The 116,992-nt window shown below is 45.4% G+C and overlaps 16 protein-coding genes across 16 annotated transcripts; 9 read left to right on the forward strand and 7 right to left on the reverse strand.

Moving 5' to 3' along the window:
• The first annotated feature begins 1,150 nt into the window (after window positions 1–1,150).
• LOC112893378 (actin-related protein 6) lies at window positions 1,151–4,725 on the forward strand. The gene is made up of 8 exons (XM_025960676.1): window positions 1,151–1,361; window positions 1,491–2,253; window positions 3,011–3,209; window positions 3,295–3,358; window positions 3,925–4,009; window positions 4,102–4,152; window positions 4,274–4,336; window positions 4,423–4,725. Exons 2-8 carry the CDS (start codon window positions 1,553–1,555, stop codon window positions 4,550–4,552), a joined length of 1,293 nt encoding a protein of 430 aa, XP_025816461.1. The 5' UTR covers window positions 1,151–1,361; window positions 1,491–1,552; the 3' UTR covers window positions 4,553–4,725.
• A 4,093-nt stretch (window positions 4,726–8,818) lies between these two features.
• LOC112892740 (disease resistance protein RPM1-like) lies at window positions 8,819–15,493 on the reverse strand. The gene is made up of 3 exons (XM_025959863.1): window positions 14,986–15,493; window positions 12,095–12,813; window positions 8,819–10,817 (listed from the first exon to the last, which is right to left on the reverse strand). Exons 1-3 carry the CDS (start codon window positions 15,184–15,186, stop codon window positions 8,819–8,821), a joined length of 2,919 nt encoding a protein of 972 aa, XP_025815648.1. The 5' UTR covers window positions 15,187–15,493.
• Window positions 15,494–18,868: 3,375 nt separating this feature from the next.
• Window positions 18,869–23,821, forward strand: LOC112895372 (rab escort protein 1). The gene is given in 12 exon segments (XM_025963326.1): window positions 18,869–19,629; window positions 19,777–20,032; window positions 20,035–20,542; window positions 20,621–20,743; window positions 20,932–21,031; window positions 21,319–21,357; window positions 21,692–21,908; window positions 22,007–22,082; window positions 22,231–22,426; window positions 22,552–22,632; window positions 22,878–22,981; window positions 23,431–23,821. Coding segments are annotated over 10 exon segments (1,656 nt in total). The 5' UTR covers window positions 18,869–19,629; window positions 19,777–19,806; the 3' UTR covers window positions 22,968–22,981; window positions 23,431–23,821.
• Window positions 23,822–24,799: 978 nt separating this feature from the next.
• LOC112893460 (hydroxymethylglutaryl-CoA lyase, mitochondrial-like) lies at window positions 24,800–29,028 on the forward strand. The gene is made up of 8 exons (XM_025960804.1): window positions 24,800–25,041; window positions 25,285–25,462; window positions 25,626–25,805; window positions 27,015–27,095; window positions 27,187–27,350; window positions 28,086–28,222; window positions 28,421–28,536; window positions 28,617–29,028. The coding sequence occupies exons 1-8, from the start codon at window positions 24,800–24,802 to the stop codon at window positions 28,863–28,865; spliced, it is 1,347 nt and encodes a 448-aa protein (XP_025816589.1). The 3' UTR covers window positions 28,866–29,028.
• A 76-nt stretch (window positions 29,029–29,104) lies between these two features.
• On the reverse strand, window positions 29,105–31,777 carry LOC112893461 (Holliday junction resolvase MOC1, chloroplastic-like). Its single transcript, XM_025960805.1, has 7 exons — window positions 31,281–31,777; window positions 31,086–31,191; window positions 30,883–30,935; window positions 30,611–30,742; window positions 29,963–30,035; window positions 29,381–29,467; window positions 29,105–29,268 (listed from the first exon to the last, which is right to left on the reverse strand). The coding sequence occupies exons 1-6, from the start codon at window positions 31,695–31,697 to the stop codon at window positions 29,385–29,387; spliced, it is 864 nt and encodes a 287-aa protein (XP_025816590.1). The 5' UTR covers window positions 31,698–31,777; the 3' UTR covers window positions 29,105–29,268; window positions 29,381–29,384.
• A 702-nt stretch (window positions 31,778–32,479) lies between these two features.
• Window positions 32,480–37,797, reverse strand: LOC112893965 (rhomboid-like protein 20). The gene is made up of 8 exons (XM_025961508.1): window positions 37,509–37,797; window positions 37,292–37,392; window positions 35,965–36,105; window positions 35,545–35,611; window positions 34,550–34,704; window positions 34,349–34,450; window positions 33,419–33,538; window positions 32,480–32,961 (listed from the first exon to the last, which is right to left on the reverse strand). The coding sequence occupies exons 1-8, from the start codon at window positions 37,531–37,533 to the stop codon at window positions 32,794–32,796; spliced, it is 879 nt and encodes a 292-aa protein (XP_025817293.1). The 5' UTR covers window positions 37,534–37,797; the 3' UTR covers window positions 32,480–32,793.
• A 690-nt stretch (window positions 37,798–38,487) lies between these two features.
• On the reverse strand, window positions 38,488–43,017 carry LOC112892741 (protein DETOXIFICATION 27-like). The gene is made up of 8 exons (XM_025959864.1): window positions 42,718–43,017; window positions 41,083–41,624; window positions 40,890–40,976; window positions 40,728–40,784; window positions 40,246–40,484; window positions 39,642–39,760; window positions 39,472–39,558; window positions 38,488–39,380 (listed from the first exon to the last, which is right to left on the reverse strand). The coding sequence occupies exons 1-8, from the start codon at window positions 43,015–43,017 to the stop codon at window positions 39,333–39,335; spliced, it is 1,479 nt and encodes a 492-aa protein (XP_025815649.1). The 3' UTR covers window positions 38,488–39,332.
• Window positions 43,018–44,786: 1,769 nt separating this feature from the next.
• LOC112894044 (glutamate--cysteine ligase A, chloroplastic-like) lies at window positions 44,787–49,739 on the forward strand. The gene is made up of 15 exons (XM_025961617.1): window positions 44,787–45,068; window positions 45,949–46,099; window positions 46,244–46,351; window positions 46,447–46,539; window positions 47,140–47,223; window positions 47,337–47,405; window positions 47,600–47,670; window positions 47,750–47,818; window positions 47,927–48,020; window positions 48,113–48,202; window positions 48,303–48,383; window positions 48,728–48,820; window positions 49,079–49,159; window positions 49,245–49,314; window positions 49,403–49,739. The coding sequence occupies exons 1-15, from the start codon at window positions 44,845–44,847 to the stop codon at window positions 49,489–49,491; spliced, it is 1,467 nt and encodes a 488-aa protein (XP_025817402.1). The 5' UTR covers window positions 44,787–44,844; the 3' UTR covers window positions 49,492–49,739.
• Window positions 49,740–50,503: 764 nt separating this feature from the next.
• On the forward strand, window positions 50,504–51,364 carry LOC112892743 (protein MIZU-KUSSEI 1-like). Its single transcript, XM_025959865.1, has one exon. It carries the CDS (start codon window positions 50,504–50,506, stop codon window positions 51,362–51,364), a length of 861 nt encoding a protein of 286 aa, XP_025815650.1.
• Window positions 51,365–51,767: 403 nt separating this feature from the next.
• LOC112895290 lies at window positions 51,768–53,273 on the forward strand. Its single transcript, XM_025963240.1, has 2 exons — window positions 51,768–52,109; window positions 52,394–53,273. The coding sequence occupies exons 1-2, from the start codon at window positions 51,797–51,799 to the stop codon at window positions 52,810–52,812; spliced, it is 732 nt and encodes a 243-aa protein (XP_025819025.1). The 5' UTR covers window positions 51,768–51,796; the 3' UTR covers window positions 52,813–53,273.
• A 2,101-nt stretch (window positions 53,274–55,374) lies between these two features.
• LOC112892744 (sulfoquinovosidase-like) lies at window positions 55,375–59,724 on the reverse strand. Its single transcript, XM_025959866.1, has 6 exons — window positions 59,720–59,724; window positions 58,246–59,589; window positions 57,272–57,404; window positions 56,939–57,154; window positions 56,692–56,847; window positions 55,375–56,578 (listed from the first exon to the last, which is right to left on the reverse strand). The coding sequence occupies exons 1-6, from the start codon at window positions 59,722–59,724 to the stop codon at window positions 55,445–55,447; spliced, it is 2,988 nt and encodes a 995-aa protein (XP_025815651.1). The 3' UTR covers window positions 55,375–55,444.
• A 4,083-nt stretch (window positions 59,725–63,807) lies between these two features.
• Window positions 63,808–76,494, reverse strand: LOC112893822 (DNA gyrase subunit B, chloroplastic/mitochondrial). The gene is made up of 21 exons (XM_025961322.1): window positions 76,217–76,494; window positions 76,008–76,128; window positions 74,866–74,946; window positions 74,662–74,775; window positions 73,721–73,777; window positions 73,006–73,107; window positions 71,683–71,833; window positions 71,532–71,608; window positions 70,591–70,698; window positions 69,634–69,704; window positions 68,986–69,127; window positions 68,679–68,777; window positions 68,431–68,559; window positions 68,175–68,289; window positions 67,990–68,057; window positions 66,890–67,003; window positions 66,704–66,820; window positions 64,870–64,923; window positions 64,679–64,784; window positions 64,312–64,442; window positions 63,808–64,212 (listed from the first exon to the last, which is right to left on the reverse strand). Exons 1-21 carry the CDS (start codon window positions 76,366–76,368, stop codon window positions 64,144–64,146), a joined length of 2,178 nt encoding a protein of 725 aa, XP_025817107.1. The 5' UTR covers window positions 76,369–76,494; the 3' UTR covers window positions 63,808–64,143.
• Window positions 76,495–81,734: 5,240 nt separating this feature from the next.
• Window positions 81,735–82,563, forward strand: LOC112892745 (glutathione S-transferase T3-like). Its single transcript, XM_025959867.1, has 3 exons — window positions 81,735–82,133; window positions 82,220–82,381; window positions 82,429–82,563. The coding sequence occupies exons 1-3, from the start codon at window positions 81,735–81,737 to the stop codon at window positions 82,561–82,563; spliced, it is 696 nt and encodes a 231-aa protein (XP_025815652.1).
• Window positions 82,564–94,478: 11,915 nt separating this feature from the next.
• Window positions 94,479–101,948, forward strand: LOC112893404 (probable peptide/nitrate transporter At3g43790). The gene is made up of 17 exons (XM_025960712.1): window positions 94,479–94,908; window positions 96,552–96,592; window positions 97,340–97,400; window positions 97,522–97,624; window positions 97,742–97,844; window positions 98,093–98,146; window positions 98,228–98,290; window positions 98,755–98,804; window positions 98,887–98,962; window positions 99,261–99,449; window positions 99,602–99,689; window positions 99,818–99,903; window positions 99,976–100,083; window positions 100,622–100,666; window positions 100,752–100,840; window positions 101,328–101,371; window positions 101,463–101,948. The coding sequence occupies exons 1-17, from the start codon at window positions 94,716–94,718 to the stop codon at window positions 101,558–101,560; spliced, it is 1,491 nt and encodes a 496-aa protein (XP_025816497.1). The 5' UTR covers window positions 94,479–94,715; the 3' UTR covers window positions 101,561–101,948.
• A 4,047-nt stretch (window positions 101,949–105,995) lies between these two features.
• LOC112893484 (calmodulin) lies at window positions 105,996–109,920 on the forward strand. The gene is made up of 2 exons (XM_025960849.1): window positions 105,996–106,239; window positions 109,315–109,920. The coding sequence occupies exons 1-2, from the start codon at window positions 106,164–106,166 to the stop codon at window positions 109,686–109,688; spliced, it is 450 nt and encodes a 149-aa protein (XP_025816634.1). The 5' UTR covers window positions 105,996–106,163; the 3' UTR covers window positions 109,689–109,920.
• Window positions 109,921–111,579: 1,659 nt separating this feature from the next.
• Window positions 111,580–114,056, reverse strand: LOC112893483 (serine/threonine-protein kinase-like protein At5g23170). Its single transcript, XM_025960848.1, has one exon. The coding sequence runs from the start codon at window positions 113,073–113,075 to the stop codon at window positions 111,897–111,899; it is 1,179 nt and encodes a 392-aa protein (XP_025816633.1). The 5' UTR covers window positions 113,076–114,056; the 3' UTR covers window positions 111,580–111,896.
• Between the last annotated feature and the right edge of the window lie 2,936 nt (window positions 114,057–116,992).

A 116,992-nucleotide genomic window follows, 5' to 3' on the forward strand; every position in this document is an offset into this window, starting at 1 on the left:
ACTCTCTCTCCATCACATCAATTTTGGGATACATGCATGGAGCAGTAAATGTATGTAAAAAAAATAACTAATTGCACAGTTTAATTGTACATCACGAGACGAATCTTTTAAGCCTAGTTAGACCATGATTAGATAAAATTTGTCAAATACAAACGAAAACGCTACAGTAGCAAAAAGTTCAAAATGTTATACAAACTTGCGATCTAAACGAGGCCTGGATCAGATAGTGTCTCACTTGTTTGCTGCAATAGCTCCTGGAGCTCGAAAGAGATCGGTGTTTGACACTTTGACTGATGCACAAGGGATCATAGACACAAGAAGGGCGCTTACTCTAGAAGTTCTTGCGAAGTATCTTAAACTATGGGAATTTCTCTCTAATTTTTCCTAAAGCTAAAGGGAAGATGTTCATATGTGGCAGTTTTCTGCTACTGGTCAGTACATAAACAAATCAGCCTATGAGGCTCTATCCATTAGAGCTACTGGTTTTGGCCCCTGAAAGCAGATTTGGAAGAGCTGGGCACCAGGAAAGTGCAAATTCTTTCTTTGGTGAACTAAACATAATTTGGACAGCAGGTCGCCTGGCCAGAAAAGGTCTTGCCCACTCGGCAGCCTGTCCTCTTTATGATCAGGTTGAGGAAACTGCGGACCACCCGCTGGTCGCACCAATGAGTTTTTACTGGGCCTCGAGACGTGTCACACGTCCTCGCCTTAGGATCACAGGTGGTCTAGGAGCAGTTCTTAGCTCTTGCTGGTCAGATCTCATCATGTTCAGTGTTTTGTAATAGACTCTAGGTTCTATATATGCATGATATAGGCTCTATATGTACTACTTGTGGTTCTTACCCCTTCCTTCTTCTTGATATATTGATGCGCAGCTTTTCTGTGCTTTCGAGAAAAAAAAACTCCTCTCACATAGATGAAACTCTTACTTCTCTCTTCTTGTAATGATCCTACCATGTCAGCAAATTTGCTGATGTGATATAATATTTAATGCCCATAAAATTTTTACTAAGACTAGCTTTATACACGTCTATAACTGCTGCCATAAAGTCGTTTTTATTAAGGTCTCAATAAAAGTTAAACATGTCAGACTCAGATCAACCTCATCTCGGCTTTAGTGGCAGGCTCGCTCCGTCGTTCGAGCTCGGCTCATTCACAGCCCTGGGCTCAGCCGCTCCCCGCTCAGGGCCTCAGGCTCATCTCCTCCCTCGGTTACACTGGAGCTGCCCTTAAACCTCTCCCTTCTCTCGGACTCTCTCCTCCCTTGCTCTTCCTTCCCTGGCGGCGACGACTGGGCGAGCGGCGGCGCCATTTGTCCTGTCTTCGCCCAGCCCTTTGCGGGCGACGAGCGCATCCTCCAGGTATGCCCGCCCCTTCTCTTTCCTTCTGCTGTGCGAGACGGAGCACCCCAAACCCTAACAAAACTATTTGTATTCGGATCTGAATCCAGTTACAATATATTACCTACTAACTTCGATTTCGTTTGCAAGAATTATCGGGTGTACATGTGTACACCCATGTCCTATGCTGGGTCCGCCCCTGGGGATATACAATGACAGGTGGATCAGGTGTGGTGGTGATAGACAATGGGGGTGGCCTTCTCAAGGCTGGCTTTGGCGGCGACAAGGATCCAATTGCTGTTGTCCCCAACTGCATGGCCAAACCCCCTGGTGGCAACACCAAGAAATGGCTTGTGGCTGACCAGCTGCAGGCGGATGATGTTGATGTGACTGGCATGACATTGAAGCGTCCCATTGATCGTGGTTACCTTATCAATACTGAGGTGCAGAGGGAGGTTTGGGAGCGGGTTGTACGCAACTTGCTGCAGGTGGATCCTAGCAACTCATCCTTGTTACTGGTGGAGCCCATGTTCAACCCTCCAGCTCTGCAGCATGCAGCTGATGAGCTGGTGTTTGAGGAATTTGGTTTCAACTCTCTCTGCGTTGCAGATGCTCCTTCCCTTGTCCACCTTTATGAGGCTAGCCACCAACCAACGCGCTTTTGTGCTCAATGCAGCCTTGTTGTTGACTGTGGCTTCTCTTTCACCCATGCATCCCCTGTGCTTCAGAACTTTATTCTGAATTATGGTGTGCGGCGTATGGACCTTGGCGGCAAGGCCCTTACAAACTATCTCAAAGAGCTTGTCTCATACCGCTCCCTTAATGTCATGGATGAAACACTCCTCATTGATGATGCAAAGGAAAAGCTATGCTTTGTCTCCATGGATGTCCCTGGTGATCTTCGCCGTGCCAGGTCAGCTGCCTTCATCATTTGTCATGTATGTATAACATATTTTTTATTGTTCTTTTTTTGCTTAGGTTTAGAGTGCAATTATATTTCTGATTAACTTAATTTCGAATAATAACCTTGATGTGCAAAGGCCAGTTAGGAACATGTAACATTTGAAATCTAAGTGAGCTGTCTGTGTAACAAATTTAACAGCATCTCCTGATAGCCTAGTATTTTTTGAACTGAATTTTATAGCTTCCAGAACAGAAGGCACCGGGGGAGGGGGGGGGGGTAGTTAGCATGTTTAGCTGAAAATTCACTATAGGCATGGAAAGCATAAACAACCTTAACATTTGAATTTTAAGAATGCAAAGTTTCTCTCCAGAAAACAAACAAATAAATAAATTAAGCACTGGATTATGAATTCCAGAATTACCCTATACTTGGGTTATGTTTTGTCCATATTGCTGTTTAAAATGTGTTCCCGAAACACACTGGATTTGCAATGCTAAAGGATGATGCTCTCTCTAGATGCCAATATGCCATGGGATGTCCACCCATGCTAGAAAAATGTTGCCGAGGATATGTTCTTTTCTAGAAAGTTGTCTTTTAGACTTGTTGGAACACATTTCACCTAAATGCTGTATTTTGTAAAGAAACATGTTAATCAATGTAAGAATCACATTACGTGGGAGTTGGAACCCTACCAATCAGTTGGGGAAACTAGGGGGTTTTATGTTACTCAAATCTCTTAGCAGCTTGCTGTGTAATTTCTTGGCAGGTTATCATTTAAAGACAACCCTTTTAGATGTTCTTACATTCTCCCTGATGGTATAACATACAAGAAAGGATTTGTCAAGGATATGGATGAAGCACTTAGATACTGCTCTCCACCACTTGATCAAGAATCAGATAGAAAAGACCACAGCGTGGAGACAAATAAGTTCGAAGATCGGAAAAAGCCAGAACTAAGTCAAAATGTAATGCCATTGATCTCAGACTCTCAGTTACTGAAAGGAGTTTCAACTTCTTTTTGATATCATTAATGAAGTTTCAACTGTGTAGGAATTTGCCTTGACAAATGAAAGGTTCCTTGTGCCGGAGATGCTTTTTCATCCAATCGACCTTGGTTAGTGTCAATGTTAAAAGTTCTATATACTTTTGTTTGTAAAATTTTAAATATATTTCGTCATTTGTGCTCCCAATTTTATTAGGCAGTATATCAATCTCATGCTTTTCTTCTTTTCAGTCTATTTCGTAAAATCGTTGCAAGAAATAATAATTGTTTGTTATTTCCGTCTGCACTTGATTCAGACCAATCATTAATTTATTCTTTGATGGGGAGGATTTGCCCTGTAAACATAGAGAAATCCAACACCAGTAACATAGCTAAGCTCAATGACTACTGAGATAACAATCCCTGCAAGTGACTCAGGAGTAGCAATTCCATTGACCTGCTAATTCATATGCTTGTCAGAACGCATCTGCTTACTGAATTTCACTTACTATCATAATGTTCCCCCTTTAAAGTTGGCGAGGAATAGAACACAAGAGATTCATAACTTTGGACATTTTTCTTCCGCACAGTAGTTTCCCTAAATACACACAATATTTGCTTATCTGCTCTGCTAGGTTACTACATTGTTTATTGCTGCTCATTGTTGCCATACTAATCTCTACTGTGGACATTTATAGGTATAAATCAAGCTGGGCTTGCTGAGTGCATAGTTCGCGCTGTACAAGCCTGCCACCCATACCTTCAACCTGTGCTTTTTGAGAGGTATCTTTTTATTTAGATATATACATATCTCCACCTATCTTAATCTTTGAATACGCTATTCATGTGAATTCACACTGTTGGGTTATTTCCAGCATCATCCTGACAGGTGGAAGCACATTGTTCCCCAGATTCACTGAAAGACTGTAAGTTGTTTCTTTAGCATTAGATACACTATGCTTTTTTATGTTTTGTGAAGGGGCTGTCAGACACCCTTGTTATTCGATGCATTTCGAGGTGGTCGCTAAGATTGTGTAAACTCAACAGGGAGAAGGAACTTCGGCCTCTTGTCCCTGATGACTACCAGGTGAAGATAATTCGTCAAGAGAAGTATGTCCGGTTACCTTTCTCCTCTCACTGTTTGTCTGTCTGTCTTCCTTGCCCATGTGCCATTGACACCCTGTTACTTTGTTTAGCCCAATCCTTGGAGCTTGGAGAGGTGGATCCATTTTGGCGTCCAGCCCCGATTTCGAATCGATGTGTGTCACGAAATCCGAGTACGAGGAGATGGGGTCGGCACGGTGTCGGCGAAGGTTTTTCCATTGAAGGGTAGGCCAGAAGAGTAGAAGGTGGGTGTGTTTTTGTAGATATGACAAGCAGTGTGCCTTAGATCAGGGTATCTGACAATTCAGTCATGTACAACAGCAGTACTAGTTGAAGTTTGGTTAACGGTAACTAAATGACGACTATCGTTTTAGAAGCGCCTTCGTTCTGGTTCAGTATTGCACTTGAAAAACATCTACCTGGATGTTCATCATGCTCATGCATGTGGGATCGTCCATCATGCTGAATTTGCAATCCGTGCGAGATTCAAATTCAAATACAACAAAGCATGAAACATTCAAATACAACAAAGCACGAAACAGACTCCACAAACACAAAGATGCAGCATGGTCAGTTGGTCAGGCGTCAAGAAAAGGGAGAAAAGAATGCTGCATGGTACATGGGCTCCTGGCTTGCGGTCATGAGCCCATGAGCCTACGAGACCCATCCTCACGCAAAGTAAAAGCCCACCTCTCTCTCTCAAAAAAGTAAAAGCCCACCTAAGCAGAGCAACCTCGGGCGGCCGGCGGTGCACTTGAACCGTTGAACGAGGCCCTGCCATGTGCACAGGCTGCCTGCAGGCTGCAGCATCACCGCCGCTCAGACGAGCCTAGCCACCAAAGCAGCGGCCCCGCCTTGATCCCAACTAAAGTCTTCTACTCGCCGGCGCCACCACCGCCGCCGGCACCGGGACACCGCCCGCATGCGCTAATGGCAGGCAAAATTGACCGGTGGAAACTCACAGGCTATAAAAAAACATGGCTTTATCACAACACTACAATTTAATATTAATTTACTGCTAGGCATTATGGCCCTTGTAATAATATATCCTTCTCAAATAGGTATGTATATATTTATAAAAGATAAGTATACCTTTACCTTTTAACATAAACGGTTCAGCAATATAACCAGCAAACAAAAGGATCAGATTGTTCACTTGATCAGGTCACAAAATACATAGCAGGTTCAGCCACATGTGGCTATAGAATTCACCCTAACAACGTGGTGTGATAAAAGAAAAAGATCTTATAGGTCCAGCAAATAAAATCACATGTTTGAGCCACATCTGACTATTCTGGTACCACCAAGTGCACACATTACAATGCCACAACCGGACAACGTACTACGTAACTCTACATCATCATCCACCCAAGCCACTTCATTGTTGTTCTGAATTGAAGGCGTTTGGAGCGGTAATTCGATTCGGGTCCATGGAAGGGGATGGAAGGCAAGGGTATAATCGTCATTTCGCGTAGGTTCCTATTAAAAGTGAGTATAATAATAGGTGTAGTGTCCTACAAACTAATTACCATATATTTACAGTGTATTGTGGCAAAGACAGTTTTTTAGTGGTCCATGGCAAATTCCACACTTTAACAGTGTTCACGGGCCAAATTTGCCCTAACGCTATGGGTCACGCGCGTGGGTGCGATACGACCCATCACACAAGGCCCAGCTATGGCCCGCCGCCGCCGCCGCTCGCCGCGCCGCCGAGGTAGGGGAGGGGGAGGGGCTGGAGCGGCCGCTAGTGGGGGTGGGAGGTGGAAGGAGCAGCCGCCGGCGGTCGGGGTGGTGGTTGAGGTGGCAGGGTTAGGATTTCGGGTTGCCAGGCTTCCAATGGCCGGCGGCTTTAGAGGGGAGGTCGGGGCGGCGATGGTGGCGGTTCGGCTGGCGGCGGAGGCGATGCGGCGCTCCTGCGCCGCCAGCCGGGCGGGGCTGGACCCCCGGTGGGCGGTAGCCGGTAGCCGGTGACGGGAGCAATAAGAAGGCTGATGTCGAGAATGAGAGCCGTGGGTTAGCGTCGGTGGCGGTGGAGGTGCCAGGACGACGCTAGAGCCGGCGGATGGTGGCGGGGGAGCGCAGCCGGCCCACCCGCGGTCTCGGTGGAGGTGGGGGAGTCTTCTGCAACGCTCCCCTGGCGAGGGCCACGCAAGGGCGGTGGTGTGGCTGCGCCGGAAAGCGGATCCTCTTCTGGTCTTCCCCTCAACAGCCATCGTCGCAGGCCGCACTTGGCGAGACCATAGTGGTCGAGTCGGCCTCCGTTCCACTCCGTCTTCCATCGAGGTAAAGCCGATTCGTTGCTGCGCTCTCTCCATTCTTTTCTTTTCTCCCTTCCAGCTTTCCCCTCTATGTTTGTATCTGCACTGAATGTATCTGCTTTTACTAGGATTGGCGATTGTCAAAAACGGTAGCAGAACATTATTGATATAGTAACCTTTTTTATCTTCCAAGTGATCTTGGGAATTTCTAATAAGCTGCGATATGTCTCAGGATTCAATGGCTAGGAGGGGAGCATCCTCTTCCCTGTGACGAAGCTGCCTCACCATGGACTAGATACTGGTACAAAGGCACAACTCTGGATGCTGTACGTGCACTGCTGATCCTGTGTAAACAGTCATCGCTCAGGCCACCAAACCTGAAAGTTGAGATTACCTGGAGGTGGGGTACGTCGCCTTCATCTAACAATCTGATGATCTCCTTCGTCTTATCATCCTTTTGAACCACGATTAGAAGTCTTGCACTGATACCCATGGCTTTGACACTTTCTTTCTTATCCCACAAGTCGCAAAACTTGTGATTCATCAATGTGAAGTGCAGGCACTCAGTGATCCATATCAATGGAGCTGGAAGAGCTGCGCAAACTCAGCGGCTTAGAATTAGCCTCGGCTTTATCCAGGCATATAATACCTTGTGATGAGTGCTTGCTAAGGTAATGGTGGAAAATGTCGCATAATACTTGACCTTTCATCTAAGTCCTCATCTGCACAGACAGCAAATCCTGTTTCTTTACTATTGTAACAATCTGGATAAGCACAAGTATAAATGCTCTATAGGCATTTTTCTTATGGCTGTTACTGAAAAATGGCATATTGTCAACAAATTTCTCTTCTTGGGATCTATGCAGAAAGGCGAGGATAGAAGGATCCTCCGCATGGGGTCAGATCAATTTAATACTGGAGTGACCGAACTAATGCAAGGGCCTCTTTGGTGCAAATAAGAACTGAGGTAAGTGAGTAGCAAACTAATTAATCACAATTTCGTTCGTCGTTTGCTGCAGTTCCCACCTGTAATTGCTGCTAAGCATTATTACTTCCAATGTTAGCTTGCCCCACCTACCTATATTTAGTGTTTCTGACGTGCTTCTTTCTGTTCTCAACCGATGCAAATAAGGTATAAAAAAACAATAGTTAGTCCGAAAGATATATGCTTTTTTGCATTTCAGCTGGAAAATATATGCGTATGGTTTGGACCCATGCTTTGCTTGGAACAGATCGTAAATACCTAAGATTTTGCATCTTGCAGGACACAGCCCAGCTGGGTGGGAACCAAAGACACAAAATGTTGCGCACATCTATGTTTTCAGGGATAAATCATGTTGCCATCATCAGTTCTAGTTCAGGTCTATTCTCCTATATACCAAGCACCTAACTTCAGATATTCTACAAGATAAGTGTTTCCTGCTTTCATGATCAGTCCTCTGCGTATTGTAGAGTAGCTAAGCCTTAATTACTTCCAACATCAGCTTGCTCCAAGTATCAATAGTTGCTGATATGCGCCTTCCAATTTTCAATACAATATATGCTCGTTTCATTTTCTGCATTTCAACTAAAAAGATATGCACAGTTTTAAGTAACATTTTGGGGCGACTTGCTGGCGCGAGTGCTTGCTAGTAATAATAATAGGCCTCTTTTACGGCGCACAATACTAACATTTGGTAATATGTAGTATAGAAAGATCCAACCGCGCATTAGAAGGGTAAGATTATCACTAGTAACTTAATATAAATTAAAAATATTTTTTTATAATTTTTTGCATTTTGTCTATTGCAACCTTTTTGGCATATTGTAATATTTTTAGACCCTCGCATCTAATTAGGGGTGTTTTTCCTATATTATCCTTATACTACTTATATATACTACCTCATACTACTAATCAATCAATATTTTAGTGGTATAGAAAAATCTCAACCGTCCGATGTTTACATACGAGACCTTTTTAGACAGTAGTATATAGTCGCATTATGCGCCGTAAAAGTCCTCTAATAATAAAGTACTATAATATACGAGTAATCATAGAATAGGTTGCAGGCATGTGTTATCTCTAGCTGACAAATAGAGCACATTGTTGCACTGATGTTATTGCGTTCATCGCAACAGGAGGCACTAATAATCTAAGGTGCACAGCACATTGATTGGGAACAAACAAATACCAGACAGCTACTAGCTAGGCCGTTGATAAATTAACCGGCCAATCTATATACAGTAGTTACTAAGAAGGTGGTGGTGGTTGATCATCTCTGGTAACCCTTATGTGCTTGTTTGGATGGCTGTTGACTTCTTCCATCACTGTATTCACCACATGACCATCATTAATGCCAAATAGCTCCACTGACCTTAGCTTTAGGAGGTTCCGAATTCCAAGAACGCTTGCAGCAGAGCCCCTTGGGAGGAACAGGGTGAGTCTCTCCAGATTCCCAGGTGCCCCACTCTCGAAGCCAAGCTTAACGAGATTTGGTAGGTTGTCTATAACAAGTTGTTTCAGCACGGGGAACTGATGACTTGCAAATCTTAATTCAGTCCCCGTGTATGACCCACTGTATAACTTGAGAGAGACAAGGCTCGGAAGCCTCCCTAGCACATCTACCATCTCTGGTCCTAAGTAGTTGTGTCGGAGTGATAGGCTGGCTAACTTGCTGAGGCATGGAAACCATGGAGGTAAAGAACCCAGCCTCCCTAACAAGTGCAGGCTATGAAGGAACACGGGGGGTGACCTTACACGCTCCAAGAAGTGGAGCTGCCCTGGTATGTTACAGTTGCCTTCATCTTGCATAACTGACAGATAGCGAAGAGAGTTGTTCAAATCGCTCAAGGTATTGCTAAAGTCTCCCCAACTTGCATATGGATTGGTCTGCATTGCACACAGCCTGCTTAACTGGGACAGCCTTGCCACTTCTTGCAGTGCCTCAAGGCCCTTTCCTTTGACATCTACATAAGAAATCCTCTTGAGGGCTTTCATTTTACTCAAGCCAGGTGGTATCTTCACAACTTCCTTCTTGTATGCCAAATGCTTCACACTGTGCGTCCTTGTGTAATAGACATATTCACCTGCCAGCAGATGCTGTAGATTCTGAAGCTGTGTGATGCTCTTGGGAAATTGTGTTACTTTAGTTTGCCTCACATCCAGTGTCACCAATCCTTTAAGTTTCCCTATCTTGCTCGGTAGTCGCTCGTTACCTGTCCTTCTAATGCTTAGATACCTCAGTAGAGACAGATTGCAGATCTCCTTCCAATCTTTATCACTTAATGGCCAGCGGCACCCTTCAAGATCTAACACCCTCAAAAGTTTCAACTTGCTGAAAGTGATGTCCTTTGGTTTCTCTGTGCTGCCCATAATTGTCAACGAACGGACATGGCGTAAGCTTCCCCTTCTCGAGAAATAATTGTCCCTGCTGCCTGGCTGAATGGAAACCCGCCGAATCTTGTCATGCCCTACTGTGCTCTGCAGGTGATTCCCAAGGGTTGACATGAGGTTCTCTTGGGTAGATTTGGCGGTGATGATATCTAGCATTATGTCATGCACCTTGAAACTCCTGACCTCGCCGCTGCTAGTGAGCTGTTCAGGAGCCACAACGCTTCTACTGACAAATCCATCGAAATAATCCTTAGCAATCTCTTCCAATCTCAAACTGTGTACCTCACTAATGAATCCTTCTGCTTCCCATCTTCTGACCAATGGACCTCTTCTGATTTCATGATCCTCTGGGAAAACACTTAGGTATAAGAAGCAAGCTTTCATGTGGTACGGCAAATCATTGTAGCTAAGGGAGAGAATCCTTCTCATTCTGTCTAGCACTTTGTCCTTTTGCAATTCAGAAGGTATTCTTTCAATTACTTTTTCCCAATTATCCACTGGCTCATTTTTCCTTTGAGCTAGCATTCCTCCTATGCTTACTATGGCTAGGGGCAAACCACCACTTTTCTTAAAGATGGCATTGCAAACTTCCTCCAGTTTGGAGGTCAGCAAATGCTGATACGTGGATGGGATTGCCTCTGACCCGAACACTGTCTTGAATAACAACGTCCTGGAATCAGCTTCCATTAATGCCTCCATTTTATATACATCACCATTGGATGATGAACAACTTCTTGCGACCTCATCACTACGTGTAGTAACTACTATTCTGCTTCCTTTTCCATTATCAGGGAAAGCTCTCCTCAACTGTTCCCATGCTGTAGAGCGCCACACATCGTCAATAATGATCAAGTACCTAAACATGAAAACAAAAGCTTATCAATTTAGATAGCAAAAATGAATTACGAGTTCACAGAGATTTCTTCATGAAAAGGAAAAAAATAATCTATTAGCAAGTTTTCATCAGTAACTAAATTTATGAGAGAAGGTTTGATTCAAGATCAACATCATCCCCTATTGATATATTATACAAACAGTATTGTTTGCCCACTTTTTTGTTGATTAAAATCTATGTTGTTACCACTGTTAAGTAAACAACTCAACGATATGGAAGCTTCATTACCAAGAAATATAAATTTATCATTAGTCATTGCCATTCCTTGGAAATATCCTTCTTTTCTCATCTTCAAGTATATCCTTGAAAAAGTTTGCATGCAGATCTTGGTAGGTAATCTAAGTTATCTAATTTCTTAGCCAAGTATATAGTGCTTTCAAAGACTATAACGTACAATGCAGTGCCAAGAGGTGTTCAAGAAAAAAAAATGCAGGGTCAAGAGAAGGTTCTAGGGATGCTTCATCCGGTGAACATTCATATCCTCTCAATATTCCTTGAAATCTAGGTAATTTCTGTAAGGTGTAATCTGCTGCTAATCACTATCTATCTTTTCATGCGCAGCAGAGTTGGCAATCTGGTCAGCTCTTTGCTGTCCTTTGCCCTGTTCAAGTATGGCAATAGACCATCATGTACCAGGTTGTACCCTAAGTAGTAGTGGCTTAGCTCAGCCATGTCGTAGTTGGTGAGGCTGATATCAGCCATGTCCTAGAGGACGTTGTAGTAGGTGTAATAGTGTACCTAGGGGGTACTAGTAGCTTGTATATATATTAGCCCGAGGCAATGAAGCAAACCAGTTCAGTTCAGTTTTGCCACATTCAGTTCAGTTCAGTTTTGCCACATTCAGAGTGCAGTTTCAGCAGCAGCAGCAGCAGAGCTGCATCTCGTGTGTGAGTGTGCTGTGCTCACCCCTTCTTCTACCTCCAGCCGTGGTGTGTGTGTGGGTGTGCTGGTAAGCTAGCTGCTTACTTGAGCAGGAAGATCAAGGGCCAACAATTTCCTAGTTTTCATTTTAAAAATAGCAATACTTCAAGTACTGTATTAACAATTTCTGAAAACCCGCTTCAACAATTTTCAGAAACCTAGAACAATGTCTGAACCTTGTTACAAAAACATGTCAACAATTTTCAAAACATAGTTCAATAACTTCTGAGCATTTATAAGATAAGGAACTAGTGAACAGCCACTAGTTTGCACTCACAATTTTATTTTGCTAATGAAGAGAGGAAGATAGTAGCAACCTTTTATCTGCCAAGTGTTCTCGAGACCTTTCGATTAGCTTTGGTATGTCCCAGGATCCAACGCCTTTAATGAGGGGATCTTCATCTTTCCCAATGGGTCTTCGGTGAAGCTCCCTTACAGTGTACTCCAGAAGTGCCCGGAGATCATAGGTCTTAGACACAGGCACAGAAGCGCGAATTTGAATGCTAGGCTGCCCAGCACGGATTAAAATGTTGGGCTGTCCAGAGAGGATTTGACTTTCGGTCTCTTCTCCACTGTTTAAAACAGTCATCGCAAGGGTGGTCTTACCTAGGCCACCAATCCCAACAATTGAAATTACCCGAAGTTGCATGTCATCTTTATTTAATAAGTCGATGACTTGTTGTTTGTTTTTGGCAATCCCAACCAGTGGTGACTCGTCGCCGTGTAGTGCAGGCAGCCGGCGATCTATGTCGACATAACTGGATGAGCTGGCCATGTTGTCTGGAATGTCCACGGCATCCAGCTTGTACCTCAGCCTCCGCTCGCTCACCTTCTGGGCACGGGATTTGAGGCTCTCGATCTCAGTGGCCAATTTGAGTCGAACTTTCAGTGTTCTTAAGAAGTTGAGAATCTTGTATACGTGCCTTGCTAGTCCTCTGTTGTCTCCTGAGTGCTTGCTCAGGTGATGCAAGAAAATATCGATGCAGTCCTCTGCATCATAACCGATCTCCCTAACTTGTTTCATCCAAGTCCTCATCTGCAGACAATAATTCTAGTTTTGTTAGTAACAAGCACCAAAACAATGAGCATTCATGACTTCACGTATGTGAGCTTGACTCCTACGATCCTCTTTGTATTCATTGGCTTTGTGGGGGGGGGGGGGGGGGGGGGTCATGCCCTTCTGCACACATAAGAAATATTAATATGGATTATGTCTATAGCTGTGTACTGTGTTCTTGCTATTGGTTTTCCTCTAATTCTAAATGATTAGATCAACACAGATCTACACCAAGTCTGCAAATTATATTTATGTACTGTAGCTCTTCAATATTTTCATGATCTACACCAAGTCTGCAAATTATATTATGATCCCTTACTCCTAAATATTTGCCATATAATACAGGGACACAACCGTTGGAGGGCATTGCTTTGCGACCAAATAGATCTTGCCCACCTATCTTAGACAACTCTCAACTCCAATTTTCTTACAATGAAAAATCTACTAGAATCTTTGAGAACTGCACCTATAGAAGATGTATAGATCAAAGGTTAATGGATGTGTGGGATGGGGTTTTTCAAATAAGGTCAATCATGTTTTTCTTTGGAGATGAGGATGCTTTGATTTGTCAATCCAGTTATTCTGGGATTTAAGGTGATTAACTGTAGAGATGCTATTCCAGTCCGCACACCTGCGGTATAGAAAATCCATGTACCCATAGAGTTCATTTTTTTACTGTGGCTTTTGTCAAAAAAATTAATTTCTTACCAGAGACAACATGTTATTACTTATTTTGTGCTCACAGAGTGTCAATTGTTCAAGTAACTTTTGAATGTGTTGTAGCAAAAAAGATATGGAAGTTAATTATTTATGAGGTTCTTGATATGAAGATAGGAGGATTTTCTTTGAAGACAAGATAGGTGAGTATTTTTTTAAAGACAAGATATGAGAGGATTTTGAGTCTGTAGCTAAATTATGGCTTTGTAATAAGAAATATGATGTTGTGAATATGATTGGTTCAGCTGGTTATGGGGGTTGTTAAAACTAAGGATGGCATGTGTTTTCAGAACAAAATCTAGAGCAATATGGTTTTTGTTTGGCTGAACATCATTCCTATGTTGAGAAGCTGGAGTGTTCTCTGTCACACTCGCTCGGTGGGTCTCTTCTGGAAGTGATCACCAAATTGGAGCTAGTTGCGAAGAGGCCAGTAAGATTGCTGATTCTAGTGATGACTTGCGCAAGCTAATGGAAATGGTCTTGCTTAATAAGGAAAGAGAATCAAGAACCTGGAGGTCAAGGAGGAGGAGCTGAAACTGGATGATCTGAATAAAGACAGCTTTAATTGCGAGACCATGCTAGAGGAGATGAAACAAGATAAAACACTGGAGCACTGGTCGATCTTGAAGCTGGCTGGGAGCGTGAGAGTTTCTGAGATGATGTAGCGTAATGGTTAGCTTCTGTTAGGTTGCCAGTTTAGGTGTGGTTTGGTTTGAGTTGGCGGCTGGTTCATCTTCTGATATGCTCTAAACTGCTTAACTGTCTTTTTGCTAGTTCAAATGAGATGGGAGCTTGTCCTTAGAATTATTAAAAAATAAGTGCCTGAACTTGTCCTGACTTATCATCCGGGTTCCTAAATTCTCGAAGGCCCCCGAAGTTGTCACAACCTCTGGTGACATTGCTTCTTAGTTGCTTGTCGCCTTCACGACCATGATGTGCTGGTGATCACGTAGGGAGAATGACGACTTGTTGCGGTGTCATCTGATGCTTCATCAGGGAAGGGCGGGGGCGTGGGCCAGAGCTAGAGGAGAAGAGAGAATGGGGAACGGTGGTAGGACGGGGTGAGATCTAGCGTGAGAACCGGGGGAGTTCCTGATACCTTTTTACTAGATCTACACCATTATAATCCCTACTAAACTAATGGTGGAGATGTTTGTTTCTCAACTATTAACGTGGCATTTTCTATATTTAAGATTAAACATGTGCAATTTTACTAACTAGGTTTTAGTCTTTAAATTTGGCACGGACTAAATCCATCAGCCTTGATTAGTTTTTAGTCATGTTTAGTCTATTATCAAACATCGGACTAAACTTTAGTATCCAAACAGGGCCTGTATTATCCCGGGAAACCAAATATATTGCTTGAATGAAACCCAAATGCGCAAAAAGGAGCTGCAAATTGACTTCAGTGTTGCCACAGTCACGCACACGCACCTGCTCCTTCTGCCTGTCGTCGTCGCCAGCACCGGCAACGTCGCGGAAGCAGGCGGTCATACTCTCGAGCTCGTCCTTGAGCTCCTGGATCTCGTCGCGCACGCCCCCCAGCAGCGCGTACTTTCGGGCGACCAAGTCCCCGAGCTTCCCCAGGAGCATCCCCATGGCGCTTTGGGCGGCGCTGACCGCGGCGTGCTCCATCTCGCCTCAGGCGAACCAACTCGCTCCGCCTCCTCTTGGGCGGCGCCCGCCGCCGGCGGGTCTAACGTCTCTAGCTAGCTGCAGCTTGGAAGTGGTGTTGCTTGCTGCTTGGATTGGAGTGACAAGAGCCGCGCCTCGCCGGGTACGGCATGGGTACAGCTAACCACTTTGGAGGAAAAACAAAAGCGACTGGATCCCACAGCTATTTTTACCTCTCAATTTGTATGTATCTTTCAGCTGAGGCTATCTCCAGCGATATCCCCTAAATCTCATCCTCTATATCCATCCTCCATATCAACTTCGTTCTCTATACCAAATTTAACTCCAACAACATCCTCTATTCCCATCCTCTATACCCCACAATCTCAATTTTTTTCTTTATTTTCCTCCAACTGCCCTTTCCCACTCGCCCCTCCTCCCGCGCCCCTCTGCCGCCTCCGCCCCGTCCGCCCCTTCCGCCCCTGCCCTGCCGCCCCTTCCCCTCCGTCCCGCCGGCCTACGCCCCGGCCCCGCTGGCCTACGCCCCGGCCCCGCCGCCCCTTCCCCTTCCCTTCCGCCCCGCCGGCCTTCCCCTTCCCCTCCGCCCCGCCGGCCTACGCCCCGGCCCCGCCCCGCCCTCCGCTCCGCCCCGCCGCGCCCTCCCTGCCCCGCCCTCCGCTCCGCCCCGCCCTCCCCTCCGCCCCGCCGGCCTTCCCCTTCCCCTCCGCCCCGCCCGCCGCTCCGCCCCGCCGCGCCCTCCCCTCCGCCCCGCCCCGCCCCGCCCTCCCCGCCGCCGCCCCGCCCCGCCCTCCGCTCCGCCCCGCCGCGCCTCCCCTCCGCTCCGCCCCGCCCCGCCCTGCCCCGCCCTCCGCTCCGCCCCGCCCGCCCTGCCCCGCCCTCCGCTCCGCCCCGCCCCGCCCTCCCCGCCGCCCCGCCCCGCCCCGCCCTCCGCTCCGCCCCGCCGCGCCCCGCCCGGCTCCGCCCCGCCCCGCCCTGCCCCGCCCTCCCCCCGCTCCGCCCCGCCGCTCCCCTCCGCTCCGCCCCGCCGCGCCGCTCCCCTCCGCTCCGCCCCGCCGCGCCGCTCCCCTCCGCCCCGCCGCGCCGCTCCGCTGCCCTCCGCCGCCCCTGCTCCCGCCGCCCGTCCGCCCCTCCCGCGCGGAAACCGGTGAAGATGCGGGCGTCAACGACCGGGATGGAGGAGGCTTCATCTGTGCGGGACGGAGGGGTGGCGCTCCATTTTACCGGACGGTACAGGGGATACCGATGGAGCGATACCGGATGCTACAGTAACCGCTAAAATAGGGAACAGGTCGTTTTAGAGGACGCCGGTGGAGATAGCCTGATGAGGAGTAACTGTAAAACTGAAGCCCCATCTCACACTCTCACTCTAGGCCGGCCTCTAAGGCGTCTCCGGTAGTCAGTGTCAGCTACACTATAAGAGAGTATAGTTTAATCGACTTTTGACTATACAAAAGATAGTGGGAGAGATGATAGAAAAAAAAGCTAACTACTCTCGCTAATTAGTACAGTAGCCGTCTACTTGTAATCATTAGAACCCAATCTAGGGTCAACTCTTTCCTTTCTCTCTCATACGCAAATCAAACGGTGGGTGGATCAGTAGAGAAGATGCTTTTGGAGAGTATAATTAGATATGAGGTTTTTATGGTATCTTTTATACGAGGTAGAGAACCAGAGTTTAATTTCGTCGGTTCGGGCAGTCCGACGAACTAATTTAGTTGTTTTTGTTGGCTTGCTATAGACTGATGAAAATAAATGCGGCCGACAAAATTAAGCTGTTTTGGTGTGTTTTGGTATAGTGATTAACTAATTCTGTTACTGAAGATGTTCATGAACCTCATGACATTCATAATGCATCCGATCCTACCTTTATTGCTTGTGCACGCCAGCTAGCGCGAAATAAAACAGGACGAACGAACTTATCATATTTTATTCCCGCGGCTTACGTAGATTAGTGCTAATAGTTAGACCATCGACCTCATCTTGCCCAACCAAGAGTACCTTTTTTTTAGAGAGTGAGGGGCTGTTTGCCTGCCCGCCAACGGCGCCACACCGCGCCTAAGGTGCGGCGGCCGATTCGGCCGCCACACCTGCGGCGCGTGTGGCGTGGCGCAGCGTCCGTGGCAGGGATCCAAACAGCCCCTGAGTCTCTTGCGTGGCAAAAACTTCATTGTAACTCTACTAAAGGCAAAGTTAAGGCACCCAAACTTTGTTCATTTTAAATATATACCCTTCAGGTTTTAGTCACTGGACTAAACCATAATTGCCCAGCGCCACCACCTGCAGGACTTGAACCTTACTTAGTGTATAGATTGCTTACCATCACATCTACATAACTCATGTAATTCTATCTAGAATGATTTCTCTATAAAGTAACCAAAATAGAGAAATCATCCTAGATAGAACCTAGGAGGATTTCTCCTAGATTGCTTACCATCACATCTCAATAATGTGCCTCATGCGGTGGAAGCATTGTTAGTCTCGGGACTAACGATGGGTCCAAAGGCTAGGGGCTAGGAGGGACTTTTAATCCCGGTTGGCTCCAACTAGGACTAAAGGTTTCCCGCAGACAAAGTACGAAATAAATATCAAAAACCGAAGACATGTTCTGTAGCAGTGCTTTAATATTATCCAGCTACGTTTGAATTCTGCTTGTGGGCACGTTAGGATAAAAGTGGACCCATGAGTAAGTGCCATTTAATTTTGATGTCATATGAAAAATGAAGTCGTACGTGTGGAAATCACATGAATACATTGAGGGCGTGGTGGACATCTTCCCACCATGCTCTCGGTGCTTCCACCCACAAGTGGGCTTGACCGGACTTGCAATGTCTGTGTCTTCTTCCATCTACACACAACTCAATAAAGAAATCATAAAAAGTTCATACAACTTCATATTGAGATGACATTAACATCAAAACTATAGCTCTTTATGAAACCTATGCCTTTGCAGTTCCGTTTATATCCCAGGCCATTATTGCCGAAGTATGGTTGAGAGTTCAACATATATTGAGAGGCTAGATGTTAGAGTAGTCCCTGCTTCCGCTAGGCACCACGAGTACTCTAGCCGAGCACGAGTACTCTAGCTGAGCTGCTTTCCACTCTAGCGAAAGTGTACCTGCCGGGGATCGAACCGTGGTTGCTGACTCCACGATATAAGTACAAACTTATATCGTGCTAAAAGCACGACTATACCCTCCGCCCCGCCCCCCCCCCCTGAGCATGGATAGATAGATGTACTTGTTGTACAGTATACCCCGTCATTCCTGTAGCATATAAGCTGAACTAGGGGGGGGGGAAGGGTATAGTCGTGCTTTTAGCGGTTGGAGACGGCCTCCGCTACATCCTATTAAAACACTGCTCGGCATCCATCTACCGCAAGACTAGCATCAAACACTGAAAAATTTGTAAGTTAAAATCTTGTGGAAGTTAAATTGATTCCTGGTTAGTGTGCCTACCAAACAAATCTGAGCATCTTATAGATGACCTATTTTATGTTTATATGATAAGTCGGTCCATCGATGCCTCCCAAGTAGAGGTGAAATGGGCCTTAGCTACGCTATAAAAAAGGTGTAAAAATTTATTCCAAACACATGAAAATATAATTTGGTTAAAAAAGAAATTGTTTCAAAACAAATCAAAATTATTATGAATAAAAAAATAAAAAAATTTCAGAGAAAAACAAAATATTCTAGGAGCAAAAATAAAATGTTTCAGGAAAAGTAATTGTCCCTGACCAAATAAAAATGTACCTTGGAAAAACTTTCTAAATTGAAAAAAAAATCTATCAAAAAGGAGGAATTGTTCTGAAAATTAAACAAAACGTACTGGCTGTTCACTACTTCTCACTCGCAAAATCGGTGTGGTGCTCGTGGAAAACCGGTAAAAACCAGATTTCCAGGCTTTTAAGAGGAAACCGGTAAAAACCAGATTTCCAGGCTTTTAAGAGGAAAACCGCAACCGACCCTGCCCGGTAGGCAGATCGCAGATGACACGTGGCCGATCTGGATGTTCTTTGGGTCGGATGTCCGAGATATAAGTCCAGTAGGCCTTCTTCTATCTGTCCACCAGGGCGTTCAGGCCCATATAGATATATGGCCCAGCCCAAGCACACACGGGCCTCCTCCTCACTGAAAATTTTTGGGACTTGCGCACGCGGCGCCCTCCGTTTCCTTCCAGGCGAAGCGAGGCCGCGAGGCGGGCACGACGGCGGCCGTGTAATCCCCGACCCTTCTCCTTCCCCATCCAAATTTCACGCTGTTCTTCGTATCCTGTCATCGAGCTGTTCAGCCAGTTCGCAAGGTCGCCGTCCACGACCGACGACGATTCGTTCACCGGCGGTTCTTCACACCTCGGCCGCCAACACGGTGGGAAGCGGCGCGGCCGTCGACCTCTGCCGCGGGAGCAGATCGGGCCAAGACACGCATGCCGTCGCCGATTAACACGGTGAGTTACCGAATAGGAAGCTCGGGCAACGCAGCACAGCCGCATTCTATCGTGCTGTGCTGTGCTCGTGCTTGTGCCCCTAACGTGTTCGCGTGAATGCGCAAGTCGCCGGCGCTCGCTAAATCTTTTGACCATTCCTCTCTTCAGGTCGTCTGATCCCGTGACAAGCTTGTGATCATGGCGGACGAGCCCGCCGCCGCCGCCGGCGCCGGGGACTCGCACGACTACCCCACCATCGACCCCACCTCGTTCGACGTCGTGCTCTGCGGCACGGGGCTCCCGGAGTCCGTGCTCGCCGCCGCCTGCGCCGCCGCCGGCAAGACGGTCCTCCACGTCGACCCCAGCCCGTTCTACGGCTCCCTCTACTCCTCCATCCCGCTCCCGTCCCTCCAGTCCTTCCTCTCCCCAACCCTTCCCCGTCCTCATCGATCGCGGCGGGGGCGGCCCCCTCCAATTCGCAAACCGTCGTCGATCTCCACCGCCGCGGCGTGTACTCGGAGGTCGAGACCTCGGGGACTGTCCCCGAGCCGGCGAGGCGGTTCACCGTCGACCTCGTGGGGCCCCGGGTGCTGTACTGCGCCGACGAGGCCGTGGACCTCCTCCTGCGCTCGGGGGGCAGCCACCATGTGGAGTTCAAGAGCGTGGACGGGGGGAGCCTCCTCTACTGGGAGGGCGGCCTCTACCCTGTGCCAGACTCGAAGGGGGCTATCTTCAGGGACACCACACTCAAGCTCTTGGAGAAGAACGCCCTCTACAAGTTCTTCAATCTTGTCAAGGCGCACATTGATGCCACGTCAGCTCCTGCTGATGAAATGGTAGAGGGGGATGCGGCTGCCATGATATCCAAGGAGCACCTGGACCGCCCCTTTGTTGAGTTCCTTACGCAACAGGGTCTTTCTCCCAAGATGAGAGCGTAAGGGTGTTCTGAATTGGTCAAGCACGCACTATTTTTAGTAACCTTGCTAAGATTGAGCTCTGTATGGTGTTGTAGGGTTGTGCTTTATGCGATTGCCATGGCTGATTATGATCAAGATGGTCCTGACCCAAGTGATAAATTAATTACGACGAGGGAGGGAATCCAGACCATTGCTCTGTACTCCGCATCTATTGGGAGGTCAGTTACTTGCCTGAACCTTTTCTTGTCCCCTTTGGAAAGGCACATATTCTGTTATGTAAATGCCTTCTTGACTAATCCGTCTTTCATTAGCCTTAGAGATATATGTGGTCTAACATGCGAAATTTTAAAAGAACTTAGCCGTGGTACTAGAACTTTACAGCTTTCTTATGTTTTCACCATACCAGGTTTGCTAATGCAGAAGGTGCTTTCATTTATCCTATGTATGGGCATGGTGAGCTACCTCAAGCTTTCTGTCGCTGTGCTGCGGTTAAGGGTGCCCTATATGTAAGATGATCTTCACAGTTATATGTGGCAATGATTTTTATGCTCTAGCTCTAGCTTTGGCTATTGTTTGTTTAGTCATGTGATTGTAGCACCTTTTATCCCAATGATCTGTAATTGGTAACTTGCGCTCTGATTGCAACCCAAACATTTATGAATAGTTATGTGATAGGCCGTGGGCTTGGCAACTCTCTACTGGAATGGCATCCTGCACTTTATTTCTTCTTTCTTTTAAATAACTTGTGCCAATTTTCCCATACTTAGCTTAGCAATCGTATTTTGTTACTCAGGTGTTGCGGATGCCAGTGGCTGCACTTCTTCTGGATGAGGTATGGTAATAAACTAAGTTCTATACCGGCCATACTCCTGCAACTTTTTTTTGCCTGATGTAGTTATCATACACTGGATCCTTTTGAAATCTCACTTGTTTGAGCTATGTGTCATCCATGCACAGCTTCTACTATCATGTTTTTTTTTGTTAACAATTGGACTATATACTGATATCTTTTGCAATATAGCATAAATATATATAAGTTATTATTTTCTTCTTCTTTTTGCCATGGCAGAGGATGCATGCTTTACCTGTGATGCTGCACTACCAATTCTTTATTTTTTTCACCATTTTCTCATTGCTAACGTGAAATACTTTATTTTATTGATCAGGAAAAGAAGCATTTTGTAGGTGCCAGATTGGCATCTGGTCAGGATATTTTGTGCAAACAGTTGATAATTGATCCGTCATACAAAATTCCTACCTTGGATGCACCGTTTGATGATCCAGGTTCAAAGTTTCCAAGAAAAGTTGCAAGGGGAATATGCATATTCAGCAAGTCTGTGAAACAGGGTTCATCAAATGTTCTGGTTGTTTTTCCTCCAAAGTGTAAGAACAACTATTTTATTGTTTATGCTAGGTTTCCTTGATGTAGCCATGGGTGTTGTTCTTTCTCTTAGTTGACCCAGTTTCCACTCTTGATTTAGCACTAGAAGAGGAGCAGGTTGCAGCTGTTCGGCTTCTTCAGTTGAGCAGCAATCTCGCAGTATGCCCTCCTGGAACGTAAGTTTTGTATCCTATCATCATAGCATGCATCAATTGCAGTTTTCGCATATACTTGCTCTAGGTTTCTATCCCCAGGAATCACTCTGTTCAAAATTGCCATATAATGTAGGCAAGTAACTTACGCACAATCTAATCTCACATGCAGGTTTATGGCATATCTGTCTACTCCCTGTACCGATGCCTCCGCTGGAAAGCAATCCATCAGAAAAGCAATAGATGCTCTTTTCAGCCCACAGGATTCAGATGGCTTGGAAGGCCACCTTGAGACAACCAGTGAAAGCACTGATCATGTGAAACCAACACTAATCTGGAGCTGTGTGTATGTTCAAGAGATCACACAGGTGAATTTCTTTTCATTATCATTACAGACTCTATCCATATTTGTTTTGGTGCTGGTATAAAAGAGTGGTCTACATATATTTGTTTCATTATTTAACACATTCCCTGTCCTGTCTTTCACTATCAGGAAACGTCTGGTCCTTTACTGTCATGCCCCATGCCTGATGAAAATCTGGACTACAGGAACATACTGGAATCGACAAAAAAGGTATTGCATCCTGGGATGTTGCTGTTGTTTTATGATGCACTCATGTACCTGCACTGGCTAATAGCGAAACTTTCAGTAGTCAGAATTGTTCCTGTCAGTATGAGATGGTTATTGAATATAACAATTGCATGGTCTTCGTAATATACATAAAAATATGCTGTTTTTATGGAAGATTTAGAATTGTTGATGCTTCATTTACATCAGTAGCTCTTTCCTGATGAATTTATTTTGTGCTTCTTCTGCAGTTATTCGCCGGTATCTATCCTGATGAAGAATTCTTGCCTAAAAAGTCAGCTCCTGTATATGCTGATGATGACTCTGATTCTGCGGAGTAAAACCATCTTTAGAGGTACAAAAATTTTCGAATTCGGAACTTGCACTGTGTGTTCACATTCTAACTAACATGTGAAAATGTCAAAATATTTGCTAAAACCAAGACACTGTTTGCTCATATGCATCATAGTACATGTGGAAATATCAGAATCTTTGCTTATGGAGCCATGCTTTTGCCCTTTTTATCTCATTGTTCGTTAAGATATAAAAGTCTTGGCCTGGAAGTACCAGGGAAGCCCTGCTATGGGACGAGTTGAACTAAATCTGGGGAACTCTTACCTGTTTCCCAAATAACAATACATCAAATGCACTGCAATATTGACAGCCCTGGGTGCCTCGAATCTCTGTTTTCTTGAGAGAAAGGCTATACTGATGCAAAATACAAAAGCTTAAATGCTTATAGATTAGAATTTGTTGTCGGAAACCTTATCTTTGAGCACTGAGCATTTCTTCCAATACTGACAGGCAAAGAATTTTGCTGGAGAACACTGTCACGGAATATGCATGAAGGCATCGACCTCTATATCATGGTGTTCCTCGAAGTTCAGGGTGCAGGTGTGTGTCGCAAGGGGAGCCTGTTGCATAGTTGTGTTGGGATTCTTGCAACCCTCGTTGTATACAGGATGGTATACGGGATACGTTCCGAACGCTTGATATGGTTCCCCAATTAAGTCGTTGTACTAGCGCGGGGGAGGAAATCTAGTACTTCTTTTCCCCTGAGATAGTTAAACTGCTTAGCTCATACATACACGATGCGGTGTGCAGACTGTGCAATTCCCGGATCACCTTTTTGGTTTTGGGGTGAGTTCTTTTATTGGAAAGGTGTGCTTGGATATTTTCAGGTGAACTTTTGGCCTGCACACTTGTACAGTACAGTAGGGCATTACCCGAGTGGAAGGTGAACACACCCCAAAAGCACAGTACTTTTGGGGTGTGTTCACCTTCCACGGCGGGTGGCATTACCCGAGTCCATAACATGTGTTTATCGATCAGTCTGCTTGCATTCGTTTGTTGAGCTGTGAGAATCGGGAAGTACTCCCTCCGTTCTAAAATGCAGTGCATCTAGAGATGGTAACAGATCATGGCGCTAGAGGATTTTTCACAATCCAATTTGACTCTTATATATTTAGTTCAAAATTATATCTCAAAATTATACAGGATTAGAGCTCGACCTTTAAATTATCTATATTAAAAATCCTTTACCACCCTGAATTGCATTAAAATCTACGAACCTAAAAAAGCTAAAAGTCAAAATAAACTATAGTTTGAAATGAAGAGAGCAGTCATCTACGATACTAATACCGTCACCTCTAGTAATGCCGGAGTGTACAGTACCTGAATCGGAAACCAAACGTGCCAGATAAGCTTGGGCTCCTTGGTCAGTACACATACTGAATCATTAGCTCTGGGACAAAATAGCAGTGTAGCATGAATGAAGCATGGAGAATGGGCACTACACGAAAGACACAGGATGGGGGTTTGCTCGAAGAAGAATTCTAGAACGACACGGGAGCATGGGCCGAGCACAAGTGAGAAGGATCATCCCTTATCTTGCCCAGCTAGCTAGATTCCACGTCAGTAACGTCCCTACCCGTTGCAAAGCGAAACTGCGCTCGGGCTCGCGCGAGAGCCCAAAGCCCGGACGCAACCCCCCTGCTCGGCTGCTCGTGCCCCCTCTCCGGGACTCGCTCTCGCCTCGCTTCCTCCCATTCCCCCACGCTGAAGCTCCTTGGCGCCCCCTCGGCTGGCGCTCCGTCCATCGATCCCGTACTCCAGGCCGCCGATCGGGATGGCGCGCTGAGCCCCGTGCCGCGCGCGCGTCTCGGCGGGCGCGATGCTGGCGGCATCCACCAGGGTCTGCTCTAGGCTCGCTTCTCCGCACGCCTCCTCGCCCGCCGCCGCCGCTGCTGCAGCGGCGGCGGCGGCGGCGCTGGCGAGCTCCCCCGTGCTGGGCTCCGGGATGAGCGGCCTGGAGAGGCAGCCCGCTCCTACGGTTGCCGGGTTCGGCGACACGGGGAGGAGTCGCGGGGCCGATGACCCGCCACCGCGGTCTTGCAGTTCGTCCGGCGAATCGAGGTGAGCTTCAGAGCCGCGAGCTGGGGGTTTGGTCAGCGGCATTGGTTAATCCCATGACCAGGGACCTCCAATTATTAGCAGCTTCTGTGACTAGATTGATTGGTTGGTTCCCCTGCCTGGAATTATGATCGCTAAACTCCAAACTCGCATCCTGCACAAATGAGATGCTCAGTAATTGCTCAGGATCCAACAGTTTCTTCACCTGAAATCATTCGCATTACTTCTACCTTTTGCTTATGATAGGGAAGGATATCAGTGGAATATATTGCCGTACCAAAGGCAGCCGATGCCACATCAGCGCAAAGTGACTGCTGGATTGAACCATCATGTTTCTGGTGCAAGCTGTTCCTCACTGTATCAACAGAGTTACAGATATTTTTCATCCTCTTCTGATCAAGAGAGGATACAGGCTGGGAACAAGGTGCAAACATGCATCCATATCCATGCAGTAGTTTGCTTAACATCTCGTAGGCTTCCAAGACCATTTGACAACTTCACGTGCTTAACATGAGATTTCCAATCACTGTTGAACATGTTTGAGATCTGACAGTGCGTCTACTGAAGTAAGTGTATCATGTTTCCAGCTTATACTTGATCTGCCAAGGTGTGTAAAAATTGTGGAAGTTGGACCACGAGATGGGCTGCAAAATGAAAAGGACACTGTACCAACACCTGTAAAGGTTGAGCTTATACGGAGACTGGCTGCCTCTGGATTATCCGTTGTTGAGGCAACTAGTTTTGTATCTCCAAAATGGGTACCACAGGTACATTGCTTTATAAAATATCTGGAGATTGCACAGATTAGCTGTCTGTTTTTATCTGCTTTTATTGTACAAATTAATATTATCAGGATCTTCATTTACAACTTGTTCTTTTCTTCAATAGGTAATTTAATTTTCATGAAGCCAGAAGAACTGTATCTGTTTATCTATCTTTTTATATATACTTGTTGCTAGCTACATTGCACATCACTCAAGAATTGCAAAACAATTAATGATTCATTATTCCGTCATCGATATGATTTTCTTGTGCCATTTAATATGTCATAATTCTATCATATCTCTATAGTGTTTTTGTCTTTTATGGGTACAAACTGGGAAAATGGTGACACAATCCACATCAGAACAGCATTTGAATTGGGTTCTGACTCGTTTACTTCTATATGAGTGAAAGCATAACCTTACTCTTTGATTGGAGTGTCTCCATCATGAGAATTTATTAGTTATACAAAACTGATGTCTTTCCGCTGTCACCAGAAGATTGCAGCAATATGATGTTAAGTCTGGGAATATGTGATGCTAAGTCATGCCAGTAGAAGCAGTTGCTATGGTGGATCCATAGATCCTCTAGATGTTTGTGTGGAACTTCACAACTAATATTTCTTTAACACGGTAACCATTCAGATGAACTGTATCTGTTTCAAAACTGAACTGGTAAATAGCTTCTCCGGTTTGATTGATTCTATATATGTTAGGTTGCTGGATATTGGTACAATTGCCTGGGCACAATACATTCATATGAATTTGAGTTTTCAATAAAATGGACCCAGGACATTGGGATTGCGGACACTTGCATACTCTCAAAAGAACTATCTGAATAGAGGAAATATTGCAAATATGATGCACAAACGCTGAAAAGTTTTCCTGAAAATTAGAATAGTTGGGAGTGTGAATTGACATGAAAAAATAGTTTCACTAGATGATGGAGAAAACTCTCAAAACCAAGTTTGTGGTACATGTACAATGTCACATAAAAAGATGGATCTCTTCATTGTACTCAGCTAAACTTGGTGCATCATGCTTGTCATATTTACAAGCATTGTTGTCTTATGGCGTATTTGCTTGCCTCCTGCTTAATTTCCTGTACGCAGCCCTTATTTCACTAAATTACCTATCTTTTGCTTTCCTGTTAGTTTAATATTTCTCATGTATTACCAGTCAATTTCTCAGCAATACAATGTTTTGCTACTGTAGCTAGCTGATGCAAAGGATGTCATGGAAGCAGTTCGAAATATTGAGGGTGTACGTCTTCCTGTATTGACCCCAAACATTAAGGTGAACTATGTTCATTCAGATGACCTTTATTACATATTGCACGTTTGCCTCATTCAGTATCCTGTTATTTGCATTGGTCATGACTCATCAGGGATTTGAGGCAGCTATTGCAGCAGGGGCAAAGGAAATCGCAGTATTTGCATCAGCTTCTGAAGGATTTTCGAAGTCAAACATAAACTGCACAATCAAAGAGAGCCTTGCCCGCTATAATGATGTTGCTCTTGCTGCCAAAGAGAAAGAAATTCCTGTCCGAGGGTGAGATCTTTTACTTTGTGAAACGTCAAGTTTTATTGGCAACACGTGCAATATCTAGGGGTGTGTTTGTGTAAAATAATTAAACTCCAGTAAATTTATATATCCTATTGAAACTGCAAACAGCATGCTTGCTACTTTCAATATTAATGCACTAGCTAGTCTTGCATACAATTTATAGTTTTCTGGTGGCTAATAAAGTTTACAGAGTTTACATAAAAATTAAATACTAGCTCATAGTGCCTCCAAAGAGCTAGTCCATTGTCTAAACTGATATTATACACTAACTTGAAGTGGAGTTGATTGATAAAACTATCACTTACTTAGAAGAGACACTGGATTGGAGCCATGTCATTCAGCAGATAGCGCTGTAACACCTTGAATCCTGCTAGCTTGAGTAACTCATTATTTAAATGCTAACATCTTCAATCCTGCTAGCTTGACTAACTCCTTATTTAAATATTGCTCCTACTTTTCCTCATTTCTACTCTGCACCTGCCTTCAATAATTCATAATATTAGTCTGTGTTCCATTCTTGCTTGCATTGCTTGTTTTGTGGCCAACCTTACATACATATTAAAGTGATCATGAAAAAAGCATATTAAATTGATCATGAGAAAATCTTGATGAGTTTAGTAGCTTGTAGTATTCACATGATTAACAGGTCACTGAAATAGTTATGGATCGCTGGACATGTGCACAGCACATTTTATGTTCCTCTGTTTGCCAAGAATGTAGGTACGTCTCTTGTGTGGTTGGATGCCCAGTAGATGGACCAGTACCACCGTCGAATGTAGCTTATGTAGCCAAAGAGCTTTATGACATGGGCTGCTATGAGGTTTCACTTGGCGATACCATTGGAGTTGGTACCCCAGGTGATGTTTCACTTACGTTTGCACCCCCTTATTTTCTTTTTGTTTCTGAGGGGAACTCATATTGTCTACTGAACTGATCTGTTTCTGCTAGTTATTTTTTTTTGAAGTTTGCACCGCTAGATTTGATTACTCTTCTGCAGTTACATAAATTTACTGTAGCCTTATACTGAACCGTTGCAGCTTTTCTCATCTATCCAGGCACCGTAGTTCCAATGCTTGAGGCCGCTATGTCCGTTGTTCCTGTGGAGAAGCTTGCTGTCCATTTCCACGACACCTACGGGCAATCTCTCTCAAACATTCTCATCTCTCTCCAGGTAACAAAGCACTTGAAACATTGGCCTGATCATCACCCAAAAGAGACGCTATGATCTCTCATGATTCTGTGCTCAATCAGATGGGCATCAACGTCGTGGACTCCTCCGTCGCTGGCCTCGGCGGCTGCCCGTATGCAAAGGGCGCATCAGGGAATGTCGCGACCGAGGACGTCGTGTACATGCTCAACGGGTTGGGTATCAGGACGGGCGTCGACCTAGGCAAGGTGATGGCCGCCGGCGAGTTCATCTGCAAGCACCTAGGACGCCAGTCTGGTTCCAAGGCCGCGACTGCACTGAGCAAGGTTACTGCAAAAGCCTCGAAACTCTGAGGCTTGAGAAATTTACCATGATCCTCTGTTCCAGATAATAGCTGTAAAATGAGCACAAGATTGTGAAATAAACAATACTGTTCTGCCATGAGGTGTCTGTTCAAGACAAATAAATACTATAGCAATGCTATGTCACCGTAGGTGGCATGTGCCATCTTCATCTGGCGATATAAGCACAAGATTGCGAGTCATGTAGGTCTAGCAAAACCGACAATTTCGCCAGAAAGACTCCAACAGTCTCAGCAAACGAGTGAAACCTCGGTTCCTATCAACTTGGGATCAGTACATGTCAAAAAAAAATCATGTCTCATCTACCCTAGCCTGTTACACTCAAAATACAATGGGAAGTATCTAATGCATCCCACAAAAGTTGAATGTGTCAGCTACGATCTCTGTTGCAGTTCTGCAGGCATACAGTGCACTCAATAAGTTATATACTTGATGGAACCTCCTACACAAACCAAATTATTTGCAGTGCCATCAATATGAAAAATGGCCAGTCAATCGGCAGTCACCATGTCAAGTTGGGGTTTTGCTGAACTTCCCTGATGGTAGCACAAGGCCTTTCCCATAGGCTGCTAACAGAAGAGCCTCTGCTCGCCCTGCGTAAGAATGACAGAAACGTCACCGGTCTGAGGCAAAACATACAAGTAAATTGCAATCTACTCTCGATGAGTCCTTTAATACAATGGATCAAGCTAAAACTAACAAATGCTACCCAGTAGTAAAATTCTTCTAAAACTCGTTTTTGGTGCATAAATCCCAAGCTAAAAGTAGCTAATGCTACCCAGTAAAAAAAAGCTTCTAAAACTCATCTCTGGTGCATAAATCGATACTACTCCAACATGTGGCGAAACTAGCTAATACGCACTGCAAACCAGACAAGGTGCGGTTTAAGATTATTTTGTCAGTGCACCTTGCAACTTGCAAGATAGCATACAGAAAAGCAACATCTGTACCGGCTGTCTATACCATGTTTCTTCCAGCTAGTCAAGCAGAATTAGCATTAACAGAAAAGAGGGAAGATAGCGATATATTGGCCCCCCAGATTCCAAAACTACTTGAAGATAAGCTGTTCAGATTAGTAAGATGTGTACCATGATGTTTTTTCAACTTCAGGGATAGAGCTTTGTCAGGGAACAAAATGGATGCAGCTTGTCTGCTATCATCCTGTAAGAAATTATACATTAGAAACATAATAGAACTATGTTAGATCTGGTGAATTGGTAGAACAACATAAGAACGATGCTGGCAACAAGTGATTATTTCAGATGCAGGACAGAGAATTTTCAGATATTAATTAAAAATCATATTAATTACAATTATGTTGTGTCTAGCATCAATGCATATAACTAGGGGTGGTAACGGATCATGGCCCTAGTGGTCTCTTCACAATCCAACTTGGCTCTTATATATTTTTAGCTCAAAATTGTATAAGATAAGAGCCCGGCCCTTAGATTATCTAGGCTAAATTTTATGGCCCTTTACATATAACTGCAGCAACCATTTGTTTTAGCTTATCATTGAAGAAAAGCCCATTTATTTCTGCGAAAGATTTAGCTTATCCCATAACCAGGTTTACTAATTCATCTACCATTTCTTTTATTCTTTTAAAGACATCTTACTTACTGACATCAATTGGACAGAAAAAGGTATTGTGGAGCTCTAATAAACAAACAAGAAAACTTTGTTAAAAAGATGAATGATAAAGCCATTATATGCTCCACCTAACATGAGTCACACACCTTTGGCGACTCACTTCGAGATAGCCCAAAATAAGCTTTCCATGTCTGCGATGCAACCGGAACAACTGAAAACCCAGATGCCACTAGAGAAGCAATCCACAAGCCATATGAAAAACCTGTACTCCACCATCCCTGCATATCAGAAAACAAGAGATTTATTCAAAATATTCAGTAACAGCTAGGATCAACATAGAGAAAATTGATTTGCTAATTACAGTTATCTTGCAAACACGGACATTTAGTGCATGTTATTCGGGAGACAAGAAACAGACCAGCTTTCCATCAGTTGGAAATGGACTAGACTTCTCAATGTATGCCGTAGTTCCTTCAAAATGACAGATAAGTAGTTAATCAGAAAACAGCTCTGCCTTCCGCATAACATGTAGTATTAAAGAAGAATGTGATCGCCAATTCACTGGAACTATTGAGTCTTAAGAGTGGCCATGTAGTTATTTGTGCTCCAATACACAATTACCAGGAGGTGCATCAAGCCTGCGAAGCAGCTCGATGATGGACTTGGTGTCAAGGCGCTTCCGGATGACCTCTGACACCACAATGTGCACGAACGGGTTGTCGAACACCTGCAGGGCAATGCTTATGCTCAACAACGCTAGTGCAGACGTGCAGTAACACACAAACTAGCGTATCCAAGCATGGCGGCTGACCGAACCTGAGAGGAGCCGTCCGGAGACACGACGGCGATGGCACCGCCGGTGTCAGGATCCACCCCAATCGCCCAACCATTGGGGGCGGCGTCCGCACCGGCGTTGTCATCGGCCGGGAGCAGCGAGAGGGAGGCGAGCCAGGGGTCCCGGGGCTCGGCCCCCACCAAGAGCTTCGCCCGGGCCTTGGCGCTCGCGCGGGACCTCGGGGTACGCGCGGCCGCTGCGGGAGCTGGAGCAGGCGCGCGGCGAATGTGGCAGCGGCGGGGGCGGAAGGGCGGGGAGAAGAAGGACGCGGCCGCGGCGGCCGCGGACCAGTGCGGCGCGGAGCGACGGAGGGCGGCTGCGCTGAGCGCGTTCATGGGGTCTTGGTTAGCAGCGACGGCGGCCGACGCAGCTCCGGCCGCGGCGGCGGCAGCTGCCATAATTCGAAAAGCTGCAGCGGGTTGGGCAGGGAGGAAGGGTTTTGTTTGTTTCGCCGCGTGGGGGATAAGGAAGGCGTCAGGCACGAGACTTGCACGGGACAACGGAGTGACGGACAAGACGAGCAGTTTTTCGCTCGCGTATTTTTTCCTTCTTTTCCAATGGATTTCCTTAAATTCTAGTATGTACCATTTCTACAAAATTCTTTTTTCTGAAATTTTAGTGTTTGTTATCAGATCTGATAACTTTATTTTAACCCCCTCAAACATCTAAATTTTGAATACATTCTAAGAGCTCATTTGGCGCATGCACTGTAGCACGCAGGAGCCACAATTTGTAGCTCTACCGGCTCTGGCGCGGCTTCGGCTCATGCACTGTAGTACGGAGCTGGAGGAGCCACAATTTGTAGCTCCACCGGCTCCTTGTGTTTTGTAAGGAGGAAGAGTAGAGAGAAAAATATTTTTCATGTGTTTCCATGTTAGAGCAGTTTTGATATTAGGTGTTTGGAGATTTTGGAGCTTCTTTAGCCCCGCAAAAGAGGAATCTAACTTGGCTCTCGTTATCTGACAGCTGACGCAATGGTTTGTGACCTCTAGTAACCTAGCAACTGAGGTTACGGTTCGTGGAATCGTGGTTCTCCTTTCCCAAGGTGAAGACTCATAATTTGGTTTTATGTTGATAATACTTTCCGGACTAAATTCACATGTTTAGGGTTTATTAGGGCCCAATGGCATTCCATCATATCCTTTGGAACGCATGAGTGGTAACATGAAGGGACTCAGCGTGATCCACAATCAGTTTGAAAGCTGTAAACCTCTGATGAATTTTACACTATGAATGTATATATCATCTATCTTACAAGCTGAAATTGGAATAGTACATTCTGCCTGTACGGTTGGAGCAATCTAAGTATTGACGCGATCAAGCTAACTGATGCAAATGTCTGCTGATTTCCTAAACTGTAGACCTCGAAGGAGACATCAAACAACTCCAAATCATGGTAGAATTTGTAGTCCAACGTGTCAAATCGTCTGTTCATCTTGGAACGAAACCAGTTCCGCCCTCGATGGTTGGCCAATGAAGTTGCAGTAGGTCAGTTCAACGAGACTGTGCTTCCAGTAGGATGTTCGTTGCCACATTGATGTCATTTCTAGCTCTCATAAGTGCCTGTCTAGCGTCATTGCCATCAAAGCCCATTGAGACCAGCATAGCAACAGAGGACTCTGGAGGTTCCACCATAGGTGCGAATCCAGTTGATGGCTGATTCTGCTTGGGAGAGAAGAAAGAGAAGGTCAGTAATGCACAACGGAAAGAAAAGGTCAGTAATGCACAACGGGCTGATCAACTAAACAACACCTGCCCATTTGTTTTCTTACATTAAAATGCTTAGTAATTCAATGTTGATAGTCGCATGCCCCCATCATTGTTCTACTAATCAGCCATTTAGCCCATTTAAACTCTTTAAACGATACACAGTGGCCAGCCATCCCCACTAGGCATTTATAAGTAATGGATGATCATATGTATTCTAGATGGAGGAATAATTAATTTATCAATGATAGTTCTTGGATAAAACATGCTTAAATGCATGTCATAAAAACAGGGAACCATGTCAAATATATGAATAATCACCACAAGATTCTAGAATGTTAAATTATATCTGGATTCTAGATCGAAGGGTCAATGCGCGCATGAATTAGCTATTAGTTTTTCAGAAGCTAACCTGAACAGCACGGCCTGTTTGAGACGGTGTGTTTCCAACAACAGTCCTGGAAGGACGAGGTGTACTTCCTGGTGAAGGGGCAAAGTATCTTGCAAAAAATGATGAAATGACCTGTGGGATCTGTACAAGAGGCAGGAACTTCATAAGACCAAACAGGAAAAAAATTATATGCATCCACAACAGAAATAGCAACTTGCAAGAACACACAGTCCATAGCAAAAGACAGTAGTAAGAAATTTCGAGCTTAGAAGATAATAGTCTAATGATAAAATAAGTATACATAAACCCCATAGCTTGACCCTCATCAGTTCAAAAGAACAGTGCTAAACTCAAACATACTGCTCTGCAGTCTCCATAGCAGAACCTAGTGTAGTTAGCGAGGTAAATGGATAAGCAATCTATCATTCATTCATTTATCTAAATTACTTTCAGTTCAAGCAACAAAGCTGTTTTCACTCTGATTTACTGGCAATAGATTATTCATCCTGGAAGATATGTAGTGCATTTCTAAGAATATGCAATCTTTTCACCTTGAGGCTGGGGTAAATCGTGAATGGAAATGATTACAAAATAGAAGACCAGAGAATAGGGAAAACAAATAAATAGGTAAATTCTTAAGAAATTAAGTTAATGAAATGCAATTTTTGTGGACACCTGACTAACTCACTGGCTGAGCATAATTTTTTTTTCTTTCCCTTTCTTTTAGGTATTTACTTGGTAGGACCCATGGAAGAGCTAGTTCTTGGTTTGGTTGGATTCCATATCCAGTAATTCATAAATATGAGATGCTAAATTATTCTAGGCACAATATGTCTCAGGAGAGTGAATCAGGGAACAATATCAAACAATATGTTAACAGCAATCTGTCACATTAAGCGACAATGTAGTACAAGCAATACTGAAGCACAAAATGGATAGATCTCTAGTAACCTTCATTTTGCGGATGCCAAACACATTTAGATGATAGAGCGAACCAGCAACCAGACCAAATATACCAGGAATAAGGGAGCGCTTCCAAGAAGATAAAAGAAGCTGCAAGGTGCAATAGAAAAGATTTGATCGCTCAATGGAAAGAAAATGCAAAATCAGAGAAATTCAGTTACCATTTATGACAAATGACAAGAGACTGACCTGAAGACCAGCTAGGTAAATGAATGATTTGTCGCTGAAATTTAGGCCAAAGATACGGAATCGTGATGAGACCGGAATGTCAAGAAAGAATGGAACAAATGAGGCAAATATAAGACCATAAGGTCCAGATGCAAGTGTGCTGATGTAGTTTGTATCTGCAAGAAAAAATAGAGACAAAAAAAACTCAAAAATGGAAGAGAAAGAATCAACAAGTGCACAAGCACATGATTATGCTATCCATTGACATACAAGATGAATTTTGAAACATGGAAAGAAAATAAGGCATGATAATTATGCCACCTATCAACATCAGACTAAAATTTTAAAACATCAAGGAAACAATGTGACAAATGTCAGAAAGCAGAGCTTATCTAACATAATTATTGAGTTAGGAGCTCTAAATGGTGAAGAACATTCAATCAAGTGTTCTATCCTACAGAACCTGGGAAAAAAAAAATCCCGAGTCTTCTGGAATAGATGAATAGATTTCTTCTCTAGAGAATGCAGTTACACTATCTTTGGATACTTTAACTGAATTCATTTTCAGAATATGAACCGAAATACTTCTTTAGAATTCTTAAAGATTCCATAGCTAACTTGAATACCGGTCATACTGCAGCGCAGCACATCGGAGCCACAGAGGGCCTAATAAAAGCATGGGAATAAGTTTTCCAAAATACTACACTAGCTTGCAATTGTACCAAATGATGCATTGTATTACAAACAGAGTGACATATCTGCTGTTATCTTATGAAGAGTTGACATATACTATAATATTTCCTTCTGCAATAAAATATGGCAATCTTGTCATGATTGTCTAATCCTAATTATAAGAATGTTGTGGAGAACAGGAGAATGGAATCTCCTTTTTCAGACTGAATAGGAGCTATTTATGATGTAAGCATATCACATAACTATCAACTGCACAAAGATATATGATTTCGAATGATACCAGACATTATTTAGAAGTTTGTCTCATTGCTTCAATAATGTACCTTTCAGGATAACCAATGATAGGATCTCAAGAAGTGATGACACTGTGATAGTGAACAAGCAAAAAACCTGCAGAATAGGTGGAAAAATGAACAGACAATTATATCATTGTTCTCTCATTGTCAAGTTCATACGTAGTCTTATTTCAGAACCTTTTGCAAACTGAAACTGATTTGGCAATAGAACTGAATTGCATGTGTTAGACTTAGGTAGGCACATGCGCTTGAGAACTTACACAGCATCATACCAGTTTCCAATTCCAAAGGTCAGGAAGCTATGTTCTCATGTTCATCATAAGAAGTGTAAGTTATGCCAGTTAATGGGACTACTGGTACAACTTACTCCTCCCTATACTATATTATTGGTGTTGTCTATTCATTTTCACCTAGACTAGAGATAATTACAAAAGGTAAAGTACCTACCGAGTATTTGTTAGATCCTATCTGCCTCTCAAACACACGGAAGTAATAGAGAAGGTACAGTCCAAACATTAACTCTGGTGTTGACTGGAAAGCAAATGCAGATGGGAATATCTTCCATAAACGGAAATTCGTTATAATTTCCTGAAAGAAATGATAGAAATAGCTGATCAGACTTTATTTCAGAAGGATCAAACTTCTTATACAAAAAAGATCCAAGGTACATCCAGTAAGTCAGTAATTAGACAAGCAACAAAAAAGATGCAGGCAACATATTGCATTAAAGTAGAACAGCAGATGGAGCTCAAATATAAACGAGGGATCCCCCCACCCCCACCCCGCCCTTCTGACACATGGATATAGTGACACCTGCATGCCAACATATTCCATAATCACAAGTCTATCACTAAAACTGCAGTGCAAACATATGTTGCAATATATTGAAGTGAGGGGTCACCTCTCATGTAATGCTGTCACATCCTCTCACATACATAATATTCTCACATCTTCTGTGGATTGTGAAATTTAATTATGCCGAAAAAATTTTTAGAAGAACGATCATGCAAAAGGCATACATAGATTGACCATGGTAATTGTAGTTAACTAATAAATCAGGTCCACAAGCTTTAAGTGGTGCAATCAGTGCATTTACATCTAACTCGTAACAGGCCTAAGGTACACAATAGCAGAGATCAAGTGATCCCTTGCTTTGACTTTCTGTCGATAATAATGGAAGCACTGCTAATTTCTGTAAACTAACATGTAAACCCTTCACCAAACATGTTACCAGTCTTTTTGGGGTGTGGGGGTGACCTAAGAAATCCCCAACTCCTCTCCTTTCCCAAGCTTATTCCCCAGCTCAGCTACAAACTTGTCTTCTCCAAGTTTCCTGAGTACGAGCCATCCAAATTGTTTGTGTTCTAGTTCCCATGAGACCTATCCTCCATATTAATCACTCCTAACATCATAATTTGTGTCCTCCCACCAACACTGTCCTTACACATCAACTAATGACCAACGATAACCACCAGCCTACTGTTGCTTTAGCAACAAACACAAAACCGGAAACCCTAGTTGTCAATTTACGCTGCACAATATGAAACTTCACCTGCCCATCATTTCCCCAACACCACAGAGTAAACCTAGCATCGATCCCAAGCACCAGGACGCCACATCAACTACAACTCCGGCAATTTAGACACAATAGACCGCCCCCATAACCAAATCAGCGCGTCGCCAAGTAACGCTAACGGGTAGGCGCGTTTCGGTGAGGGCACAGATTCGAGAAACCTAACCGCGGGTGCAGCACATACGGCGAGATTCGGCCTACCTGGTATGAGATGCCGAGGGCGCGGCCGCGGCGCTGCGCGCTGAAGATAACGGAGAGGAGGCCGCTGGCGACGACGACCGCCCGCGTCACCGGCGCGTTCTCTGGAACCAAAAGCAAAAGGCAACGGCGACCGTGCCGCCTCGATCAGAAAAATTCCACAAGCGTGAGATGCGAGAGACGCGAAATTCCGGCGGTTTAGGGGGCGGTGGCGGCTTACGGAATCCGGAGACGCCGCCCTGCATCTTCCGACGGGGGCCGCCGGTCCGGTCGGGGAGGCGAGGTGGGAGCGAGGTCGGGAGGCGCCGCCGCCTCCCCCGCCCGTCCGATCGGGCCGGTTCGCTCCGGTGGCGTAGCGGGGACGCGGATGGGGCGCGGCGGCGGTTCCCGTGGGAGGTGGGCGGCGGGACGGAGTTGGGGAGGATGGGGAGGAGACGGAAACGGAAGGGACCTGTTGACGGTGGTGGTTGTTGGGCTGCGCCGTGTGTGCCTTTGTGAGTTGGACTCTCCGCCGTGGAGTTCTCGGGCGACCTGCTGCTACGTTCATCCTTCATCTGTTCTGGCCGAAAAACCAGTCGGTTTTTTTTCTTACTTTGTGTTTTATTCTATTTTTACCTTTCAGGATTTCTGGAAAGGAAGTTTATACATTTATATATATATATTTATATAACTTTTATAAAAAAAGATTTAGGGTTTCTCCAAAAAATTATATACTTTTTATTAAATTTGTTTTTATATATATTCCCTAAAAATTGTTTAAATTTTTTTGACAAATTATGTGTACAGCCTTTTAAAATATCATTTCCTAAAAATTTAATCAAAACTAAACTTGTTTGCTAAAACATATATATGGAGAGTGGACATGCAAGTGTAAAAAGACCTATGTGGGGGATAAAATGGTGAAAAAACCCCAACAAGAAAAAGGACAAGAACTCACCTAGTGTTTCCTCTGCTATTGGATTGAAGGCACCGAGCAGCACCCCGGACTCTGGAAGGCGGAGCTACAAAACCAAAGCTCCCATCCATGGTGGGTGAGGACTGAGGATGTGGTCCTAGGTGCGTTCGAACAAGCCTCAGCTCCCTGGTTACTGGTTAGCTCTCGTTATGCCTTTTTTTTTTTAGGAAATATTCCATTACTCACTGGCTCTAGGCGAGTCGCCACATACCAGAGCGAGCACAAAGTCTGGAGCATGGTTCATACACATACATGAGCCCTTCTTTAAACTACACACATTGCCAGCTAGGCTATCAGCAACCTTATTACATGATCTAGCACATACAGAGGCATAACAGTGTACAAATTGGGACATCATAAGCTCATGTATCTGCCTAAACAAACACCCATTTGGACTTCGATCTGGGTCTGCTGACATGAGTGCTCTTCCCACGATCGCAGCTCTCGTTATGCCTGGTGAAATGGTGAGGCATGCTTCGAGTATAGCCCATGACAAAGTGGTGGGATCAGCTTCGGCGCCCTCCGATCACGTCGCACGATTTCTGAAGGGCATCAACAGTTCACAACTTCCCTACCCGGGCCTGCACCCACGCTCGATATGTCCAGCCTGCTGTCGTGTATCGATCCATGAGATCACCCACGGCGTGATCCATCAGTCCGTGGTTGGTGGATTCATTTCGGTGTGAAGAGAGCGAGTTGCAATCAACAGGAAGGGATCCGGAAGCAAACACCTCGATTGATAGTGATGTGTTCACGTGTACAGCGCATGGACCGGATCCACAACGAATAATCACGCGACAATCGCAACAGTGGGAACATAAACCCGAGATCCGGGCCGTGTGAAAATTCGTAGTCCTTCCGTTCCAAAATACAGTTTGTTTTGAATTTTCTAGATTCATATAATATATATCTAAATGCATATACTATGAATTTAGAAAAATCAAAACGAACTACATTTTAAAACGGAGAAAGTAGTAATGTCACAATCGGGTGCCTGCATTTTCCTACGATTCCGTCTGAGGGTTCCAAATTCTTGGAGGAGAGGGGGAAAAATGAGGAAGATTGTCTGACCATTGGTCGATCCTCAGCTCACCTGACCTGCGACAACCTGTCCATGCGCGTGCTCGCGATCATGGCCTGCCAAATCAAGTTAGCGGATCAGCACTCTGACCACAAGACAGAGACGACGAAATTATAAACATCTGAAATATTGGCAGGCTGATCACACCTCCTTCTCCCAGTCGCAGCGGATGGTTATGGCGGCCAGGATGAGCATCTGGACAGCGGTTCCGCCGATCATGCCTGCCCAGATCCCCTGCAAAAGTTTCACATGGAAAATTTTAGAACTGGCCGTCATGGCCACCGAGTAGCGGTTGCCCGACACGGTTCGGTTGGTACCAGCACGCCAAGGTTGAAGAGCCATCCGAGGAGGACGCCCATGGGTACGCCGATGATATAGTAGCAGCCGATGTTGACGTAGGCCACCGTGGATTGCCATCCTGACCCAACGGCCACACCTGAATTCAACATCACCATGTTCTGGTTATTAGGAGCAACCTGCTGGTGAGTACAGCTTGGAAGTTGGAACACATGAGTCTTTGTGATATAGAAAAAAAAATACAAGGTTTTACTTTCCCTGACCATATTAAATTGCTGGAAAATTTGATGCCCCCCCCCCCAACGAATGAGCCATTCTATGGAAATTTGGCCCTCCTCATCCTGATTTCCTGTCTTCGACCCTGCTCCTGGCCTTTCCATAGGAATTTTGATCGATTTTGATGGGTTTCAATCGTTTATTTGTTCCAAAAGTTTTCACTGGTTTCTATATAAAGAATTTTGGCTCCATTCCAAAGGAGGCCTTAGATTTCTTCAAAATGCAATCCTTTTCCTTTTCCTTTTTCAGATTCATGAATGAGTTCAACCACTTCTCATAAAATTCCTATGCCCCAACAATTTCGATTTGGGCCACCCTAGAGTAGACGGGAGCTGAGTTCTCACTAACCCGAGAGGACAGGTTGTATGCTGTTGAGGAGTATGGTGAAGGCCAGCAGGAGCGAGAGCTTATCGACGGCATCCAGCACAGCAGCACTGGTGGTGAAGATGAGGGCGATCTTGTCGTGGAGGCCCATGATCAACACCCAGAAGAAGAGTCCGATCACCATCGAGGTCGTGGATGATACAATGGCTGCGAACTTGGCCCCCTTCCCGTTGCCCGCACCGAGCTCATTGGCCACGCGCACCCTGCAAGAAAATTGATCAATGCACCACAAATTTAGCATTCTACGAGTCTATAAACTCCATAGTTTCGATTTTCTCAAGTCAAAGATATATAAATGCTTTTCTTCAAAAAAAAAAAGCTATACGCGTGCTTCAATCTGACAGTCCATTAGGCACAGAATTTCTAACGACAAGACCACGCAATGCGGTGTTAGCGCGTGGTAGTGTGCCTACATGTACGGTGCCTTGAAATAAAAGTAGAATTACCCGGTACCCGCGAAAAATGCCAGTGGAATCATCATCTCCCATCCATTAATATTCATGCTGCACAGAGAAAATAAATAAAATCTATGGTCATTATACATTTTATTCTGGTGTATGGTACTCAGCAGTCCTGAAACTCAATTCAACGAACAAGCTAAAGCTTACCAAATGGAGAGGGCATCCACTGCAATTGCTGCATTCTTGAGGTTTCCTGTCAGCAGGATCAGTATCCTATAGTACCAATTCTCCAAGCTGCACGCATGGTAGGTCCAATTAACTTCACTAGGAAAGCATCCCAGTATTACAACAGAATAAGTTCAAACTACACGAAGTACTGAAGAAGTACAATTGAACGTACCAGAGCATGACACCAGAGGCAGCTGACAGCCCGACGAACTCCCCCAAGCCGGCGAACGCCTCCACCGTGAACCCATGCCAAGTCTCCGGGCAGCCGCCGCACGTGACATAGGCGAACAGCGTCACAGTGATCGCCCACCACGAGAAGCCGAGCGTGAGTGCGACGCCGACGAGCCCGAACCGGAGCTTGGAGACGAAGAGCCAGCTGACGAAGAGGTGGATGCAGAGCGCCGCGGCAGCAGCGATGGTGTTGACGAAGTTCTTCATCTGGCACTGCAGGAACCGCTGCAGCGGGAAGAGGAAGGCCAGGGAGAAATGCAGAGGGATGAACCAGACGGAGACCTTGCCCGCCATGGCCGACAGCTCCGGCGGCTGCCCCGTTAGGAGGAGGACGTCCTCCGCGAAGAAGTACATCGGTGTCAGTAGCACGGCGCACACAAAGAGAACGATCCATGATCGCTGCATGTACACCCCCATCATGTGGTACTTCTTCGCGCCGTAGGCCTGTCCGCACAATGTCTCCAGCGCGCTCGCCATGCCTAGCTGCACGTTCATATATCACATCAACGCAGCTTTAAGGTTACTTCCAAGTTCCAACGGGTAGTATCACCCATATTGATTAGATGCTAGACTTAGTCTATCAATTCGTGCTCTTTTACGGCAAGTAATCTTAAGAAATATTTGTGCCTCAAGTTCAGGCACAAATTGTCCACCGCTAATTAGAATTGTTTTAAGAAAGAATCCAAGGACATAGCCCCAGTCCATATGCATTAACGAATCAGGATGGAATTTAGCATTTACAGGTTCAAGGTCAGTGGGCCACGCTCGCTACAGCTTCATGCTGCACAGCAGCACACTACAGCACTGACGGAGTGTGCACGCACTCCCAAAAACAGGACCCAGCCATTTCTTCATAGAAACAGAGGTCCTCGGTATCTTTCTCACCACTGCACCAGGAACATTCTTTTACAGGGGCTGAAGTCCACACACAGGGCGTAGCTCATGGGCATCTATTCACAGTTTAACACTCATGTAGATACTTTGTAATATTTTTGGTTAACATACAGTTTTGATTAAGCTACATGCTTTTCCATCCCCTTCCATAGTTTTCCCCTTTGCATCCCATCCATGTCCATGCGTATTCGCCATATATTAACAGTGGCTGCACATATATGTGGTCTATATGATGAAAGACATCATGGACATCTACCTTGAATTAGTATTTTTTCTATATTAACAGTGGCTGGAGTGGAGATATATAGTTTTGGGATACTTTTTTGGATGATAGTGGTATGCAGTTTAGATGAAGATTCAAAGGTTTAAATTAGGTTATTTATTTTCAACAATGGGCAATCTAGATGAAAATTTAGGGGTTACGTTAGATTATTTCAATGATAATTTAGTCTTAAAAGAGTCACAAGTCTGGCAGAACCAGAAGCTAGATTGTAGAATCTGGCGGAAGCAGAATCCAGATCGTAGAATCTGGCAGAAGCAGAATCTAGATTGTAGAAGCTAGCTGGGCCGAGGCTGGCAGAACCATCTCAAGCACTTCGACTTGGTATATGATTTGGCAGTGAAGGAAGGTAATAATGTCCCTAAGGATGATAGGAAAGAGAAGCATCATGAGCGCACGCACCATGAGGCCGTAGTTGAAGCCGGCGAGGACGGTGCAGGCGAAGGAGACGGAGGCGAGCTCGAGGTCGCCGAGGTGGCCGGCGAAGGCCTGCATGATGACGTTGAGGCTGTAGGTGGCGGTGCGGGTGAAGATGGCCGGGCCCACGACCACCCACAGCTTCCTCGACTCCTCGCTCACCCGCCTCCATAGATCGCAGCAGCTCTCCTGCCGGTGCGGCTCCTGCTTCCCAGCGTCGTCGCCGCTCACGCTCAGCAGCGGCGCGGCGCAATCCGACCCTCCTCCTCGTGTTCCGTGACCCATTATTGCTGCCAGATAGTCCAAAACCCCACTGTCTCTTTCCTCTCACGAGGTGCCACGTCTTGATGATCTTGGCGATACGTGGATATTTATCGGAGCAAGAGAAGAAGCATCGGGTCGGTGTGACCTATGAGACGGTGGGTTCATGCTTTAACTAATAACAAGTAAACAGTGAGACTGATTTGCCGGACTCCCAACGCCGGAGGAGTCGCCGGAGGAGATGACTGCCTCCTGTGATGCAGCTGAACGGGAGGAGAACCATCGCACCGAGGATCTGAACTGAGCCGCAAAAGACGCTCGCCGTGGCAAGCGGCGGGAGGCAAGAAACCGAGATGGAAAGTATACGATGGTCAGGCCATCGTCAGACTGTCATGCTTACTGCATGCCAAGCGCTTAGCTTGATTTTGAGCAGTGGCTAGAATTTTTTTTAATTTGTCTGGGAGGGTGCGTGGGAGTGATGCTCCGATTGCCTTAGTTTGCTCCTCCTGCGCTCAGACGATTTTTTTTTCATAGCTTAAATTAAACTAGCATTGCTTACCTTAAAAATGCCTATATTAGTTTTGTGCCCAACATCGGTCGGGGCCAATATTAGTCATTTGCTCACAAAAACTTGATCCATGGGCGCTCGAGTTAGCCGTTATCCAAACGCGTAGCAGTGCACGTACACACCATGCTTCACTCTAGGTCCAGCTCTCATCAACCAATAATGTCCTGTTCATGCATGGGAGCACTGCCAAGGGAGAGGGTAAGTACATCCATCGCTCGAGGTCTGACACTCCGAGAGCGCTTCTAGACGGATATCGAGCTGGCTATCTATCTGTTCGTACCTGCGCTACTCGCGTGGTGCCACGCGTCTGAAACAGCAGGTGTATTATTTTCAGACCGCCGCGCGTAGCTAGCTATCTGAACCCCCGCCAGTTTGTTCTGCCGCCACGTCTTCGCGGGAGCGGATGGGCACGCCACGTCGTGGCGGGAGGCGCCGGGAGCTAGCGGCATGTGCCTGCCTGCACGGAGGCCGGAGAGGTCATGTGCCGTGTCCACTCTAGACCTCTCTGGATCATTGGCCAGCCAGTCCGAACACGACTTGCCACCAGTGGATCGAATTCTTTATGCAGGACAGAAACCCCAGCATGCAGGAAGAGTGGAAGTAATCAGCGTCTTCCGAGCATATCGTGATTCGCGTCGCGAGAATCACGCGCGGAGTCTATGTTTAGAGTATGTTTGAATTCGGTGATCAAATTTTAATCCGTATATTGAATATAAATTAATTTAAAAAACTAATTTAATTTATGAGATAAATATATTAAATTTAATTAATTCACCGTTAGCATATATTTACTGTAGCGCAACGTCGCCAAACCATTGCGCTCTCTCTCCGCTTGAATAATTTTTCAAATCAAATCAAATCATTGCACAAGCAAGCAACGCTACAGCTGCAAAGCAAGCACTGTCGAGCGCGAATGATGTGAAAACCCAATTAAAATCTGTGCGAAGCCAATCTTTTTAGTTTGTTTCACTGATTTAGACCTTTTCGAGAGAGCCCTTCTCAGCGGTTCTAAGTATCATTAGGTTTATTATGAAATATAATTTTGTAATATACTAATTAATTTGATCGGTGTCGTAAATATTAATACTTTTTCATTAAGACAGCTTAGTTTAAGACAAAGCTGGCTGATCCCGTCCCTTCGTTTGAGGGAGGTATATATATTGCCGTTGCCGACCGGCCATTGTGAGCTCCACAGTTGCTGCACTAGCTAACTACATCCACACGGTCCCCCGCCGGCGTGCAACCATCATCACCTGCACTTCTTTGCTCTGCTCTGTGCTCTCATGGCGCCCACGCCTGCCTGCGCCTTGGTTCCACCGCCGCCGGCGCTGCCGTCGGCGAGGCCTTGTGCTCTTGTCCCCACGAACAGTGGCCGGCGCCGCTTCGCCGTGGCTGCTGCCAGCCCGCTGGTGGAGGAGGCCGTGCGGGCCACTGAAGCAGAGCCGCTCACCAAGGAGGACCTCGTCGCCTACCTCGCCTCCGGCTGCAAGCCACGCAGCGACTGGAGGTGATCTCTCCTCGCAAGCAGTAAAGCACCTAGCTAGCGGTCATTCTAAGCCAACGATACTCAGTTTGTTAATCGTCGTTTCAGCTCTCACTCGTGACTACTTTTTTTTTAGAGAAATTTATTCGTTCTTTCTTCACGTAAACTTTTTTTACATTAAATACTTCTCTTGTTACAATTACATGGCGTTAACGTTTTTGAAAGCGACGAAGTACTAGAACACATTTTTTTAGTTTCTATACGTTATAATAAAAACAATATAATTGTGCTGATATGATTTCAATTTTCCTATCAAAGGATTTTAAAAAGCGCTAAAATTTTGACCACAAGTATGTATAAAACTACACTAGTATATAAGGTCAAAGGCAGACGTATTTTAGTGCCTATTTATTCCACGTGGAACATCTTATTTATTTCGTAGTTTCGGATAAGGATCAAGGTTGTTTCACCAAGCTACACGTTTACTTAGGTTGACTAAGTAAAATATTTAATTTTTTTTGCATGCTTAGCTTTACTCTATTTTCTTGCACATCGAGAGGAAGTGAGAACTTGTGATTTATCAGTGCCACACGTCAGACTCGTAGGACAACATGCGTATATGCATGTTGTCGTCTGATCGAGTGGCCAACAGAGACCATGTCTTCAAGGCACTCATGGGAGTGTGAGTGTAGAGAAGATTTAGCTTGCGTATAAGTGTGCAAGTGTGGTGTTAGATATATGTGGTGTGTGTCTATAACTTTACTCTCATGAGCGAGGCTATCTCAAAAGAAAAAAAATAGTGGCCAACAGAGAGCGCATCAGAAGTTTGTATAGTTTCATCAGTTTGCCTTGTCTGGCAAATAAATGCTCTCACCCATCGTCCATGCACATCCATATCTCACAGAATTGGCACGGAGCATGAGAAGTTTGGATTCCAGGTCGAGACACTGCGCCCTGTCAACTACCAGCAGATCCGTGACTTGCTCAATGGGGTTGCAGACAGATTTGGCGGGCACAGAGTAATGGAAGGAAATAACATCGTTGGTCTTAAGCAGGTAACGACTACTAGGACGATGTAGCATCAACTTAAGAGCTAGCTTGTTGTTTCAGCAAATCTTCTTCTCGTTTACTACTCTAATTTCAAGCCACTCTCCATCCACGGCATGCATGATGTGGGTGTTTCGTGTCCATGTACGTAGGGATCGCAAAACATCTCGATGGAGCCTGGTGGCCAGATTGAGCTTAGCGGCGCTCCTCTGGAAACGCTTCACCAGACTCGCGCCGAGGTCAATTCACATCTTTGTCAGGTAACTATTAACAAGCTTGTTAATTACTACTACTCACCAGTTCCTCTTACGCAATGTAGCAAGACTTCAACATCGTTTGTGTGTGGTTATTGCAGGTCAAAGCAGTCGGGGAGGAATTGGGGATAGGATTTCTAGGACTTGGTTTTCAACCGAAGTGGGCTCTCAGTGACATGCCTATAATGCCAAAGGTGTGGATTTATATATACTACCTCCGATCCGTCCCTAAATATAGTACCATTTAGATTTGGTCAAAGTCAAATATTTTCATCTTTGACCAATAATATCTCAAAAACAATCACTTTTCTATAAAAATTACAATAGTTAGTTTCATTATAAATAAACTAATATTATTTATTTATTATCAATCCTTATGATTTTTTACCATCTACAGTTAAAATTTTAAAAGATTTGACATGAAAAAAACCTAAAAAAAGTTATTATACGCATTTCAAAAGCAAAAAGCCAGCAACAAGTTTTCAGAAAAGCTCCAAAAGCTGCAGCAAACAAACAGGCTCATAGTGTCTTAAGTAGACACACACACATATATATATATATTATATATATATAGGGAACACAAAAAACATAATGGACAAAAATTGAAAAGGGCCCCATAAAGGCCCCTGTGTACCTAATCCCATTGATGTATTAGCGACTGAAAAACATCCTTCCCATATTATTTTAGGATTTATTTTGCCATGTGTTTCTGACATTAAGGGGAATCCACTTTCCTACTACTACTACTAGTAGTGCTTGTTTTAAAGCTGACCTTGTAGGTTCATGATGTGTAGGCAAAGTTTGAAATAGCGCGAAACTACATGCCCAAAGTTGGCTCTTCTGGTCTTGATATGATGTTCCGAACATGCAGTGTACAGGTTTCTCTCTTCTTCATTGAATTGAATTCATCTTTGTGTTTCTGAAAAAAAAAGATATATCTCTTTACTCATAACTTTACTATTTAACCTAAATTTGATCTTACCACACATAGGTTAATCTGGACTACGGTTCGGAGCAAGACATGATCATGAAACTCCGAGCGGCCATTGCATTGCAGCCTGTGGGTACATTGTACTAATTTTCTTTCATGATATATATACTCCCTCCATATTACAAAATTGCAGATACCAAGTGGACAACATAATGAAACTATTGTAAAATAGAGGGAGTATATGTTTTTTTTTACGTACCACCCTCCTTTCCCTCTAATAATTTAATCATATTATGAATTCCAATATATATATATACATACAGATTGCAACCGCCATATTTGCTAATTCTCCCTTCAAAGAAGGAAAACTAAGTGGTTTTCTTAGCTTGAGAAGGTATGTCATTTGCTCTAGTCCGAGAACTGATAACCATTTTCTTGTTAATTAGTGACCCCCTCCACTATCATCCATGCAGCTATACATACACAGATACAGACAGTGACCGCACGGGGATGCTTCCTTTTGTATTTGACAGCTCATTTGGGTCAGCATCCATGCATTTCTCAATACATTAAACAAGATTTAATTTTTAAAAATTTTCATAATAATATAAGTTGTCCCTGATGAATATACATGGTCAAATTTTGGCTAGATTTGAGCGTTACGTGGACTACGTATTAGATGTTCCAATGTACTTTGTCCGCCGGAACAAGAGGCACATCAATTGCACCGGAATGTCATTTCGGGTTCGTGAATGTATCTATTGTCTTCTATCTTTATTAGTTTTACAGGATATTTTTCGATGGCTTATATGAGCTTATGTGCGTGTATGTCCCAGGATTTTATGGCAGGAAAGCTTCCACAAGTTCCGGGGGAGCGTCCAACATTGAATGATTGGGAGGTTCATCTTGGATCAATTTATCCTGAGGTTAACATTTGCAATAGAGTACACATATATATATGGTCTTTAAGACTTTTCTCTTGCCAAGATTTAATATACGATGGTTCTTTGGATTTGTTTTTTGTAGGTTAGGTTGAAAAGGTTCCTTGAGATGAGAGGTGCTGATGGTGGTCCATTCAGTACATTGTGTGCTCTGCCGGCTTTTTGGGTATGCAAATGAATTAAGTATAGTATTATTCTATATGAAGAACGAATCTGTAATTATGTATACAACCTCATATGTGGCAGAGCTAACATCTTGTTAGAATATTAGGAGCACAGAACTAAAAGACAAAAAAGGAGTAGCAATCATGTTTGTTATGTGCAGTGACAGTCATTCCGATTATGAATCTCCCCGGCTCACTGATGCCCCCCTAATTGTGTACATATACATAGGAACCATTTGCATATAGTAAAATGGGAATGCCTTGGCATGCAGTTAATTTATAGACTACTGTTATTTTGTCGCTGAAAATGTGATCGATTTGCTTATGATTGCTGTTTTCCCTACAGGTTGGGCTACTGTATGATGATGAATCACTACGATGTATAACCGACATGATTGCTGATTGGACAAGTGAAGAAAGGGATATGTTACGGAGAAAGGTTTCTTATCATGCAATTTTTGAGTGCTGTTGTTCACATGTGGTTATTGATGACTGAACGCGCGCACATTCTGTTCCAGAATCAATAGTCTTTTGTTTGATTATTTGGATCCAGTTTAATGGGTAGCACGTATAACAGTGAACAAAACCTAGATCTAATTATAAGTATGATGGGGAATATGCTATATGGCGTAATGGTGTTGCATTGCATCCTTATTTGTTGCTGATGATTATACCTCTTCTCTATCTGAATGTACAGGTTCCGGTAACTGGTCTAAAGACACAATTTCGGGGTGGATATGTGAGAGATTTGGCTGAAAATCTTGTGAAGTTGGCCAAGGTGACACAAATACTAATATGATATTGAGGAATACATACACGTGCATGTCTCTGGTGATTCAGTAACTCCACTTCTGACAATGCAGGATGGGTTGCAAAGGAGAGGGCACATGGAAGCTGGTTTCTTGAATGAAGTTGATGAAGTTGTCAGCACAGGTACTTAAATTTTCTTGTCTTACATCTCGAGAAAGATAGATTAATCCTCTGTGCGCCTAAGCTGAATTTTGCTTCTTCATATATCAAGGAGTGACACAAGCAGAGAAGCTTGCAAAATTGTACAAGACAGTGTGGCAGCACAATGTTGATCCAGTTTTTCGTGAGTTCATCTATTGATCTGCATCTGCTGTGGCATTATAGGGTCAACAGGGGAACTGTGGTTTCCAGAAATGGTGTACTTCCTTTTGGTCTGATTTTCTTGTCAGTTAGAACATGGATATAGGATACCAGAACATCTTTTAATGCATGTTTTTTACTCATGGGTTATCAGAAAGTAATGATACTATCTATATATGGACACTCAAGTACCTTTGATGGTAAATATACCAACAACGTTTTCATGTAAATTTTGATAAATTGACATATTAATAGTAGTAGAAGTTAAAAGTTTATGTATGTATCCAATGGAGATTATAGATGAAGATCCATTGTTTCTCGATGGCATCGACCCTCGGAGAAGAGAGAAGGAAGCCGACCAGGGGCTAGCTATGTGGGTATCAATGATCTTATATGCTTGAACACTTATAAATTACAAAAGCCGGAGCCATGATAAAATATTAGGGATACATTGTCCTTCGTTCTTACCGTTTAATTGCATCTTTTTAGAAAAAATCTCTAGCCGCAGACACTAATTAGCATGCACACAAGGTCACCCATGAACATACGCGCGCGCGCGCACGCACTGCCTGTTGGAAGGTCGATCAAGACAGCAAAGCCTTGATGATTATTACCAGATGGGGACAGCAATACTTCTGAAAGCCAAGAACAAGGGAATGTTGCAAGATGGCGATTTTGATCACTCTCTTGTTGGCTTTCAAGCATTCTTCATCACAAATCGTGGAAAAAATGCAAAACAGATCTGTTTTTTTTTTCAATTTTACCTCTGAAATTGAAAGCAAAACCAAAACTTGTTACCTAGTAGAAGCTAGCACAGGCAGGCTGGTGCTGGCTCTCCTTGTTTTATGCAGAGCCATCCATTAGCGCCCAACTCTGGTGTGGTTTCCTAACCAAGACGCACCCTCCCCCGCCGCACGCCCACTTTCCTCACGCATGCCACCGCCGGCGCCGCGGCATTCCCCTCCCCTGCTCAACCCGACCGCCGCGCTGCCTCGGCAGCGCCGACCGCCTTATGACACAGCCTGCTCGGCGCCCCACGCCCTCCACGGAAAGCGTCGAGATCGCCTTCTTCGGAGCCGCCTCCATCCCCGACCCGCGGTCCTCGCCGGCCACCCCGCTCCCGGACATCGCGTTCGCCCACGCGTCGACGCCGCCGCCGCCGCCTCCGCCGGCGCCCGTGCCGCAGAAGCAGAAGCACGGCAAGAACCGGTCGCGCCCGGGGCGCCTCATCCGGTCGGTGCGCGCCGCGTTCCGGTCGTTCCCGACCATCCAGGCGCCGTCCTGCCGGGGCATGCCGTCGCTGCACCACCTCCCGGGGCTCTACGGCCCCGGCGGCGCCGTCCGGAACCACTTCCACGGCGCCACGCACGCGACGGGGACGCTGTACGGCCACCGCAGGGCGCGCATCACCATCGCGTTCCACGAGAGCCCCGGCAGCCCGCCGTGCCTACTGCTGGACATCGGCGTGCCCACGGCCAAGTTCATCCAGGACGTGAGCGCGGCGGGGATGGTGCGCCTCACCCTCGAGTGCGACAAGCACCAGCACCAGCACCACGCTGGCGACGCGCCGCCGCGGCGGCTGCTGGACGAGCCGGCCTGGGGGGCGGAGGTGAACGGCGAGAGCGTCGGGTACGCGTCGCGGCGGGAGGCGACGGAGCGGGACGAGCGCGTGATGCAGATGCTCCACGCCACGTCCATGGGCGCCGGCGTGCTGCCGGCCGACATGTCCCACCCGTCGGACGGCGAGTTCACGTACATGCGCGTGCACTTCGACCGCGTTGTGGGGTCCAAGGACGCCGAGACGTACTACATGCACAACCCCGAGGGCGGCGCCACCGGGCCGGAGCTCACCATCTTCTTCATTAGGAATTAGCTAGCCTCAAACCCCCAACCAGCAGATGCAGGCATGCAGCTTTGATTCTCTGATATGTTCTTCCATGCCAATATATATATGTATCTGTATATATTACTACATACCATTGGATTAGCCTAGGTTACTTACTTATAGAGAGGGAAAATGATTAATAGTCAAAAAGAAGTTCAGCTTGATATGAAGATGCGTCAAATGGATAAATTTCGGTGGTGTTCAACTTACATTTACATTGTTCGAACAGGAAAAACAATATTTTTTTGAAAGGAAAACAACTGAATAAACCGCTGAATTCTGTAGCTGAATGGGATACACAAATGTATTCCAATATACTGTATACTGGCAGTCAGGAGAGGAATATACATTCGTATACCTGTGGTTGGGCCCAATTCGTGCCGCTCCCGAACGGGGCCGAATCGCAGCAAGGCCAGCTCAATGCCCACACGCCCCACATCCGACTCGCTGACGGCCCGAGGGTCCCAATGCCCACCTCCCCTGTCCGGCTCGATCTCGCCTCTCTCTCGTTTTCTCGATCCCTCCCGATCTTGCAGGCTGACAGCCGGCGGCAGGCGCGCGCCGGCGACCAGAAGGCAGGCGCGACGCCGCGAGCCTGCGACCGTGAGGCCAGTGCCAAAGGCGCAGCAGCAGCCCAGCAGGGGCGACAGGCAGATCAAGAAATCCCCACGGTGGCTCGACGAGCAGAATCGACGCATCGCAAATTCGCAATTCCTGATTTCCTCCACGATTGGTACTTCCCAAGATCCATCCATGAATCTATGTCCTTCCTATCTGTAACTTATCTTTAAAAATATTTTTGAATTTCTTTTGTTAGCAAGGAAATCTTCAGTCTGAACAATTTATGCTTAATCAACTCACGCTACTGCAGAGCGCAGGTGGAATTATCGCATTTGAATTGGGTTTTTTCTTTGCTTGTGGATTTCAAATTTACTACCGCTCAAAATGAGCAGGAGTAGATGGCTTGTAAAAATCGCATGGATTTGTATTAATATTTAGTTTACTTTCCTGCTTCAGATAACGCGGCCCCTGTTCGATCGCTCTCCCCGACGGGCAGCCACGGCGGCGCCGCGCCGGCGCGGCAGCGGCCGAAGCCGAACGGGACCTCGGATTCTTCGCGGGCCGCTCGGCTGAAGCCCGTCAAGCCGCCGGCCCGGCCCCGCGCGCATTCGTCGACCACGCCGATCAGTCAGTCACTCGGAGCTTCGAAAAGCAAAGCAGCAGGCCTTTCGTATTTAATCCCACCTCGCCATTTCGTGCGTAATCCGCGGCGGATAAAGCGCGCCCCATTCGCGTCCGTATCTCCGGGTCTGGGTGCAGGCCTGTCACTCCAGCGTGTAGGAGGGCAGAGTTGGCGAAGGGAAAAGCTCGGTCGCGGGAGCCCGCCGGGGGGGGGGGGGGGTGGTCTCTCTCCGGCGGGGCCGGAGCTCTCCTGAGAGTTTCTGGCCGCGGGAGCCACCGGAGGCGAGAGCATCTCTCCGGCGGGGCCGAGCCCGGGTTCGGGTGCGTTCGAGCCCAAAAAGGCCAGAGCGCGGCTCTGGGCCCCCCAGCGCTTTTGCCCAACTGGGCAAGGGCCCGGGCCGGGGGGGAGACCGCAGAGCAGCAGCAACCACTAAAAATATAGAATAAAGAATAATTCCAGGCGTTTGATGAGGTCTCTGTGTGGTTGCTGGTGCGAGGACGCGTTGCACCACCCTGGCTTTTGAAACGTGGCGGAAATTGGTCTCCGGCACAGAACCCATGTAAAAAAACTTAGGCTTTGGGGGCCTTTCCCGTTTGGGAGGAGAGGCAGATGGGCAACCCATGTTATGTTGGGAGATATGTTGTAAAAAAAAAAATAAAGCCACTGGGGTCTCTCCTCCTAATCCGGGAGTCTTTGGGTTTACGATCTCGAACTCCCCTCAACCTCAAAAATAAAGCCACCTTTTTTTTTGCTTTTCATTGTGCCGCAATTTTAAATTCTGAATTTTCAAAATTGCATTACAAACCTTTTCCGGTGTAGCACTCACCAGCACGGTCGGCACCCCGCCCGGACCTCCACCTCAGACTCGAGAAGTCGAGCTCGTCCCGCGCACCACGCTGCACAAGTCTCGTCCTTGTCGCCGGTCAACACATGCTTTCTGCTCTTCAGACACCGACGCCTGCTGGGATCGCGCGCCGTCGCCGCCATTCCTGTCTTGACCAGGATCGGTGCTTGCGCGCGCTCATTTTGCCAGGTCGTGGGAGCAAGTGGCATGCGCCCAGGAACAAGTGTGGCACGCGCGCAAAGTGCACGAACGAACGGTTGCTGGGGTAGAACTGGCAGCTGGATGCCGGCTTGTTTCCCCCGTGGGCGCGGAACACCACCGTGAAGGCGTTCACCTCCATCCAATGTAGGAGGAGCTCGCTGTAGCGCGAGAGCTACAGGTCCGCCGTGCAGCTGCCGCGCTCTCGTCGGCATTATTCGGCGAGAACCCCAGGATCCCGCTGTCCTTCTCATCCGCCGGTGCTGCGATTCCACGAGGCCGTGATCTCAATGCGGTCTCGCGGTTGACTGCGCGCGCACGATTCCGGATACCGGCTGGGCACATCAACGGATTCGTTGACGCAATGCAACCGCGGGTCCAACTGCACGCTCTCGTCGAAGTCGGCCATGCATCCAGCCAGTGACGCCGTCGTTCACCATCCCCATTAGGAATTAGGATGCTCTTGATCCAGGCGTGCAATTTTGCAAGCAGTTCCTCCGTACTGCAGAGGAGACTCATCCGCAATTTCGGGAGCATCAATCAGGAAATAGTCGCTCGATCCTGATATCTTCTCCCATCGTCATTAGGACTTGGTCTAAATGGTTAGCTTTATCTTTCACATCTTTTTTTTATTGTGCTAGTGTGTAAATAGTTTTTTAAAACATGGTACAAACACACTCGCTTTCCAATATGAATGAACGCATGCATATTGTAGATCTATAAGCACCTTCAAAAGACTAGACCAGTGGAGAAATTGATGGATCACCACTAAAGAATAGCGCCAATGGTTCATACACTAAATCTAAGAAAATAAGATGAGATTTGAATCTAGATGGGTAGTTTCTAGATAAGATAACGTGTAACTGACCAAGGTCTCTTTTGGCATAGCTATTTTTAGCTTCACCTCTACCTGTTTTAGGTAAATCGAGATACTATAACGTGAAACTATTTTATAAGCCCGTGTTAAAAGCCGGGCGAAACCAATTTTTCAAGCTTCACCGGCAATGAAGCTGTTTTGGGTGAAGCTATGCCAAATAGAGCCTAACTACACGGCGGATATGTAGCTTCCAGATAAGATACGCTAAATCCCGGTTCTCATATTTGTCTATTACGGCACACTCCACCTTGGAAAAGCAACTCCCCATACACTTGCGATCTCATGGCTTATCTTGACCATTCATCCATTCTACGTGGCATCCATCCAACCGTTGCACGTCTTACCTACTCTTGATTCCTTCACCTCTCCATGGTTCATGTCACCCTTGATTTTAAAATGAATTGCTCCGATAGACCGTGTCGCTGCGTGGCTGAATTGCACATGCATATGTATTCCGTGCTGTATACTACTTCAATATCATTGGTGATGACGTGTAACTGTAATGGGCCCAATTTGTGTCACGAGCACACCGATACTATCCTTCCTACTCTAGACGGCCCGAGTGCCCAATGCGGCGATGCCCGCCCGGCCGCCGCTCTTCCCCTGTCGACTTCTTGATCGAGGACTCGCGCCGCTCTTCCCGCTCGACCTCTCCCAGAGTTCCCCGGCGGTCCCTGATCCCCGAACCCAAGGACAGCCGGCCGGCGGCAGGCACGCGGGCGGCGACCGGAAGGCAGCCGCGACGCCGCGAGCCTGCGACCGTGAGGCCAGCGTACAGACGCAGCATGGCTCTAGAGGCGGCAACAGGCAGATACAATTTTTGTTTGTTTTTTTAACTTCTGCAACTTTTAAATATAGATTTTTTCAAATTGCAAAGATACAAAATTCTTTCCATGTAGACCCCAGATTCCAACCTCCTTTCCCCTTCACAAAATGATAAGCGATCTACTGTACAGTTTACACAAATTACAACACCTTGAGATCTCTCAAGTTGGTTAAGAATCTTTCGCCGACCGGTGATCCAACCCTCACGAACACGGCCGGGTACCCCACCGGGGCCTGGACTTCGGCCTCGAACCCACCCTGCGCCCCAGCACCGTACTCGTCGCCGGTCCACACGTGCCGCCACGCGCCGGCGCCGGCCGGGAAGTAGGCGGTCACTGCGCTCCGGCCCTTGTCCAGGACCGGCACCACCAGCATCTCCGTGCCGACCAGGAACTGCTGGTACGTCAGCGCCTGCACGCGCTCGTCCGCCGGGTAGTGCAGGAACAGGTGCCGCGCCACGGGGAGCCCCGCCGCCGCCGCCTCCCTGACCAGCTGCGCGCGGTAGAACTCCCAGGCCTTGTAGAGCTTGGCGCAGCGCGCGAAGTGCGCGAGCGTTCTGCTGTTGGAGTAGAACTGGCAGTTGGAGGCCGGCTTGTTCCCCTCGTGGGTGCGGAACACGACGGTGAAGGCGTTCACCTCCATCCAGCGCAGGAGGAGCTCCTCGCCGCGGCGGTAGCGCAGGAACGGCAGGTCCACGGTGCAGTAGCCGCCGGCGTCGCTGTGGTTGAGCGGGAACCCGGAGAGGCCGCCGCTGAGGAGCCCGACCACGCTGCTCTTGATGCCGTCGTTCGCCTGCCAGCTCACCATCTGGTCGCCCTCCCAGAATAGCATCGCCCACCGGGAGCTCTCCCGGAACCCCGACCGCACAAAGAACACCAGGCCGTCGTCGCCGCCAGCGCCGCCGCCGTCCTCCTCCGCCGCCGTCGCGGCGACGCTGCCGGCTTGCCACTCGTCGGCGAACTCGCGGTTGACGCGCGCCCACAGCTCCGGGTACCGGTTGTGCGCGGCGACGGGGTCCTCGCCGGAGTGCAGCCGCGCGTCCAGCGGCAGGCCCTCGCCGAAGTCGGCCATCCAGCCGCTCACGCCGTCGTCCACCATGCCCCGCAGGATCTTCTTGAACCAGGCGCGGGCCTCCGGGTTGGTGAAGTCGAGCATTGCCACGTCGAACGCCGTGTTGGGCATCATGTACGGCTCGCCGGCCTCGTCCTTGACCAGGATGCCCAGCTTCTTGGCCTCCTCGAACAGGTGCCTCTTCGTGTTCGGCTTCTGATCCATCTGAGGAAGCAGACGTAAATAAAATTCAGAACAGTAACGCAATGCAGAGCACATCTCTGAATGAGTGTGAATTCCCGTCGAATTCATAAAAGGTTCTCTCGTTCCAAACGTACCGGTACAAGGCAAGGATTACAGTAAGTCATCGTCCTAATGCCGCTGCTTCGAAGGTCGCTGACTAGATCCTTCCATCCATTGTAATGAGCATCATCAACCTCCCAGTTCCACCACAGTTGAGACCCAATTGCCGTCTTCCTCTGGCCAACCCAGTCCTGCATCGACCACCCAATTTGCAGCAGTTCAGAGTTCAAAGTTCAGACTGTATTAGATTAGCATTGGAAAGGGCCTTTTTTTTTCTCAGACCTGTAGCCAGAATGCAGAAACTGGGACATCGTAGTCCTGCAGTTCTTTCCAAACCCTGCGGACGGTGTCCGTGCCGCCCTGCATGCCGACGACGGCACCGGATGTGATCCACCTGGGAAGAACAGGTGGCCTTCCGGTTGACTCCGTGTAGCTGGTGAGGAGTTGGGTTGGCGAATCACCGTCTAGTATTCGTCCTTGAACAGAATTCCCAAAAATCTGCAAATTATAGTAATGGAAGTACTCGATGAGCTCGATCATGGCACCATGCTCTCAAAGTGTTTATCTGAAAAGGAACAGTTGCTTTGCAATTTTGTAGTCCGGTGAAATGGCTACCTGTATCTGTACTCTGTCAGGTTTCGTCAGGTCGAAAATGGAGTAGTCGTATCCTTCAAGGTATAAAGATCTCATCTTTGAGGTCATGTAGAAGGGAGATGGGGCATATGTGGTGCTCCAGTTTCCTCCTGACCTAGAGAAACCCACATGGAAGAACACGCTAAATCATCTCCAAAGTCAAACAAAAAGTTGGCGCCAGTTGACCTACATCAGCACTAACACTGCAAAGTCATAATGTTTTTCAATTATTATCAGGAAAAAGGATCTAAAATTTGTCCTTGAAAGTTGTTCAGCGCGATAGTCGGCTTTATCAAGAAGGGAGCATTATTCACTCTCTCTTTTTTTCTCACCTACGATAAATAAGAACTCCAAGCACAGTAGCACACACGCACAAGAAACCATGGCGCAAGTAGACGCCACAATCGTTGTCGACGTGAAGAGTTTGTAGCTCAGACTTCAGAGTTCAGACTACAAGCTTCAGAGACCACAGTTCCTTGCTGAAATTGTTCATCTCAGACCAGACACTGCTAGTGTCGTTGTCGACCTTAAATCCTTGCACATTCCACTCGAAAAAGAAAAATAAATCCTTGCTCGATTCAAGTTCATCAATGCCTGCAAGAAGTGGCGAGACCCAGATGATAGGATAAGCTCAATTGCTCAGACACCTGCCCATCCAGACTTGCAGGGCTGGTCCTGGAACTTGACTTGCATAACAACGAAAGCTATCCCATACGGCCCAGTAATGACCTCACCAGACCTGAAAGAACCTTGTTTCCGACTAAATTTGAGGTGTAAGCGAAAGTGATTTGTCTACAATTTGCATAGTAGACTGTTCTTCGCAGATCGGGCACAAAAATCTTTGGATTTGAATTTTCTTTTCCTCCTCTAGGAAGCACAAGTGCTCTAACGCAAAATTTTCAAACTTTGATGTGGTCAGCTGTAAGGAGCTGTCAGATTACGGGAAGAAGTTCTACCTATAGCTGACGAGGTTGGCGGCGAATGTGATGGGCTGGTCTCCCCTGCCGATCCCCTGCTCCTGGACCAGCACCGGCACGCGCTTCCCCTTGAACTCCACGCGGCTGAACTGCTCGCCGAACCCGTAGAACCGCTCGTCACGGCTGCTCGCGTACGTCAGGAACACGCGGTTGAACTCCTCCGGCCGCGCCTCCGCCCTCTCCGGCTCCGGCGGCAGGAGCGACGAAGTTTCCTCCCGGCTCGGGGCCAGCCTCGTCTTCTTGCTGGTGGGTCGCTGGACGCGCGCTGACAGACGAAGGCGCAGGCTGGGCCGGTTGATCCTCGGGGTTGTGGTTGTGGTTGTGGTTGTGGTCGTGGTCACCGTCGCTGGGGGCGACTTGGCAGGGTCGGCGTGCGCGCAGGTCCATTGGTAGTCGCCGATATTGACGCTGAACGCGACCTGCGTGTCGGTCTTCTCCTCGAGGAGGATCCAGTACCGCGCCGAGAGCGCCGGCCTCCCCGCCGCGCCGCGGGCCCGGCGGCAGCCGGAGCGCAGCCCGCAGCAGCTGCACGACGCGGCAGAGGACTGCTTGGCGGACAGCAGCCCGGTGATCACCAGCACCGGGAACCGCGTAGCGTCGGACGCCTTGAACGCGGCGCCGCGCAGCAGGTCGGCGCCGGCCTCGGCGTCGCAGCGGTAGAAGGCCTTGATCTTGTCGACGTGCTGGCGGTGGGGGACGAGGCGGGCGCGGCCGTCGCGGAGCGCGAAGGAGCCGCGGCACTCGTCGGCCTCGGTGGCGACGGAGGCCGCGGAGAGGAACGCGACGCCGGGGACGCTCTCCCACATCGCGCGGCGCGCGTCGCCGCCGCCTGACGGTACCCTGGACAGGGCCACCTCGCCGCCGAGGGACGGGTCCCAGCAGAGGCGGAACCGGGTCCCGACGGGGAAGTCGTGCGCGTGGGCGAGCTTGGAGGCCGGGGCGAAAGAGAGGCGCGGGGCGGCGTCGCCATTTCGGATGGCGGCGGCGGGGATGGCGCGAGGGAACGGGTTGTTGAGGCGCGCGTGGTGCTTCTTGGTGGTCTTGGAATGCGGCGGGGGCGCCATGGCAACGGTGGTGATGGCGCGCGCGGGAGAACGGGGTGGAGGATCCGCCGGAGCTCTGCTCGGTCCAAGCCGATTGGCTGAAATAGATTCTGGAATGAGGGGGGTGGGTCCAAATGGTCGGGCAGGAGCGGTGGGCCCGGAGAGCAAGCGCTCGTTTTTGACTGACGTGTGTACTGGTTTCTGGTCGTAATGGCTAGATTTGCCACGGCAGAAAGGTTTAATTATGACCCGTTCAAGAAGTAGGAATTTTGGAATACTACTATGATATTGTACCAAATCTTACAAGACTTTTAAGAAATTTCCGCATTTCAAACTAAGGGTTGCTGAACTTGCCTACAAAGTCAAATTTGAAAAACTTCATGGTTTTGAGCAATAAAATCTTTTCTTACTCCATCTGATCTCAAATATAAGGGATTCAGGACATTAACATCATGTGCATGGTATATATTATTTTAAATAAAAAAATTAAATTATGATGAAATTAATTTTATGCCACCAAATAATTTTCATTTTTAGCTATTGATAGTCAAAGCTAAACATGGCTGACTAACTGATATTTGTGATCCGATTAAAAAAAACTGATATTTGTGATCAAAGAAAGTGTGCTTTATTTTTACCTATTATATGAATTGGACTTTCTGTTTGTTTCTCATGGTTATACAGTTGTTTTATGGGTCTTAATTTATATACAAAACAATAAATCCCATGTATTATTGGTTTTACTTTATTGGCTTAATTGTACAGGATGCATACTTTGACTTCCAATGCTATCTTCCCTCAGTCCCGGTTCATGGATCTTTTATCACTTCAGAACTCAAAGGCTAGGAGAATTCATTCATCGGGTAGGAGCATCGTCGCACCTTGATGAATGGAAAATGTTAATTTTCATTAGGCTTTCTCCTCATATATTTTTCCTGTAGGAAAAAAAGAATCTCAGATTATGCTTTCCAACAAAAGAAACTCCATTTTTTTACTACACTAAACGAAGCTCATAAAAAATGCGATTAGGCTAGCACCATGGAATGATCACGTGCACATTCACATTTGGAAATGGAAGTGGATAGCTTTTGAGGTCCATGTTCTTTTGGCTCTGTCATATTATCATATTACCCCCCCCCCCCCCAACACACACACACACACTCTCACAAATTTAGTTTGTCTAATTAACAAGAGAACAATATAGAAGAACATAGTGCTTTAACCGAAAAACAGTCATAAGAACAACTCATTGTGTCAATACACTTTGAAACTAAATTGAAATTTGTCAGACTCTTAGTGCGTCGTATCCCACTCTTAGACACGCTTGCTATATCTACCATTTACATTTTGCATCGCAATACTAGGTAAGATTTGATGTGCACCAGCCAGTTTAATTTTCTCTTGGAATTCTCAAAATGGGTCAAAGTTAATTTTGTGCTTTCACATGTAAGCGAAGATGGTCTCCCACATCCAGCCGAACTGACATGTTACCACTTTTGTCCCTTCTTATTTTGACATGGAAGTGAAATTTGTCCTTTATATTCGTTTAACATACGGTTGGTTGATTAACATCTTTATTTAGGTGGCTTTCTTTAGAAAGCTTGTCTGCTTGTGGCCCCTTCTCGTGAACGTGGCCGTGATTGTGGGAGCATACAACCAGCACGCGAACTAAGCCGTGTACGTTCAAGTGAACATTTGGCAGCTTACGAGAGAGCATATCGGTGGCTCGTGTGCGTCTAACAAACTCGTTTCTGCTAGTAGAGTGAATCTGCATAATAGTACAACATATGTGACCCCGTGCCAAGGTGTCCAGATACAATGGATCGACCTTACCGAACTCCCTCCCTGGTTGTGACTTCTTGTGAAACAATGGACATGGCCACAGCCCACGTGGGACACACTATTGATTGCCTGATGCAAGTTTTTTCTTGGAAAGAAAAAAATCAGTATACCTGATGCGTAAATTTACTCACGCGATGCATAATGACATTTCAAAGTACCTAACTATATCCCTCCATCCCAAATAATTAATCATTTAGCTTTTTCTAGGTATATAGTTTTTCTATGCATTTAGATATACGTTATGTCCAGATACATAGCAAAAATCTATGAATGTAGAAAGGTTAAAACGAGTAATAATTTGGAACCGATGGAGTAGTAAATAAATATTTAGGATATTAGCATAGTAAGCTAGCTTCAGAATAAACTTCTATATTGACATATTTAAAAGGTATAACTAAATTATATTTTCGAAAGAATACCACAAAATTATACATTTCTATATTGACTAATAGTTTTCAGGAAGAAACACCAGCATATAGCCCGATAGACTTTTGGGGCGTAACCTGTTGTCTTTCTGTGATCGCCTGTACGGCTCTCACATCTAGTTCTAGCTACATTGTTGTGCATCTTCCCGCTATCACGGCATCGTACTTCCAAGCAGAGCAGCATGCCGGGCCCAGAAATCCCCTGCCCATCAGTAATCCTTTCCTTGAAATGGGCCCTCCTCCAGTGTTTTTACCTTGAGAAGGCGCAGACCATTCACCCCATCCGAGCGGGCCGGGACTCTGACTCTGATTAGTGTGGATGCGCAGAAAATTCATCCGACGCACACACGGACTAGCCACTCTGACAGTCCGACTCTTGAGTGGGACTTTACATTGGTGTACATCTGCTTGCTTGGCTCCTTTGTTTAATCAGACGCCCGCAGTAGTGGCCAGGTAGAGATCGATGCGAAATTCATGCATCCACCTGGACGTGTTCATGGCTCTGTTCACGTCCAGAGGGCTAGTATAGAGGTAGATGTAGACCCGTGTCCAAGCTTTCTTTTCTCTCCTTGGAGCGGTGTTTGGTTGGCTTCCCCGGTCCGTCACGCCCGTATCCTCCCGTCATCACGGCACTATTCCGAGATCAGTGAACTTCCCGCAGGGCGTGGTCAAACAAGACGTTCAGTTTTCGTCCGAAGGCTATATTAAACGAGAAACTTGCTGCAAAGTTGAAACCATTTCCTCGGTCACGTCATGCATGCATACATAACGTATATTAGATGCATAAAAAATACTATAAATTTATAAAAAAATCAAAACAATCTTTAATTTGAAATGAAAGGAGTACTTATCAAATTTCAAAAAAGATGGCCGCAAAATGGTGAGGTCGTGCGTTTAGTCTTGAGTTTTGCTAGCCCGACCTTTTCAGCCTGACGCCAACTTGCGCAAATCAGATGAGAACGAGAAAGCGAACCGACGCCGTCCGCGCGCAGAACGAGCCCATGTGTATGGATGGATGGGATTATTTATGGGTGGCGCCAACTGCAACTCCGGTTGTTCTTCCATTCTCCGCTGTGGATCGGTCAATCGGTCAAGGCGACGCTGCCTCCTTGGTTGCAGGACGATGCAACCAGCTGACAAGACGGAGCAAGAACACATCATCTGCTCACGTTCCCACGCTCCGCGCTAGCAGCAAACAAATCACTGGTGTTTTTCTTTTCCCTCTCGTATTCTCACCTCCATATCAGCTCCGCACCTAGTTAACTAGCGACGTCGCTCGCTGTTGGAGATGGTCTTGCTACGCTACAATGGCACCTCTTACTACAATGGAATCTGACACCAATGACTATCGCGTCAACTGCCCTTTGGATTGCCGTTTTTTTTTTTATCCACGGGTACTCCTCCCGTCCCTAAATTATTAGTCGTTTTGGCTTTTCTAAATATATAGTTTTTATTATGCATCCAGATATATATTATGTCTGGGTGCATATCAAAATCTATGCACCTAAAAAAACTAAAATAACTAATAATTTAGAACGGATGGAGTACTAATCAAGTATCTGATTGTGAAGTTTTAATTTTATTTCCCTTCCGCACTTACATGTTCTTCCATGCAACCTAGGCATATGGCATGTTAAATGGAATGATTTTGCATGGAATTTATTTTATGCGGCTAGTTTTCTTTGGGCTCTGGATTAATATTCCAATTTTCTGTTTGTCTTCTTTTCTCTTGAGTAAAATACACTGTCGGTACTCAATGTACATTCACATCCCAAAGCTCGCTAATCGTATCACTTGAGTAGGGCTGGACAATCGGTTTGTTTGGTGAATTCAGTTTGGTTTGTTCGGTACTCAAAATTCTGATATTCTTGCTAATTTACTCTCTTTTTTTACAAAAGCCTGTGCGTGATACTGTAATATCCCTTACAAAAGATCTACAATGCAGTAACTTGAAGATACTCGTAGGACAGGATAATATGTGCTTACATACATTCAAAGGGGAGATGGTACATACTGCCACATGAATATCAGAATTTTCACATGGTTTTGGCTAAAGCAAAACTCAAATGAACAACACTGCAATTCCCGTAGTCCCTACGAAATTGCAAATCCCAAACCGTGAGACACCTCCTGTCCAGAACTCAGTATATGTGACCTTAACTAATGGATTGAAATGTCTCGTGTAACCAATAGATATATGTCATAAGTGCAAGAATGGACAGGACACAGCATAACAAATAATCAACCGCAAATTTCAGAAGATAAAAGTCTGTTACACTGTATCCGTGGCAAACATGTCAGCTAACTTAACCCATGGCAGGAAACTACCCCAACTCCCCAGGTGATTCCGCCAGGCCAAATCGGATTACATGTCACAGGACGGCCACAAATGTGTCGGGATAAGAGCAGGAAACTGGGCAAGACGCTGTCATCCTGGATCCAGTTCTAGCCTACTTTAACTGCTACCCTAGCACCAAAACATTTGGTGGTGAAGAATCAAGTCTTCTATGCTTGGTCGGGTGGATCTTCTATATCATACACGATGGGGTCAGCCTTACAAAATGCAATCAAATGTCAAGTTGATCTAGGTTGATCGTGCTTGCAGCATTCTGGATCAGTTGCTTCCGATATTCAACCTGGAAAGGTGCAAAACACAGATCAAGTACTGTTAAAACAGAACGCGGTGCGTAATCTCAATATTTTAGGAGCACTCCAATGAATCTTCTGTTGCTTACCCGGGTACCCATAAGTGATGAGAAGACGACATTGGCCTCAGCAGCATCGTCAACCTTAAGCTGCTTTAAGAGCCGCCTCTCAGGATCCATTGTAGTTTCCCATAATTGAGCGGGCATCATCTCACCCAAACCTATTGCAAACACCAGAGAAGCAAATACAAGATAAACATGGAGGAAACATAAGACTAGTTGAAGGTGTAACAAAACTTGAAACAAACACGAGACTATAGTTTCTTGTAAGGGGAGGAGGTGGGTGGAGAAACATGAGCTGGCAGGCGGAGGTGGAGGTGATGGTACCAATTTTGAGATGTTTCAAAGTTATCTTGTCAGGATGATATAGGAGGGAATAAAATGTACACTGGTGTACCTTTAAACCTCTGGATATGATATGATGCATTTGCAGGGAAGGTGTTAACAATCTCTTTAAGATCACCATCATCATAGCAATAATGTGCTTGTTTCCCACGCTCAACCTAACACCATGACATAAATACACGACTCTTATAATTAAGATCAATTCATCATTCAAGCATACTAGATTTGAAGTCACAGTCGAACCTTATAAAGAGGAGGTACACCAACGTAGATGCAACCTTCATCAAATAGTGCTCTCTGCAAATTGCATGAGTTCCTAATCAAACCCCTTTATTGTTCACAATATAAACATTTGCCAACATTTTATTGTAAGAACTGCTGCTGCCTCAAAGCAAAATCTCTCGTGGAAATTAAAAATTCAAAACTAACATGCTTGTAGAAAAACTGCTAACAGATAGAATGACAGATAAACAGCAAAACCCACCAGTGCAACTAAACCTTTGCAAACTACAACAAATCCGACAATGCAAAGGCCCAACCCACTCAAACAACTGTCATATGGGATTCAATATGCTAGAAAGCGACTGTAGCCTTCTGTAGGAACAGTTTGTAATCAAGTATGACTAATACCAGATCTCGTCCTCACCCCAAGAAGATTCATGTTTCAGACCACACTGTTTGTCTTGTGGATTTTTCTGCAGTTGAGGATACTAAATGGACTTTAGGATGAACAAACAGCCCTACACTCCCCTTCAGACTTGAACTTTTCCATCCTCCATTTTACATGATTTTACTTTTCAGTCCAAACCCTGCCCTAACCCAAGTACCAACCATCTTAGGCCCTGTTTGTTTACGATTCTTGGCCGATTCTGGTGAAAATAATCGAGCAAAGCATGCCAAACGCTTCGATTCTGAGCAGCTGCCCCAACAATCTGATTCTCCCGGCATCGGCAAAACAACATGGGCGCAGAATCATCCGTTGCGTCGCTGGGAGGAAAATCCCGCCGATTCTGCGGGTTGGGCTACCAGATTGCCCTCCGAGTTCACCAAAATTACAAGAAAAAATGCCATCTTATATAAACAAGGTTTGGGTTTCGGCCCACACCCATCCATCCATTCCGCCGGCCCCCTCCTTTCCCCTGCCCACCGTCCGCCCCCTCCTCTCCCCTACTGACCGCCCGCCCCCCTCGTCTCTCCCATCCGCCGCCCTCATCCCTACGCCAGCCGGATTTCGGCCGCGCCGCCGCTGCCTGGAGGTCGGCTGTGCTGCTCCCGGCCGCGCCGCCGCCGCCCCGACGCGGCTGCGGGGGTCCCTGCCGCGGCGCCGACGGCCGCACCTCGGCTGTGTGTGGCCCGGCCGCACTGCTGCCCGAGGAGCTCAGCAGCGCGTCGCCTGGCCACGCCACTACCCTGAGGTTGCCTGCACGTGCCACTCGGGCTCGCGCTTGCCGTCACCGGAACCCACCCCGATCTGCTTCGCCCCAACCCGCCACCGGAACCCGTGCCGCTCTGGCTCGCCGCTGCCGAACACCCCCCCCCCCCGGATCTGCTCCCAATTAGTTGTTTTTTACTATTTTGGAGATAAAAATATTGTAATAGGTTAGGGAATGACATATTATGACTCATCAAATTTTAGTTAATCCTGTAATGTTGAAAAGCTATTGCGATCACTGCATTCTATGCTAATTCAGCTACCAAACAATGTATTATCAGCCTCAGGGGCATACATGTCATTATACATTCAGAGCAGACAATCAATCAGCAAATAATCAGGTTGCCAAACTCTTAGCTTATTCTGCCAGCAGATTCTCAGGACAGCTGGATTCTCAGAAAATCGATTCTCAGAAAAAGCTATAACAAACAGGGCCTTAGTTTCCCTTTTAGACAAGCATTATCCAATTTAAACCTTATATTTAGCCTTATTCACTCAATCCATCAGCCTGCCTTGTATACAAATAAAATAATGACAACAGAACTACAGAAGTATTGACTATGCTGTCAGATGTAAACTCTTATGAATACAGAACCTAACAGATGAGGTATACTCTTCAGTTTGCATATGCTTCAAGATAAGTACCTGATATCTGAAGAAGAAAGTAAGGAGGAGAGTCCGGATATGTGCACCATCAACATCAGCATCAGTAAGTATAACTATCTTATGATACCGAAGAGCTTCCTTCTTAAAATCCTCACCCTAAAAGTATAATATATTAGATAAGACCGAAAAAGAATAGCATAATAATAGAATAAAAGAGTATGCAACCTTCACTCCTAGTCCAAGTGCAAGGATAAGATTTTGGATCTCTTCATTTTTGTACAAGGCTGCTTCATCCTTTCTTTCAATGTTGAGAATTTTACCCCTTAGAGGCAAAATAGCCTGCAATCAGTTGTTAAGCATGCACAGACTTAAGCGAATGCTAGGAATATGGCATCTAATTTGCTGACACTCTTGTAGTAATGAACTATCTTCTCATATCGTGTCATAATGAACTCATGGCCTCTGCACCACAAGTGAAGTGCATGCAGTTCTAACCATTTTGTCACCATTTTCCAATTCCTGCCAGACAACTAATCTACTTTGATCACTATGCATCTTGTGACTGCTGGGGTTGTGTAGCAAAACTAAATAATAGAAGTTTTGAGCGAGTCCAGGAACAACTGATTCTAAAGAAATAAAAGAGAATCTATTTACAACCAACTGCTCCAGCTATAATATTGTGCAATTTAGTTGATGGTATTAGTATCTGTGTAAACCTTGAATCCCATTCATAGTAATTACTTCTAAACAATGAAAAAAAGGAAGAGACAATGAAATTATATCAATTCTCAGTAGTACCACCATACAATATTATCTAGGCTTTGGCAGTCCCATTATGCCATGCAAGCCCAGCAAGGGCAATTGCCTATGCCCGCAAGCCATAATATCTATATACATTTTGCAAACAGCTAGAAAGAAGTCACCACAGACATTGCAGAACATAAATAATAAATAAATAAATAAATAAAAAGTGCAATGAGAGAAGTTGAATGGTGTGATGGGATAAAAACATCATGCTTGGTCTGCAGAGGATGACAACAAAATTGTGTATTACACTATTATCCAGTTTACAATTAATCATTTCAATGCATGGAAGCTTTTTTTGTAAGGCAGTGTACAGAAAACTTTAAAAAATGAAACACTACAGGAACTGGTGCGACCAGAAATTTAGAAAGAAAGAATGGATGGAGCAAATCCTCTCCCATCAAAGAAAACCACATCTCAAAATATCTAATAATCTACAACTCTTAACATCAACCGGATTCCTGAAACCTGCTGGTGATGCAAGTGTAGAACATATTGAAAAAAAGATAAGTGAGTTTTACCTGAAATTTCCTATCCCGCCCTTGCTTTGCACTACCGCCTGCAGAATCACCTTCAACGATGAAAATTTCTGCATTTTGATGAAAAATCAGCAAATGTCAGCCAAGACGTGTGGCAAGGAGCCTAAGCCACAGTGGAATTTGAACAGCAAGAGTGACACAGACTGCCAATATCAATGTCGGCTCACCAGATTCTTCAGGATTAGTTGAAGCACAATCAGCTAGTTTTCCAGGGAGTGAAGAAGATTTCAAGACGCTCTTTGTCCTCACCAATTCTCTAGCTCGCTTGGCTGCCAACGCAGCCTGCAACAAAAAGAGTTTATCACATATTGCATCAGAACAATAACCCACAAGCTCCTAAGAAACCCATCTTGCTAGAACAACAAATAGGAGAAAAATACCTTTTCTCTCAAAACATGTGGAATTATTACAAGAACCACGTACCTTGAGAGCATTAAGGGACTTTGATAGGATTGAATCCAGAACATCTGGATGAAGCTCTAGGTACTCAGTTAAGTTTTCTTGAACAGATTGTTCAACTATTCTCCGTACTTCGGGATTTCCCAACCTTGTCTGTGAAATAAAGGAAACAGATTGTCCGGCCAATAGGTGGAAATAGACAAAGAAGAAATGGTACACCATTAATCATCAGAAAAATTTGAAGAATCATCTCATGAAAGAGAAGCTGTCACCTTTGTTTGACCTTCAAATTCTGGACTAGGGACTTTCACTGAAATGATGCACGTCATTCCTTCTCTTACATGCTCCCCACTCAAAGTAATATCCTTATCCTACAAAGAGCAACAGATATAGTTTATTATGTTTTTTATTTGGTTGGATAAATAGGATTCAAAAGTGCAGTTCAAGGCTTGGCTGTTGCTGTCCACACTAAATTAAGAAAAAAATATCCAATAAAATGGTTTATGGAAATCACCAGATTGCAGTTGGGCATACAAGAGACAATAGATGCAATCATATGCAACTCAAGGACTTTATCACCTTAATAGTCTTCGACTTCTTTGCGAGGTTATTAACCGTTCTAGTCAACGAAGCCTTCAGACCATCAATATGAGTACCACCGTCAATAGTACGGATACTGTTTGCATATCCTAGCACTGTATCAGAGTAGGAGTCAGAGCACCTGTAAATAGTGACAGTTTATTGAGTGAGAAGAATGCACAAAATTTTCCCTCAGTCAGATTACAAAGATTTGGAATAAACATAGTAATCAATTGCAAAAATAAGTACATGAATATGCAAGATAGATGCAGGCTGGCTCATGAACTGAGAAACTATAGAACTCTGTCCACAACGTGAGAAACCAGACTAAACTCAAACAAAAAAGCACATCAGATTTATCTGAGCACTTGAAAAATCCATTGTTCCCAATTCTCCAAATTTTAGCAAAAAGATTCAGGCCAAATAAGGCACTACATTTTGAGAACTCCAATGCTACACAGTTTCAAACTTGGAAACAAGAATCAGATGTCTAAACTAGACAAGATGTCCTAAAAATTGTAGATATGCTCAATCAGACAAACTGTCTCTCATTGCTAACAACTGAGCAAACAGAACATGAAAAGACGTGATGCAGTACATAACATAGCTGTACAGTTTTGCAAAAAAACTCAAGAAAATTCATTTTACCATTGCAGGGAGACATCCACTATTATACCGTCCAACTCCTTTCTGAACGCAATCGGGTCATGCAGGGGTTTCTAGAGAAGAAAGCACATCCAAGAAATAGAGTTAGGTTGGTTTGTTGCTGGATAGCAATATATAATGCTTTGCCTGTTACATGCAACAATAGACTTTTCAGAATGCAATCTGATGGTTTCTTTCTTATAGTGAAACTTGGGCCCTGTTTGCACAGGTTATTTCTTAGCTTCTCCACAAATTAAGCAGAAACTGTGCCAAAAGACAGGACTCTGTCACCACTTATCCCCAAAATGTGCTTTTCACCTGTTTCTCTAATAACCCAATTCTGCACTATCACAAGTTGTGCCAAACAGGACCTTACGTGCACAAACATCAATAATGTATGTACTAATACTAATATAACATGCGAGTCATTGGCTAATCCCTTTGGAACAATAAAGAATACATACAGTAAGCAACTATAACAAAAACAAACCACGGTCACACGGCATTCAAAATTTTGTAAGCACTAGTGCGTGCAGAGGCAATCCAGTTCAGTCTGTGAGCATATGAACAAATTCATGCATTCAACTATTGTACCATTATCAAAAACAAACCAGAAAATGGAGCACATTTTCAACATCTAATTTTGGAATCAGCAATATAGAGATTATATCACTGGTCAACATAAAATTTTGTGAGAGTAAGAAATCAACATTAGTGTTAGGAACAACACATTCATGTTTGTTCATTTCAGTTACTTGTAAAAATTATAACAAACAACAACGTATAGGTAGATTTTAATATTTTTATGAGTCCAGCAGAAAATACAATTTAAACCTATACGAACAACTTATGTCTAGTCTATACTCAGAATTGAAACAATCACCATTTCTACATTTTAAGAATCTTAGTAAAATTGAAACTGGATGAAAAACATAAAGCTTCAAATGTTATAGAGCAAACCTTATCAGTATTCAACCATTTAACATACTCAACAAGGCCACCAGCATAACAGTATTCATTATGTTGAACCTCTGTGTGCCCTTCTTCCTTAGTCAAGGTTATTGTCAGCTGGTATAACAGAGAAGTTTAATTAACCAAAGGTATACTTTCAAAAATAAAGAATATTACAGCCAAGCTGCGTGTGCATATCAGCATTAGAATGAAGACAGAACCAGGCAATGAGAACTACCAAATCTTAGCAGAATTTTAAACAAAAGAAAAAAATGATGCAAAAAATTACCTAACAAAGAAAAGTACACCCGACTTAAATGCACAGTGTGATAAATGCTGAGAAGGAAATAAACAGAATATACACGACAAAGTGCAATAGACAAGAGGCAAAAAGAGCATTTCGTGATCAAGCTTTTAACTGGAGATTATCCATCACATCAGTAACATATTTTCCATAGCAGCTATATTTGGGTATTGTTACTTGGTATCATTGCATTTATGGTACATCTCCAAAAATACTCACAATTAGCAGCTGCCATCATCACAAAGCATATTCTCATTTATCAACCTAAGGATTTGATGGAGTTACAATATTTACACTACTAAGGCAAAGTATATATATAAAATAATCGACTATACTGTGAATAGAAATAAGAAGGTGTAATCTGTACATCAATGAAAACCACAGCTACTAACCTTTTTCTTTTCTAACAATGGTGAAAAGAAAAGGATGAAATGACAATGCTAAATCTAAATAGGTAATCCACTCAATCATCTAAAAGGCACATGTTCATGGTCTGGGTTTAGCCTGCATCAAGTAAAGGTAAAAAAGAACTCTAAAACCTTACAATAAAGAACATAGATCAAATTATGAATCAACTAGCCAACAAACAAATCAGGCTAACAGCGAATAAAACAATGTAAGTTATCTTGGTGAAGGATTACAATACCTCAGGATTTAGAAAGGCAAGCTCTCGGATGCGACTAGAGATTGTATTGAAGTCAAAACTGATCGTGGTGGTAAATACTACATTAAGAAAATGATTAGCATCACTGATAGTGCTTAGACCAGAGAACTTCTTTGTAAGAATAAAAGCTTACTATCTTTATCAGGCCAAAATCTGATGCGTGTTCCTTGGCGAGACCTTGTTTCACCAGGCAGTGTGATACTAGTTAGCGTTGTCATTGGTTTCCCCCGAGAATAGTGTTGTTTGTATTCCTTCCCATCACGCCAAACGGTAACCTCAAGTGCCTGAGTTTGTGACATCACAATGATCGATTGAATCAAAAGTGCGGAACATGCAATGACCTAAAATCACAGTACAAAGCAGAGGCAGGACCCACAGAAATTTGCACACTACATGCTGACCTGTATGGTAATTGTATAATAAACCACACATGCTCTTTCTCCAGATGTTCTTTTTTCAGGTAAGTTAAGACATGACAAGCAAATGCCATTTAGCATACCATATACCATTATGATGGTGGTGTTTTGATAGCAAACTGCATGCCATTAAGCATTATGAATTCATGTAATTTAGCATAGACTGAAATATTAAATAGCAAACAGTTTATTTGCACAACAGTACATCTGCTAACTTGTATAATAGCATACCCTGTTATGCTACACTGTCTGGTAAATAAACTGTTTTTTATTTTGATCTCTGATTCCCTCAGCCTTTCTCCCCTAAAGGAGGGCATGATCCCAGACACACCCAGCATGTGCGCACAATTTTTAAGATTTTAAATACTGGCCAGCGACTTTCAAACGATTTGTGCTTTTCAACATTTCACTTCTACAAAACCTGATATTTTCATTCTTTGTTAATCTAGCGACCATATATGTCAAAAAAAAAGTCAATATGGCAATTATTCCTGTTGGATCTCACCCAGGTCCTATTGCTTCTGATGAAGTTGGACCAGATACCAACATAAGAATAGAAATCAACACTCTACAATAGATGGCACGTTGACCAGCAAAGAAATGGACTGGGATATCCTGACAGTTCTTATACGCAGACAGTCAAGGTATATCACGTGAGCTGCATTACTTTATCTGTTTCTATGTTAATACCATTTTCCATCTAGCACTGCCTCAAAGAAAATTTGCGAAGTGCTGTAAGTCCTTACCAATTCAATTATCCTGTACCTACCCAAGATGTATCATAACACTCACAAAACATTAGGACCTATTTCCTCTCAATTCTACTGCTACATGGATTTGGGAGGTTAGGTTTCACAACTTAATTTAGGGCTACTCACAAAAAGACATTATAGGTAATGAAGCTACCAGGATAACACGCCTGAATCTGCCAACTTTACAGCAACTCTAACACCCAATGGATCAATTTTATATATAGAATCTTTTCTTAGTTTTTTTAAAGAACAGTGTATTCAATGCCAGCAAGAGGTCAAAATACAAACCTCTGACAAAGCATTAACCACCGACAGGCCAACACCATGCAGCCCTCCAGAGACACTGTAACCACTCTTTGAACCTCCAAATTTGCCACCAGCGTGCATTAACTGTATTACGAAAATACAACAGTTATTGAACATAAAGAATTTCAAGTGTTAACCTCCAAGAAAGACATCAGGGTTCAGAAACGAAAATTTTTTAGGGTCAATAAAGAATGTGCATGTAATCAAGAACCAACATATGCCAAACAAAAGAGCAGATAAAAGGCCACGCTTTGTTTATGCAATGGTAATCTTAGGCGACAAAACACACTTTCTGGATTACTCAAACCAAACACTCCAAAACTTATGCAACAAAATAGAAAACTAAACTGACAATGAAAATAAATATGGGATTGCTTGAGGAAGTAGCCATTTTGTGCGGAAACTGTTCAGAAACATTTCCTTTTTGTTTATTATTTTAGGCCAGCTATATTTGAGTGTTTAACAAAGTTAAGAAAATAACTAAACAAGAAGAAAAATTAAAATCACATAGAAATTTCTAGAACAGAGTATTAGACTTGCACAGTTTTGCTTTATGGGCATACACATGCAATAGTAAAACAATGGTTCACCTACATAACTACAACCAGAAGGCCAATAAAGGAGTTCGCAAAAAAAAAAGAAGGCCAGTAAATGCACAGCAACTAAAATGGGGTTACAGAAAAAGGTTGAAGTGTACCGTTAAGACAGTCTCCACACAAGATTTCTTCGTTTGGGGGTGTATGTCTGTAGGAATCTGCAGTACATATAGATTAAAAAAGTGATTCAGTAAAATGACAGACAAAATGATATTCCATGGAGGCTGTACGAAGATGCATGTTGGGTAGTCCAGAGTTTGCTTTTAAGTTCTCAAAAGATATACGAAACAAAAAAATTACAGCTCAAAAAAAGGCAGCAATTTGTTCGATCAACAAAAAGATTTGAACAAGAGCATAACAATCCTGCATTCCTTTGTATTATTCAAGCAAACTAAACATCACTGTTGGTATGAAGTATTAATGACTAAGATCATAACGAATGCACCCAATCAGATAATCAGGCAAGGGGATGTGCATCAGACTAACCAAAGAAGTGAAGTACTTTAGAAACAGGTAACACCAGCTACTATAAGCAAACAACCAAAACAGCAGCTAGGACTGTCCATGCCTGGACTAACATGTGGAAATGTGGCAGATGACATGAAACTCCTAGCATGAGAAAGGCCAAAAAAACATTCTTATTGTCGTACATTGCTTAATCGACACCTATGGGCTCTGGCTCCTAGAGCAAATTCCACTCTATCACAGGTTCTGACATGTGTTCTACAAAATGAAAATGTTGTCAATTTAAATAATGACTTGATGAAACGTGGTAAGGACAAGCATAAATAGCTTGGCACATCAGACGTTAAACAACAGCTATGTCATGTAAATTTGTATAAAGGGCACAGATTTCTTAAATATATATTTGACTAATTGGGTACAACAAGTACAGTGACCTACCAGAACATCATGAACACAACAGCATAATGCAAGAAATTCACCACAACCACATAGGCCTTGATTATTTCAATCATCAAGACTTGACTTTAGTTCCTTGATAGAAAAAACATGGAATTTCAGATTTTTAGAAACTGCATACCCCACGGCCATTGTCTGTTACACTAACTGAATTGTCATCATGAAGGACTACATTAATCTTGGAGGCATGCCCTGCTTGAGCTTCATCCACAGCATTATCTAAGATTTCATAAACCTATCATACAGCAAACAAAACAACAATCAAACAAGGCACGAAACGGAAGAAAACGGAGAACAGAAGCATAATCTCTTGCATTTCATATACCAGATGATGCAATCCACGTGGTCCTGTGCTCCCAATGTACATACCAGGTCTTGTGCGAACTCCATCTAATGCTTCTAAGACCTACAAAATTACCCATTGAGCATATAACCAAAATCAAGCTCGGAACAATAACTCATCCATAAGACAACAGTTGAAGCTCGAGATGTATTTTATAGTACACTAGCAAATGATTCCAATGAATGGAAACATTGATTCACTAATAACACATTGTTAGGTTCTTGACAGTACAGGTAAAATACATAGCAAATACTACAGCTCTGAAGTCGTTTCAAAAATGAACAACCATGCATACAGTGTTTTCTAAATTCTAAAGAAAAAGCAGGACATGTGGGTTATTTGTATGTACCAAACTGATCTCAAGTTCTCAACCCCTTCCACTCAGTGCCATGCTTCATAAAGCACCACAGAACATACGCATTAATAAAGGTATGAGTTTACATGAATGAAGACAGTCACACAAAGATTGTGTTTCTGTCATGCTACATAGGACTTCACGTCAATTGTCAAATAATCCAAACGGCACCCCGCACCCCACAGAAAACAAGTCCATGACACCACCATTTAACAAAAAATAATACACTTCATTAATTCCATTGAAGATGTGCAGGCGTTCCCATCAACAAACGAGTGCTGAGTGCAAAGGTTGCTTCAAATCTAATTTCTCTAACATTTGCACATGAACCTACAAAGTTCGAAGAAAACAATGACTAAAAGGATTGCATTGGGTCGCAAGGCTGCTTAGCGCTGTTTAAATGCCACTCCCTCCTAGCTCCCCCTCACCTACTTACAGAATGGCAGCAACCCTTGTGCTCCCTTCGTCTCCCTCTATACACATTCACTCTGGTGTGCTATTCCATGTTGCCTTTCTCATATGACGATTTATAATGCTATTAGAAAACGCCTTCCTTTCTTTATTCCAACACCACGGAGAACTGTGCGCCTCTGACCATCCAAACTACAGAGCTACACTAATGACAGAGGATCGATTTAATATCTGGTACAAGGAGCCCAATCCCTTGCGAGCCCGAGCTCATAAGCAGGCCTTTGCGGCCAAAAAAAAAATGAGGCTATCAGCATGCGAGCAAGGGGCACCAGAAACCACCGCGGGCGGCGAGAATCACCTGGACGTTGGCGGCGGTGTACTCCCCTGCCACCCGCTTCTCCTGCATCGCCTCGGACGCAGCCGTGGAAGCCATGAACGCCCGCACCGGGACCCCATTCCGCCGCGGGGCCACCGCAACCCTAGAGTGCAGCGGAAAAAAAAATACGCCACAAAAAAGTTATCCAGAGAGCTCCATCGAGGGAGGTAGTAGGGAAGGGGAGGGCGCACCTTGGCCCGAACAGGAACCGAGGGGCGGCGGCGGCGGAGCGCAGCGAGGGGAGCATGAGGGAAGGGACGGGGCCCGCGCCGGTGGAGAGGAGGCGGCGGAGGAGCGCGCGGAGGTGGGGAGGGGGAGGTGGCGGCCGGAGGAGGAGCGCCATCCGCGGCGGCGAGCCCTTGGCTCGCGGGACGCTTGGGCTTGGCTGGGGTCTCCCTGCCGCCTGCTTGTGGCTGGGGGGAAGCGGGAGGAGGAGGGTTTAGAGGTGCGGGTAGTGGATGAGGAGCAGCTGCGAGGCGAGCTGCCGAGGCAGAGGCCGAGGGTTTAGGGGGCGGCTTGGATTTCGACTGGGCCTTTCCTTCGGAAAACGCGGAAAGGGAAATGAAGTGGAGAAATGGCCGACTGGGCCGTCCTGCATTCAGCCTGAATAGGGGGGGACGGGGAAAGCAGCTTGGATTTTGAGCGGGGCCGTATTCGGGATGGCAACACTTCCGATACCCGCGGTATCGACAATGTCGCCGTCTCTCTGTTATGGCCCCTTCAAATTGGAGCTGGATGACGCACAAACACCAATTTTCCGCCGAGGCTATACATCAGGCACGCTACAAATGCGTGATCCATCGCTTGAAGGTGGCATCACCGATTAATTCGGCCTTTAGCAGCCCAATTCCAACCCATCTCGACCTTCTTTCTCCTCCGCACTCGCCGCCGCCGCTCCTGCTCTGCCTTGCCGCCGCCGGTTAGGTTTAGGGTTCGGGGCTTCGGGTTGGGGTTTCAGGGTTGGGGGTTGGGAGTGGTCGCCAGTGAGGTCCCAGCTGTAGAGGGAGATCCTTGGGCGGAGGGTAGCCGGCCGCGGGTTGTGGAGGACTCGCGGCGGGCGGTGGAAGCGGCGAGGGTCCGGCGGAGGTGGGTGGTGGAGGCGTATCCGATGGCCACGGGCGGTGGTGGGTGGTGGAGGCGGATCGAGCGGTGGAGGGTGGCGGCGCGAGGGCGAGCAGCTCCAATGGCGACGGTCTACGGCTGCAAATCCGATGGCTCCCGCCACTAGAGATGAAGGGTGGAGAACGGGGCGGGGGGAGCGGGGTGATGACAGGGAGCTTCAACGGCGCAAGAAGAAGCCCTCTTGGGCCGCTCCTGGGCCACTCTTTATGTGATGGATGCTTAATGCATCACCTGAAGCGATGGCCAACCACACCTCCAATTTTAATCTTTTTTCCTCGTTACAATACTCCTAACAGCCTAAGTTTATTAATTAGAAAACACGTGGTAGCACAAAATTTGAGTAACTGTGAATTCGTATATGTAATCTATACGAAAATAGTATATTGCAATAGGAGGTGAAAATCGGGTTCTAACTTCTAAGCACTGGAGTGGCAACAGAAATTCTGCACTTCCTCCGTTACAAGCGAGAGGTTGTTTGGCCGTAGATGAAAAAAATTGCGACATGGGTGTGTGCAAGCTTGGCTCCGGGGCTCTGGACGGAATATTTAGTTAAGAATTCTGTTCCGGGCTGCTCAACAATTCAAATGGTCCATGACTCCATTCGGCATGGACTGCTACCACCTCAGCAAAAGGTAAGGCATTTTTTAGATGATCGTCCTTTTAAAATTGGTCCTGATCTATGATGATGTCGAGGAATCACAGTTGCCACCAACCAGCGGCTCTGCTACTGCGGCTAGCTATGTTGGAAAGTAACGATCATGTCGATCAGTTTTAGCCTAAAATCCTATGACACCAACTTCCTTGATGTAGCATGTGTGTTAGCTAGCTATGTTAGGAAGTGTGCTCTAACAACTGAAATTTTTTCGTGAACATGCCTAAGCATGTATTTTATTAAAAAGGAAACTAACAACTAAAATTTGTCTGAAAAGGCACTTATATCTGTGTTCGGTTTTAGAAACTCTTCCCCTATACCGTAGCATGTGACCCATGTTGTTGGTTGTGGTACGTATTGTGCTTATGTAATTGTATTCCATCATGTTGTAACTAAGTTTCCATGGCTTGGTTAAACGTTGTAACTCTTCAAATATTACCTGCCAAATCCCCCTATCCTCGTAACTCTTGAAACGTTACCTGCCAAAGCCCCTATCCTCGAACACGCACGAGACCTACTTAGGCCTTGTTCGGTTGGCCGGGAACGGCCGGGGTCGGAGCCCAACCCCCTGGGATCAACCCGGCCGGCCTGGAAGAAATCCTGGTCCACGAAGAAACTAGCGTTCGTTTAAGCCCCGCATGTATTCATTCCCGGCCTTTTCCCGTCACCCCGGCCTTGGAAAAGACCCAGGAGGCCCGAGGTGTGGAACGATTCCCCGTCATCTTCCTCACGAGATGCTACGCGCCGAGGCTACGAAGGCAACGACACGTGCGGTGCTGCGGCACGACTCCATGATGTTGATGGCGGCGGCGCAGCGCACACTCCACTAATGGGTTTCCCGTCCGCTGCCTACCTTCTCACCGATGTGTTTTTCATCACCCCTTTCTTCCCTTCTCATCCCAATGTCCTAGATCCAAAGGTTTCTAGTGTTTCTTGATTCTTGCATGATGGGGAGGGATTGGAGACCCGCAGCTGCAGGCGGCGGCAGTCGCGACGCCAGTGGAGGGGCAGGAGGTGGCGGCGGAGTGCACGGCTCGCCGTGCTGCCTCTGAGAGTACGAGTGTCTCCTCATCCTCGTTCTCCGATCTGTTTAGTGTCTCATTCATCTGCCATACTCGTAGCCAGCAATGATAGTGCAGAGCTATTTTCCCCCCTCCCTCTCTGCTCAATGTTTCGTTGATCTACCATTCTCTTATGCCGTGTCAACATGTCGGAGAATTTATCTCATGGTTAACAAATTCTATGTCTTAGTATCTGCAACAGTTTATTTCGGTAATGTCATCAGCACTGCAGCTAGTGAATTCAATGCTGCTAGCACTCCAGGGGCATATAGAGAGATAGAAAACTCCTGTTATCAGTGCTTGTGTCCATCAAAAATAGAAGATTCCAATGGAGATTTGTAAATGCCTAAGGACTAGAAGCTATTACTAGCTGCTCCCTCCGTTCCAGAAAAATCAGTTGTAGGGTTTAAAATTTATCCCAAAAAGACTATTACTGTAGATGGCCATCATTTCATGTGGGACCCAGTCGTCAAAGTCCATCTGTTCCCGCTTCACAGAAGTTTGTCGAAGCTGGCCACCGCTTTGGGCTTTGTCACTTTGGTGTAGGAATGGACGTCTCTTGTTCATAGCATATAATAGATTCTAGTTTGCGGGATTTTTTAGGTTTTTGACTGAGATGTCAGCTATTGTGTCAATATGCATCTTGGAATGAAATTTTTGTTGATTCTTGGATCTAATATGCTATTTTTTTTCAAATTTTTGGTTTCAGTTAAGGATTAAGAAGAAGCTAACTTACAAGGAGGACTAAAATATCAGGAACTGTGGTCTGTCAAAGTGTTGTGCTAATGTGTTGAGGATGTTTTCCTTTTTGTTGTTGTTAATTATTAGGTATGTCATTTCCAATTTACTACCGGATCATGTAGAATGATCTGTTTGTGAACTCACTTTTGCTTGAGATATGTGGTGGTTCAGATCTCACTTGTGCTTCAAAGTTGTGGTGATTCAGATCTCACTTGATCATCTGTTGCACACTATGATCCTGATTCTATCTGTCTTTGTACAAGTACATTTATTGTATTAACCATTGAATCATGTAATTTCCGTTCCAACACTGTTTTTTTTAATCACCGTTCCAACATAGTTGATATCTTGGTGCACTGGACACGTACTGCTAGTTGTTGTAAAGGACAGAAAATCCACAGATAAATTCCCAGCCAAACCGAACACAGAAAATTAAGAGCGGGATTAGGGGAAGCAATCCCCACAAGGTTTGGGTGAGATGGGAGGAAATCACCTTTTTCTAATCCTGTCTGGATTAGATTCCTATGGGGATTGAACCCCTGTTGGCGGAACAAAGCCTTAAAAGGATGGTGCACTAGACCACTTCTCTATTTTGCGACATGATTTTCCTTCTCCCATCGTCGTCACTTTCTCAGGGTCCAGAATCTCCAACCAAGAACAAGATACACGGTTGGTCACGCGCCATTGTCTCGCAAGCTAAGCACTTTTCTGTTTCTTAAGAAAAGCTTCAGTTCTCACTTTTCACCGGCTATATGCATACATTGCTTTGTTTATATTTCACTTCCGTTCTATGTATACCATATCCCATCATCGTGATGCAACTCAATTATTCCCTTTGCTCTTCTGGGGCCTAGACGTGCGTCCTTTTTTGGAGCTTTACTGATTGGCAGAACTCTTGTTGTCTTCGCTCGAAACAAAGATGTCCACATACACTTGAATCTCACGAGACGCCCCATCGATGGAGCGTCTCACTTAGAGCATCTCCAAACGTGCCTAATATATTCGCTCTCAATAACCTTAGATTAGGATCTGCCTAAAATAATTTGGGCACCGAAAACATCTGTTTCTCCAACAGTGGCCCAAAATTTGATCCCAAAATTTTGAAATATGCCACATAATCTTAAGTGTCGCCTCCTTTCCCAGAAATCCCAGTCGACATTTTCCTCTAGCCGATGATTCAATCCATTGAAATGGAGTAAATTTGAGAAGAAAAATTCCTACTCCAATCAATTAGTTGTTGAATCTGGAGCTACAACTACTGGCCAGGATGAACATGCTCGCTCGCTGTCTCTCACCTACTGAACCTGGCCAATAAAAGAATAAAAAAATCTAACAAGATGAAACAATCGGCTCGCGAGCTTTGGCACTGGGTCGACGTGGACGCGCCGGCACCAGCGGACAAGGCTACGAAGCCATCGTGGCCCGAGGCTGTCGCTGGAGAGGGTGCTCAGGTTTCTCCGCTCTTGTTCCTCACCAGGATGAGGCTGCTGCTGCTTGGGCTCGGTGCGAACGACGCTGAACAGCTGGTCCAGCCTGGCCCCACCTGCAGAGAGGGAAAGGAAGGGGTTAGGATAGGGCTGGGTGATAAAAAGAAATATTCAAATAAGAGATCCCACATGTCACGTACGAAGAGTCTCATTTAACTGGTCTCTTGAAGTACCAAAATATAGTCTCTTGAAGTACCGAAATATAGAGAGTGAATCTTGACTAAATGGATAGCTAAATAAGAATATAAAGAGTGAGATTTGGCTAGCCTTTTGAAGATGCTCTTAGTTAAGCTAATTATTTCCGCGCTGTGTTAGTCAAGCGGCTGATTAAGAGCATCTCCAAGAGCTCTTGTATTTTGTTTGAGCTAGCTAAAAAAAGCAATAAAATGGTTACATTAGTTCTCTAGAAAATTAATTCAGTGGCATTGATTCTCCATAAACAAAAATCGCTGTCACTGATTCATAGCTATTCTTATGGTTTGTATGTGTGTCTGATCCTGAGCTTTGTTCACCGAGATGATAAATTGTTGATATTCTTGGTTAGAATAATTTTCAGTGTGTGCATAGCAAAAAAAATTGGAGAGTATAATTGACAATGATCTGCAGCAATAAGAATATATACACTCTATTTGTTGTGGCAGGTGATATGAGTTCAGGGTCATATTTCACACACCTATTAGGGGTTGATGTTGAAGAGTCTCAAGATCTTTCGCCTACTACACACACACCCCCTGATCATGGTCTTGCTGCATCTAAAGGATCACAGGGAAGAACAAAAAATTTCAAAGATGAAGAGGACAGACTTCTTGTGTCTGCTTGGCTAAATGTGGGCATGGATCCTATTCAAGGAGTTGCTCAACCACAAAGCTCCTTTTGGTCAAGAATTCATGATTATTACCATGCTAACAAGTCATTCCAGTTAGATCGTACACAAGGTTCTTTAATGCATCGTTGGTCGGCTATTCAACATGATGTGAATATTTTCTGTTCATGTGTCATCAAGATTCAGAATAGAAACCAGAGTGGTTGCTCAGTTGATGACAAGGTACATCTATTCCTTCCAAATAAATTATATGTCTTTTATGCCTTCCTTTCACAACTTCAAATTCATGTGTACATTGAAATATACAGATTGCAAGCGCATGTGCACTGTTCAAGGAAGAAGACAAGAAGCACAGGAACTTTGCCTTTATGCATTGCTGGAGAATTCTGAAGGACAAACCCAAGTGGATAGAAAGATGCATGCAAAATAGTGGAACAACAACATATAGTAATAAGAAACAGAAGACAAAGGCGAACTCATCCCCGTTATCACTTGTACCCATGTCCTCACCTGCTAGTTTGCAGCAGCAACAGCACAAGATGCTTCAAAAAGACCGGACGGAAAGAAGACGGAGAAAAAGAAGTTACATCAACGTTCGACCATCGAAGCATTGGACTATCTTGTGGCAAAGATGAAAGAAGCTGATGCTTAGAAAGATTTGAAGAAAGATCAGAGATGCAACAAGGCCTTTGCTCTGCAGGAGGAAAAGATCAAGTTGGAGAGAGAAAAATTTGAGTTCCAAAGGGAACTAGAAGAGGAGAGGATTCTTTCACTAGATTTGAGCAATATGACCTACATACTGTGGCAATACTATAAAAAGCCTCAGGATGAGATTTTTACAAGACGCTGCGGTTGCTAGACTACTATAGTTTGCTTTGAACCTGTTTGTTTTGAACCTGTTTGCTTTGAACCTGTGTTTGAACCTGTTGCTCCCCACTGTAATGAGATTCTTCTATGAGAATATTAAGTATTGTCTTATGCTGGTGGGAAGCTGAAACAAGCTCTGCAGTTTCTTGCTTCATGAATTAACATATTTGACCTTGGATGCTGTCACGTATTCTGAACTTAGAAATTAACATATTGCTTCATGAGGAAAAATTCAAAACTTTTATAACCAGGAAAGATTCAATAGATATATAGGAAAAATATAATACAAATAATGGCTTCCAAACAGAATTATTATCCCCACTATCAAAAATAAATATTAATCAAGAGAGTATAAATCTAGGTGGTTATTCCACGGGTGCTCGATCAAATCTGTCTGAAGCTAAATGTGGGTTTGCTTATCCTTGATGTTCTTATAATTCTAAATAAAAGCTGCAAGTTCTGGTGCTTCAGTATGGGATACTGTCACCTTTTCTCCTATGTCATCGTAGTCGCAATCATAGTAATCAGTGTACTCATCTCACTCATCTTCAACAATCATGTTATGCATTATGATGCGAGCCCTCATAATATATCCTAGGGAGTCTTCATCCCACAAGCGAGCCGGCCCACGAACAATAGCAAAACGTGATTGTAGGACCCCAAATGCCCGTTCAACATCCTTTCTACAAGCGTCTTGTGTCTTTGCAAAATATTTCTTTTTATACCTTGAGGCTCTGGAATAGTCTTCATAAAAATGGCCCACGACGGATATATGCCATCCGCTAGATAATAACCCGTAGAATAATCATTGCCATTGATGTTGAAATTAACCTGTGGACCTTGTCCCTCAGCAAGCCCTTGCAAATATAGGAGATCTTTGAAGCACATTGATATCATTGTGTGAGCCAGGCATACCAAAAAATGAATACCATATCCAGAGATCTTTAGACGCAACTGCTCCAAGTATAATTATTGGCTCCTTTTTATGTACACGGTACATACCGTGCCATGCAGTAGGATAATTTTTCCAGCCCTAGTGCATACAATCTATGGATCCAAGCATTCCAGGGAAATCTCTGTTGGCTCCAATTGCCAATAATCTGGTGGTATCCTCTTTATTAGGTAATCTCATGTACTCCTCTCCAAAAATTTCAACGACATCTACGGTAAACTTTCTCAAAGCTTCTAAAGCGGTACTCTCACCAATACAAATATACTCATCCAAAGCATTGGCTGCGACGCCATAAGCTAGTAGATGAACTGCCGCCACAACCTTCTGCAGACAAGATAGTCCTAAGGTACCTGCCGCATTCCTCTTCTGCACAAAATATTCGTCATGGTCCTCAACAACATTCATTATACGTATGAATACATGTCGTTTCATTCGAAACCTATGTCATGACACAATTAAAAATTAGCTATATTTATAAAAACAAGTCGTTAAAAATAACAATATAATTAGGCACAAATACGAACCTGCGTCTAAAAATCTTTGGTCCGAAAGTAGGTTTATCTGAGAAATAGACTTTGTAAAGAAAGTCAAGGTGTAATAGTCTTTCACGATCTACTACATTATGACCCTCGACGGAACCAATTCGATCCGGATGATTAAATGTATCCTCAAATATTATGTGCGTGGTAAAAAAAAATCAGCTTTCCTCTCATCATCCGAAGAGGAGGAACCAATCACTTCATCCATTACAAATTTATTGAATTCATCATCTGAATCCATAGTGTACAACGTTGTTGTCCAATACTTGATCAACCATGCAAGATTTCAGATTGCATCAAAACATGGATGATAAAAAAAACAGCATCTATGCTGAACGGATACGAAAGAAAGCCCTACATGTACCTCAAATTAACTCCATCGTTCCCGTCCAGGCGGTGTGCGGCGTTCCCGTCCAGGTGGCGTGCGTCGTTCCCGTCCAGGCGCCGTCGGAGGAAAAGAGCTCGGACGTCGTGCGGCATCCAGGCGGCGTCGGAGGAAAAGACATCGGTGGCGTCGAGCACAGACGGGTGGAAGCGGTGGAGTCCAGAAAAAAAAAGATGACGTGGACCCCGATTTGAATATAAAGCCCACGTTTTAGCTAGTCTCTTGGACTACCCCATTAGATTAGGGGGTTTTCTATTTTTACAAAGCGGGTACGATCTTCATATTTAGCTAGAGTTTATTGGAGATGCTCTAAGGTGTGTTAAAACAATACTACTAGTAGTACCAGTAAAGTTAGCTTTTTTGCTCGAGTTTTTTTGGAGAACTTGCCTGGGCAAGCTTTTTGCTCGAGTTAGCGCTAGTTTTCTTTTACTAGCTCATGATTGCAGGCTGCAGGACGACTGATCAACCGGAACAGTACTCATCAACTTGCTTTCACACGTGTAAAACATGAGCTGTGTTGTGCGCGCGCACGCTCTCTCTCTCTCTGTGCGTGTGTGCGTGTCAAACTGTCATTGGATGCAATTAATTGGTCGTCGTAGAAACTTTCAATCTACGATGAAATCGCTCCAGATCACACAGGTGGCCCCGTGGCGGTACAAGGACGACGACGCCGGATCGTACGCACGCGAGATCCGCCGGGATCGTAGCCGCCGGAGACCGAATATACTCCGTACCATACCATACCATACCATGCACGTCAAGCTGCCAGATCAGAGCGGAGCGAGGTTGGGCGGCATGACCAGCACAACACATGCCGCCGCCGGCCTTGTCGCTCCAGTGGCCCAGACCAGACCGCAGGCACGACGTACACGACCGCGCGCGACCGATCCGGCGAGCCGCGGGGCCTCCGTCCTCGCCGCATGTGCCTGCCGCCTGCGCAGACACGCGAGATGCGCTCCGGCCGGGTTCCTCCGCCGCCGGGCGGGCGGCTCTGCCGCAGATCACCAGCTAGCAGCCGCCGTGCATCGCGTCGTGGCCCGTCGCGACGATCATGAGCTACTGGTCCTCCACGCCTCCCCCCCCCCCCCCCCCCCCCCGGGCCATCGGCGCCTCGGCTTTTACTGTGGATGCCGATGCGCAGAGCCGGGGCAGATCCAGCCGGTCCAATCGGGAGGGCTCGGAGCGGGCGCGAGGACGACGCTGTCACTGTGCAGCCAGATGCGCGCACAGTGGGCGGGATTCTTTGTCCTAGCTGCGCGCTCGACATGATGATAGGGGAAATAATTGATCGAGAGGCAGCGGTCGCGAGCGAGATATGTCGTGATTCATATCACGTTTTGTGATGGAAAATGGACTGTACCAGAAGAAAGCAAACGTATATCTCAATTATTGGCGATTATATTGGAGGAGGGAAAAAAAAGACAAGTGCATGGCGGCGATTGGCTACCGGGGAGAGCCAACGCCAAGGCAGGCAGGCGCCAGCGGACAATCATTCTCCGTTGTGGTGGGCAGGGGAGGGCGGCGGGCGTCCAGAGCACACGAGAAGCACGCACGCCGTTGCCCCGCGGCTTCCAGATCCGACGCCCCACGCCGGCGCAGCGTAGCGTCCTCTCGGGTCAGCCAAGAGGTTTTTATTAGAATTAAGATTATATTAATAATCAATTAGATATGTCTCTTCTTAGAGAGATCTCTTAGAACCTTTTACCAAAAGGCTCTAACCTTCCGTGAAGGAATCTAAACACATCTAGGGATATATTTTTTTTGACATATTCTTTCATCACGTATAAATATGTAATGACACTGTTTAATCAACCAATCAATGAATTATTTATCTATTCTATTCTATTCTATTCTATTCTCTACTTTCTAGTTTTAACAGTTTTATTGATGTGGAGGCGGCTGCTTCTGCCTCGTGCTAGGCAATATGATTGCATGAACATGAATGGTTGTTTCGGTTTGTTTTGGTATGTGGTTCGCAGGGTGCTCTAGAGTCCGTGGCTGCGGTAGGCAACATATACGCATGACTTGATCTATATATGCTTTGGCGTGTATGGTCCTAACATTTTCGTTTTTTAGCAAACACCTTTCCAAATTAATAAATGTCATCTATTATTTCCATCCATGGATATTATTTGCGGTGTAACCGCACCGTTGCACAGTATGCCTTGAACATCTTACACTCGCTCCAGAGAAGAAAGGGATATTATTGCACAAGGTGCCTGCTGTCCGGATTAAGGAATTACAACTTTTTAGCGCACACAGGGGGCTCTTTGTTCCAATGATCCTCAGCCAGTCATGCCGTTGGTTACCACGGCCACAGCCCACAGGCATCACTTTTGTCCCATCCATGATGTTGAAAACCAGTTTCATTGGTCAGTGCTTGCATGATCGTTATACTCCCACATATGCATGGTGCAAGCTCACAAGATTCCGGGACTATTTATTTAAAGCATATATTTTATAGCCACCGTTTATGCAACTGAACATGATAATATTTATATTATTGATGTATATATGTTATGGGGAATAACTAATATGAAAAATATACTCATCGACAACACGAAGGAGGGTGCTAGAGCCTGGCTTGGGACAAGAATAACGTATGTGTTGGGGGGGAGGGGGGTCGCACCCCTACTCACTGCGCAGCAGCGGACCCCCTCCATTTTTTGCGCCATGGGAAGGAGCTTAAGGGGTGCTGGAGGTTGAAGAAGAAGGAATCATCCCCCTATTTTTATTTTATGGATCCGCCCCTAGACATCGAAGAAGGAATCATCCCCCTATTTTTATTTTATGGATCTGCCCCTAGACATCGTAGAGGACAGAGAGGAACTAGCAGAATATATATGCGCACAGACAGTGCAATAGAATTGGACGTGGCGATGGTGATGCAGCCAGAAGAGGGAGCAAGGGGAGTCAAGCCCTCCCTAATGATGTGTAACATCACTAATTTTCTATAGGTTTGGTATGAAAAAAAGGTAAAAAGGTAAAAGCGTGTCATTTACTATTCATGTTTAGCTCTCCGGTCTCGTTAAGAAATGTTCCTAGCTTCATCCCTATGTGACGAGGCTATCATCACAATACATCTATAGACCCCTTGTGTGGTGTGTACCCATCAGAGATGTGTCCTGATGAGGCAAGATACTGCAAACACATCTTCATATTACCAATTCCTAATCTTCACATATGTGTTTTCTAGGGTGCTTTCACTTTTTTTCTGGTAGTGTATGTTTTCACTCTACTCGGAACTTCTAAATCAAACCATAACCCATTCTCTCTAGCTATATATGTCTACAAGATGGAGATAGAGACCGGTTTATCCCATATAAAAAAAATCTCCTCTCAACCCAACCCCACCCTCTCTTCTTGCACCTCCACATCCAACACGCACAAGCAAAAAGGGCCCAGCTGCAAGCGAAAGTTGAAATCGAAACCTTCGTCCAGTATTCAATTTGTTAATGGCGATGGGACTCAATAATGGACCTCTTAATAACCCGGCTTCCTAACGGCAACGGGAGAATAAACATTGAAAATAATGCAAGTACGTACGAACAATTCGTGGCCACGGGGATATGCAATCGCAAAAAGAATCAATAATGCAACGGCGACGTGAACCCCCCCCCCCCCCCCCACACACACAAAAAAAAAGGAAAAAGACCATTCTAATAAACTTCGTCCTCTACTGGCGTCAAGTGGCTGCCAATCAGCTGAGCAATAATAATGCCCCCCCCCCCCCCCCCCCACCCGGGGGCGGATGCTGGAGTGCGTGGCCCGTTAGAAAATGTGACCGGTGCTAGCCCGAGAACAGCGACTTCAATTTTTTTTAAAAAAAATGAACTTGGGAGTATGTGCACCGTCCATGTCGCTGGTCCGTCGTCGTCGCCGCCGCCGCCGCAATTATTATCATCAGCCGGCCGACAAAAAAATGCCATCGGCCGGGGTCTCCGTTTCTAATTACATACTAATACGCTGTAATATCTACGGCGACGATGCTAATGCGCATCGATAATTAGCTTGGCAGATCCAATCGGCCCGATCAGAGCTGGAGTCAGGTTGCTGTCAGTGCAGCCTCGCGCTTGCGCAGGATGGTTTTGGTGTGCGTTGATACGATAGGAGAGTACTTACTCGTCACGAGATACGTCGACACCCGTATCACGTCTGTGTAGGAAAAACAGGACAGATGTGCGGCGGCGATTGGACATCAGTGAGAGGCACCCGCCACCCAACCCCAGGTCCTTGGTTGCGCTTCTTCCAGTGTCAAAACTCCAAAGCGTTGGCCACCCAGATTGCTTTTCCCTTTGCTTTTGCTAGGTTGAGAAGCACCGTGTAAAGAACTTGCTCATACATTAAACTTAGTTGTTCGTCTACAAATTGTTTGTAGAGCATGCAACAAGTGGTATGATTGTGGCAAAGGCAGAGATGTATGATGAGACAACAAGGATCGAGAGCATGGTAAAGAGGGAGTGTAAGGGTGGTGTTGATGAGCACTTGAGCAGGAGTGCGCAACAGCATCGGATTTGTTCCAAACATTAAAACTAGTTGTTCTGAGCCTGCAAGCTAAAATGTTTCGAGTGTATATATAGCGTGTGTTCTTAGTCATAATAATAGTGATTCGAAGCGAAGAAATGGATCGGAGCAAAGTTCAAGAGGTGATTTCGAAAGGGATGGCAACAGCCATAAATTATGACTACTGGGAGTTATTTTTCCCAACAATCACTTCCGAATAAGCTCTAGAAATGCAAAGCGGAAAAAGCAAGTATAAAGAATATAATGGGCACAGTCGAATTACTATAGATAATAAGGTTTTGCAACGCTCGTCTCGACCATTAGCTCTATTTGCAGATTGCCGGAAATTAATTAAATGATACTCCTTAATGTAAATGCTTCTCTTAACTCAAAGCCCGTCTTGAAAATTTGAGAACTACAGCATTTCGGCACCTTTAAAACGAAACTCCTGCAGACCTAACTCTCACAAGATCATGCAGAAGGAAATAAGAGTACTATTTTTTTTTTTTGAAACAAACACGAGTACTGTTCTTGCCATGTAGTATGGTTCTTCCCATCGCCGGCTGCCGTTTCCCCCTTCTTACTGCGTCGAGAATCTCGAATCAAGTACGTACGGCCGGGGGTGCAATCCAAACTTGATCTCTTTGTAACAAGTAGAGACTGCCCCTTTGCGTGCCCAGCAGCAAACGGCTTCTGTTTCCATATGCATGGCAGTATTATTTGTGGTGCGAGTGCCACCACAGCACACCACTGCACGACATGCATGCATGAACGTGGCTAATGCCTAATGGCGACGGGAATCAACACCGAACCTCTTGCGACAGGCACAAAACGGCGGTGCCAGGTTACCAAATACCGACGCCTAGCTCCAAACGAGCTCCAGGTCTGCGGGGAGCTTCGACCGGCCCGTAACAAGAAGCAAAAAGCTGGCATCGATCAGCATCGCTCAACCAATTTTTGTACCACTGCCATCGGGGCCTCGCCTTTTATGATAGACGATCGCTCCACGTGCGTGCACCGGCTTACGCCGGGGCTAGCTAGGGCTGGGTCGTCCTCTCTGTAGTGTCTCCTAGTGCTTGCTGATGGGTGATGGGAGTTTTACACAGCCCGTATGGATTCCTGACCTGGCGTACGTGTCGAGCAAACCAACAATGGAACACAGGAACAGCCGAACAGGTGTCTCGTGGGTGACGTTTGGGCGGGGCGCACGGACCCAAGAGGCGTCAGGCTCGCAACCCGCACAGCAAGGGCAAGCAACCAAGCATGTGTTCCAGGCCAGAGCCACGGGCGCAGCTGCATGTGCGCGGATCGGCAGGGGCGCTGCTCCATCTATTATGCTCTGGCACTAATGCGCGAGCCGTGTAGTACCAGGACTACAGCGATCCACCGACCCTTTTCCTATTCGTGTACAGCTACCGCGTCGCGATCCATCGTACGAATCATTGGTCCAGGGCTCCAGGCCGGGCCGGGGGGGTCCGGCCATCCGTGTCCCGTCTCCTGTGAAACGGTGCCGGCCGGTGTGCACGCACGTCCAGATACGCATACATCGCACGGTGACCACCACGAAGTTTTGTCGCGCTCATCAGTAGTATGATATGAGAATTCGAGAGAGCAAGTCAAGGGACGACGACGTGTGACGATAATTCACTGCGCGTTTGATTTTTATTGTTTTCAAAAAATATCAGATACGCGACACGTACTGCTTTGTATCATGATCAGTGTCGATCAGTTCCACTTATAGACCAGTCTCGGTGTATAGTTTTATTATACAGTTATTAAGATTAAGAACTTGGTAGCTATACCAGCTACCGATTAGATTTCGCATAATGAAACTCCCCCATCTCATGAAACTCTCCATGAACGTTTCCAACTGGCCTATTAGCGCCGTTTCCAATTGGCTGACGACTTGTGGGGTCGGAGATAATAAAAAGCCCATGGGGCCTAACCAAGAGGCAAAGAGCGGGTCAGCTACGGACACCTTCTTGGTGTACCGCATTTTTTATATGCCAAACACTTTTTGCATGCTAAATGGCTTTGAGTTTCATAACACGTTTGGCACTATTCGTGTGATGTAGCCGCATAACTACCGTTAATCCTTTTTGGCGGTCCGCTATGCCTCGTTAGGCCTGCTTTTCTCACGTGGAAGAAACTAACATGAAAAAGAATGTTTGGACAAGTTATATATGGAACTTCGTTGAACGAGCTTTTTTTCCTTCAAAAAACTTGTTTTAATGGACACTTATTCAAAAAAATAAATTGTACTGAAACAGTAGCAACAAGTGAATTATATCAAAACAGTAGCGATAAGTGAGGGTTTGTTTAGAACACATTATTTTAAAGAATTAATAGCAATAAAAATACAAGGTCTATTTTCCTGGGCACCTAGATAATCTAGAGGAATTTGAAACGTGGCAAAGTTACAAAAGAAACGCTTGGTATTTGCAAAAAAACAAATGTAAGGCTTGAAAGATACATGGGAAAATGTACGAATTCAAGAAACAAAAGAAAAGAAACCATGAAGTTGAATCAGAAGCCATCATTGGGGCCTGGAATGAATTGAAGGGAAAGATAATGAAATGAAGGGGAAGATAAGAAAAGGATAATAAGTGGACCACCGTATCGTACTATGGTAGGGTATTTGCTAGAGACCCCGTTTTTTTTAGTTTCTCTCATAGGTGACATTGCATGTTAGCTAGAGATAATACCGGGCTTGATGCTCAACATTTGAACCTACTCTCCTCTATACACGTGCAAAAATAAACTAAAATATTTTTGTCATGCGCATGCGTCCACTCCACATTAGAGAACCAGCTCGAGAATGTGCGCTCTAGTAGGTCACGTATATACAGGGATCAAAACCATTCGATTTGCATTCATGGTTGCAGGACCTGAACATGAACGTTTCGCCCCCGCCACTTGCTTCCTGCCCCGGCCTGGCCCGCCACGCCCGTCACCGGAGATCGCCGGCGGCGAGGGACATGGAGGGAGGGGCGAGAGGCGATAGAGGAGCCGAGAAGGGATAAGGATTGAGCGGCGAGACCACAGGACAAATGGATGACCATGACCGCCGAGCGCGAGCTGGACTTTCCACCCTCCTTGCCACGAGACGTCGATGCCCCTCTGCACGATTTTCTTCCTTGGATCCCTGAGGAAGGAGAGCTAGAAAAATGCGAAGCGAAATGAAAAGAACGGGTGCATATCACAGCTAGCACAGAAAGCGCGCGCGGCCGATGGGCGATCGATAAGCAATCATGGTCCGGCCGGCGATCGGCAGTAATGGCCCCGCGCGACGGATGCGACGCGGCGTGGGGGGCCCGACCCCGACCCGGCGACCGCGACGGGTCCGGCGCGGCGGTGCTGCGGCATGCTGACCCATGCGCCCAAGTGGAGCGTGCGGGGCCAGCGGAAAAGCGAGGGCCCGGCCGTGCACGTCGAATCGCCACGGATCTCGACGACAGCGCGTGGCGCGCGAGCTCGCTGGGGCCCCGTGGCGTGGTCCGGCCCTGGCTGGAATTATTGGCGCCCTGTTTTTCTGGCACGATGCGGACGGGGGCATGGGGGCAGGTGATGCTTCGGATCCAAGCAGGGGCTGGCTGAAGTTAAAGCCATCAGAGGGAGTGGTCTAGGAAAAGGAAAAGCATGGAGAAGTCACCCGTGAAATGCATAACACGTGTCGACTTCTTTTTTTAAATAAAAATCAGATGCACGACATTGACACACAGTAGGTAACGGTGTGCTTTGCCGTGGCTACGTAGCTTAACGCGTATTTATTTAGAGCATCTCCAGAAGACTATGTATATCTCTCGAAATGGGGATTTTTAAAAAATTATCCTCTACCTATTAAGAGCATCCACAGCCTAGTCAAAAGAAATTGTAAATTTTCTGATTTTTCCATTACCTAAATTAGATTATCTTTTAATTTGGTTAGGGACTCCAACAGAATATATAAAAGAATCACCACTTCATACTCAAACTCACCACGTCAGCGCTGGGGTCTTTTTTTTTCCTCTGCCACAGATCGTATTGTACGTGCCTCAATCTATTTGGCTGCCGTCGCTGCTCGTGAGTTCGTGACTCGTCCATCGCTGCCGCCTAGACGAGGTCCTGCCATCGCGTGAGATGGCTCCGATCTACGGGCAGACGGCGGCATCGACATGGGAATCTCGCTGGGCGTGCTCGCACGACGACTGGGAATGGACATGGCGAGCTTCTGAGCGGCGACGGGGCTGACGATTCCGGCGGCTGATCTTGTAGGCGGAGGAGGTTTCTTGGCGATTTGTGCAATCCTGGATGCAAGATTAAATAACCAGACGAGGGTGCGCGGGAAGGCAAGCTCGGATGTGCAGGAACGGGAACACGCGCGTTACGTGGGGAGCACGCAGAAACGGCAGATTGGCGAGCTAAGAAGCCAGGAAGACGATGAGTCTATTTTGGAGATAAAGTCGCCGATACTGTTGGAGAGGCTGTTTCGTTGATAATAGCCAAATTTAGATTAAAAAGGATTTTAACGAGGCTGTTGTGGATGCTCTAAGGTGTGTATCGGTCGTATTACTTTCTTCTTAATGAAATACGTGCTCAGGCACGTTCGCTAAAACAAGTAAAAATTACCCTTCAACAACCTCTTCAATTGGACATTTAAATATACACGTCTTCTATTCTGGATTTGTCACTGGCTAAAGATGGAGAGCAAGAATTGCTTTCTAGACTACGCACAAGATATAGAAAAACTGTTGGAGAGTATAAAGATACAGAAAATAATTTTTACTCAAATAACTTTCTAAATGATAATTTAGAGAGTAGATTTTAAAAAGGCTATTGAAGATGCTTTTAGAGAATGGTTCTGGAGAACGTTCAAATTGGGTATTCCTACCAGTCCGAACAAGATTTCATAATGCTAGAGCCGGTGGCGCACAGAAAGTATCTGAAATGGATCATTTTATTTCATCGTACATAGAAACTTATGTTTTTCCTGTAGATTCTAGATTTAACATGGACCTAGCTGGGAGCGGGTGGAGGAAGGGGAGGATCGGAGGGGCTCAGAGAAGCTGGCAATTGGCAAGCGTGCCGACGTCGCAGCGTGCGAGTTGGCTGGCCGGCCGATCCAGCACAGCCGCCGCCAAAGCCAAACCGCACGAGAAGCACGCGCGCGCTCGCGTCCGGGAGCCGGAGCTCGGAGGCTCGGAGCTCCCAGCGTCCGGCTCCGGCCACGCGCGCCTGGGCCCAGTGAGTCATTGGCACGGGGCCCAGCGCACAGACCCACGCGCCCACCGGGTTTCCTCTTCTTTTTTTTTCATCCCCGAGCGTACGTAGCCGCGCGCACCAATAATAAGCGGGCTCGGCTGCGCGGGACGGACGGACGGACGAGACGAGCAGCCCCCCGTAGCCAGCCAGAGAAAAACCAACAAGCAGCGCGGGCCACCCGGCCGCTCCCGCCCCCCTGCTCTGCGCGCTGCTACTGCTAAGCCTCGCCGCCTCCCATTCCGCCGCCGCTGCTGCCGCGGAGGCCACCACCGGGGGGTTGGTTTGGGACCTTGGGTTGGATCTAGCGGGGCGCGAAGATGGGTGGCGGCGGCGGCGGCGGCGGCGGAGGAGGAGCCACGACGGCGCTGGGGGAGCCGCTGCTGACGAAGAAGGGGAGGGCGTACCGGCCGCGGTGCCCCGGGTGCCGGGTGGACCGCCTGAACGCGGAGCGGGAGGGGGTGTTCCCGCTCAAGGACCTCTTCCTCATCTGGCTCGTCACCATCACCTGCAGTAAGCTGCCGCCGCCTCATCCCACACTCGTACCCCGAATCCATCGCCACCCCTCAACGTACCGCTAGCTGCTTTGCTGGTTGGTCTGGTTTCTTCCTGTTCGTCGCCGGCGCCGTCGTTTTTGGCCCTCTTGGGGACAAGCATTTCTGAGCCGCCGCCTTCTTCCGGCTACAAATCACGCGGTGGCCGGTGGCGGCGTAGGGAGGGGAGCGAGCATTTTTGTTGCCTGGTGGGCTTTTTTTAAAAAGTATTTTAAAAAACGGTGTGCTTTTTTGGGATGCCAATATTCCTGCGATATGCTCCCGTCATACTCCTTTTCTTTTTAGCGAAGGAAGCTCTAAAATAAGCTGGTAGCCTATGCAACAGGCATCCAGATTGCTGACAATGTGCTAGTATATGCTTTTTTTAGGGGAAAAAACTAATATATGCTAGCCGCGGTGTTTCACACTCGATTTGACCCTGGCCGGCGACGAGATCAAGGCTCAACGTCCCAGCCTTCGTCTCTTCCAGATTCGATTTGGCCAGGCGTGTGCGTTGGAATCGGCTTCAGTTGTTCACCTGATCATCCACACCTCCCCCGGCTCGTCCGGTCCTACCACTCTGACGGCAAAGATCTCCCATGATCCGGCTAGCGATCTAGCGCACCTACTAGTACATAGCCTCCTCTTCCCTCCGCCCAGAATCAGGAACATTATGTTGTTGGTTCCATGTGGGCGAAGATCGGTGTCAAGATATGCAGAGCGACTAGTGCTAATTTTTAATCAAGACCCGGCGCTGTTGCTAGCCTGCTGCCCCCATTTAATTACTCAGTAGTACGTTGACTAAGGCTAGGTTTGGTTCCGCTCGCTTATTATAAGACTCGTCATATCAGATATTTGATGCTAATTAGAAGTATTAAATATAGGCTAATGATAAAATAAATTTCATAACCCCTAAGCTTATTTGCGAGATAAATCTATTAAACTTAATTAGTCCATAATTAGCCTATGTGATGCTACAATAAATATGTGCTAAATTAGACTTAGGCTCATACAGTTAGTTTTTCTAATTAGCATCGAAATATTTGATGTGACAGGATTTATTATAAACCCCTGAATCAAAAACCCCCTAATATAGTTAACTCGGAAGCGCATCGTGTGGTATTCGTATAATACCAGCCAGCCGGTGCTGACGTGTATCGTCGTGCCCTTTTCAACGCTTGGAATTCGGCGTGCCTTTTTTTTTCAGGACTCACGTGATCCTGCTCCTTGGATTCTCGCACCGTGCACACTCGTTTCCTCAGGGAATTCCTGCTGTCCAGCTGCATGTGTATCGTGCACTTTTGCCTGTTGTCTGCTCAAATCTGCTCTTGCTTCTGTTCGCTTACGGCTGCGGACAGAAATCACTATACAAGTTAATGGTGTCACTTGTCACTTCTCAGCAACTGATGTTGATAGTTTTGGGTGTGCTGTCACTGTTGGTAGTTGGTACTGAATTGTTGTACTCTGTAAGATTTTTTGTTCCGTTTTTCAGTCAATAAACTTGTTTTGTTGGAATTAGGCGCATGCATTCGAATTTACTGATTGCATGCTTTTTGACTTGTGTGAGCTCTCTTAGTTGTCAATTGGAAATGCACATGACCCTGTTTTATTTTCTATCTGCAGCACTGCCGATCCAGTCTCTGTTTCCCTTCTTGTATTTTATGGTAAGTAACATTGCTCTTATTTATTTATTTATTTATTTTATTTTATAAACATGAGATTTCATTGCATTATTTATCAGAAAAAAATGGAACAACTACAAGTAGAATCCGAATTTTCCATTCTTAACATCTGTGTTCCAAGACCATTTTTCTCTCTCTGTAGACTAGGTAAGATGTTATGATCCGGTCTGCAATTGAGTAGGTAGACCTCATTACTAGATGGTGGCAGGGTAGAGCATGTGCTTTCCGTCGAAGGAAATAGCCCCAAGATTTCGTGGAGTTGGAGCTAGCTGGGGTTACACTAAGGGTGTTTGAATGAGCCATCTTGTTAAGGGTGTTTGAATGAGCCCTCTTGTTTCCTTTTTTATACTGAAATCAGAGGCTTAAACCACTTTATGATTCGACATGAACCTGGGAGCTGAAGCCTTACTTGTCTTGCCTTTTTTGCTAGACTTACATGTTATCCTGTGGTCTTACAATTAAACACTATAAAACTGACAACAGTTACAAATGAGCATATTCGTTTTCTTTGCACACAAGCGGACCTGTGCTATGGTGGTTCAAGGGTAACTTTTTCTAAAAAAACTCGACCAACCTAGGAGAAACTATGTGGCATTGTAAATAAAAAGAAATAGGCACCTAAATTCGAGCTAAAAAGAACTCAATGCTAAATATTTTTATAAATTTATACTCTTCTTTGTGAGGTTCATAAATTTATTCTCGTTTTAACCTTGAACTTTTTGCTTGCAGATAAGGGATCTGCATATTGCTAAACAGACCCAAGATATTGGATTTTATGCTGGTTTTGTTGGTGAGTTTTCTGTAAAACATAGTTCCTCTTCTGTGTCTATCTGCTAAAAGATCTGGAACATAGCAAGGTATAGGTGTTTATCTATCATTATAAACTCATGGTGCTATTGCTATCAATGAAGGCGCTTCATATATGTTCGGAAGAGCGATCTCCTCAACAGTGTGGGGAATTGTGGCCGATAAGCATGGCAGGAAACCGGTTATCGTATTGACCCTTGTTTCAATGTAAGGATCTTCTTTGGACAAAACACAGTCCCCTCTGTATACATGGTAACATGGGCTTTTCTTTGGGTGTACTTTTGCTGATGCACCCAGAATTTTGGCATTTTTTCTCTATTTCAGAATTATCTTCAATACTCTCTTTGGACTAAGCTTAAACTATTGGATGGCATTAATCACGCGATGTCTGCTCGGGGTCATGTGTGGCTATCTCGGACCAATTAAGGTATCTAAACATATATGGCTACTGTGACCCACTGTCATGTCCATTTACCTCTGTCCACTAAATGCTTAGATAATAAGTTCCATATTCTTCTGTTTAAATTCTGCAGTAAATTGTAGTTTTTTTTATTACACCTATTGTTGTATAACACTACCATTTTCTTGTTAAAATGCATTGAGTACTATCCTAACACTTGAACCTTGTTCGATTTCACTAGAAATAATTTGTGCTATTCCTTTTTGGGTATTCAGGCTTATGCTACAGAAGTGTGCCGAAAAGAATATAATCATCTGGCTTTAGCAGTTGTAAGATGCTCAAACATTATTATTTTTTGTTCTTCTGTTTGAGAGCCCAATGTTCATAAGTTGCTATTGCTGATGTACCAGGTTTCTTCCTCGCGAGGCATTGGTCTCATTATTGGACCGGCTATTGGTGGTTATCTTGCACAGGTAATATTCAATCTGTGCAGAATATTAAATTTTTCACTACCACCTTAATCTGTATGATTTGACTATTCATTCAATCTTTATCTTATTACCATGATTTATAAACAATAAAATATGAAATTATGTAGCCTTCTGAAGTGTTTGTTGTTTGGCCTTTTCTTTTCCCAAAGATCCTTCTGTAGATTTGGAGTGCTTGAGTTGTTTGGTTTGCATTAATGATTACTCATCATGAATTCATGACATAAAAAGGCAAGATGTTCCTCGAATAATACATATTAGCTCAAACCAGAAACCACATTGATACAGATCCATGTTGCCACAGGCTGATTCTGATCAATGAACAGTGACATTTAAGGCTACCATACAGAAATTTATCTCTTTGTTAGATTATTGTATTGACACACACTTTAGAGGAAAAACATCAATTCTCCTTGCACTTATGTGTTTGTGGTTTGCTGCTGTATCAGCCTGCAGATAAGTATCCAAGCATATTCTCTCAGACGTCTATATTTGGGAGGTAAGCATCTGCTTTGTGCATCTTGTTTTCAATGCCGATTGCTTCAGTTATGCTAATTATGTTATAACACGCAATATTGTAGGTTTCCGTATTTTCTCCCCTGCCTATGTATATCAATCCTTGCAGTTCTTGCTCTATTTGCCTGCATCTGGTTTCCGGTGAGTTTGCTGTTCCTATCTGCCCACCATGCTCAATTCGTATCGAAGAAAACATCATTTTAAACTAAGAGCTAAACACCATCATTTTATTCCTTTATACACCAAGTGTGAAACAACCAGAGAACTCATTATATAGATTTATTGAGAACCTATGTTCACTGAAACATGTATATCAAATTTGACATCTTTCTGCTATTGTTCAGCACTAAACATCACTGCAGTGCCACAATCTCTTCAGGTGGTCTTATTGTCATTTAATATATGAATTGAGATTTAGATCACATGTGCAACATTACAGGAAACTCTGCATAAACACAATGAAGATACAGTTGATAATTCAGTCGAAGCTATAGAAGAATCTCTCGCTGATACGGACACTGAAGAAAATGGAAATGGTGGATGTCTACAATTATTTAAAAACTGGCCATTGATGTCAGCTATTACTTTATATTGTATTTTCTCTCTCCAGGATGTTGCTTATGCAGAGGTAAAATTGCCACTTGTTGGTTGAGTTGCCTTTCTGTTGTTAAATTGCACAAATTGTCTTACTGGCATGTTTGAATTTTGCATCTGTTTTTCCTGTATCCTTGCTTCCAGTGCCCTTGTTATTACTGTATCTAAATCAGGAAAAACTTGCAGGTATTCTCTCTCTGGGCTGTCAGTGACAGATCGTATGGTGGATTAAGCTTTACTTCCACAGATGTGGGCAATGTCCTTGCAGCGTCAGGTATGTCAAAATAAAAGGAAGATCAATAAAGTTGGTGTTGGAACTCAGTTATTTATATTTCAGGCATTGATGTTCTATTGTGTTGCAGACAAAGCTAGATATACTGACTATAGGCTTTTTTTGTTCAGGTCTCTTCCTTTTTCTATATCAAATGTTGGTTTATCCATTGCTTGCAAAATCGGTAGACCACATCACATTAGTCCGAGGAGTGGCGGTAAGATAATGCACTACCTGTCTATTTAACTATATTTAGACACTTCAACTAACTAGATATTCTAATGTGCAGATATTGACCATACCACTTCTTGCTAGCTATCCATTCTTTCCTTCATTGTCAGGGTTCGTTCTTATGTTGGTAGTAAATCTCGCATCTTTCCTCAAGAATACTTTCTCGGTGAGTGCAAAAACTTGCTTTTTTTACTTTTGCTGTTTAGAACAAATAGGCAAGTTTCAAGTGTGATGCTGTTTAACTTAGTGATGACTAAGCCCGTCAGGCTTATTCAATGCAAATCATGGTCCTGTTTGTTTCCGATTATAATCAGCTTATCGGTGAAAATAAGTGATAATCCCACCAAACGCCCTGCTTATTTTCGCTGATTTTCGCTTCTGTGGTAAGCCGCTTCAGAGATTTGAACTAGAAGCAAAAAGCGAGAAAATCTTCGCTTAGCTTATAATCTAGGCGTGGTTCAGAGAAGCAGAAACAAACAGGGCCCATGTTTCTCCAACAAACTTTTCTCATATGTGCTAGGCCCGTTGTTTAGAACAAATAGATAAGCTTCATGCCACTAGTAGTTGTTCATATTTAGCTTGATGCTTCAAGTACGGCACTATTGTCTCTACGATTGATGAGCGTGTCATGGTTACATATTTCAAATTAATTGATGCATTATTAGCTATTACAAAACTTATTTGTGCCCTTATGCTGTTTTCAGGTGACTACCATTACTGTGTTCAACATTTTAATGAATGAAGCTGTGGTAAGTTCCACGTCCCAATAATGGGTAATTTCGTTTCCTATATTCGTGCATATGAATATTTCTAACATCAGTATGGCAAAAACAGCCTCAGGACGTAAGAGCGGCAGCCAACGGCATCGCTGTAACACTAATGTCCATCTCTAAAGCTGTTGCTCCAGCTGTTGCAGGAATAATGTGAGTATTCACTATTGATGTCTGAGTATTTTACGAAGCATGCATTGCAAGCTTGCGGAGAAGATTCTTAGTCTGATTAGTCAGGGCAGCTTTTGGGGTTGCCTTTTAATCCAAATAATTCCATGGCAAACTGCACCTGGATCCAATTCGAACTTACTCCCTCCATCGTTTTACAAAGCATGCAGCCAAACCTCTATAGTTTTGACTTGAAAAGCGCTACTTGATTATTCATATGGAAACAGTATCACTGGATTTGTCATAAAAATTGTTTTCATGACATAGTTCTTTAATAATGTTTTAGGACCCTTTTCATATGAAAGTAGCTTCAAAGTCGCATATTAGTAGAAGCTATGTCAATGTCCGAAAGGCGAAAGCCCACGTCTTTACAAACAGATGAAGCTGTTCCTATTTTCAAACCTAGGGTCTTATGAATATCACAGCATTGATGAACTATCACCTTACCATGTTTAATATATTTCCTCTACAGATTTTCATGGGCCCAAAGGCGCCAAACAGCTTCATTTCTTCCAGGTATTACACAGGAGGATCTCTCTTCATTATATCCACCACTATCTATCGCACACCTCTGTTAACATCTGATCTGAATCTTTTTTTTTTACAGGCGACCACTTGGTGTTCTTCATGCTGAACGTGTTCACGGTCACCGGCCTCGTCTTCACCTTCAGGCCCTTTTTTGTCCGAGGCAGCGCGAAGCATTGAGACATGAATGAACACCGGCGGCCCCCATGGTATCCTATACATCCAGGGCCAAGGAGATCTATATTTTCTCTTCCATCGCGGTGGAGCCTCTACCACTCAGGCAAAGAACACAAGTGTATGGTGCGAATTGTAATTTTTGTAATTTCTGTTTCTTCTCATCCCCTTCGCAGCATGCCGCTGCTGTATGTGCTGGAAGAACATTCTGCTGCCGCGCATGTTGCCCAGTTTTTTCACGCGTGTAAGTAGTGTAGAGAAATTGTTCTGGTCCGGTAGGTGTTTGTGTATCGTCGGTAGTGGAGCATTGGTTTTGTAAGAAGGTTACGGTGCCTTTTTCGCGGGCATGATTGATGAATAAGAAAAGGAAAATACGCATTTGAAGGAATAAAAAGTGAGCGAGAAAGCTGTACTGTGTTCGTGACGGTGGTATTCAGGGTTTTCTTGGTAACGATTGGCGTCATTTGAACCAGAATATGTCGCTTCAAAACCCGTTTGGATCCATCCAGTTAATCCATTAGCTGATTAGTTAGAATTAGTTGAGTTAAACTAGCTAATTGGATAATTGTTATTTAGCTGGTTAGAAGAACTGTAGCTACATATTAGCTTATCCTGTTTATATTTATCGTTACTAAAACTAGCTACCTACCAATTAATTCGCACGAAGTTTTTAGACCTCAACACTCTCCATGAGTTCTCACTGGATCATGAAGTTCTTGCTGGTGGGGAGAAGACCGTTCGCCCCCTCCGGGATCCAAGCGAAATAAGGGCCCATTTGGTGCGCCTTCTACCGGCTCCAGCTTCTGCACTGTAACAGAAGCCGGAGCCGGAGGAGCTACAGTTTGTGGCTTCATCAGCTCCTATGTTCTAGTAAGGGGGAGGGAGAGGAGAGAGAAAAATGATTTCCATATGGTTGGATTTTGGAGCAGTTTTGATATTGAATGTTTGGTAGAGCTCGTACTGAAACCTGCGATGGAGTTGATGGAAGAGCTCTACCAAAGAGGCTCTTCAATTCCCTTCAATTCATTCCAATGCACGTGGATAGCTGACTATGGCCCTTAGGGCGTGGCGTTTGCTTGCACTCATCAGATGGGCTCGCGATGCGCGGTTACAACTGCGGGCTCGATGGGCCAGAAAGAAATGATCTGAGGAGATTGTGTTTAGTTGTAGGCCCAAGTTGTCAAAGCCATAATTTAGCCTTGCTAAGGCATTTTGGTCTTTATTTGGTTTGACATCCACATCTGATCAATCACTTTCTAGACCAATAGCATAATGACACGTCATAGCTAACCATGCAAGGAAAACTGAGTGATACTGCAATTATCTCCAACCGGAAAACCATCGGACATTCAATGGAGTAAAACTGAGTGATAATCGCCCAAAAAGACTAATTTGTTGTGTTGTTCAGACCGATTGTCAAAATAATTAGGTAGTCAGGTCTCTTCCTGTGTGACTCTCCCTAAGGCTGGGCACAATTTCCCAAACCCCAAATACCCAAACCCGTTTCCGAAATACCCGAACCCTTAAAACCCGAATGCTATATCGGGTAGGACATCCCGAAACCTGAAATTGGTTCGGGAAATTCGGTATACAATCCCAGTATCCGAATTTTTCAAAATACCCAAAATTATGAGTGAAGGCCCAATATGCCCAAGTAGCCAGGCCCATGTCCTAGGCTCTCAGCCCACAAATTTGCTAACACTACTGCCCAGACGGCCAGACCCCAGTCCCCATCGGCCATCTCCTCAAGACATCGACCCCCAGGCCCCCAGTCCCCCTGCCCCGTCACCCCCGTCGCCGCTTGCTTCCCGTGCTCGTGCCACCCCGCCACCCGCCTGGGCGCCTGCACGACTGCACGCACCTGCTCCACGGCCGAGCTGACGGCTAGCACGCGGCCTCCGTGCCCTCGGCTACCTCGCGCCTCGCAACCCCGCCCCCCTGCCGCCGTGCCGTGTCGCCCAGCGCCAGCAGGCCGCTGTTGCCTGCTGCTGCCTTGCTTTCCCCCGGCCCCCACTGTGCAATGCCCTACGCGCCGCGGCTGCATCAACGGACAAGCGGACGGCGGGCCAACCGCTGCACGCTCACGGCACCAGACCCGCCGCCAGACTGATGTCCCAACAAGGTGTGAACTGTGTTAAGATTTGGGTAATAAGGATTACTCGATACCCGAACACGAAATTCCGGGTACCTGAATTTTCGGATTTCTTATTTTCTAGATGAATTTTGGGTAACAATTTTCAAAATCCGAACTTTTAATTACCTGAATTACCCGACCTGAAATTCCCGAATTACCCGAACGCCCAAGGCTAACTCTACCTCTCCTTCGCTAGCAAAACAAAGAAGATACTGGAACTTACCTCGTGGCTGATCTGAAACCATGGACTGCAAGGCCAATGGAAGAAGAGGAAGATAAACATCGGTAAAACGGGTACTAACCTCTGATTATGCTCTAGCATTAGTCCTTTTTCTGAGCACTTTCAATACGAGGGCAGGAAGACTACATGTTTGTAGTGCATAAGTAAGGAGGAAAAAAAAAATCTTGCACTTCATAGCGTAAAACAGGTGCCTTCTGAAAACTGAAAAGTAACTTAATCATGCAGGTAACTTAATCATAGATTGAACATAAGAAATTTCAGTTCATATACACATGTATAATTCAAAAGTTCTTCGATCTTTTGGTGCATCAGGTAACAAGAATTGCAGCATGCTAAAAACATCTACCACCAAGATAAATTTCAGATCGCATATTTGAGGGGCATGTAACGATTTCATGCATTAAAATTTCATTATGGCAAAAAGGCAGTGTTGCATTATAGCAAGAGGACTAAAAATAAATCAAATAACATAATTGATGGCCAAATAGCAGATTTATGCATGAAACAAATTTCATTTGGTAGGCAAGTTTGTGTATGTGCTAGAAGTTAGTATAATGTATAGTACAAGAAGATAGTGTTGCCAATTTATAACCCTAATGCTAGAATATTCACTGTTTTGTAATAAACGAATTGAATATCCGAAAACAGTCATTGTAAATAACACTGATATCATAGGAATGCCCTGCAGAATACTAAAAACTCAAACTCAAAACAATTAATGAGATGCACTACTAGAACAACGAAAAAGACTGATTATAGCAATTATGACTACAGAATATATGTGAACACTAGAACATATACACTGAAGAAACACGAGAACTTAAAAAGTACTGAAAAGAACATCATAACCATGAGCATAAAATAAGTAAGAAAAACAAACAAAAAATTGAACAATAGCACGCAATATTAATGCAGAAATAATATCGGAAATTAATCTAAAGAGCAAAAGCAAAATGAAGCGAATTGTGGGGCATCTGGATGTAGGGGTAATGATTGTGCTGCTCCCCGTAGAACAAGGTGAGCAGGGACAAAACGCCCTGACCTTTGCTGGCCATCAAAATTGCCGCCCCCACGCCGTCTTCTCTCGTCACCGCTGCATCATCTCCCGTCGTCGCTCGCCATCAGGGGGAATAGCGAGCTGTAGCTGCCTGCCAGTGCGGAAAAGCGGTAGGGGTAGGAAGTACAGTAGATGAGAGAGGAGTAACATGATCCAGCGAGCTGCCGGGCCAACAAATCAAACGGGCCAACAAAAATAACAGCACACTGGCCCGTCAAATAAAAGTAGCTGCACGAATCTGGAAGGAATCGCGGTCATAGAAATCTGAGTGAAATGAAGGAAGAAAAACACCCGATAGATATATAGAAAAACCGTTTATCTGTTCTTTCTCTCTCTCTTTTTTTTGATAAGATCTGTTCTTTCACTTGAAACTTGAAAAGTTCAAAACTGCCCCACTACAAAGAAAAGTCATAACCCGGCTCAACTTGGGGCGAGCAAAATCATGGACCCCTTTTTTTTTAAGATGATGGACCTGATTTTTGGTGACAACGTGGTCCGTTGGCATCAATGCTTATCTTTTAGAATTCGAAGCTTTCAAATCAATCAATATAGATTATAGTGATGCTGTTTTTCAATCTATAAATCCTACTACGGTATTTGTGATCTGTAAATACTTCCTCTGTATCAAAATATTTGTCGCCATTAATTTTTCTATAACTTTGACCATTCATCTTATTCAAAAAATTATATAAATACCATCTATTTTGTTTGTGATATGCTTTATTATTATAGATATTTTAAGTATAATCTAAATTTTGTTTTTCAATAAAACTTTGAATAAGATTAATGGTTAAAATTGTAAGAAAAATTAACGGTGATAAATATTTTGATACGGAGGGAATAGAGTATTAGTGATACGTAGGGTGCATGATCTCTCGTTCCAAGTTTTTTTTAAAACACATCTCGTTCCAAGTTTGGACCAGTGTGTCGACCCCTACACTAGAAGAGAGAAACTCAGTTATAAAAAAAAACGAGAAGAGAAACTCGCGGCGCGGTAGGAGCCCTCGAGGCAAGGCAAGTGTCGCGTGGAACCCACGAGGCCGGTCGGTCTCTGCCACCGGGTCTCGTCTTCTCTTCTCCACCCTCGTGGGCTCCCCTCTCCCACTTCCTCCATTCGCGCTTCGCCTCTCTCTCTGCCCGTCTCCCTCCCTCCGTCAGATCCCTCGCCAGGACTGCCATGGCGGACCAGCTCACCGACGACCAGATCGCCGAGTTCAAGGAGGCCTTCAGCCTCTTCGACAAGGACGGCGACGGTACTCCCACGCGCGCTTGCCCCCCTCCCTCTCGATGCGTGCCTCCCTCCCTTTGCTTGATGTGGCGTGGTAGATTCACGGGCGCGACGGGAGATCTCGTCTGGTCGCTGGCTGCGTCCGTTGCGACTTGCACCAGGTGGATCGCGGGGTAGATTTCGGGATTTTTGGTCTCGGTGTGTGTCGCTGTCGAGATGTAGATGCAGATCTCGCATCCTTTAGCTCCTGCGGGCTCTATCATGGTGCGGGGCTTCTCGCAATAGCTCTGAGTAGGATCGCAAACGGGGAGAGAGATTGTGCTCTATGCTCTATGAGGGTTTGCTCCGCTGGCCCTGGAGCGGCGAAGTGGGGCGCCTGGGCGGAAATGGCGACGCAGATCGATCCGCCGGGTCTAGGATCGGTCGTTTGGATGTTCTGTGGGAGTTCAGCCATGGAATCATTACGTACATGGGAATTCCCCTTCTATGGTAACTGGGATAGTGCTCATAGAGGGCACTGAATCTGTGTGAGGAGGTGGCACGAACGCGGGTAACACGAACGTGGTGCTGCCGGTTGCTGCCACCGCTTGCAGCTTCAAGAAGGTGAAGTGCGCAGCATGGTGCAATCCTGCTCGTGTCATGGGTTGCGGACTTGTGATAGCATGGTGAGTTACTAGTCAGTAGGCGTGGGTATGGCAGAAAAGGTGATATGTGGTGTGTTGCCGGCTTTAGGGATACCGAACCAATGCATCTAGTTTTGGAGCTAGTTGTTTTGGGTCTTGTGACATTGCATCGCATGGCGTTATGCCGTACAGCTGTTAGAACCTTTGGCAGGTTGTGGGTAAAGGGTGCAACTGCCGCTTTGTATTTATGGGGAATGTTGGGTTGATCCCTATGCGATCATGTTTACTGTGATTGTATTGTAAAAGAAAACCGTTCGTCAAATTGCTGGACAAGCTATGGCAAAGATCTAGCACTATCACTATTTGCTAATGAATTCAATTGTTGCTGGATTTGGTCAAGTTACCAAAATTTATTGTCCACCGTTTGGAAGTTGGAAGTAAACAGATAGAATTTGGTCTTCGTTCATGCTAATGGATCGGCATGTCTGTAGGAGTAATGATATCTATGAATGCATTTGCACGTGGAATAATGTCATCCCATTTTATTGATTATGAACGATTGGTGTTATTGAGTGGACTTGCATGTAAATAGTAAGCACAATAATTGCATCATAACAGTGTAGGTTACATCTAGATTGGGAAAAAAAATCTTGGAGTTACTTGCTTGTTAAATACAATTGCCTATTTCTCACTGGTTTTACCTGGTTTTTGTTTATTTTACTCCCATATAAATTGCATTTAGGGTTAAGAAAAGGAAGTTACTCAGCTGAGAACTTCAGAATCAAGACCTATGAACCTTAGGAAATGCCCAACCGTGTTTTATAGTGAATGCATAACTGTTTGATTCATTATCACTAGTTAAGTGTGTTTGCTGGCATTCCTTGAAGAATTTGCATGTTCATTTTGCCAGGCTTTGAATGGATTTAGGTCAGATCAGGGATATTATCAACTTCTTTGACAATCCCTAGCCCTAGTCAGTAGTTAAGAAGCTGCAGATAATTAGCAGCTCTCTAGTGGTTTTCCGGTTGGTCTAATTTTCTCTTATTGCTGATTATTTCCTCAGTTTCTTTCTACAGTCTTGTATAATGCTTCGAATCTGTATGATGTATGCATAGCAGCAAAACTTCTTACAATTCTATAATAACTGCAGTCGTCAGGAAATCTTGTTCCTTGGGTTTACCAGTCAATATAATCTGGCCCAGTGCATTTCATATTTTGAGATGCCATGGTGTGGCATCTGCTAGCATCATAATGATAAGGAAAAAAGAAACTTGACCAACCTATTAGGAATTAGGTGTATTTAATTAGAAGAAATATGCACTCAAATTTTGAGCCGAAGTGGACTTGAACCTGGTTCGGTGGGAGTGTGTACCCACCAACTGAATCTGCTAGAATAATATGTTGACAGAAGGGTAGTCCAATGTCATTCCTGTTGCCTCAGAAAAAGTTTCCAGTGCTGACGCTCATCTAGTATAGCATTGAACAGGCACTATTCTTCACACTGTAGATATTGATTAGCGTGTTTAATATATTATACTGTTGCAACTGTATGATGCAGTCACTGGAACCTTAATTGTGTAGCTATAGATATCTCTTAACTCACTCACGATATTGAAATCATGGAGTTGACTTTCTAGTTTCTACCCAGTGTACCGTGAACCAAAATTCTTCTTATATCATCAATAAGTTGTTGGTAGACTGCGTTTGTGTTTTGCCTATGAAAACAGAATTCTTGAATATCTTCTAAGGCATTTGTTTTGCGTAGTATTTTGAAGATGTTCATAATTTTCAGCAATCACCATGATATAGTTTCATGCCTTTTCAGTTTCCGGGCATTAATAGTAATCAGGTCAATTGCATATTTTGTTCCTAATCTATCTTCAGCGAATTGCAGCCCACATAATTAGGCCTTGAGTGAAATTTCTTCCTAGAAATTCGGGGTTCCATGTATGTTTGTTTTTCTCCCCTTGAACATTCCTTGCATCCTGATAAAGAAAAGCTAGGTAGATTCGTATGCTGTGTAGGTAGTTGACTTTTATCCATTCCGTTGATTGTCTTATATAAGTTCTGCTGGATGGCCTAGTAAATTTCTTCATGGATTGCTGTCTTGTGTGTAATAGCTGCCTACCTGTAGAAGGATCTGTACCTGTGAAATACATTAATTTACAATGTCAGACAAAGGACAGCTGTGGTGTTTATGGTTATAATAATGTTGTCGTCAGTTTCTAGAGGAACTATCCTGTAGCACCAGAAGTGTGGTGGTGCCTTCTCTGCCTGAGGCAGGTACAGGGATTAACTGATAGTTCCCAGATCACCTATCCATTGTAATAGTTCCCAAATCATCTTGATTGTTAATACCCTTACATGATTGGAATGCCCCCACATAATATTTCCCCTGTTATTCTCTGTATTTGCTAATTGCTATATTAATTTAATTAATTTGAGAAGCAGTATGTAATGTTTGTCTCGTGTATCAGGCTGCATCACCACCAAGGAACTTGGAACTGTGATGCGCTCATTGGGGCAGAACCCTACTGAGGCTGAACTCCAGGACATGATCAATGAGGTTGATGCTGATGGCAACGGAACCATTGACTTCCCTGAGTTCCTCAACCTGATGGCACGCAAGATGAAGGACACTGACTCTGAGGAGGAGCTCAAGGAGGCCTTTCGTGTGTTTGACAAGGACCAGAACGGCTTCATCTCCGCGGCTGAGCTCCGCCACGTCATGACCAATCTAGGCGAGAAGCTGACAGACGAGGAGGTGGACGAGATGATCCGCGAAGCTGATGTGGACGGTGATGGCCAGATCAACTACGAGGAGTTCGTGAAGGTGATGATGGCCAAATGAGATGTGCCCTTTTGAAGCTAGTTTCTCTCCTGATGGTAGTAACTAGTTTAGTGTTGAAAACTGACTGCATTTGGTTATCCCTTATTCCGATCCGTGCGCCAATGAACAGATCTGTTGTTTGTTTTCTTCCCTGGGATTTTACTGTATCGGTAATTTCTTTTGGATTCGTTTGCGATTGTATTACATTTGTGTTATCTTTGGTACAATGATCATGCCTTTCCCTTCCAGTTTAGGTGTTGAATTTCTTGCAGTAACGCGTGGTATGCAGGTGCAGCTATATCTGCTATCTGGTTTGGTTGTTGCTCGTGCTATTTTATGAGCTTCTTGCAGCAACACGGAGTGTGATTTCGCGGCAATGACGACATATGCAGGCACCGACGACTTTCCGAGTGAACGCCAGTGTTTCGGGGATAAGTTTTGGTCTAACAGTTGACTTGAGATATCATGTCTGTTGACCGTACTAGATCCGGGGGAAGTACGATTTTACCCTTCGCACCTTGCTTTTTCCTACATTTGTAAAAGTCTACTTTGTTCTGTTCATCAATCTAGTAGACTCCTTTACCTATCATAGAAAATTGGTCGTCGGTATTAAATTGGAAAATGAAAGGAAAGCAAGAAACAGCACCAGTCTCTTGTTCCCGAGAGCTGGTGCTAGAAGATGGCGATTGGTAGAAAAGAGGCAAAATCTGGAACAAGAATTGTTCAACAAGGGAATTTTTCATTGGAGCTTGTTTGCATGGGAATTCCCTTGTTGAACTGTTCCTTTTTTTTCCCCAAATACAAGAACTTTTTCAAAGATGGGATTCCCATTCCTTTAAACCTGAATAAACAAAAGAAGGTGACCTCATTATATTCATATAACATTTGTTTCAGAAAAAAATTATATTCATATAACGTAAGATAGACGTTTGAGGAAAGGCTTGTCCTTAAACAAATAAGAAGCAACAAAAAGAGATCGACCTTTAGTTCGGCACTTCAACACAACCTGACATCTCAATTCCGTTTGCAATAACAGCGGTACGAATTGTTGATCCTTAGGTGCACCTCCAACTTTAACCCTCTTTAGTTTAAATTATGCTATAAGATTCTATTTTATAAAATTAGAATAAATATTTGAACTATAAAGGATTGGAAGTACACGTAAGAATCACTAATTTGCACCCTATGCAATACCGCTTTCCAATTAAATCTAAACAAGAGATGCATGCAAATTCTTCGATGAGTGTGGATTCTATGAAAACTGCACAACATTGTTATTGACTTTTTTTTATTTTTCCCATACTCCGGAACCGATCCTCCGAAGATCCGATCCTCCCTGGAATTTACCTATCCATCTCCCCATTAAAGAACTCATCAAAAGCCAATCTAAAGCAGGTTAATTAGCAAAAGTAGATACCCCATCAGGATTAAACAAATGAGCGAGCTTTCATGCTCTGTCAGTGCATCAGACACTAGATTAACCTCCACACACCTCCCTTTCTTTCTTTCTTTCTCACTCTCTTTGCCCCTCCCTTGCAAAGTAAATCAGATTCAGATCAAAGAGCTGCCGGCCTGCAGCTTTTTCTACTGTTTGCATGCAGCATGCGTGCAGGGCAGTTCAGCAGACAGCAGCTGCCAGTGTTCACATAATGGCCATCTCATGGCTAAAGCAAAAGAAAAGGTACAGTGTCCTCCTGATGTTAGTCTACCATTGCTGCAGATGCCGTAGGCCTCATGCCATGCCAGCATGGGTTCGTTTTACCTGAACCCCATGAGCTGCCCGTGCCCAAATTGTCCAGCTGCCTAACCTGCCCTGCTTGACCTCGACTACTCCTTCCACATATTTTTATACACCTATACTTTACATCGCCGGAGTTTTGGTCGGATCTTTAGACTTGCGTGACGGTGTGTACAATCATATAGTCATACACACACTGATAGTGAAACGCATGGTTTCAAGTTGAAGTCAAAGACCAAGAAAAGATGAAATTTCAAACATGAACGAAATTTATGTACATCTGCTGCATTGTACATTCATATCTCGAGACTGACGTGTCTTGCACGAGCTGAACGATGTCGTTAGATTAATCTCGTAACTGCCCTGACAGTAACAGTCTTGTGATGATAACAGTAAAACATCGATGATTTAGCACCTAAGTAATGGCAACGAGATTGCATTCGTTCTCGAATTGAAACCGGAATTCGGTTGGTTTTCGATGGTCCAGCGGCTCATTTGAGCGCGCCGCCGCTCGTGTCGTTGTTTGGATGCGATGGCAGGGCGCACGGCGAGCCCTCGCGATCGAGCGCGACGCCGCTGTCGGAGTGCTCGGTGCACTCGACCTTGGTCGCCCTCACCCTCTTGCTCCACCTCACGCGCTGCCCCCACGAGGCGACGCGCCTGCACGCGCGCTCGACCGCGCCGCGGCGGCGGCGGCGCCACCCGGCGCTCTCGAGGGCGCCGTGCAGCTCGGACACCGCCTCGGCCATGGCAGGCCGCCGCTCCACGCTCTCTGACACGCACCGCGCCGCCAGGGCCAGGACCCGGGCGACGGCGCCCTCGGCCCGCGCGGTGGGCGGCTGGGCCACCCTGGCGTCGAGCACCTCCCGCGCCCGCCCCGCAGCGATCAGCGGCGCGGCCCAGGCGACGATGGACGACGGGCACGCGTTCACGTCCATCACCTTGCGCCCGCTCACGAGCTCCAGGAGCACCACGCCGAAGCTGAACACGTCGCTCTCCGGGCCTAGCCGCCCCGGCTCCGTGTAGCACGGGTCCAGGTACCCGATCGTGCCCGCCGGCGCCGGCCCCGCCGAGCCTTCGTCGCCGTACTCCTCCTCCTTGCTGTGGGCGGTAGCTGCGACCCTGACGGCGAGGCTGAAGTCCGCGAGCCGGGCGCGGCCGTCGCGGCCGAGCAGGACGTTGGCGGACTTGACGTCCCGGTGGATGATGACGCGCGGCGCCGCGGCGTGCAGCGCCTGCACGGCGCGCGCCACGTCCAGCGCGATCTCCACGCGGCGCGGCCACGGCGGCGGCCTCGGCGCCCGGTGCAGCAGGTCGTGCAGCGACCCGTTGGGCACGTACTCCATGACGAGCAGCGGCGGCGCCGGAGGCGCCGCCACCACCCTCTTCACCCCCTCATGCGCGGCCGAGGGCGCCGGCCGGGCCACGACCCCGACGAAGGCGACGACGCCCGGGTGCCGCGGCGCGGCGGAGAGCACGGCGATCTCGTTTGCGAGCTTGGCCACCCCCTGCGCGTGCGACGGCCGCTTGACGGCGACGACGGCCGTCCTGCTGCCGCCTCCCCGCAGCCTGGCCTTGTAGACGCTGCCGTGGCTGCCCTTCCCCACGAGGTTCTTGGCCGCGAATCCGCCCGTCGCCGCCTCAATTTCCTCGTACGAGAACTCCTTCATGGCGTCCCAGTACCTGCTCTCTCAGCTCGCTGCCGCGCCTGCACGGCTGCACGTAGTGCTGCTATGGCTGATCCTGAACGAGCGAGAGATGCAGTAGGGGGCTAGGGGTTGGAGAGCTAGCGGCAATGGAAAGCAGTTTGTTAGCAGCAAACAAAGCAGCTAGGCAGGGAATAAAGGGAAAAGAGGAGGCAAAGAAGAAAGGTAAAGGCGGCAGCAGGGATCATCAAAGGAAGAGGAGGGTGTGGTAAAGTCGATCATTGCGGTTTTTTGAGAGAGAGAAAGGATTGCAGTAATCTAGAGAGAGAAGTGATGATGGTGCTGCTGTTGCTTGGCCCCCTAAAGAGCAAATTTTAATTTTGTCTTCTCAAGGAAAAGGCACCAGCAGAAATTGGAGAGAGAGAGAGAGAGAGAGAAAACAGAACCTAACTGACCAAGCAAAGGGAGGAGAGCTAAAATGGCTTACTTGCTGTTTCCCTCTTGTTACTTTCTTCTCCCTCTCTCTCCTCTTGTTGTATCCCCCCTCTCTATCTCTCTCTCCCTTTTCTCTTTTTCTCCGTTGTCTTCTCTCTCTCCCCTCTCTCTATCTCTCTCTTTTCTTTTTTCTGTTGTCTTCTCTCTCTCCCTCTCTCTCTCTCTATTGTTTATTTGACAGCCGCATCATGGGAATTCTTGGACCAGAGATGTGTGAGATCGTTGGAGTGGTTGTGCTAGCAACCGGAAGAGCCTCGCAGCAAGCGAACAAATCCGCAGCAGAGAATGTTTATCTGTCAGAAGGGAATGTGTGCAGGTGCGGACCGTGGACTGGTTGCCTGGTTGGGGACTTGGACTTGATGCCATGAAAAATACAAGGCCGTTCTTGGGAGATGATGCCCATCTGATGAACCCTAAAACACCAATGCGTGCAGGAAGCAATGCGAGAAAGTTTGTTTTGGCTTAGAAGATAAGAAAGGATCCTAAACATTAACAAACATGACCTAGATATGTAGTAGTAGGAGCCAGCTTCCTGTTTGGCCATCCATCTCTCGAAAGTTCTCTTGGGAGACACTTCAAGTCAAAAAAAAAATAATTAGGTTTTGGATAGCGAAGATTGTGTAGTTATGCTGGTCAATCAATCTTGTTACGTGGAAAATTCGTGATCTATGATGGGAACCTAACTTCACGAAAATTTATGAGCTATACTAGCTGCGATGGGAATCTAGCTAGTAGCAAGAGAATTCCTGTTTAACTTGGACGAGCTCGGCCACTGGTTTTCACGTTGCATATATAGCCTAGAAAACCGGACACTTGAAACTAAATATGCTAGAGCCACCGTTTCACGTTTCGCGTAATTTTTGAAATTTACTGATCTGTCTTGGGTAGATTACACTTACCATAATCAACTTTCAGAAAACTTGTGTTGCCAGGTGCCATCACAAAACAACATATTTATTCGCATTGCAAATTGAAACTACACTATCTTTTCTTTTTTGCGGGCAGCAAAACTACACTTTCGATACAATAAAAGTGTATTTTTATAAAATGAAATGAGCACAAATGAGCCCAGCAAGAAAGGTGTAGTTCTGTAGAGCTAATTCTTAGAAGTGAAGTTTTGCAATAGTTATTCTAATTGTAGTGTGTGTGTCTGTGTGTGTGTGTAGTTTACGAAAAAATTTACTCTATCTTCAACTGGTAGTATAAATAGGTAAAATTCATGTGACCGGGCGTGGTGTGTACTTTGCACTGGGCAGTGTTTCTCCAAGTTTAAGCTCGGTCAACGGTAGATCATCAAGCCTTGACGATAATGATATCCACCGAGGAAGTTAATTAGATGAGAGATACGTTTGCTTCTCCTCTCTAGCTGTATTGACCTTTTTGTTGCTCCTCTCCTTTTTATTCCTCACCAAATCTCTGAATTATCTTACCATCTGTACAACTCCCACCTAAATCTGTGGAACCACAAAAGTTCTTTTCCAGATGGTTTTTCACTATCAACAGAAATCCTAACTGACCTCAGTAGATTTGACTTTCGCTTTGCAATTAAACAAGGACTTAGCATACTCAAATCACGTCAAATCTAAGCAATAAGCTGCGTTGTTGCTCCAGCTAGCGGTGCAATGGTGAGCATTGTCAATGCTGATGAGCGAAGCATCCAACCTTACAGTTATACGTTTAGTGCACAATGGTATAGCTAGGTATTGTCAAAAGTAATTCTCACGAGGTTCAGCGGTGGACGGCGTGACTATCGATAGCGAGGTATTTCTCAAGACCTATTTGCTATTTTATCTTAATGGTTCATAGGAAAATGGTATATGTGCGTCAATTCAAGAGGTGGATGTGCGTATCTGTATGTAAGTGTCTTTGCATATACTATGTATAAAGAAAATGTAGGCATGCATGTCATGTTGTTTTTCATCCTAGCATCCGTGTTCTTTGTTGCCCCAACGACTCTTCTTGCGCCGTCCTTGTTTCCGCTCCCTCCTGAATGTTTTCTTTGGAAAGATATGCGATCCTTCCACTTCTTCTTTCTTCTTGCTTAATAAGTTCACTGGGGGATCAGTATGATACGCTTAGCCGATGAAACTCTAGCAAAGATGACACCGCAAGGATTCGAATCTTGATCGCGTACTTCAGAGGCGGCTCCAATGCCCACCCACATTCTCCTCTCCTCCTACTGTTCTTCCCCATTCTCTATCTCACGCTCACCGCCGATAGGATCACTATATAAGACCCACCAATATTTGTTGATACTCAATAGTTGTGTAACGATATACTGTTCGCTGACAATTATATATGATTGATTCTAAAATTGACCTAGCGGGCTGAAAATAGGAATGAACCTGGACAGAGCGAGAATGGAGGGAGTGCGCGGAATTCTGAAGCGCGCACAAAAGAGGAAAAGGAATCATCATTCGTTCCACGCGCAACGAGTCGATGGCTCCACCCACGCAGAAAGAGGCTTATTGTTGTCTTCCTCCTGGCGCTCTCCAGATCAAAAGGGAGATTCGCTTCGCTCCGCTTTGCGCTGGTCCACGATGATTCCCGCCTTCCTTTCCCGCACGGCCGGCACGAAACCGATCGATCCACTATTCCCCCGCCGGCGACTGCAGGGCAAGCCAGGGAACACTAGCTGGTGATCCGATCGCCGGAGAAGAGACGGGTGGGCCCCGATTTTATCCTGCCGTTGTTTATCGAGCAGCAAGTCGGAGAGAGTACCGCCCATCCCTCCATCCATCACGGTAGGTATCGCTCACGGGCGCATGTTCTGATCGCGATCCATCGATCGATCCGGAGCCCGCGACGGTGAACAAGTAGTCGCGCGTCGGGCACGCATGCACCGCGCGGAACCATGCCACTTGGTTTGTAAACCCAACGGCCGATGGCCAACGTACGGCGACGCAAAGGTTAAGGCAAAAGCAAGGCCGGCGACGCCACCAGCTGGCGCTCGGCACTTGATCCATCGAATGATTAGCGCAGAGAAATGTGGCGGCGAGCGGCCGCAAGAGGAGGAGGCAGGTTCCCGTGCGATTACGGCTCGCTTACGGGTCGGCGGCGCCATGATTCTGTCCTCCACGGGCGGGGGAGCGGCGAGAGCGGAGGAGCGCGCACGCCGTGGCAGCGACTCGGATGGGGTCGTGGCAACCGTAGCGCCCAGCGACACCCGCGTGCTCCGGGATTTGGCGCGGAAGCTTTTGCGCCGGAGTGGAGTGGAGTGGAGTGGAGCGGGTTGGGTCTGCCATGCGTTCGGTGCGCGCGTGGCGAACCGGCGAGCCACCTGAGCTCCGGGAAATGAAGAAATCATCATCCCCGGCCTCTCTTGTTGTTCGTTCTCAAATTGTGTGCTAGCGCTGCAGCTGATGCTCAGCCGTGCACCATTTTGATGTTGGATTAGGTACCGGATTGCTTGCTTGGTCTCGGCAGTCCCTACCATCGTCGTCTCC

The sequence above is a fragment of the Panicum hallii genome, chromosome 5 (genome assembly GCF_002211085.1).
Source record: "Panicum hallii strain FIL2 chromosome 5, PHallii_v3.1, whole genome shotgun sequence".
Taxonomy (NCBI): domain Eukaryota; kingdom Viridiplantae; phylum Streptophyta; class Magnoliopsida; order Poales; family Poaceae; genus Panicum; species Panicum hallii.

Bases quoted from the DNA above. Each gene is read 5' to 3' on its own strand.
- LOC112892740 (XM_025959863.1), bottom strand. From the start codon at position 15,186: ATGGAGCACGCCGCGGTCAGCGCCGCCCAAAGCGCCATGGGGATGCTC. The intron at 12,814-14,985 runs GTGCGTGTGCGT...TATTGTCTGCAG, and splicing joins ACGACAGGCAGAAGGAGCAG to ATGAGGACTTGGATGAAACA. The intron at 10,818-12,094 runs GTTGCTACTATC...TTTCATGTTTAG, and splicing joins GAACACTTGGCAGATAAAAG to GTACTTGATCATTATTGACG.
- LOC112892741 (XM_025959864.1), bottom strand. From the start codon at position 43,017: ATGGGTCACGGAACACGAGGAGGAGGGTCGGATTGCGCCGCGCCGCTG. The intron at 40,977-41,082 runs GTACGTTCAATT...CCATGCGTGCAG, and splicing joins GCCTCTGGTGTCATGCTCTG to CTTGGAGAATTGGTACTATA. The intron at 40,785-40,889 runs GTAAGCTTTAGC...TTCTCTGTGCAG, and splicing joins GTGGATGCCCTCTCCATTTG to CATGAATATTAATGGATGGG.
- LOC112892745 (XM_025959867.1), top strand. From the start codon at position 81,735: ATGAGTTCAGGGTCATATTTCACACACCTATTAGGGGTTGATGTTGAA. The intron at 82,134-82,219 runs GTACATCTATTC...TGAAATATACAG, and splicing joins GTTGCTCAGTTGATGACAAG to ATTGCAAGCGCATGTGCACT. The intron at 82,382-82,428 runs GCGAACTCATCC...CTCACCTGCTAG, and splicing joins ATAAGAAACAGAAGACAAAG to TTTGCAGCAGCAACAGCACA.
- LOC112893483 (XM_025960848.1), bottom strand. From the start codon at position 113,075: ATGAAGGAGTTCTCGTACGAGGAAATTGAGGCGGCGACGGGCGGATTC.
- LOC112893404 (XM_025960712.1), top strand. From the start codon at position 94,716: ATGGGTGGCGGCGGCGGCGGCGGCGGCGGAGGAGGAGCCACGACGGCG. The intron at 98,147-98,227 runs GTAAGATGCTCA...CTGATGTACCAG, and splicing joins ATCATCTGGCTTTAGCAGTT to GTTTCTTCCTCGCGAGGCAT. The intron at 100,841-101,327 runs GTGAGTATTCAC...TTTCCTCTACAG, and splicing joins CCAGCTGTTGCAGGAATAAT to ATTTTCATGGGCCCAAAGGC.
- LOC112893378 (XM_025960676.1), top strand. From the start codon at position 1,553: ATGACAGGTGGATCAGGTGTGGTGGTGATAGACAATGGGGGTGGCCTT. The intron at 3,210-3,294 runs GTAATGCCATTG...TCAACTGTGTAG, and splicing joins AGCCAGAACTAAGTCAAAAT to GAATTTGCCTTGACAAATGA. The intron at 3,359-3,924 runs GTTAGTGTCAAT...GGACATTTATAG, and splicing joins TTTTCATCCAATCGACCTTG to GTATAAATCAAGCTGGGCTT.
- LOC112893460 (XM_025960804.1), top strand. From the start codon at position 24,800: ATGCTGGCGGCATCCACCAGGGTCTGCTCTAGGCTCGCTTCTCCGCAC. The intron at 25,042-25,284 runs GTGAGCTTCAGA...TGCTTATGATAG, and splicing joins AGTTCGTCCGGCGAATCGAG to GGAAGGATATCAGTGGAATA. The intron at 27,351-28,085 runs GTGAGATCTTTT...CCAAGAATGTAG, and splicing joins AAAGAAATTCCTGTCCGAGG to GTACGTCTCTTGTGTGGTTG.
- LOC112894044 (XM_025961617.1), top strand. From the start codon at position 44,845: ATGGCGCCCACGCCTGCCTGCGCCTTGGTTCCACCGCCGCCGGCGCTG. The intron at 47,671-47,749 runs GTATGTCATTTG...TCATCCATGCAG, and splicing joins GGTTTTCTTAGCTTGAGAAG to CTATACATACACAGATACAG. The intron at 48,203-48,302 runs GTTAACATTTGC...TGTTTTTTGTAG, and splicing joins TTGGATCAATTTATCCTGAG to GTTAGGTTGAAAAGGTTCCT.
- LOC112893822 (XM_025961322.1), bottom strand. From the start codon at position 76,368: ATGGCGCTCCTCCTCCGGCCGCCACCTCCCCCTCCCCACCTCCGCGCG. The intron at 71,609-71,682 runs GTAAGCTTTTAT...TTCTTAATGTAG, and splicing joins ATTTTGGCCTGATAAAGATA to TATTTACCACCACGATCAGT. The intron at 64,213-64,311 runs GTAAGCAACAGA...GCACCTTTCCAG, and splicing joins CATCACTTATGGGTACCCGG to GTTGAATATCGGAAGCAACT.
- LOC112892743 (XM_025959865.1), top strand. From the start codon at position 50,504: ATGACACAGCCTGCTCGGCGCCCCACGCCCTCCACGGAAAGCGTCGAG.
- LOC112893484 (XM_025960849.1), top strand. From the start codon at position 106,164: ATGGCGGACCAGCTCACCGACGACCAGATCGCCGAGTTCAAGGAGGCC. The intron at 106,240-109,314 runs GTACTCCCACGC...CTCGTGTATCAG, and splicing joins CTTCGACAAGGACGGCGACG to GCTGCATCACCACCAAGGAA.
- LOC112893965 (XM_025961508.1), bottom strand. From the start codon at position 37,533: ATGCAGGGCGGCGTCTCCGGATTCC. The intron at 37,393-37,508 runs GTAAGCCGCCAC...TTTTGGTTCCAG, and splicing joins GGGCGGCGTCTCCGGATTCC to AGAACGCGCCGGTGACGCGG. The intron at 34,705-35,544 runs GTACATTATTGA...TTTTTCTTGCAG, and splicing joins ATCATTGGTTATCCTGAAAG to ATACAAACTACATCAGCACA.
- LOC112892744 (XM_025959866.1), bottom strand. The intron at 57,405-58,245 runs GTAGAACTTCTT...GGGTTTCTCTAG, and splicing joins GCCAACCTCGTCAGCTATAG to GTCAGGAGGAAACTGGAGCA. The intron at 56,848-56,938 runs GTCTGAGAAAAA...TGGTCGATGCAG, and splicing joins TTTCTGCATTCTGGCTACAG to GACTGGGTTGGCCAGAGGAA.
- LOC112895290 (XM_025963240.1), top strand. From the start codon at position 51,797: ATGCCCACACGCCCCACATCCGACTCGCTGACGGCCCGAGGGTCCCAA. The intron at 52,110-52,393 runs GTACTTCCCAAG...TTCCTGCTTCAG, and splicing joins CCTGATTTCCTCCACGATTG to ATAACGCGGCCCCTGTTCGA.
- LOC112893461 (XM_025960805.1), bottom strand. From the start codon at position 31,697: ATGGCAGCTGCCGCCGCCGCGGCCGGAGCTGCGTCGGCCGCCGTCGCT. The intron at 30,936-31,085 runs GTAATTGTGTAT...GTCATTTTGAAG, and splicing joins CAGGCTTGATGCACCTCCTG to GAACTACGGCATACATTGAG. The intron at 29,468-29,962 runs GTACACATCTTA...ATTCTTACGCAG, and splicing joins GAAGTTGAAAAAACATCATG to GGCGAGCAGAGGCTCTTCTG.